This window comes from Uranotaenia lowii, chromosome 2, assembly GCF_029784155.1.
Source record: "Uranotaenia lowii strain MFRU-FL chromosome 2, ASM2978415v1, whole genome shotgun sequence".
Classification (NCBI taxonomy): Eukaryota; Metazoa; Arthropoda; class Insecta; order Diptera; family Culicidae; genus Uranotaenia; species Uranotaenia lowii.
The window spans coordinates 285,385,631-285,529,809 of NC_073692.1; the positions used below are offsets into that span (position 1 = coordinate 285,385,631).

The window sequence follows — 144,179 nt, forward strand, 5'->3', positions numbered from 1 at the left end:
CTAGCAAGACCGAGATGGGCACGACACCTGCCACAACATCAGCAGCTACCGAGGACACCGTTCGGTATGCGCTGATTATTCGCAAGTTCGTCAGCCGCTGCACACTGCAGAGCTTTTGCAGGTTACACTGCCTGCTCAAGGCTGCCTTCCAGACAGGGATATCCGAGGTGTCCGGGACTTGGATTGTGCCACCGAATTGCTGGCCCACAGTGGATTCACTATTCGCCTATTGCGCCTTAATGTTGTGAAACAAAGCACACGTGGTCTTCACTCGGCCTTCGGCCTCCTCGTTCCAACCTGTCATTCGATTTTGCAATTGCCACCCACTGAACCGTAATTCCCCCTTTCTGTTTTGTGATGTTATACGTGTCCTCTCCTGTTTGTGACGTTTGTTTTTCCTATCCATTATTTAAATCTAAATTTGAACTATTTTCTAATATTTATAAAATAAATATAATAAACCATTGACACGGAACAAAGAAACAAAAACCGACATGCAAAATATCAACTGTTACAAACGGTAAAAACTTTTTATCTGAACCTTTATTCTCGTGATGCCAGAGCTGGAAATGAATCCATCATAAAATTTTGCATTCAGGATACACAGTCATTCAAAAAAAAAAAAATATGTATATATCTAAGGTCGCCACACAAGTTTAAATACTTAAACTGTTTTGTCAAATTGACTTTTTTCCAAAAAAAAAAAAAAAATGGAAAGCGATAACACGTTTTTCTTCGATTTGTCAAGTGCTTTACAATTAATTATTTTGAATAATGCAGTTTTCAAATCAGTTACCAATAGTTTAGTTGTTAAGTGCTGAAGCTATTTTTCATCATAAAAAAACACACACACAGTAGATACACTATTAACGCATGGGCATAAGCAACGAATTTTATTTATTTATTTATTTGTTATTATGAAACAGTTTCATCGCATGGATCTACCTGACTTATATTCCGCTTATTGAATAATTTTATTAAACTTGAAATCAGAACAACAACAATGAAAAACACTAGAGGTCCCACTATGATGTACTGGATGCTGCTAAAGTCTCGAACGGTTAAATGTGTCTGAAGATCATGACCGTCATCATTCGCCATAGTGCATTCCTCCAGATAGGAACAGTTCGGTGAAGCCCAACAAGTATGTGCCGGGTTGAATGTGTTTAACATCCACCAAGATCGGCCAAGGCCCGGAGTTCGATCAAGCATCTCCAAGGATTGTCGAAATACTTTCTGCTTGAATTTGCTGGAACTTCCCATTTTAACTAAAATCCATGCACCTATATCAATGTTGGCATACAATAAATGTCTTTTGCAACTGTAGATCACTATAAACTCATTCTGCTTATAAATAAAAATGTCGAGATCAATCCATCGTTCTATAGTCTCACAAGAAGCGACTCTGGATTTGATACCGATCTTCGATTGCCATTTGTCTTCCAACATGCTTATCTCAAAGCCAGGGCACGTCAAATTTTGGTTCACCAGTGCAATCATGGTAAGTTTTCCAAAAACATCTTCATTCTGACAGGAGAATCTAAAAAAGAAACAACCAAAGGGCCCAAAAGGTGCCTGGAATAGTTTCAACGAACTATCAGCTCCGGGAATATGAGCTGCCGGTTCCAGTTCCCAAAAACCGCTATCGCAACTGACAGGTTTGGACTCTGGAAGTGTAAACTGGGGGCAATCCTCACGATTTATAACTATAGTCGACGAGGCCCCCAACCAGCTCAGGAGCATTATATTTACTGGAAAAATCACCGAAAGAGACCTCATTGCTGTGATTTCCGATAGCTAATAAGATAATACGACATAGTTGAGCTCTAAAACATAATCAAGATTTCATTTAGATAGCAATTGTGATTTCCTATGGTGAGAAATCCCATTAGCAATTGGGCAATCAAAGATATTACGGCCATAGGAAGGAGCACAATTACCTAGTGCATTAGAACCTCGCTTATCCGAGGTATTAGGGTAGAGGGAAGGGCCTATAGTTGAAATCTCGGATAACACGAAATACTTTGACAAACCATATCCTTTTTGCATATTGCATATCACCCAGGGTATAGCTCGGTATATACATGTATTTCGTAATGCTGTTCAATCGACGTTTTCGGCAAGTTTAGTCTTTAAACTTAACGGGGATAACAAAAAACATAAAATAAATTTGGAAGAAAAATGGTGGCTCAGATAACTCGGAAGCTTTGTTAACCGAATAAGTCGGATTCTACTCGATGAATTTTCAGAGGAAGAAAAAAGCAATAGAGTATGGTGGGAAACAGAAAGGTACTATGTTCACAGATAATTTAACGGCTTATGGATCATAATTTGTATTTGAATTGTATTTGTATTGTATTTGTATTGTATTTGTATTGTATTTGTATTGTATTTGTATTGTATTTGTATTGTATTTGTATTGTATTTGTATTGTATTTGTATTGTATTTGTATTGTATTTGTATTGTATTTGTATTGTATTTGTATTGTATTTGTATTGTATTTGTATTGTATTTGTATTGTATTTGTATTGTATTTGTATTGTATTTGTATTGTATTTGTATTGTATTTGTATTGTATTTGTATTGTATTTGTATTGTATTTGTATTGTATTTGTATTGTATTTGTATTGTATTTGTATTGTATTTGTATTGTATTTGTATTGTATTTGTATTGTATTTGTATTGTATTTGTATTGTATTTGTATTGTATTTGTATTGTATTTGTATTGTATTTGTATTGTATTTGTATTGTATTTGTATTGTATTTGTATTGTATTTGTATTGTATTTGTATTGTATTTGTATTGTATTTGTATTGTATTTGTATTGTATTTGTATTGTATTTGTATTGTATTTGTATTGTATTTGTATTGTATTTGTATTGTATTTGTATTGTATTTGTATTGTATTTGTATTGTATTTGTATTGTATTTGTATTGTATTTGTATTGTATTTGTATTGTATTTGTATTGTATTTGTATTGTATTTGTATTGTATTTGTATTGTAGTTGTTTGTATTAATTTTTTTCTACATTTTCAATTTTTTTTCAGCTTTCAGTTGTGTCATGCTTTTGCAATAAATATGAATCTCTATTCAGAGATTCATTCAGACACGTCGGTCACTCACTTAAAAAGATCAATGGCTGACTCTGTTTTGTAAGTATTGCCCAGTGTTGCCAAAATAACAAATGTTGCCATAAACATTTATTTTATTTTATTCATCTTCAGTGGTACCGAATTCAAAAAAATTAAAATTCTTTTTATATTGAATTTGATTTATTTTCTGCATATCGTTCATCTCATCTTTACATTCCTTCTCATCTCTGTTCTCAAAAACTTTTTACGCATCGACTCTTGTTATTTTTTTTTCTTCTCTAAAACAAAATTTCATCTACCAAATATCCTTAATATCTATTCCATATTCCACATCTTTATTCTCTATCCTAAAATTTTTATTAAATTTCTGCTTTTTCTTTATCTCATCTCTACATTCCTTCTCAACTCTATTCTCAATAGAATCTTTTATTTACTGACTATTATTATTCTCAAATAAAAATTTTGTTTTTCAAATAACCATCCGACCAATTCATCCAATCCGAAAACATTCTTCATAATAGCCTTCCCAATCGGTGCTTTTCCTGTCGCTCTGTATTTCTTAGCAACAGCTTTGCCAAAGTGTGCTTTTCTTGTCACTCTGTCTCTGTTTACGAGAGCCGGAATAATTCGTTAGTATTCTTAGAAACAGCCTTCCCAACCAGAAGCCAAATCAAAACAAACAATCAGCAGCAGTAGCCTTAAAAATCTGCGCTTCTGTCCAATTTTACTAGAAGACCAAATCAAAATAAACAATCAGTAGAAAAAACCTTAAAAATTTGCGCTTCCCAAACCAATTCTGTCTTTTTCCCCGGAGAAAAAAATCAGCAGAAGCAGCCTCGAAAATCTGCCTTTCCTAAGCTAATTCCGTCTTTTTCCACCGGAAGGAATATTTGTGCTGATGTACCTATATAGCCTCCAAAATGATACGTATATACTGGTTTTGCTGTAATATATGCGATTTGTTTACACGTATATTTGCACGTATATTGCAAATTCGAAATACTCACCAAATGGTTGTCTGGGAAACAAACAATCTGCAGCAATAGTTTTAAAAATCAACAGCAGCCTTAAAAATCTGTACCTCCTAAGCCAATTCCGCCTTTTTCCACCGGATGGCCGAATTGTCGTGATTTTACAATTCTTATGAATCTCAATTCAGAAATTTATTCAGACACGTCTGTCACTCACGAGAATAGATCAATGGCTTGCCTTGATTCGTTTGTTTTGCCTACACGGTAACCGAAGTTAATCTGTTCTGTATAAAAATCCATACAGTTTCGACAAAAGTGTCTCCACTTAGTTTTAACTTCGGGCGCTTTACGCAGAGCGTGAGCAAAAAGCTTTTATACATTTTGAGCTTTCAGCCAGTTAGTCGATTCTGTATAATTTGACATGGGGATGCCCATGCATTTTCAAAATGTTTATAAAAATGTAAAAATAAATGAAATTTCTCAAAATATCACAAAAAATAATTCTAGTGCGGAGAAATATAATCTTTATTGCCAATTTCAAATACGACAAGCCACCTCGGTGTCGGAATATCATTTCATATTTTTATTTCAGCAGCAAACCTCACATGGCTCAAATCGGATCTTTCAACGTCTGAAACTGATTAATGTTCATGTTGCCAACGTCAATGCCAAAAAGGAACGAAGGATCTGTAAAAAGAATTTAATTTAACTCGTTTAAATTGTAAAAATTGTATTTTTTTTACAATACAAACTGATTATTGTACTGTACAATAATCAATTTGTAATGTAAAAAAAATCTCAAAAAAATTAAATTTTTTAATTAATAAAATATTTCTAAACTAAAACGACTTAGCGCTATCTATTGGAATTAAAATTGACTTAAACTTTAGGATTGTTCTAGTGTCCCGAGCAGACTTTGATGCCCAAATCGATAGTAAATTGAAACCAAAATAAGGTGTCAACAGCCAAATGATAGCATCATTTGCTCTCATTATTTTACCGAAAGCAAAACTAGGCATCATTAAGGCATAACCAACTTCAATTTGACAGCAAGCTGAGACCAACATGAGGTACTAAGAGCAAAATGATAGCATGATTTGCTGTATTTCTCTGCGAGAGTAAAATTAAACATCACAAGGTTTCATTTTTTTTCGGAAATATAATAGATTGATAAAAACCAGGTTGAGAGTGAAACGAAAGTATAATTGAATCAAATTTTTGTTCAATTTTCTTTATAAAGCAGAGTTGCGCCAGAATGTAAGCATAACGATTTTCAACAAACGAGGTACAGGAAAACAAATATTTTCACCCGTAAATTCAATACATTTTTGGACCATATTTGGGGGTGTTATAAATCAAATTCTTAATTAAAAAAACAATTTTTCATACTTTTGACCATTTTTTAAATAATCCATGAAAGATGGTGACCCAAAATTCCCTATGTTGCCTAACCTAATTGACTTAAATAAAGTACATGCTCAAACTATTTCAAACTCAAAATTAAAATTGACGAAAACATAGATTAGGCCAATCTTCCAAAAATCAATCGTTTTTACTGAGCCATGCCAGCCAGCCAGCCAGCTTTACTAAATTCAGAGCCAAAAAATCACACCAGTAAATTTTTCCTTCTCCAACTAAATCATATAAACAATCATGCATGACAATGACGCTCCTGCATTTGAAACATTCCTGCAACACATGATGATGTGGTAAAGAAGGACGCAGACTATTAGATCGAACGTCTCGATTATGATTGCCTTCCTTGATGATTTTTAACCTTCTTGGATCACAACTGATAAGCATCAGCAAAATGAAATCAAAATGACCTAGCAATGCCAAAATGATAGCATATTTTAGTGTTATGTTTAGTCTGACGGCAAAATTAGGTTTCATTAAAGTATCAATTGGCTGGAATGGCGGTATTGCATCATCAAAATATCGTTATCTTATGTGAATAATTTTTAACGGCAAAATTTTAAATGACAAAATTGGCCATTTTGAAAATTTAAAGCTGTTAATAGCTCAAAACAAACTGATCTCGAGATTTGTATTGGTTATTTCAAAATGTCATGAACTATAAGTATTTTTTAATTGGTCTTAAAATTCTCTTATATTGGATAACAAGTATATTTTGGTAAAATTTTTTATCTCATAATCATCTTTTGGACATAATATAAACATTGAATATTTAAATTTTATTTTAAAACATTGAAATATATTACAATTTCATTTGTGTTATAAATTATTGATGTTTATTGATTTTTTGACGACCTTACCTGATTTTGAAAATTCAGTAAATCGATTTATCTTGATAAAATTGATAGAATGTCAAAATTTGCTGAGCTGGAAATAAGTACTTTTTTCCTAGCCACTTTCATTACGCTGAAAAAAAACTCAACAAAGCAACATGACTTACGTTTTGAATCATAAAAGAATTAACGGGAATTGATGGAAAATAAAATTCCTTCTTTCCTGACTTTCTGCCATTAATAATCTTTATACATTTAAAAAATATGATTTTTTTTAGGTTTATTCCATTTTTTGAGTCAATGCATTATACTAGAGATGTACCGAATAGTGGTATTCGGCGAACGGCCGAATACCGAATAGTGACCTTTCCAACTATTCGGCCAAACGAATATTCGGCCGAATATTCGGTCGAATATTCTATTGGATTTTCAATGAAAAAAAGTGATTACTTATTTCAATTACCTTCTTTTTCTTCCATTTTAATGCCCCTCGTGTTTTGAGTCAATTATTGTCAACCAGGAAGGATATCAGATGACTTATCGCTTCTAGGGCGTTTATCAACAAAAATATTGGGTTCCTGTGAAATCTGGGACAAAACATGTCGAAACAGGTGCCAAGCAATTAGAAATTACTTATTTGATAACGAATTTCAGTAAGATATTTTCAAAATATTTGTTAAAAACAACGCATCCACATAATCGGGAAGTTTAGGGCGAATTTTGAAAAAAAAGTTAAAAAAGGGCAAATCATACAAGGGAAAAAAAAGAAAGAAAACACTTAAAATTTAAAGTTTTCAATGAATCACAGCACCAGTGTAAAAATCGTTTCGAAGGAATAAACAAAAACTTATGTTGTTTTTGGAATTTACTAAAAGCGTTTTTGAGCACAAAATATTCAAATTTTTAAAGATAAATTTTAGTTTGATTCAGCAAATAATCTGAATAAACCAGGGCAAAATCCAAAAAGTTTTCATCAATATCTGTGCATCCCGATCAGATTTAACTTATCTCGAATTATTTATTGGATTTATGGGCAAGCCTTGATATATCAAGAAAATCTAGAATGAACGATAATCAAAGTATGTATAAAGCGATTTTCGACAGCTTTCTCCTGTACGATCTACAGAGAATGGTATACAGATACCCTTTAGATGTTTTGCTGAACCATAAGTTTTTGATGATTGTGTAGCTTTTTCAACAAAACTTCCAGATATTTCAAAAATTATCTCAAATCATTTGAAAAATTTCACAAATCTGTTATTGAATAAATTTAAATAATACATATTCGGCCTATTCGGCCTATTCGGCCGAATACTTAGCTCAACTATTCGGTGAGCCGAATATTCGGCTTAACGGTTTTTTTGCGATATTCGGCGCCGAATATTCGGCCGACCGAATATTCGGTACATCTCTACATTATACCATTAACATGTGTATTTATTATTAAACAACAAAATAAACGAATTGGACATACATACAATGTTACTGGTCCAACCATCATACCACATAAAGTAACAAAACTTGTGTTGTGTTTTCTGTGGAGTTCTTGTGTTGTGATTTTTGTGGTGCACCGGCAGTTGCTGGAGAATAAAACCCGAGAAGTGGTTCGACGAGGATTTCACCGCATGGAATGGCCTCCTTTGTGGAGCTCAATTTAGTTCGGACTGCTGATATGACTATTAATAACCAGGTGAGATTCTTCATTAAAATGCTTACTAATGAAACTACGTAATGCTCAATGTTTCCAACAGAACGCCTTCGGTGTTACAGCGTAACTGGAAGTGCTATAATCAAAGCACCAGTTTACGGATCGGCATCCGTCAACAATCAGCAATGTCATCCTTGTTTCGATTATCCGGTGGACGTACCCGCAAGTAGTATATGCCGGATGCAAGTTGGCAAAGGTTATAATCGCTTCTAAGGTTGCTACATGAAATACCCGTGATCAGGATCGGACTAGGTAACTACTTCCACTTGGAATCTGCTGCCGTTGGTTCAAAGACGACCGTTAGTTTATGGATATTGAATAGTACTGCGCCCTCGGCTTCCCAGAAACCAGTTGCATCGGGTGACGTTGGAGTGGAGTTAGCACCGTATCAAAAGAATCTATCAAATTCGAGTTTTGGTACTGTCCGAACTTTTTGTCCAAATACGATCAGTGATGCCACATTTTTATCGGTATTTTGGAACCCAAAAAAATCTTTTATCGGTATGGAAATCCCAAAAATCGGTATGAAAATCGGTATTTGAGTTGGATATTCAAAAACGCTTACATTTCAACTTCCTAACGTATTTTAATATAAATGGAAGCTTGCAATAAAAAGCAAGTCTAAAAACTCTTATGAATGTTAATTATTAGTATAAAACTAGCTGACTAAGTGTGTTTTGCATATATCATTCCATTTTTTTCCGTAACTTGGTTCTAGGTAACGCAAGTTTACATATAAAGACAGTTTTGAAATTTTAACAAAACTTTATGTTTGTATCGACTTATAATTTTTTTTTCATTTTTAAACTAACTGCTTTTGCAGACGAAAAGTAAAAATCACAAATGAAAACATTTTTTTCAGTATTCATAATTGAATGGAAATCTAATTCAAAAGTTACCGTTTGATAAGAAAAACAAGGGCATGGCGATCACCTTCAGGTTACACGTGGTTTATTAATGAATTAAAAACTTGATACTTTAATTGATGTTTAGCTGAAGTGGGATGTAAATTTGATAAATTAGATGAGACAATAGAACCATGTCAACCTAAAGTAAATTTTAATTTAGTAAGCACTTACAAATCCAATGGCTTTTTGATGTTCGAGGTAAATATGGACCCAAGTTGATGTTCTTCGTTTGGTTGATAGGATTTTTTTTTGCCAAACTGGCCATTTCAGCTTTGGCCTTAAGTATTAGATAAAAGTTCTAGCGATTAAAAAAATAAATGATTGCAGAAAGTTGAGAGAGTTGTTGCTTCAAATTTTTTAAGCCAATGGAAAATTAATTTTATTTTTTAAATAATAATTCGTTAGTCATATGAAAACCCAAGAATTTTATGCGAAAATAAATGAGAAACGTGTTCTAAAAGAAGGTGTTCGCATGAAAAATATTTTAAAACACTTAGTTTTTCTAAAATTGAAAATACCCATTTTGCCTGGCGTGGCCTGGCGATCTCTGCAGTTAGATACATGTGATATCATTTACTTGGCTAACAAGATGGAGAAGGATCGAAGATTATACCGATGATATGACAAACCGTGTATCTGATTGCACTTCAAATCTTGACATACCAGACCTGGCGACAAGTTGAACAAGGATTATATTCCATAACGGTACATATTTTCCCTTAAAAAGTTAGCATCTCAGGAGACAAGAGAATTGTCAATGGTTAATGTCTTTAGAAACTTCTACCTTTGCTGGCAGTCGCAGAAGGTCAAATATCAGCCTTGAGCTGAGTCCATTGGCTTTGAGGTTGAGCACTATAATAGTGCATCATTTGACAGAACATAGGAACAAATCAGCCCGAAAAACTGAACGAATTATGAGAGTGAGTCGTGGACATCTTTCCAGGGTACTTTAAAAGTTGTACAGATCAACTTATGCCACGCCAGCTACCGCACTTTGTCTCCTTTCTACGGGACCTTTACGAGGATAGCTTGAATTAAGTGGGAATGTGGAAGTGGAATGTAGATTGAATTATAATCTTAAAAATCGGTATGAAATCGGTATGTTTTGCCAAAAATCGGTTATCGGTATATACCGATTCTTGGTCAAAATTTTGCTCAAAAATCGGTATAAATACCGGAAAATCGGTATGTGTGGCATCGCTGAATACGATAGGAATCCTTTTTTTATTTACTTTCTTGAGATTCGTCGGTTGCAGCATTGAGTAACAGTTTGGTATCTACACTAATTTAAATACCTATTATACTCTTATAACATTTTGTTTTTAACCTTTCACAGATATAAATCAGTGGTCTACCAAAATCGTTTACCTGTTGTGTGTTCGTTTATCTATTTTGACGATTCTTAAATTTATAATAGAGCCAATGATGTGGAGCAGAGTTGTAGGTGAGTAGATACGGAATCTATTTTCATACAATTTAGGTCAGAACCAAAATCCAATTATAGGATAAATAATTTGTGATAAAAGCGTAGATGTTTTTGTGTCATATTTTCAGATAATAAGATCTGAATAGAGAAAGGAATTGTTCACATAAAGTATTTTTGTAACTGATTCTTTAGTCATGTGTGAGAAATTTGAGAATATATGCAAAAATACGAAAATCATCGCATTGTAATTGATCAGATACTTATATTATATTATCAGATACTAGATATCGTCTTAATATCAATTCAGTTGGGTTATTCGAATAAAATGAAATGCTTCTTACAGCATCATCAATTGCTATTCCCACGTAGAAAAAAAACAAGCTTTTAAGAGTTAACAAAATAAGTTTAGTATGAATACAGGCATTTCAAGAAACAGTCTTTTATCGGGTTAACATAAAATGAAATTGCCAATGAAATTCGCGCTTAATTAAAAAAAAAACAAATTTTCAAGTCTCCTTTTTTCTGAAAAAAGTATCATTTTTTAATGTGCAAAACAATCTCCAATGCAGTTAAATAATCAATTTTTAATTAGAATAACACACCTGAGTACGTTTGAACACGTTATTAGATATTTAGTCACTAAACAATTTTGAAACATAAATTTTGAAATTATTAACTACTTTCTATACGATTTTGCATATTTGCATGCTTGAGAAGGTGCTGGATTTTATATGTGAATGGTTAAGACTAAAAATCAATGTTTTTCCTAAAACAACATAAAAAAATCGATTTTGCATATTTTCTCAAATTTCCCAAAAATTCAGCAATGACACTAGTTTGTGTTAATAACTTTTCAAATTCAGCCCAATTTATGTTAATATATGGCTCAAGAATATCCGCGTTTTCGAGATATTTGATATTAGTTTGTGTTGTTTTTAATACAAGATTCTGAAACACTTTGCATCAAAGGTTCGTATTTTAATTCTATTTTCATGATAAAAAAGGTGTGTTGAAGAATGAAGGAATATAACCTCAATTGACTTATCATTGTTTTTCTATTTGAAATTTTTTTTTTTTTTTTTTTTTTTTTTTTTCTTTTTTTTTTTTTTTTTGTTTCGATTATAGTCGTTTTACCATCTTTATGGCATTCGCGACTTTATCAACGTTGCAGTTGGCGGATCGTTATTGAAAAACTATCCGGTACAACTGTGTTCGATATTTACTCTTGGGCTCGAACTCGTGGACATCGGCTCAGGAGACAACAGACTTGCCAACTGAGCTATATCACAAGCCATACTATTTGAACTGAAAATTTACATTTGTTTGCGAGAATCATGTTATTCAAAATCTATTGATCCTCTCACACAGAGAAATGCAACTTAACCATGTTTAATATATCAAATAAACTTTCTAAATGATATAATTAGATGTTTTGCATAATGACATCATTATGTAGAGGGCAGTATGATAATTTTTAGAACTTTTTGCAACCATAAGAACAGGTTATGATCCATTTTGCTATCCGCCTCGAAAACCCATATTTTCTCACAATTTTTGTTAAATCACGCTTTATAAAACGAAGATCTTTCATTTGCCAGCTCACTTTTTTAATTGGAATAAATAGAGAACAACTCACACAATAATTTCTTTTAAAATCGAGCTGCCACATTTGAATAATTGCATAACTAAAGGCGATTTAAGTTTAACATCAAAATGATGAGTTATATCCAAATAGATTGCATATATTTGGGCGTTAAAATTTGTATCTCTCGAGTAAATTTCTATGTTAAATCAATACCAAATAATGCTATCACGCCTTAAGAGCCAAATTTGCTATTATTATGATTGACTTAGGGTGGTACACAGCAAAAATGAAAGCAAAATTCTAACGCGTTGTTAGTCAAGTGATGTCATATTTTGGTTTTTCTGAGACCCCAACAATACCTCATTTTTCGGAAATTTTGAGAGCATATTGATGTCTTATTTTGCTATCGAAGAAAATTCGTTGATGCCTTAGATTGCCTTCATTGTGCTTTCCAAGCTCTCGGAAAACGAGGTGTAGTTATGGTCTCAGATTTAGCAAAATTTGGTATCACTTTGCTAACCATGTATGGAAATTTTTGCTCTCATTTTTGCTGTGTACCACCTTATGTCAAGCAAAATGAGAGCAAATTCAACTCTCAGGGCGTGATAGCAAAATTTGCTATAATTTTGCCATAAAAGTCTGCTCGGGGTAGCTTTACAAATTTTTAAAATTTTCATGTTGCACATTGACTGACCTGAAAAATGTTATCCTTTCTTGTTACCGCTGTAGAAGATCCACATGGAAGGACCAAATATGCGTAAGCCGAAAGTTATCCAGCAGTCAACCAGAATCGTTGGGATTATAGTGAAGGCCATCGTCAGAACCAGTTTCTTCTTCCAAACTGATCGGACGAGAAGGATTATCGCGATCTTGGAAGCTTGCTCCGGCGGAACCATAATGCAATCTTGATAGTTGGAAAAGTTGTCCTGGCAAAAAGCTTACATTTGCTTTCATCCCATTTCAGTTTTCTTAAATTTTCATGCGGGATCTTGGCACTGGTTGGTATTTTCAAACGTTTATGCTGCAATTCGAAAAAAGAAACTTGAATGAATGAAAGCAAAAAAAAAAATACAAGCGTCTTATCTTGGTTTGCTTCTACTAGCTGTTTACCTCGGTTTCGAACTGCTTTTTAGTTTCGTTTGGCAGCTCCAGCGGAAACCGCATCCATTTACGTAGAAAAGTAGCCAATCCCATCGGAAATCATTTCCAAATATTTTGGCGACTGTTGGCACATTTAGCTATAGCCCTTTGGCCAGAAATCAATATGCGGATGTCACTCGGAACGCCAGAAAGCTACGATATCTGATGGTTTTCTTAAACAGGAGAAATCGAACAATTAGGTTTATTAGTTGTAGTCAGAATATTGAAATTCTCGTAACTTACCAAACATTGAATATCCGGTACAACCAACACTGATCAGCTGCCTATCGACGTGAAGTTTTCCCGTCGGTCTTAGTAAATTGATTAAAGCGCCCTTTCCAAAGGGATTGATCACCGAGGCATGTTGAGCTGTTTTCTGTACTTCTAGCCACACCTTTGGGTCGCCCTATTAAGAATAGAAAATAGATGGTCGTGGTACCCATCGGATGATAATCGTTGGCATCCACCCTAAAATCGAACAATTAGATACAAGAATCGTTAAATGTTGAGAAATGTACCTTTTACGAGTAAACAATAAAGATTACACCAACAAAAAACGATTGAAAATAGAAACCATCACAACACACGTGGTTTGTTTTCTTGTCTTTTCCGCAAAAAAGCTCACAATTTGCTTTGAACATCCCTTCTCAACAGATTCCAACAACAGCAAACTTTTTATACAGAGCTGAATAATCGAATTTTAGTTCGCATATGTATATTGGCAACCCAAAACTACTCAAAATTGAATTGGGGATATTCAAATTTTGAGCAACAACCGACTAGTTATTTTGAAGGTGTAATCACAATACATTTTATGAATAACTCAATTTTTCCGTGTAGTGTTGCTAAATTTTTTTTTTGTTTATCTGCAATGTTGCCGAATACAACTATTATTTTATTTTATTTTTTATTAAATTTGATTTATTATCTGCATATCCTTCATCTCATCCCTACAAGTTGATTGATAAATATGGACAGTTTCGGGATTGTTTCTAAAATATTGCTGTCCAGATTATTTCCTCCTAAATCTTTTAATGATTTCAATGATTTAGTCTAGATGATGTGAATTATAATAAAAACACCACATGAAATAAATTTAAAAAAAATTAAAGAAATTTTTTCATCAATTTTATCTTTCTGAAAGTCAAACATTTTTTGCTGAAAATTTTTAGTTAGTTTAGAAGCTTAGTTTTATAGTTACAAACTTATGTTTTACGAAAAAATTATGCCAATTTTCACACATAATTGCATAACTACAGGGGGTATGAAACTTTATTTTCTGTAGGTACACTAAGCTGCTTATAATCTGCGTTTCTCGCTTGTTTAGGTCAAAAATTAACTGGAAGACGTAGGTTAATTTAACCAGAGTACTAAATTAAGGCTGCCAGATTGCCAGTTTAATCCGGGTTTGTTCGGATATAAATTGTAAAATTTAGGAAAAGTCCGGTCCGGCCCGGTTGCCCAATTTCTTTGGAAAAGCCCGGATTTTGCCCGCGTTTATTCTAATTATTATCATTCTCAAACAAACAAAAAAGAACAAATTGAGTTGTAAACTCACGCGTCCGAGACGAAACTTTTTGAAATCTTAAAATACGATTTAAGATCTTCAGATGAATTATGATGAAAAAAAAATTATTCATATTTTTCTTGATTTTGATGAGTAATTTCAAGGTTTTGATCAAATATGACCGGATATTGCCCGGATTTTGGTCGATGACTTTAAAGTAAAATGCTCGGATGATTTCAGGTTTTTAGATAAAATATCCTGGATATGTCCTGCCCGTTTATACTAAATCCACGTATCTTGTGCCTGGTTGGTATGCAACCAGAGAAAAAGAATATGGGCTCAAATGTTTTTTTTTCGTTTAATCCGAGGTTTCACATATCCGAGGTAGCTCTTCTCCGACTACTTCGGAAAAGCGGGGTTCTACTGAGTACGAAATGCAAATATAAAATATATTATCGAATTTTTGACGTTGTTTCTTAACACTGCCTTCAGACGGGGTTTATGTTTCATCTCTACACCTTTTTTAAGATTTTTCTTCTCAAAAAATCAATCTTGAACCCAACTGCCAATTTGTTTAAGGAAAATTTATAGACCAAGGATTTAATAGGCTACCAACTACCAAATTTATAGTTATTCGATAAAGAGCGTTCCAGTCTTCTTATGTTTTGATGCTTCTCTTAGCCGTAACTTTTGACAACTGCTTGTCAAACAGTGTGTATCAATGTGGATTGTAATTTTAACATATTTATAGTATCAGAACAAAAAAAAATACATTTGTTTCAATTTCTGTAAAATATATTTAATAACTTTATTTAAATCCAAACATTAAACTGCAATAATGACGAAATAATCCCTGAAACATCTCCGTTTCGGGAAAACGCGTTAAAAGTTTGACAGCATCGTTAGCCCCAAGCAGAAATATTATTCTGTTTTCTTAATTTCTCGGAACTTTTATATCCTTCAGGTAACTTTGAACAATTAAAATGTAGATCTCCGAACGACCTTTTTAAGACAACTGATAACTCCATTTGTTTACATTTGACGCATTCGCCCATTTAAAAATCCATTACCGAATTTACTATGTATGGCTTTAGAAAGATTAAGTGGACTTCAGTTTGCGCACAATAGTAGAATTTTTTTGTTCATTACCTCCCTTATAAATAAGCGACAAAGTTAAATCGCTCACAGACCGTTGGAGTACGAATTTGCGAAATATCGTCGACCGGGGCATCATGCCGCAGCAGGATTGGATGCAACATTTGTATATAATAGCACTGATATGATTTTCAATTTTATATAACGTAATAGAGTTGAATACAAAATGATAATGACATATTTTTCCACATCTTAAGGTAGATTTTTGAAGCTTTTAATTTTAATTCAAAATTTAAAAAATCCATCAATAAATGTACAAATTTTAACATTTTACGATGCCGTAAAAAATTTTACCCAGTATGACGGGTTGGCTTAATAATATCACCTGCAAACTTTTTACTAGTTCAATCATCCTATACCAACACTGTTGGTGTAAAAATATTTTTCGAACAATCACCAATGTTTTTTTAAATAAATGGTTTTACAATTCAGTTACCTGCCTGGGGTAAGATGCAACAAAATGCAAATCAAAGAGACACCTTGTAAATCTCGTTTCCATATGCTCGAATATGATTGTTTTGCATCACGCATATGTCAATATTGAAATTTTCCATACTCCTGAATGTATGCACTATCCTAATAATCGGAAAAGTATAAAACTAGATTCAACAAAATGGCACAAAGTTTCAACAAAATTAAACATTTACATACGTTTTCATTAAACTCATTAAAATCAAAGTTTGTTACAAGTTATCCTTTTTTCTAAATGTAGTCAAAATCGCATGTATGAAAAAATTAAAAATAACTGAAGAAACCAATTATTTTTATGTCTACATCAGTTTGATGTCCCATTAACCTTAAAACTTTTCATGCATAAAGGGTATGATTATCTGTAAACGTGAGTTTTCTAGAAGCCAGCAGTTGAAAAGTGTTGCATGTTGCCCCAGTTGACGGTAGCCATTTGAAGCAAAACACTGTTCAAGTGCTCGCCTCCTAAAGGCTCACGCCAAACATTTACAGAAGATCAACTAAGTTCAAGACTATCATCTAATTTATGGACTTTACATCGCCAACAGACAGGTGAAATACTATCTCAGGAAGATCATCCTTTATTGATGATTGTTGTGATTGATGTTATATCATTACAAGGCGTTAATTTGACATTGAAATTTTTTATTTTTTGCAGATGTTTAATGATCATTATATAATTACACAGTTTGCTGCTCCTATATAGAATTTGCTGAATGATGATCAATCTTTGGGATAGTAATTTAACGTGCTCGGTGATTGAATAAGCTAATGACCTTACATCTTACACGGAAAACAAATAACAATTTATATTTGTCCAGAACATTTAAATCGTTCCATCTATCAAAATTACAAATTAATATTTGACCTACATGATTGTTTTTTTTTTACAATTAAGGAGATGAGGACAGGTTCAAAATTTTGCTTCAAAATTATGCATTTATGAAAATTTTTCTGCTTTCATCGAGTAAATGTTAAAAAAAAATTATTATCACTGTGCTTCAGTGCCTTATGAACCCTTTTGCTGTAACACAATGGCGACGCACTCGAAATCATATCTTCCGATAGGTAGTCACATTATTGCATGAATGCAGCCCGATGTCATTGCCAAAATATCGATAAAGCGTTCATTTACACAATTTTACAAGCCCACTTCTAGCTGTCATCATAAGGAATAGTTCGGTCGGTCTAGAGCCATAAACCTGCTGCAGATCTGATTCCGTTTTGGCATGGTACGTGATTTGATTTCGGCGGTTTCAACTGTCCACACCCGTGCGACCGTCTCGTGTAAATGAATCGATGGTCTAGCACCTGTGAAATTTGCTCGCTTATAATTCCGATCAGGTACCATCATATTAAGACAATAAAAGGTGAATCGATTGACTGTCAATCGATTTACCTTTCGTAGATTTAGGTGAACGTTGTCGCCGTCCGATTTAGTGGGTGTACTTTACTCATTGCCTCATTGCAGACATTCCGTTGCGCATTGTTGACCGTGAAATTTTAATTACGAATATCCCACTCTGGATAGCAATCTGGAATGAACTTTGCCATGGAGTAGAGGTATTTGAAAAACTGATACAGATTTTCAACTTAAATTAATCAATAGAATCCCATTGGTAAAACCTTCGATTACACGAAAATCCTTTGAAAATATTTCCTGCTTCAGGCATGTTAAAACCCGTTCAATGTTAAGTAATAAGAGCCCATCTACTTTTTAAACTTTAAAAAATGAAAAGGTTCCACCAATTACGGTCACGATTCCTGACATTAAATCTTTTGGAAATGAAATCGTCACTTCCGTCAAGGATGTGAAGATTTCTTTTCAAAACGGTCGAAGACGAATTGCCCGAATATTTGTGGAATCTTTTGATGATTTTCAAAAAAAATTATTTGATTATTAAAAAGCATCAAATGTTTACCAACGACACTAAAAGTCATCGTCCATTCAAAGTTGTACTTCGTACACCGGATGAAATCACAACCAAATTAAATTCTTTGTTAAGGGTTTTCTCCGCTTCGAGTTATTCAAATGAGGAAAAGAACCAACACGAATTAAACCGGTAGTGTTGGTTTTACTCCTAAGCTTTATTTGATCTATTTTAAAAAGGATCAGGTTGCAAATTCTTGAGAAGGCTCGTCTTATGTTTCATTGTCGAGTCAAATTTGAACATTTTCGAAAATCTTCTACCAATTTTCTACAAAACATAACCCAATGTCGCCGTTGTCAAGCTTTTTGTCATGGCACTAAAAATTGTAGAATGAATGCCAGATGCATGCTTTGCGGCTCATTCGATCATGAAAAATCTAAATTCCTTTGACGAGGTGATGAACCACAAATAGAATGCTTCAAGTGTGCGAATTGCGCAGGTAATCATTCCTCCAATTTCATAGACTGTCCCTTTAGGGCACAAATTATTGCTTCAAGGAAAAATCCTAAAGTTGTCAGAAAAGTTTCTTCTCCTCCTTTCTCTTTTTCGTCTTCACACGTCAGGTCGGCAAACAACCTGCCTGTTCGCGGTCAGCCTCGGCCTACTTAAAATCACGTCTTGGTAATGCTCGAAGTGATTTTAATATTACCTGTGCTGATTCAGCGCCACAGACTCGTTGTTTAACGTTCTCAGAGCTGGTTGAAAATGGGTTGCCCGCTTCGGGTGTAACTTATGGGAAAAACCAAGTCTCAACGTACATGCGGAGGCTTGGGAAACTCTCAGAAATTCAAATACCTGTTTTTCTCCTTCATTCTCTGATCCTAACAATTTTGTTGATTTGGGTAAAATTACTGAGGAAAAATTAAAATTTTTGCATCAAAATTTAATAGAAATGATGCAATTTATGTTGAAAGCAAACTCAATGTTGGAAGCTTTCCAAACTTCTTTTAATTATGCAAACAAAATTATTATGACTTTACTATTCTCTCATGGATCCAAATAGATATTTAAATATTATGAACTGGAACGCTAGATCTTTGCTGGCTAACCAAGATGAGTTGTTTTTATTTTTGAAAACTCAAAACATACATATTGCTTCCATCACCGAAACTTTTTTAAAGCTGGGCAATAATTTGAAAAGCAATGCTTTTATTAAAATTTTACGAAATGATCGACTTGATCGACAAGGTGAGGGAGAAGCTATTGTCATCAATAGTCGAATTGAATTGAAATTATTGCCGCATATGCCTTTCCAATGTAGCGGTGAGCAGAAAAATTTTTTGAAGGGAGATTTACAAAAACTCACCAGAAATAAGTCTAATTTTTATTTTTGGTGACTTCAATGCAAAACACAGATCTTTGAATAATATTTCATCAAATTCTAATGGGAATATTTTATTTATTGACTGCACAGCAGGTTATTATACTGTTGAATATCCTAATGGGCATACTTGTTTCTTTTCAATTAGAAATCCCTCCACAATTGATTTGGTTCTAACGGATTTAGGGGAGCATTGTAGTTAATTAGTTACTCATGCGAACCTCAATTCAGACCACCTTACACTAACTTTTTCTTTATCTCAAAATCCCATTGAAAATCCTTTAAAATCAACATTGAACTTTCGAAAAGCTGACTGGGAGCGATATAGGAATTTTATTGAACGTAATTTGGATGTAAACGTTCCACTGATTTCAAAAGAATGTATTGATATGACATTAGAAAATTTCACAACTTCAACAATCAATGCTAAAGCCCCCTCTACACTCAAAGTTAAACTTAAATTTAATCAACCATTGATCGGTGATGATCTTCATTCTTTTTTATACGACTGAAAAACATTCGTCGACACCAATATCAACGAACTAGAGATTGCTACCTTCAAACAGAGATCGAACGTCGTTTAAATTTTATTCGTAACGAAAAGTTTGCAATAGTATAGTAAAAGATAAAAAAGGCTTTTCAAAGCTGTTTTGGAAATTAACTGAAATTCTGATGAATCCTCAGAAGCGAATTCCTACTTTTGAAGATGGTGATTCAAATTTTTTAACTTAAGCAGAAAAATGCTCAAAAATTATCCCAACAGTTTGAGTCTGCAAATGACTTTATTTAATCATTTCAAGTCCAATTGATGCTTAGCATAATCTATGTTCTTGAGAGACAAATATTGATGAACTTAGATCAAAATTTGAACTGATTTTCAAAAAATTTTAAAATATGAAAGCTCCAGGGGAATATGGGATTTTTTATATTATTGTTTAAAAGTTGCATGAAAGCACTAAAACTTTTCAGTTTAAATTCTCAATAAATGTCAGGGTGTCGACTACCTGGAAAAACCTGGAAAATAAAGGAAAATCAGGGAATTCAATTTGCATCAGGGAAAATCGAGGAACATCAGGGAATTTTTCCACCAATCAGGGAAAAAATAATGATCCTTATTTTATTTGAAGAAATTGAAACGTCATAGTTTATTATCTGCTGAAAATTTTTCTTCAGTGTATGTTGCTCTTATAATTATCGTTAGCCTTTTGATTTTTTGCGTTTTCGAGGCTTGTTTTGCATTGGTGTTAGCCCTTCGATTTACGCGCTTTTTCATGACAGCTCTGTGCTTTTTTCCAGCGATGATTGAACAACTCAAAAATTCTTCACTTATCAAACTGGAATCAACCAAACATCATGGTTTCACAATCTTCCGTTAGACAACACAGAAGTCAGAACACTGAACCGAATTATATCAGGGCACGATTTCTCCTTCTCAGTATAATGCGAATTGAAAACAACAAATTCTGTGAGGTATGCAATAAACTAAACACCACCGAACACATACTTCTTAATTGTACTAAATTGGCAACAACTCGCAACCAATTCTCGCTTGCCGAATACGAGTCAATTATCGAGATATTTGAGGAAAAAACATCGACACTCTGAAACAAATTTTAAAAATGCTTTCTAATATAAACATCTACGTTTAAACTGAATATAAGTTACACCGAATAACTGAATAATTATCGCATCTAAAAATTGACTGGCGTTATAGCGAAAGCTGTGCCATAAAACCCTGATGTTGACAGATGTCAACATCAAAACAGAAAGAAGAAGAAGAAGAAGAACAACTCAAACTTACACGTTTTTTTTCGTTTAATTTAGGTTACAGTGGATGAAGTGAATGAAATAAAAAATCATCTACCATTGAAAGACATTGTTCTCGGATATCACACTAAAAATGCTATGAAAAAATGTCCTAAGCTCAACGAAAAGCAACTTCTGCAATTTCGTATCGAATGCAAAAGTATGCTGAAGGCAATTGTACTTAAGTTAATGAAGCGATCGCCATTAACTTATCCTCTGTCTTGCCTTGATCTGGCAGTTATCAGAAGCGATACCGAATTGGCCAAAAACGATTTGAGAAGACTTTGACTATATTGACCGATAATGGACGCGATAGTGGATCCTCGGCAGATTTAGCAGTAGGGGAAAGTGTTCCTATATGCGCATATTGGGTAATATGCGCATACAGCCGATTGACGATATGGTTGGAGATTCATCATATCTAATTAGTGCAGTTTGAGGGTAATACGCTTTTAACACATGGCATAAAAAAATTAAATTATTATATAAAGTCGAAAAAATTTAAAAATTCAAACAAGATTTTTGCCAGTTTTGTTATAATATATTGAACTTTAATTATTGTGCATACAGATTCTGTGAACAAAAATTTTAGTGGTTTTTCTTTCTTATTCATCTGGAAATCGGAAATTCAACAAATCGAAGCTTTTGGCAAAGTTGTAAATGATAAGATATTGGAATAAGAGACAGGTTCTGAATGCCCATATCAAGGTAGGTTAAATGCCTATATCAAGAAAAATAGATTAGTCTTATAATTTTTTTACTTTCTATCATTTAAACATGAAATCTACGCTCAAATCACGATCTTACAGCGAAAAAAGAAGGACTTCCTACTGATCCGATAAAAATGCAATATGAACAAAATATTACCCTGAAATATGGCCATATGGCATACTTAACTATGTTTCATGCAAAGGAACTAGTGATGTAAAAAATTTCACCAAAATTTCGGCCTTGACGTATGCTTAACATCCGTTTCTACCATTTTCAATTAAATAATATCAAAATATTGCAAGTGGTAATGAAATATAGCTAAAAACATAAATATGCGCATTTAGCCCTCCAGTTTCGGAAATCGGCTATTTTGACTGCTTTTATTATAAAATTATTTTCACAAAAACTGTAAGAGATTTTAACAGAAAAATTGCTCTAACGTATATAAAACAGATGTCCGCTCATGTGCATATAGTTTTCAGACTCCTATCTTTTGGAGTATAGGAGAAAATGAGTGCTTTCCTTAATATGCGCATATAGCCTTCCTCTCCCCTATGGCAGTATTCCGGAGTGATTGCCATAGGCGAAAAATTTGATAATTATGACAGACGTAGCAAAGAAAGGCTGGATCAGTGTTCGGCATCGCAAACTGACAAATTAGCGCCGCTAGTTAAATCGCTAACCCATAAAAAGTTAGCGATCGCTAATTAAATACGCTAAATGTGCCGAAAAAGTTATCGCTTTAAGTTTAAAGCGCTAAGGCCGATGACATAGTGAGTGCGATGCGATTCAATGCGGCGAACCACATTTGATGAAAATGTATGTGAATCGCTTAAACCTGACATACTCAACGCGGCGGAGCAGATGTCAATTTGTTCCGCCGCTTGAGTTCGCATTGGCCGCGTTCGCCAATTCGCATCGCATCGCTCTCACTATGTTATCGGCCTAATCGCTAACTGTTGACCAACATTAAGGCCGGAACAAATATCAAATTCATCTTTCTTCAGTCACGCCCTTCCCCCTTCAATGTTTAAAACTCTTAAAGGAAGAATAAATGAATTTTCAAATATTTAATTCAAAATAAGATAACTTGATCCATTATAGTTCAAAATTTACTCGATTTAATGGTTTTGTGCAAAGTAGATAAAATGCAATTTTGATGCAAACGATCTTTTGTGCAATTCAATTCATTTGGATGTTTTGGCATTATTTTACATTATCCTCAATTAAAATCTTTAACCTGTTTTTCCCTTTTTCACACTTGCTGGAGCATTGTCAAACGTAAACATTTATGTAATTTCTATATTTTGAACATGAAACGAAGGCTACATTGGTGATTTTATCGAATTTTTATATGAACTAATCTGTAAAATCTCTAGAAAACTTAATTGTGAAAAGTAAATATCTCAACCACTTGAAAGCAAATGCGCTTGAAGAGATGATAAAATAGTTTTATATTGTTTAAAACCTTTTATTGTTATCTTCTTCTGCTAGAAGAGAGAAAAATAACACTAAATACAACTTTTCTGTAACTCGGGTACGCTTTCTTCCAATGAATCCAATTAAGCGATCAGAATGATGCCCGAAATCACCTTACCCAAGTAACAATTTAAGTTTTCTAAGGGACTCCAAACCAACTATAATTAAAGCTAAAAAATCGCGTCTGATTATTTTATGATCAATAAAACTGCAATACAACGCTTAATAGCACAAAAAGGCCCTTCTGCAGTAGGTTCTGTAAAGAATTATAAAACCATGACATGCCAAATCCAATTCAAAAATTCTTTATAAATTCCGCTTATAAAACCTTTTGATTATAAAAAGTTTCTCTACAAATAACTCTGCTCCCTAATGAGGATCCTGGCAATTAATTTTAAAACAAATGAATCTCGTTCGAAACAAATATAAAAATAATACAAAACACAAAACTAATACCAGTTTATCATCACTTTATTTAATAAATCAATTTTATTATCTCATCCTGATGTTTCGTTAAGAGTTGTTCATTCACTTGCCCTTTCAAATTTACTGCAAATATGTATGAGAAAATTTGAAAAAAATTGAGAGCCTGCTGATATTCATACTTTTGAAGAATAAAAATCCGATAAATAAGATTGAAAGAATATCGTTTTCAACTTTTTAATCTATTATGGTGGACATGGTGGACAATTTTTCTACATTATATCAGCCATAATGATGTCAAAGCTTATAAAACTATGAACAAGATAAGTTTTACTTCCTTAAATAGAAAGACATCTTTCATATATCCATCATTATTTGTTATGAAAATGGCGCTTATATAGAAATTAATAATAGTCGTTATGGAACACTTACAAAACGATTTTGTTATCGTAAAATTACTTATCGAACTAATACACTTTTACATAACTTTTTAGTCTTATTAAAGTGTGTAAAAGCTTGAATACCGATTCTATAAACCGACAAAGTTTTATAGCATTCTGTGAGTCTTTCCTACAAAACTGCTTTAGGCTTGATGTGTTTCTTTGAGGCATTTTGATGAATCTTATAAACCCAAAAAGTTTTGAGGCTTCTCAAAATATTCTAAAAAGTAAACAATACATATACCTAATAAAACCTTTCCGATTCAAATAATGTTGGCGGTAGAGGAATGGATAATCAAATGAAATTTTCTAAAGCATTTGCGTAAAATTTTTATTGAGTTGAGATCATATTCCTATTGATATCTTTAAAAAATTTAAATTTATTGAGGCCCGTAACAAACAAAATATTTTGCTCCTGAAATTCCACAACAACACTGCGCTATTTCAGCAGGTTATCAAATATGCAGCATGCCGTTCCTGATGATGGAAGTGATGAATTTTATCCTTTGTTGTTCTTATAAAATTAATTGAAAACAACTTTTCGAATCATTCAAAGAAATTTTTATTCACTTAGAAAATCAATATATTCTAATGTTCTTTAGAGACGTCATCGGCTTCATCGATTATTTTCACGAAAACTTCAATTATCGCGGAAAAAGTTAAATTCCAGTGCGTGTGCCGTACACTTCTAGTGGATAATTCATCTTGAGCAGCTTTTTTCTGACGAGCGACGGTGTCAATTTCATCCGTTGTTGTCTTGACAAATACGAAAACAACTGTTTCTTCTTTTGCTGTCGAAAAACATCCTGTTGTTGACATTTTGGTCGAAAACTGCATAACATTCTTTTATAAACCCTTTATTTGGCGAAATACCACTAGTAAGTTTATTTTGGCCTATAGAAGAATTTTCTTCCATATAAACGTTTTAAAGAGACCACAATCAGTCATTAAGGAACATTTTTAAAACCGAAGCTTCTTGTAAAGACCATATAAGAACACGCGTGCTACGAAAAAATTTAAAAAGGTTTTTATAGATCAAAACAGGTTTGTATGCAGGTGTTTCATGACTTTTTCAAATGGTTTATGTTTTTAGGTATAAAAATGTTTTATAGCTTGCACTAAGAGCCAGTAAAAAAGAAATCATACAAATTTATTGCTGGTTGTCAGATTGACTATATAAGACGCTTGTAGCTATAATGAAAAAAAGTTGTGAATAGGTGTTCAATAAATATATTTTAAAATAGTAAACGGTATTATATATCACTTATAAAACTCCTTGCAAAATTATAAAACCTATTCTACTTTTGTGTGTTACTTGGGTAATTTGGTTAATGAAAAAAATTTATTCTATTACTAATAATTCGAGAGATTGATACAAATATATGGGAGTTAGCTTTCAATTAGCGGAACCAAAAAATAGCGGAACTTTCTAATTCGCTAAATCAATCGAAACTTAGCGGCAAAATTGAACCGCTAACGAAGTTAGCGAACTAACTAGCGAATAGCGGATAAGCGCTTTGGTGCCGACCACTGGGCTGGATCATTTTTGGAGTGGAGTGCTAGCAAATGCCAAGTGTCCAGAATTCTTCAACATCGTCAAAATGATCTGCCGTCTTTCACATGGCAACACGAATGTTGAACGTGGTTTTTCAGTAAATTCCGAATGTCTCTTCGAAAATATGCGTGAAGAATCAGTGGTGGCTAAACGTCAAATCTATGATGCTGTTTTTCATGCTGGAGGGATAAAATCAGTCCAAATTTACAACAAAGTTATTCAGAGAGTTCAAAATTCACATGTTATGTATTTGGAAGACAAAGATCACCGCAAAAAGGAAGCTCTTGAATCAGATCAAACAAAGCTGATGAAGCGTCATCAAGAAGCGGAAGCAAAATCGCTTGAGGTGAAACGCAGGAAAATTTTGGAAGACGCGCAGAAGAAGGCTGATAGCTTGCAAGAGAAAATTGTTATACTGAAATCATAAGAATTTCTACAAGTGGATCCGAACTGGCTGACTTATCTTAAAATGTTTAATATAACAAAGAATACTTCCATTAAAATTATCGAAATAAATTAGTATTCTCGACTCAAAGCTTTCTGTGCATTTATTTTCGGGGGAAATATATTTTTAATAACTTTAAGTTGCTTCCTCAGGTTGTTTTTCAAACCTGGAATTTTCTGGAAAAACGACTGGAAAATCAGGGAAAATCAGGAAATTTTTTTACCAAATATGTACCCTGTATGTTTTCTCTTATGTTTTTCCCAATAAACAGAAAAATGCCGAAGTAACTCCCATTTTTAAGCCTAGATAGAAAAATGCATCTGAGCCTTCAAGTTATCGACCAATTAGTTTACTTTCCTCTTTAAGTAAACAATTTGAGAGAGTTATTTTGAACCCGCATAATCAATTACAATATATAGAGAATATTCTATATTGTCTCTAAACGTTATCGTTTATTGTAAAGTGAACAGTATATGTACAATAACACAGACCATATTAACAATCTGTATTATGATTATCTGTTAAAGTACCATATGGGGAAAGGGCTGTTAAGCATGTTTACCATTCAAAAAGAGCGATTTTTTCGAACAAATATTTCATGCTACATTATTGGATACGGTTAAAATATCATCCACTTTTGGCGAGCAAAACAATCTACCTGAATGTTCTAGCTACGTTGGAATACAAAATCATAGATTTCATCAACTTCAATGGATATAGTTTGCTTATAGTAGTTTGTAGTAAAAATAACGCTCAATCATACGTTCCGCATATTGTAAAATATTTTTAAAAAGAGCTTCCCTGTACCATAACCAATATAGTTCCAATTCTTTCCCACAAAAAATAAAATAAAATTAAAAAATTTAAATGTTGAGATTTTTATTTTTTATTTCTGATATTATACATGGATTATACACAGCAAAAATTATTTACTGTATAATTACAGCAAATATCCTGTAACAAAAAGGAGCAGGACATTTACCGCAATTTTACAGGTCGTAAAAAAAATTACACGACATTTATTTTTACGTGTGCATAGTTTTCTACAGGCTGTTGTAAAATTACAGGCTTGTAATTTGAAGCTGTGTACGCGGTACAGGGTTGTAGTTTCCACCTCATTTTCAAAGATACTATAATATTAATGAATGAAATGAAATGAGACATAATAAATATTAAAATATATTATACTATATTACAATTTTATTGATAGTAGAATACGTTCACTGTTACACTTTCTGAATTATGGAGCTTCACGGTTTCACTTTGTTAATAATAAAATGGTTTTACTATCTTATTTTTCACACAGATGGCCGATCTGTTGTTTCAGTTTTTCGGTTGTAGGTACTGGGCAACAAAAATGGCCTCCTGGCTCTTCCTGTCATTTTGCCCACTATACCGATACAATAGTTTCCAGATACCCGCAAGATGGTGTAAGAAAACAATTGCCGATGTTTGGCACATCAACAATGATTTGATCCTGCAGGATTTTTCTCTGTTGTACTGCGAACAGAAATTTCTAAAACGAAATGTTAACGGTCACTACCGTACAAATGACAAATAGAATTAAAACAATGTAGGTACCTGAACAACACCACAGCTCTGCCACTTGGTATGACACACTTCCAATTGGGCCGAGTTGATGAAGTGGTAGTGGGACATTCCGTATCGGAACATGACGCATCGTATCATATGGTGCGTACAGAAAGCTAAAAGTACATGTGATACGATTACTACTTATTATTAATAAAACTAGGAATAGGGAAAAACTAACCTGATGAATAACAGCAACACGAACACGACAGCGATTATGGTAGTGCATTGGTTAAAAGAATCAATATTCCAACATCCGATAGATTCACCCATAACCAGTTCTTGTCCGTGGATACAATTATCAGAAGAGCACAAATCTTTTACTGGAGTCGCCGCAAATGTTATACAAATTGAAGTCCAATATTCAGAATTCGGCCACCGAGCGCCAGGAACAGTTAATCAAACTGATTCGCTAGAATTCAAAAAACCAAAACAAACGAAAGTTGAAAGAGAAACTTTGGTTAAGAAAGTTTATTGGGAGAGGAATATTTTCCATGGACGCACTTGGATGGAAAAATTGGTTGATTCGATTTGGTTTAAGAGGTTTTTTGAAGAATGACAATTGTGTTTTTTATCGTTAATTGGACGGTAAATTGCTATTGCAAACTATATATAAAAATGTTTAACGCAAGTAAAACTTAATTTCCAAGGTGGAATTTTCAGAGAAGACAAATATCTCATTGTTCGTTTAAGCCATTCAGTGAGACGTGCGAACAATGGATATGCAATTTCTTACTTCTCACTAACATTTCGAATGTCTTATTCATTTTTGAAATAATAAGCGCAAGATAGCAACCAACATGGCATTTAGTAAAATACTTACTTTTAGAGACAATCCACTGCCACTTGCTGCACAAGAAAATTGTTGACAAAAGAACATTTACCACAGTGAGTTTGGTCGGATCATAAATCGAGGCAGCTCCCACAGGACGATGTACAATTTGGTGCGCTCGGCTTTGATGCTAGGTCGAGATCGATGCTGCGTTGCCAAAACTCCTTCCATGATTGGGAACTGGAACTCTTCAGGGTGTCCCGTTACAGATTTCCATCCTCGTCAGTTGGCTCGCTGGTGTCTTTGGTCGTCGAAGTCGTTTCTCGGTAAAACAATTCAAATCTCTCAGACAAAACAGGATTCTTTCATTGACCAGCCGTTGAGTGATTCGATTTGCCTGACGGGACTGGCAAGCCGCGTCTCCCTCGAAGCCATCGTTGTGTTCCGATTTGGCCAGCACCAGTTTCGTCATCTGCGGATCCAGAATTGATGGTGAAGCACTTGGCTCGCCAGTCAGTCGGAACCCGTCGCCAAACAATTCTTGGTTGCGCCGCTAATTTTGGTTCGGAACTCGAACAGAAAGATGTTTGTCTTTTTTTTTGTACAGCAAAACACCATCGATGAAACTTTCAACCCGAAAAATGTAAACAAAGCGATTGCGTGTCGTTTTCAGACGGGTTTGAGTCCACGCTTACAGTAAACACTAAATTCAGTAGCAAATGGGTAATTTTAACTCGAATTGAACAAATTACAAGACGAAATTATAGAAAGATGCAAACTTGATTTTAAAAATTTAATTTTGCTGACGAAAAGTAATGTTTATTTTTTGCTAAGTTGGACTCAAAAATTTTGTGCAGCCACAATCGCTCGAATTTTACAGTCCTGAAATTCAAAACCAGCCTGTAAATAAAACTCTCACTTAAAAATAAATGCTCTGATCTGTATAACCCCAGTGCATGTCCTGCTCCTTTTTGTTACAGGACATTTGCTGTAATATTAAATGACTTAACATTTATTTTTCAGCCAGTCAATGCAAAATTACGTGATTTTTAAATTACAGGTTGTATTATTTTAAAGGTAACCATTTTCAATGTCACGTAATAGTCCATATTTTTTTCTGTGTACAATCTTACCTATTTGTGCAGATCTGCATTGTTCAGCCTTTCAGTAGATTTTTTTTCCGCTCTCCGCTCAGCAGAGATCTTTGTTTCTGTAATTTCATTAGTTTTATTTAATCTCACTAGTTTTTATCGATAATATAATATAGTTTTACTTACTTTTCGCGTTCTGTGTGTTTTTCTCAGCGTGATTCTTTTTTTTCGGAGCCATTTTGAACACAGTTTTCAGTTCCGAACCTGGCGTGGGGTTGCCGACACAAATTTTAACGAAGTGAAGTGAAAATTAGCAGATGCTGAACCCAAGAGCGAAAAAATGCATAAGCTCACAACTACATCTTAAAATAACAATATTAGTTATTATCCGCAAGAGGTGAAATGATAACGACTTGTCTAACTCATACAATGTTGTCAATGTTGTTTTTTTTTTAATTTAATGTCTAATGCTAAGAAAATATAAGGAAACTTTGTCGTACACTGTTAGAGTCCTGGATAAGGTCCAGAGACAATATTCAAAGGTTGCAAATTTTTATTCTCTTATTATACTATACTTACTAAATCATATATCATATTGTCACTGTCACTGATACGATCCTGTCATAATTTATTGAGGTAATAAAATTTTGAACATGTATAATGAAATGATACTTGGAAGATATTTCATACTGGTACTGCTACCAATATATTAAGTTAATAGTTAGTACTATATCCCCAACTGTTTTTAATTATGCGGGAATAGAATGAGAATAGATGATTCACATTAAGGGGGGAGTAGGGTCTAACGGGTAAAAAAAACACCATTTTCACGAATTTTTTTAAAGCTGTCGTTCAAACAAATGTATTCAATTTTTTTGCATTATACAAAGCATTGTTAAAAGAACATCTAGTAATTTTTTTTGTAGAAAAATATTGAAAATCGAGCCGGTAACGGAGCACTTTCTAGGATGCCTTTTAGAAAACAAGATTTGCGGTGGACACTGTATCTCAGCACAGAATCATCTGAAGTCAAAAAATCAGAGCAAAATATTTTTAATAGATATTTTTTTGGATCCCAACGAATTTATTTAACTTAAAATTTTTTTTATGAAATATTTGTGGCTGTTTGCAGTTAAAAACTACGATTTTTCACGAAAAAATCCGCCATTTTTTATCTGTGAAATCTCCCCAAAGTAAAAAAACAAAAAAAGAAAATCGTTGGGGTTTGGTATTTTATATGTAGAAAATATGTTCCAAATTTGAAAAGAATCGGTGAAGTAGTTTTCAAATGACGAAGTCCACTGACTTTAAAAATGTGCTTTCGAGAAAAACGCGTTTGAAGTTTCTGCTCTAGAATTCTTGCAGTATTAGATAAAAGGAGATAAAGGCCTATAATTTCTACAGTTTTGCTTCGATTGACTTTAAAATTTGGCACAACATTCTTGAAATATTTTACAATAAGAAAATAAAAAAAAATAAAAATCGATTTTTTGAAAGTATTAGACCCCCTTTATCAGAACTCAGTTTTCCCTGATGAACAATTTGGTTTTTGTCATGGATATTCTACTACACATCAAGGTTATTTAACTGGTGTTGCTCTTTCAAAAATTAAAAATCCATTTGACAGTGTTTTGCACAAAGGTTTAGTAGCTAAATTAGCACGATTTGATACTCCTGTATATTTCTCTAAAATTATTCAAAATTATTTGACTAGTCGAACTTTACAAGTAAGCTATCAAAACTCATGCTCTGAAAGGATACCCATTAGAACAGGTGTCCCATATAGAGTGTCCATTTCCCGGCCATTTTTCCGTTCCCGGGAATCGGGAAATCTGGTGGCATGTTTCCCGGGAATTCCCGGGATCCCGGGAAATATTCAAAAACATGTAAAATATATGCACTTCTATTCAAACACAGCTTATCGAAACTTTTTAAATTATTTTTAATCAAATAAATCAAACTTTTTTTAACAATGATAAATTTAAAACAGTCAAACGAACTATAAAATAATCTGAATAAGTCAAATGAATGCAATTAGGGGTTAGTAAATAAAATCTTTTTTTTATTTATTTATCCAACCTTTTTTGTTCTTTTTTTTTTTACTTTATTCGACTTTATTACGACCAAAGAAGTTTGAAAAACTTTTGTTTTTCTGAACGCTTCACATATCTGCTCATCATATGAAAAAAAGAATTGTCTTCATCATTGTTAAGTTTTGAAATTCATATGGCTCTCAAAGTCAAAGGGAAGCAAGTTCATAAATGCTTCTTTCGAGAAAACACAATTTGCCTACCTTCTGCACAATTTTTCATATATTTTTCGGAGTGTTATGGATTTTCGTTCAATGAAAACGGTGTGAAAATACATTTGATCATTTCTATCAAATCTATCTAAAATCTATCGTATCTATTTAAGTAGAAAAATTGCACCAAATGGCTGCAAAATGTCTTCTGCCACAGGGATCAGCATATTCTCAATGAGTGTTGTATGGGTACATTTTCAAAAAGAACAATAAGAATGGTTCCGGAGGCTATCATGTATAATTTCATACATGTCAGAAATTCCCGGGAATGAAACTATGATTCGCGGGAATCGGGAAATCCCGGGACGGACACTCTAGTCCCATAGGGCAGTATACTTGGGCCAATTTTATATAATGTGTTTATTTCTGATCTTCCTGATGTTTCAGAAGAAAAAGCCAGAAGATTATTTGCTAACGACACTTTGCATTAAGCCAAAGGTGGGAATTTACGGTTGGTACGCAGTAGATTGTAACAAAATTTACATTCCTTTTTGAATTACTTGAAAATGTGGAAAATTTCTCCTACGTCTTCTAAAACTCAACCTATTTTATTCCTCCATAAGCCAAGAGTTAAATTTTTGAAACCTAATGAAAAAAAATACTTGCTTCAATTCAATCTGCAAAGCCTTTGCTCTGAACCTCATCGGAAAACGTCAACAAACCCTGCTCCCAAGTTCAGGAAGGACACTATTGCACTGCATAGTAATCAAACGTGTGTAATTCTGTGTCACAATTGCCGGTACTCTTAGAATCATAAGTGTATCTATCAAGCTAGGGTTCGTCATACCGGATTGCGGCTGCCAGTACTCCTTACAAACAATATGCACCAAATGTTTATTATCGGAACATTCGTTCCGTACCTGCAAGCAGGCTTCGGATTCATTTGAGAGCAAACACCCACGGAGCTAAAATTTGCTCTCACTCTTTAAGCGGCGTGAAGGAATGAGAAGGAGTGACCATCTGCCTCGAAGATGTCATGCTCCTAGGGAGTTCTTTTTACCTCTCTCTCCGCTCTTAAAAGATAAATGAGCGCTCTTCGGGAGCGCTCCCTGGGAGAACGCTTTAAGACTAACGTTATGAGCTGGGAATCTGGCTGGTTCGTGTTCGTTTGTTTTGGTTTGCGCCGGCGGTGTCATTTGGAAATGATTTAATATGAATAACGAAAGGTAGGACGTGTCCCCGCTGATTATTTTGTTGAGTAGAGTGGTTTAAATAAGCAGAATGTTATGTGAAGTTTACATGCAAAATTTAAGTCAAATAGCACAAGAAGGGCCTCTAGTTTGTAAAGAAATTTGAAATATTATCTTCGGGTAGCTATTATTTCATCAATAACCGTCAAACGGGGCATTGTGCAACAGCCGGGTTAGATGCTACATTTGTATACCACATCAAGAGGTGCTGTTTTTTATTTGAATATAATGTAGTGAAGTTATCATTTTATGATAACGAAATAATGATTACTAATTTCCTAACATCGTGAGATAGATTTTTAATATTTTGATTCTCATTAAAAAAATTCAAATTAAAAAAAATGTGCCAAAGATATACCTACATTTTATTTATATTTTTACAATGCCGTTATAACATACCTTGCCTATATCAACACTGTCGGTGTGATTTTTTTTTTGGAAAATCAGCATTTTTTTAATAAATATATGAATAATTCAGTTACCAATCTGGGCTAAAAATTCATCAAAATGCAAATCAAAGATTCACCTTTTAAATCTTGATTCCATATGCTGTTATGATTGGTTCACTTCACGCGTTTGTTAAATTCAAAATATCATCTATCATAACATGAACTTTTATGATTTAAGCTAGATGATTTTTCACCCCCAAATGTATGCAGCACCTTTATGGTTTTAAAATCATTTTTGACAGAAAAATATAACATGAACTTTTATGATTTAAACTAGATAATTTTTTACTCCTAAATGTATGCAGCACCTTTATGGTTTTAAAATCATTTTTGACAGAAAAACATAACATAAACTTCTATGATTTAAGCTAGATGATTTTTTACCCCTAAATGTATGCAGCACCTTTATAGTTTTAAAATCATTTTTACAGAAAATTATAAAATTTTATTCGAACAAAACAAAAACTTACAGCATTTGATGCTTTATGCGTTATGACATCGGAAATATATCTTAAACTATAAATTTTCAAACGTTTTCATTTGATTTTTTCATTCATTGTTGCCACTTATCTAGACCTTTTTAAGAAAGGTGAAAATCGTATGTTTTTGCAGATTTGAAATTAGCAATAATTTTTCTGACTACGTAATTTTTATGTCCCATCAACCTTAAGCCTTTTGATTGAAAAGCAAAATGATTATCTGTGGACGTTAAGTTTTTAAAAACCATTTAGGTTGATAAGTTTGCAGGATGTTCTTGTATACAATACTTCTTTCAACACCGGCCGATTTCTTTGTAAAACATATTATCTGAAAGCCTTAACTTCGACAATCGTTTGACATGAACATTGAATGTAAATTAGAGTAATAATGTTAACGTTATTAGGTACAAAAATAGTCTAAAATTCGTTTTGCTTACATCGTCGCACAGCCACCCCCAGCAGCCAGCCAGCAGCTGTGAGCTACTTGAAGCAATCAAATATGTACCTAACTCGAAGCAATTCTGAATCGTCACACGCAAAGTTATTTCTCCCAGGGAGGCCTCTTTGGGAGGAGCGCAGAGCCTCCGAGGGAGCAAAGAGTGACTGGCGCTCCTAGCGATTCTGGCGGTAAGAGAAGCGAGAAAGAGTGGTTATCGACTGCCAGGAGTTTGGGAGTTCCTCCTCAATGAGTGGTACTGCTCTGCCTCTTATGAGTCGCGCCTCAGGATGCGTCCGAAGCCTGCCTGCAAGTTCACTGGAATAGCTTCATTAGGTTCGATTGCGTGTAGCTCTTAACCAGCTGTTTGATGGATTAGTTTGTTCACACACATCAACAACCCCTTCCAGTGAAGTTTCCGTCCGAGGCGCTAACTCTAGAACTTAAGCTGAGTACTCCATCAGCAGGTGCACTTAGACCCTGGACAACCATCGTCGTGGGTGACAATTACCTTCCCCGGCAATTGCTCGATGCAACAGCAGCAGCAAGCAAGTGTTGTTACATTCATCGCGGCTCACATACTCAGCTCGAATCGCCCGTTCGTTGTTTCGAAGCGCTAACTACCCACTGCCATTGCTGCTAGCAAATCAGAGAATTGAATTTTAATATTTAATTGAACCGTACTCGAATCATAATCAGTTATTAGCCGCTGTCGATTACGGCCGGTCGCGTTCGCGGTATTAGTCTCGGGGTTTTCGAAGATTCTATCTCGCTCGCCAGCCTCTCCCGATTCGATTTATATCTATGACGATTGCGAATCTGTGAATCCGTGTGTGCCAGTGACAAAAGTTCTACGTTCTACGGTGCCAAACTTGTTCCGGGCAATGATAGTTCCGAAAAGCATGGTGAGTTTGTTTCAATGCCGAACGCAGATGCAGGTGAAAAGAGCGTGGGACGCACGTGTGAACTCGGTTTAGAGAGAAGAGTGAAGTTTGAAATTTATCGGAACATTGTTAGCCGGACACTGTTGCAACAAATCGGAGAAATATGCTGTTTGATTTGTGTATCATCGATGGTATTTGCGGAAACAAGTGCCATTCGAATACTAAAACTTGTAACATATTTACAGTTGTTTGATTTAAATAATTGCAATTGAAGTGAAGAAAACTTCAAATTTAGTCGATTCAAGTTGGTACCTATCTCATATATAAATTTTAAGCTACCAATTATTTGACGGAAGATTGTGTATTTGTTTATTTGTCTGGGATTTTAACGATTTGACGAAAGAAGGATAGCTTAAGATCAATACAATTTTTATACAACGTTTAACCTGTCACTAGTTAATTTAAATTTATATCACATTTATACCCAATGCGCTGTTATTAAAACTCCTTTCAAACGTTACTGGGCTTGAGGTTGACCCGCAGACTAATAGTTGACCCTTGAACTTGATCTTGTTAGTTACAACCTCCGCCACAGAAAATTGCGCCCTTGCTATTTGAGCTACAACAGCTTCTAGTTTGGACAATAGAATTGCCTTATTTCACTTTCATGGCTGATAAAAATCCACCCACCATTTGATTCTTAGAATGCCGATGATTTAAGATTTTCAAAATCTTTAAAAACTTCTATGAGTTCTTTGGAACGCTGGTAATTTCAGTAATAATAAATTGAAAACTTTACGGGTATAACATTAAAAATTTACTTTAATAAAAATTATACAATCAAAGAACCATTAGTTAAAATGACATAATTTAGAACAAACGCTTAAAACAGAAAGCATTAACTGGAGTTTCGAGTGTCAGTACAAAGATAATTTAATAAAGTTTTCTAAAAATTGATCTCTAAATTGGTTTTTCAAGATCTGAAACTCTTACTCTATGTTTATAAACTGACTTGACATTCATAATGATGTAAAAATGTATGTTTTAATTATATAAACTTCTAGCCCTTTCCCTCTTCCAATGCAAGAAGCTCTCACTTACTGCTATAAAATCATTTTTAGTATTTAGTTGGCTTAACATATCACTTTATTTGTCTTATAGGTTTTCAAATTGTGCCAAATATAATATGAACAAAGACACTTTCTTTCCGACTCCACCCAGAAATAAGGGAGGGTCTCAAATCATTCGACCGCAAACAACCTCTCTTCTTTTTGCTTGATAAGTTCTCGATTTATGCCAACAAATTATATGGAAGCCCTGATTGTTTAGAAAGTTTTCAAGCTGTTCAACGCAAATTTTATGGAACTCCTTTTGTCGCTCTCTTTTTCACATTGCAATGCAGAAAGGTTTGTAAATTGAAACATATCTCGTACCCAAATACCTTCCCCTGTTATAATCATGTTGATTAATTTTTTTTTCGCCATGTACTAAACTTGTAGACATGACATATTACAACTTGAAGTGGTGCCAAACAGCACTTGTCGTCGTATGAAATCAGGCCTCTTTTTATACTGAAAATTACTATTTTTTTTTGGTTTTAGCAAACAGTGTAAATTTTAAAGTATATGGATAAACTGTTTCTCAATGTATCAAGAAAAATAATGGTTAAAAAAGAAAAAAATTGTAAATTTAGTTATTTGACTGAATCTTAAAATTTTTCCCTGTTTTATGCTGAGGGTCCTTTCATACATATGCATGATTTATACATTTTTAGAAAATGTTGAAAGTTTGCACTTGCTTTAATGTACTTTCTTAACTGAAAATTCTTCCGGAAAATGCATATCCTTATTTTATGAGGATTGTTATTGGTAACTTTCACATATGCTTGCAGAAAATTAAAGTTCTCTGCATTCGACCTTTGAATACTTCAATCCTCAATTTTAAAGGGCTGGATCTTGATCAGTTCATGTGTCTGTTTATTTTTATCGGATTTTGTTGTTGTTCTAAAAATGTAAAGGCACTTGATACATATTCAGTTTGGTACATGTTCAAAAGAAATTTCGGTCTCTACCTGTCGAAAACATCTTATTTTTTCTGTTATCGATAATATGTAAATCAAAACTAACCTTCTACGCATATTGGATTATAAAATCGTACGTAAATCTTCCCATTTTCTTTGTTTTCAAACGTCCACAAAGACTCAAACCATTTTTTTTTCATATGTACCAGTTTTAAATTCATGTTTTCTAGACCACATTTGCTAATTCAATTAGCATGAAATCAGAATAAATTTAATATTTAACATCGTTTAAATAGATTTGTTCGATCAGCAAAATATCTGGTATCTGATACTGTCATGTTTAAACGAATTTAAAGCACTGTAGTGATAGTTTTTTTTTGTTTCGATGATAGTCGTTTTAACATCTTTATGTCATTCGCGACATATATCAACGATGCAGTTGGCGGACAGTCATTGAAAAATTGCGATGTTTACTCTTGGGCACGAACGGACATCGGCTCAGGAACTGTAGTGAAAGTGCATGGTTGATATGGCTATGAGTGTGTGTGTGTGTGTGTGTGTTCCATCCAACGACCCCCTGAGCTGGCAGGTATGTTATGCAAAAGAGTCAATCTTAATCTATAAGATCAAAATTATTCAATTGCGGGTGCTGGAGGTGTTAGCTCTATTGAAATTCCAGAAACCCATTTCAGAATGACAGAGACCTAGCTGCACATTCCGAGGTTACTTTCCTTGTCAATAAGCCCCGCCCAATCATAGCCGCATGACCAAATGGGTCATGTAATTATGATTAGACTTTCAATCATTTATTGTTGACATAGTAAAGTACTGAATAAATATAATTTACCAATTATATTCATTCAGCACACTAGTATATCCAATAAAATATTGACGTGTATTTAGTTTATGAGTTTTAGTTCTATTATAATTACTATTATAGTATGGTTGATGATAAATATTGTTGGTAAATGAATATAATTGAGAATAGTTTCGTATTATTTTAATAATATTTGAATACTGGTTGAAGGGGCTGCTAGACATTGCTCGTGATTATAATTGAGGCGCTTGGGATCAGAGTGGTGCAAGTGCCTAAGTGATAGTTTCGAGAAAACACGCTTCTAAGTTGTGAATGTGGTCGATTTTTCATATATTTTTCGCGTTCGAGCAGTTTTATTTCATTCACACGTGTTCAAATTTTATTTTAAAATCTGAGATTTTCGCCAGATGCACATTGAAACATGAAGAATCGTTAGGTATACTTATCTGAAAATTGATGATTTTGGCACTTGAACCCCTCTGATCCTGAGGGCCTCAATTGTAATGTTTTTACTGGAAAAAATCAAAAATAATTTATCAGATGCATAGTCATTTTCCGTTTCCCAAATGAATATTAAGTCGTCGAGCACGTACTAAAATAAACGATTTGTCGCCGACGTAATAGAAATTAATTTTTGTCCATATGTCCAATGTTAACGTTGATGGTGATGATACCAATGATGATAGCTGAATGACTCGTACAAATCTGAAATCAAAACATTATGAAAAATATAAAATATCCTGGAATAGATTACCTGCAAAAACTTTACTATTATTCTGAATGAAGATATTCCTGTTTTGCCTGCAAAGCTTTATTAAACCAATATTTAGCTGCAACATTTCACAGATAATAAAGTATATAGTAGAATCATACTCTGGTAGTAAACTTCAATAATATAAATAATAATAATAATAATAATAATAATAATAATAATAATAATAATGATACTAATAATAATAAATGTTACTAAAGACATTTGTCAGATTCAATGATTGTGATACATGATACAGTTCAAGATCGACATACAGTTGTGCATGGTCATAACTATAATTTCAACACTATTTTTTGAGAAAAAATCTAGGAGAATATATTTAAAAACAAAAGAATAGTTGATTTTCTATCTAGACTTTTTCACATCTTAAAAACGCCTACAATGCTGCAAACATTAAATAAAATTAGCTGAATTTGTACAGCAAGCTTGGGTGCACGGTTGTACCGCAGTTGTGACTAAGGCTTCATCAACAAGTCACCGTAAGTTACCATATATCAAGTTAATAACTGCTGGATGAGACGTTCGAGGGAATGGATTCGTAAGTAGAGTAACTTACGATATCCGGAGGGTTAGGATCGATTGGTCTCGAGAAGTTATTGCCGAATATACAACTAACTCACTATGCAAGTCTCTGTAGTCCCCGTCCCCAAGTTTTGTTTTAAGAAGAGCGCGTCAAACAGCAGGAGAACTTAATACGAGTAGTACTGCAACAGATACATACCCATGCGCTCAATCCCTTTGTGTGATGCCCTGATGCATCCCCCTAACCCCGTGAAAACGACAATGATATATAGTGCAAATGATAAATATAATAAATAATAATTATAATAAGTAATAATAATAATAAATTATATGGATAATAAATAATAAACAAAATAAGTAAAAATGTTGATAAATAATAAAAATATGAAAATTAATCGACTATAACCAGAAATACAGTAATACTAAAAATGCATAACCAAAACAGTACAATAGAATTGGATAGTGTCTTCAAGATGTCACCAGATAGCCTGTAAGAAATTATGATATTAATTAAATTGGAAAGTTTGATAATGTACCTACATTCCAAACAGTATGATAAACCGGGTCAGCTAGAAACATTAAAAAAAAATGTAACACAACCTAAATAATAAATTATTTTGTTGATCAAGGAAGCACTTCAAGAAGTGTATAGATTGATAGATTTATAAATGTATATGATTAAATATAATTTAGAAGATAATTTTATGATTAAAGCATGGTTGATATGGCTATGAGGTGTCAAAAAGGGCGGGGGTAAAAAATTTCATGTGAAAAAAATAAATTTTAGTTTTGAAATAATCTTAAAATTAACAGCTTTCTACGATTTCATTGAAATTTTAAAAGATTTTGAAAACTGGAAATATCGGCATTTTAAGATTACCACGATGGATGAATTTTTATTTGTTCCGGTAATGAATGGATGAATTTTTAATAATCATTTTTGGTTCTTTTTACGGGAAGATCATGTTTTCGAAATGCGATGGTGTACCTCATATTAATACTTATACTAATGTTAACATATGGATCTTTATCTATATCAAAATTTTTTTTCACTGAAAAATTCACAGAACTTAAGTTCTATGATAACTTACAACATTTGTTATTAAATAAAATTAATCGTGAAAGGAATTTTTTTAAATTTAAATAATTGCATAACTACAGGGGCAAAGAAACATGACAAATAGGTGGATATTTATATTAGGGGAGAGTGGGGATACTTGATCCCTGTTTTATCCAGGCTATGGCGGATAAGAAATAAAACTTCTGTTCTGTGGGACGTCCGAAACTTAAAGAGGTAGATTTATTGGCATACATTTAAAATTACAACTTTTCGCGCGTCAACTTTGAAACAGTAACAAAAGAATGAAATCTGTCTAAATGATATCACTGGTTCATCTGTTGAGCAAGCTAGTCTACATAAAGGCGCTATTATTATCAGGGTGACCAATGTTGTTGAGATTAAACATACTGGCCACCTAAAACGACTGTTTTATAATAGGCAGCCCTATATTTGTTTTGGTTTGCTAGCTATGGAGATGGCGCGGTATTTCATTTCAATCACAACTTCTGGTTTCAGTAGCAGGAAACAATGGGAGCACACTTACAGATCGTCTAGTTCAATCATCTTGCTTCGTTGTTCAATGCCTGGATCGGAGATAGAAACTGGTAGGTAAATCGCTAAGGAATCGTCGATACTTTTCTGGGACATCTTCGAAGTTTTCCGGAAACATTGGAGTTATCGTACCATGCAGTGCTGGAATGGTACCCATTTGCCAATAGGTCAGCAATTGGCGCGATTACTCCCAATGTATCAGTTGAGTATCACTGGGAGCTAGTACTGACTGGCAGCCAGTACGGCAAGTACCCAGATGGCTGGCATTGGACCAACCAGTACTTCCCATCTGGGTCGAATTGCTGATCGGGAACGGGTCACAGGGTTTGGGTCACAGGGCTTGGGTCACAAGAGGCACTTTAAAGGCACCAAATCAGCAATGCCAATCGGTCGGGTAAGGTACATCAAAATCGGGGTTTCACAGGACAGGATCGGATTTAGGCTCTCTGGATAACGGGACTAAACTATCATGGGACACTTACACATCTTGCGCTGATGTACTTCGGAACAAGCACTGGCTGGCAGCCAGTACGGCAGATCCCGGATGGCTGTTGCCAGACCATTGACAGCAGTACCATCCATCCGGGTTGCATGGATGGGTCAGGATCAAGCGCTTTATCGGTTGGTATGGAGGTGATTTCAATCGTTTTCCAGCAGGCTTTGAACTGAACGTTGTCGATGATAAGGTTTTGCACAGGAAACAAGGTTCGACGTAGGGCTATCCAGTGCAGGCTTGCTTAGCGCTGAGCAGGAGTGATGAACTCCTGGCGAAAGCCTCCTACATCCTGGTCACGGCACCAATGTTTTATCCAGGCTATGGCGGATAAGAAATAAAACTTCTGTTCAGTGGGACGTCCGAAACTTAAAGAGGTAGATTTATTGGCATACATTTAAAATTACAACTTTTCGCGCGTCAACTTTGAAACAGTAACAAAAGAATGAAATCTGTCTAAATGATATCACTGGTTCATCTGTTGAGCAAGCTAGTCTACATAAAGGCGCTATTATTATCAGGGTGACCAATGTTGTTGAGATCCAACAATCCCCTTTTCTTATTTTCACCATATCTTTTTGGAAAAATTTAGCAACTCGCCGTTTTTGACATTTTCTGACAGCTTGTAACTTCAAGTTTCTATGCTCCAAAAATTAGAACGATACTTGAACCCGTTGATGAACTAGAAGCATTTTAGTGGGAGTAAAAAAATTGCGATTTTTCTGAAATTAAGGGAGACTTGATCCCCTATTGAAGGAGACTTGATCTTTTCTTCAGGAAGCCTTAATCTTTGTATAAAAATCAAAAAAAAAACCCCAAGATAGAATGTTAATTGACTATTTTGGTCATGTTTGTTCTCATTTCACAATTTATAGCTGACAGAAAAAGAAAATTCTATAACTTTGTCTCAACGCTAATAACATTGCATACTGAAAGGCGCTATTTTTTATAATTAAGAAAAAATTAATTATTTTAGCACTTTTCTTCAGACAATTGTTTGATAAATATTAGTTTTTGGATAAATATTAGTAATTTTGTAATCCCCAAACAACCATTTGGTGAGTATTTCGAATTTGCAACGCATATATACGTGTAAACAAATCGTATATAATGTAGCAAAACCAGTATATACGTATCATTTTGGAGGCCATATAGGTACATTAGCAAACATATTCTTGATTTGGATTGTATTAAAAAACGATTGGCACGACTTGTCATGCGCATCATTTACGACTACCCTGATTCTTTTTGGAATATACTATGACGATTCACATCATCATATAGATGATTGAGGTTGTAATATACGACATTTTTCGTAACAATATGGAAAGTTTGACGACTTTTTTGGTCGTCTTTTGCGACTTGAGTGCAGGGCTCTCATTTTCCGTCAGTTGGAAAAAAATATTTTTTTTTGGGATTTTAAACCAATTGGTTTAATCATCCCCAAAAAATAATAAAAATAAGATTATTTCAAATAAAATGTGTTTTTTTGCTGCCAAATTCAAGTTTATATCGTACACATTTATTATTTGCCTGATTGCTGATTTTTTTCCACGTTCATGAATTTATTGTTAGCGCCTGGACTTGATCCCCTGACGATTCGATCAGCAGCTCATGATGGTTCCTCGACGCTATCTGGAATATATAAATTCAAGGGGATTTGCTTCAAAGGTATTAAACCAAAAGCAAATCGTATATTTCTTTAGCTTAAATCTTTTAAATCGTAGAACACGTCATCGATGATCTAAAACTAGACCAACATTTTGAAGCCTCCTTTAATACGATTCCAATCATCGATGTCCCATTATCATAAACGATTTTATTGAACTTTTTAGTATTCTTTTACGATTGCCAGCAAATACGTTTTACGAAAATCAGACATGCGAATTTATTTGCAAAGGTGTACGATTGCATGCACATTATTACGAATCAATGCAGTTATATACGTTTTTTATTTCGAATTATTTTATGCATAGCACGACAAAATCTCTCAATCACGGCTGATCACCGTATATCGGTCGTTTCACGGATTTTTTTGCGAATTGTCGTACACAAAGGTCGAGTTCATATGTACATGAATACTTCTTGTCGTAATAGAATCATGCAATGCTTTTAAATACGATAAAGAATATGCATGGACCGCACATTGTAGGTGCAGATATACGAAAATGAGTATAAATAACATTCTATACGATGTAATCTGTAAAAGAAAATACGACTTCTGGTTGTCTGGGCAGCAATCATAACGAACAATTCAGTAGAATAATATGCCGTTTGGAAGGGGGATCAATTGTACCCAACTCTAGGGGATCAATTGTACCCCTAATCAACATTTTAGAAAACTTTTTCTGAAAAAAGTTGAGAATTTTCCATTGCTTTGAAAATATGGCATTATGAAGTTCATTTTACGCTCGAACGATTGATACATTGGAACAAATATTTTTTTCATAATTTTCCCATGTAAGAAACATTTTAAAGCGATGAAAAAAGATCTTCAAGTTACTTTTTGTGAAATTTTTCAAACAAAGTTCAATTACTCAAACAATTATTTTGTTAAAAAATTTTAAACTACAAGCATTATTATTTTGCTCATTTTGTCACATTTTTCTAGAACATTTGATCTTTGTAAGACATTCCAGTTTCGAGATATAGCTAAGGAATCAAGTATCCCCAGGGATCAAGTATCCTCATTCTCCCCTATATATATTATGACCAGAAATCAGGAATTTGTGATCCACTTGTTAATGGTAGATTGGATAAAATAATAAAATCTGATAACATTTTGTGTTTAGGATTCAGGGGGTAGCTTTTTGTTCACTTTTTGTCCCTTTTATTGTTAAGAGCAGAGTTTTTTCAACGAGGTCAAAACATAAGAAAATTAAATTAAAAACATTTGCCGAGGTCACATCGAGTATAGATTCATTTTAATGAGTCACTTTTGTTGCTTTCATATATCCACAAATTTTGTTTCATTTGATAAATAGTAGAAATATTACGCAATACGAAATTAATTCTCCCTCCCAAATTATGCATGTACGTCAATCTTTTACAGGGGTTCAAAACCTCCTCAGTTAGTTCATTCCAGAATTGTTAAATCGCTTGACTACAAAGGACATTAAGTCAATTAATATAATCTCCAAATATAAAAAAACGACCGCCCATTTTCCAAAATTTTCAAGCTCAAAGTTCTTCTTAGAAAAATTTGATAGACAAATTTTAAAAATTCCGGAGAATGGAAATGTTGAAAAAAATATCGTTCACAAGCTTTTAACATTTAAAAGTATATTGTTTTTAACGAACTTTAGTTAGATATGTGAAATAATATTGATTTTTCAAAGTACGGACCTCAACCTCAATTTAATCTAACTCTTCCATACTTTCCAGTTTCTCGATTTGACAAGTGTATTGGGAAAGCCTTTTTTAAACAGGATGAATACTTATTTGGTTATTTTATAATCTTTATACCTTTTTGAAGTAATAATTTTGCTTAAAAAAGTAGTTCTTCTGAGAGATTTGTTAGTACCGTTATCCGAGGTAAGATAGATCACTTTTTTCAGTATTTTTCGATTATTTTTCTGTTAAGGGAAATGTGGCATGTTTCTTATTTTTAAAACCAGTACTGGACTCCTATGAACGTAAAACATGGTTGCAGAAATTTATTAGACTACTTTAAATTTGATTTAAAAATCGATTTCGTCTCTGTTTAGAATTTGATGATTTGGGATAACATTGATCAGTCCCTATTTTTAAGGTTTTAACGAGTTTTCTTGGTCATAAAGGATACAAAATACCTTCTGAATTTCAATTATCAAAATAGAAAGAGGGACAATAATGTTGCATAAATTAAGGGGCTAAATTTTTTAACATTACTTATTATTTTTTCCCTAGGCCCTCGCACTATTCCCTTTTTATTTTTTTTACTTTAGAACCGTTTGATAGGGTTGCTGGCCTTTTGACCTAGACTGGCTAACTCTTGGAAAATGTCCCTCTTTATTAAATATCAAAAATTTACCTCAAACTACAACAGAAACTACACCAAAACTGTACATTTACTTGGGAAAATAGTTGAACTCTCGCATACATCAACATATTTGCTTCTAAACACTTTGATTTCATCAGGAAGGGTATTTGTTTGCGTGCCTTCGAAAAAATAGATATTTCAAGATATTGAAATAACATTTTTACTTACATTTGAAATTTTCCAAAACAAACCAAATTTTTCCCAATTTGAAACTCAACTTATAGGTTTTAAACGTAGAAAAAAGTTTAAAGATATTTAAACTTAAAACTTAAAAAGTTATTGATGATTATGTGGAAAAATTTCATGCTGATCGAAGCTACCCCGGTGATCAATGTTACCCCGTTTTACGGTACCCGTTTCTCTGCTTAAACCACTCTTTAGCATGATGTGCTGATTAAACTCTTCTCCCCCCTACATCGAAAATAACAAGTCAACAAATTTATTCACATATCTGAACGAAAAACGAAGAAAAATTTTCAACGTTAGAATTTTCAACAGTGCCTCTTTACAACGTATGCTAAATGTGTCCATCCCCATGACCAAAAACCGTCGCGGATCATGGCACCTAAAATTGAAAGTAAACAAAGTATTATCCAACATCCCGACTGTTTTCCACACTCTATTCCTTTACAGGGAAATTCCAAAGTTATAAATTAGACTGTACGCGATGCATCCTAGATTCGCGGAAAGTTAGCTAGGAGCCGGGATTTACCATCCCGATTAATAGCAAACCTATCAATTATTTCGTTTTGGAATCGATTATCTCTGGCATTTAGAGCATTAATTAAATTAGATCCTCTCGCTGCGAGTATTTGCCTAATCGATTTACTTGACATTAAAAAGCTGTGCTATTAGTATTTTGGGTTGGTTGAAACCTTAGAGGAGCAGTTAAAATAATTGTTGTGATTGTCGTATGTTTTTGAATTAAAGCTAGCTTCAGATAGGATTGGAACAAACACAATTGCCTGTATTTAAGTTGTTTATTATTGAATTCAAGATCTTGCTTTTTATACAAATGTAGCGTCTTCTTTATACTTTTAAGAAAAATAACAGATAAAATTCTATTATAACGAAGAAATTCTCGAAATTAACCTGTACTTATTAACCTTTTACATCTCGTTTCCATATGCTGGAATATTATTGTTTAGCATCAAGCGTTTGTTAATTTCTAAAATTCATCATAATTTTGTATGATTTCAGCTATTAGAAATGCTTAAAGTATTTTGCTCTCTTGCATTCTTCCGGTAGGTACGAATGTCGGATAGCACCCAATTGGTGTAAATTTCGTCGCTTTAGAAAGACATGAAATTTATGTATGAACATTGCCTCTATTTTGGTAGGTATATGTTGTTTTTTCAACTTTCATACGATCATTCTATAATGTATAAGGAACGTATATCAAAACAGCATAAGAATATAGCTACGAAAATGTTTGCTGGGCAACTAATAATGTGAACTCTCTTCAAATTCTTAGAACAGAAACAAGCTGCAATGGAATTGGAAACTGGTACCTAGAAAAAAATCTGGACTGGTTATTATTTGTCGAAATAACTAGACAAATAATAATGAGAATATACTTTCATGGTTAGTTATGTTGATCGTAAACTATAAAAATAAAATTGCGATTACTTTGTTTATCAAGTTTCGTTCAGCAACGCGACAAGATCCATGTTAAGGCATTTCTTTATAAACTTCCAACCAACGCGCTCCAGAGATTTGCTGCCGCAAGAAATGGGAAACAGTTTATTAGTTTTATCGACCGGATAGCCTCATAGCCAGGCTGAAGCTATTCGATTCGGAAGAACTTCTGAAAAACAACAACATCAACTTTCCCAAACAGACCCGATACACTTGCACTCCTTGAAAGTTTCATTGAGATCAGGTGTAAACCATGAGGAAAACGATATACAGAAACTTTGCAGTCTCAATTGCATCCACGCTTAATGCATACGAAATGGAATAACCAATACCCGGTGTATCTATACCATATTTATTTATGGCGCCAAGTGCCCACTGATGAACCCTGGCAAGTAGGGAGCTTTCAGAAGCAAAAAATATAAATAAAATAAAGACAGTTTTGCTGCTCGGTCACGTACAGGTGCCGTTTTTACTAATATGGACTAACAGTTTCGTCGATGTTTGAACGACTTTGCTGCTGCTAGGATTAAAACTACATTCCAATGCTCACTTGCTCTTGATCTTGAAAATAGTGAACCACATACTATATGTGGTAGTTCGAGTTGTGCCAGGTGCCGCAAGGGTGATTAATTTGACACTCGACTATCTCGAGTTGGATGCTAGTGATTGATGCGGATCTGGGCGTTGCATCTTTGGATTGTGCTATGAACACTATTGAGGAATTGTAATTGTTCTTAACGAGTGTACCATCAGATCAGCCTTACGATACAAAACCTTAGTTAAGGTCAAGGATGCAAATGGAATTACACATGCATTGAGTGTTTAACCCTAATTCGCTCTTGATAATCAATATGACACTATTGGTAGTTTGGCGGCTAGTAATTTTTTTCGGGTGTATCCAAATAAAATAATTTCTTCGAGGAACCTCAATGGATTCTTGAAATCTTTAGTTTTGCATCGTTAGTTTTTTAAGGACGCTCAGGGAAAAAAAAACTCCCGAATAAGACCTTAAGTATCAATTTGACACTCCTCGCTTAAAGCAGATACATATATCTCTCTTGTTTCCCAACTGATTTTGACAAAATTTTTAGGCATCGTCGTGTACGACCTCCGGGATCGCGCTTTGGCCGTCGTATTTTGTTTATCATCGCGTTTTGGAGTCACTACCTTCTTGTAAGTCGATAGTCCGGCTCGTTTTTTGGCTCGATGCACGGTTGTAGACGATACACCCAGCTTATTTTTTATTATTATTATTGTATTTTTTATTTATGTAACGTAAGATTACAATATCTTTTAAATTGTTACAATGTGGTTAACTTCTTGATGTAGATTACTTAAAACTAATCGTTCCTTGTTCGCTTTTAACTCTATCTTTGTCGTTTTACTCTATGTATTCCTCTAGTAGACCCCTTTTGAACTCTGATTTCTTATTTAAAAGTTTTAAATGAGTTGGAAGATTGTTCCAATTAACAATACCCCGAACGAAAAATGATTTACCATAATATGATGAACTATGAGATGGAATAAGGATATTTCTAGTGCGTGAATTTCTAAGCGGAATGAGCAGGGATTTCAGATAGTGTGGCTTTCCAGAGTTGAGAATTCTATGAATTATCATGCATGATCGGTACTGAAAGAAATTATCGAAAGAACATCCAATAAGAAATTTATGTAAGTGGGAAACACGAGAAAAACGAGATAAGTTGAAGACATATCGCACACATGAATTCAGAGCAACTCGTAACTTGTGAACAGATCTCTCCGATGCGTTTGAGTAAATGAAATCACTATAAATGAACAAAGGAAAAACGTAGGCCTTGAATAATCTTAGTTTTGTAGAAACATCCAGATGGCTTGTTGTTAAGTTAAGTCTTTTAATAGAGCCATAAATTTTGCAGCATTGAGCATTAACCTGACGATTCCATGAGAGATCGCGGTCGAAAATAACGCCCAGGTTTTCAGCGTAGTCGACAAAATGTATAGCAGTACCATTCATAACGAGTTGTGGATAATTACAGGAGGATTGTTGTCTTCCAAAGAACAAAGCTTTTGTTTTTGAGGGGTTGATTGGTAAAAGGTTGGCGTTTGACCATCCGAGAAGCTGATTAAGATCATGATTTATTTTATGAAAAAAGTCACTTAAGTTTGAGGTTCGTTTGTCGCAGAAATATATTTGGACATCATCTGCGAAAAGATGCACCGAACAGTACTGTAGAACAGCAGGAAGATCGTTAATGAAAAGCGAAAAGAATAGAGGTCCCAAAATTGATTCCTGAGGAACTCCTGATTCGATTGGAGCAAGCTCAGAACAGCAACCATCAAATAAAACAGTTTGATGACGACCTTGTAGATACGAACGCACTAAATCAACTGCTGATCTTGAAAAATTATATTTAGATATTAACTTATTTATGAATTTAGCATGTGATACACGGTCGAAAGCTTTGGCAAAGTCTATCATAAGAAGTACAGCTATTCCTTTGTTATCTAAGGCATAGGCAATATCGTTATGAACCTTCATCAACGCAGTTTCAGTACTGTGAGAAGAACGAAAACCCGATTGAAATTCATATAAAATGTTATTTTGATTTAAAAATTCTGTTATTTGACATTTGATAATTTTTTCGAAAATTTTTGAAACTGTACTTAAAATGCTTATTGGTCTCAAGTTTGATAAGTCATGCGATTTGGCTTTTTTTGGAATTGGAATAACTTTTGATACTTTCCATTGAAAAGGAAATTTAGATGTTCTTATAATTGTATTAAAAATATGTTTGAGAGCAGGTAAGATGTGCGGTAAAACAACTTTAATAAGCTTGATTGGGATTTCATCCATTCCCAATGCATTGGATTGTACTGAAATAACAGCGTTTATGATTTCATAGTTTTCAAAGTCTTTAAATTTAAAAAAAAAACCGTGTGGATTATAAGGACTATTAAACTGTTCAACGTCTGAACTAGTAAAATTAGTTGTGAAATAATTGTTAATCTCATCAGCGCTAAAATTAGAAACCCCAGAGTTACTTGGAGATTTTTTTTAATCCAAACTTCTTCAAGTTGTTCCAGAAAGTTTTGGCTGGTAAATCAAGGTTAACACGTTTTTTATCTTAAGTTTTCGCTTTAGAAATCAGGGTGTTAACTCTGTTACGCAATATTTTAAACTTATTTCTATCTTCTTCAGACTTAGAATGTTTCCAGGTGTTATAGGCCAGATTTCTATTAATAATAGCATGATTTATTTCGCGATTGAACCATTCATTACGACGAGTTTTTTTGTATTTAAGAGGGAAAATCGACTCGTTGATTTCCAACAAAAATGCATTGAAATGGCTAACGAGAATATCTGGATCATCAATACTGAGAAATTCGGTCCAATTTGTTTCGGAAAGAATAGTTTGGAGTGCATTTGCATCAAATTGTTTATAATCTCGAAACCAAAAGCCGTCAGATTCTACAATTTTAGGGAAATTCAATGAAGAAAAGATTAAATCGTGGTGAGAAACACCTGGTAAAGAGATTTGACTGAATCGGTGAATAGCATTGGGAGAATCAATTAGAAACAAATCGAGAAGGGAATTTCCAGTATTATGGAAAAAAGTAGGTTCTTTGTTGACGCAGCTAATATTTGAGCAACACATGAAATCTTTGAAATTCTGAATTCTTCCGGTTTGTTTTAAAAGATCAGTATTGAAGTCACCGATAAAGAACGTATAATTATAAGTCAAAGAAAACTGTTCAGTATGAGCAAAAAGTAAATCGGAGCAGTCTTTTTCAGGAGGATTGTAATAAAGGCCGAACAAGAGTTTGCTTTCATTCACGAAAAATTCTGTGAGGATGAATTCAGTGGAATTTGCTTCATTATTGTCGGATTTCACGAGAACCCTACACTTGAGATTGTTCCTATAATAAATGCAAACACCACCTCCACGCCTGTTACGATCGTTTCGTATCAAATTGTAATTCTCAATGGTAATTACATCATTACTGACGGTTTCACTAAGCCATGTCTCGGTCATAAAAATGACGTCCAATTTGCTTTTGAAAAATAGATTTCTAAGTTCAATGAATTTTGAGAGCTGACGAGCGCAAAGGCTTTGCACATTTATATGACAAATATTTAACAGATCGTCGCCTAAAACACTATTGATTACAGCAGTAGGTATATCATTGTTCGACGAGGTATTACTATTTGAATCATTATCCATTAGCAGGCTTCGGACGCATCCTGAGGCGCGACTCATAAGAGGCAGAGCAGTACCACTCATTGAGGAGAAACTCCCAAACTCCTGGCAGACGGAAACCACTCTTTCTCGCTTCTCTTACCGCCAGAATCGCTGGGAGCGCCAGTCACTCTTTGCTCCCTCGGAGGCTCTGCGCTCCTCCCAAAGAGGCCTCCCTGGGAGAAATAACTTTGCGTGTGACGATTCAGAATTGCATCGAGTAAGGTAGGGCTAGGTGGGGTAATTATGAACAAAATTTCTTCATTTGGCACACTCACAGCCACCATATGTTTATTTCTTATCATTAATTCTTAAAACCTGCCAATATTGAATGTTTCCGTGCTCTTCATCATTCTGTAGAGCAACTTTTTTTTTTTGGTCGCAACCCACGTCCTTGAGACGTCTGTTCATAACTACCCCGTCTGTTCATATTTACCCCCCTGTCTAGGGGGTAATTATGAACACGGATTACGGACTTGGTATAACATTTTTGAAAAGTATCAGTATTTATGCGTTACATTTACCCATAGTAAGCAGTGTATGGTGATTTTTCACTTAAAAAAATATGTTCATAATTACCCCAAAACCTGTTCATAATTACCCCGAACGCTGTTCATATTTACCCCGAGACTTGTCCAATATGATTTACATGGTGTCAGAACATCTCAATTCAACACCAAATAATGAAAATAATTAGCAGTAATAAGAAAATTGGTTGTTTTATAAAAACTCAATTCAATTCATGTATAAAACTTATAAAATAAACAAATGTAATCAAAATTTAAAGGTAAAACAACGCAAAAAATAGCTATTTAGTGTTCTTTTGTATTGATTTTTTCTATATTTTGTTACGGTGGTTAAATTTTTTGTTGCATCTTTTCCGTTTTGGTTGGTCTCTCTTTCTTTCGTACCTTTATGTCGTTGCAGATCATTTTTATTTGATAGGACCTCTCCATACGTGTGAAATTTTAGGCGAGTTAGGCAACTCGATAGTTTTTACATCCGTTTTAAATGTCCTGCGCAGCAAACATCAAGCTTTCACCTAAATGTCGTAGGTTAGGCTTTTCACGTACGTGCGAGATATCATGAAATTAAAGCCTATACGTATACAGAAAATTCTTAATTTTTTTGAAAGATGGTTGTTTCACAAAAACACCCATTAAAATCTTCTTGGATCAGTGAACAGTCATATTTTGCAAGGCTTGTCAATTCTGTATGATCGACTGTTTTGAAAATATTTACACTAATTAATTTTTTTATCACCTGTACGAAATTTCACATTAGTAGCTCTATTTTCTCAAAACAAAATTATTACCGCAGAAGTTTTCATCACTAAACTGAAAGAGAAAATTTCAACCAAAAGATTTTTATTTTGTACTAAATTTAAAAAAATGTATTTGAACAAATAAAGATTGAAAAAAGTAACTAAGTATAAAAATAAGACTGCAAGAAAATAGATTTTGGATCTTTGTTATCCGAATGTAACTCATAAACAATTATTCTTTGCTGTAATTCTAATGCTCTCAATACAAGGTGTCCAAACATACAAGAAAATTTATCTTTTTGATCTTTGTTTTGTGGACTTATTCATCTATTAAATTTATCATGGTTTTTCATATATTTTACTGTTGACCATAGAGGTTTAAGGTTTATAATAATTTCACACGGTAGTGTGCTTAAATTTCACTCGAGCAGCAAACCTTTTGTTAAAAAATGGCGAATTTTATTTTTAGTAAAATTAAAATTTCTTCAAATCTAGTTTATAACCTTGTTATTTATTAATACAAAAAAAACTGGTTTTGGAAGGACGTAAAACCTTTATTCAGTGTTAGAGAAAACTATTCCTGGGATACAGGTTTTCGGTATCGGTATTACCGGTAAAACTATCCGTACCCACTCACTAAACCTGAGAAAATATTTGACTGCATTTTTTTCTTTCAACAAAAAGCAAGTTCTTATCCCTATTTTTTCAAACAAAATTAAGACTCGTTTAAATGCTGATTTGGCTTTTTTCAAAATTTCTGTTTTCTACACTTTTTTCACTCTTGAAGTTTTATTAAGTTTTGATGAAATTGTGTTCAAAACTTTTTTTCAAAGACTGGAAAGAACTGGCATAGCTTTTTATCTAAATCTTATTTTTGGAAAAAAAAAAATTATTTTCTCTAAAATTCAAAACTTAACACATTGCGGACTTAATTTAATTATGAAATTTATAAAATTTGGTCCAGTAAGTTCCTGGGATAAAGAATGCCGAGTGTGATGTTTCGTGGCTAAGATTTCTTCACGGTCCTGTGTTAAGATCATACAGAAGGGGGGGGGTATTTTTGTGAGAAATTTATTACAAGGGGAGGAGGGGGAAGGGGGTCTGGAAATGCTTGGGTAATAATTCGATGGCCCCCTAAGTTGATGAATAAAACATTTGACCATCAAAAAGCCAAAGAAATGTCTGGAAATGTCTGTTCATAATTACCCCATAGGACGAAAACTATGGGGTAAATATGAACAGTCATCTGAGCATCTGTGCGAACAAAATTTTTCAAAATTCCTTCAAAATTCAGACAAAACATCATTAACCGGATGTAAAACAGTTGATAACAACATTCTAGCTGTATTTCCTGTGATCAGATATTCAAAACATTGAACACTGTCCAAAACGATTTCCGTTCCACGGGGTAATGGTTTTTTAAAACATCTGAAATGATATCATTAGGATTTGAAAACAGATCGGAAACAGCTTAAAGCTATCAATCTGATGTTAAACTACCACTTTTGGAACTTTTAGTGTTAATTCATCCCCCACACCAGCGCGTATGGCACTTGTTCAGAATTACCCCGTGTTCATAATTACCCCACTTGACCCTACATATTTGATTGCTTCAAGTAGCTCACAGCTGCTGGCTGGCTGCTGGGGGTGGCTGTGGGACGATGTAAGCAAAACGAATTTTAGACTATTTTTGTACCTAAACAACGTTAACATCATTACTCTAATTTACATTCAATGTTCATGTAAAACGATTGTCAAAGTTAAGGCTTTCAGATAATATGTTTTACAAAGAAATCGGCCGGTGCACCGCGGTGTTGAAAGAAGTATTGTAAACAAGAACTTCCTGCACACTTATCAACCTAAATGGCTTTTAAAAACTTAACGTCCACAGATAATCATTCTGCTTTTAAATCAAAAGGCTTAAGGTTGATGGGACATCAAAATTACGTAGTCAGAAAAATCATTGCTTCCCCAGCTATTTTCAAATCTGCAAAAATATACGATTTTCACCTTTCTGAAAAAGTGGCAACAATAAATGAAAAAATCAAATGAAAACGTTTGAAAATTTATAGTTTAAGATATATTTCTGATGTCATAACGCATACAGCACCAAATGCAGTAAGTTTTTGTTTTGTTCTAATAAAATTTTACAATTTTCTGTCAAAAATGATTTTAAAACTATAAAGGTGCTGCATACATTTAGGGGTAAAAAATAATGTAGCTTAAATCATAAAAGTTTATGTTATGTTTTTCTGTCAAAAATGATTTTAAAACCATAAAGGTGGTGCATACATTTAGGGGTGAAAAATTATCTAGTTTAAATCATAAAAGTTCATGTTAAATTTTTCTGTCAAAAATGATTTTAAAACCATAAAGGTGCTGCATACATTTAGGGGTAAAAAATTATCTAGTTTAAATCATAAAAGTTCATGTTAATTTTTTCTGTCAAAAATGATTTTAAAACCATAAAGGTGCTGCATACATTTAGGGGTGAAAAATCAACTAGCTTAAATCATAAAAGTTCATGTTATGATAGATGATATTTTGGATTAAACAAACGCGTGAAGTGAACCAATCATAACAGCATATGGAATCAAGATTTAAAGGTGAATCTTTGATTTGCATTTTGATGAATTTTTAGCCCAAGTTAGTAACTGAATTATTCAAATATTTATTGAAGAAAAAATTTTGATTTTCCGAAAAATAAAATCACACCAACAGTGTTGATATAGGCAAGGTATGTAATAAAGGCATTGGAAAAATATAAAAAAAATGTAGGTACATCTTTGGCACAATTTTTTTAATTTTCTATGAGAATCAAAATATTTAAAAATCTATCTCACGATGTTAGGAAATTAGTCATCATTATTTTGTTATCATTAAATGATAACTTCACTTCATTATATTCAAATAAAAAATAACACCTCTTGATGTGGTATACAAATGTAGCATCTAACCCGGCTGTTGCATAATGCCCCGTTTGACGGTTATTGATAATATATAATAGCTACCCGAAGATAATATTTCAAATTTCTTTACAAACTAGAGGCCCTTCTTGTGCTATTTGACTTAAATTTTGCATGTAAACTTCACACAACAATCTGCTTATTTGAGCCACTCTACTAAACAAAATAATCAGCGGGGACACGTCCTACCTTTCGTTATTCATAATAAATCATTTCCAAATGACACCGCCGGCGCAAACCAAAACAAACGAACACGAACCAGCCAGATTCCCAGCTCATAACGTTTGTCTTAAAGCGTTCTCCTAGGGAGCGCTCCCGAAGAGCGCTCATTTATCTTTTAAGAGCGGAGCGAGAGGTAAAAAGAACTCCCTAGGAGCATGACATCTTCGAGGCAAATGGTCACTCCTTCTCATTCCTTCACGCCGCTTAAAGAGTGAGAGCAGATTTTAGCTCCGTGGGTGTTTGCTCTCAAATGAATCCGAAGCCTGTCCATTAGGAGGAAGCAATGTTAAGAAATCAAAGTCCAATAAGAGGTCACTAGAAAGAAACATATTTGGAACGACAATCAACTCAAAAGAATACATGATAATCATTTGTCTCGGCTACTGATTTCAGTTAAGATACTTACGGAACGAAAAATTGTGAATAGGAATACTATACGAACGATGAACAAATGATGCAATCTTTGTCATCGATTCGACCAACCATCAATTTCAAATACAGTACCTTGGCAAAGTTAGAAGGCGCTTTCGGGTACAGCAGCGACTAAGGCATCTCGGCATGTATTGATTGCATCCAAGGAGTGGGCGATACCGAATTCCGAAGCAAATATTAGATCAGCAACGCAGCAACAACAACAGCTAACAAGCATCTATCCGAATCCCCACAGGCATCCAACAGGCTTCAATGGTTGATCGCAAGTAAACGGGAACTACAAGCAGAATCCAGCCAGAGGCTGAGGTGGATCTCAGCATTATGAGCATCAAAATTGATCGTGGAACTCGAGAGCGGCAAGTGGTTCTCCGTTTCATCAGTAACAGCGGGTTTAAGCGACGACGTAACGTACCTATACAGTTGACAACACAGTTCCGTGATGAGAGATGAGATCCGTCATCCCGAGAAAAAATAATCGTTGCTCGAAGAGCATCGAGACGAATGACTCTCAGACTGGTGGCGTGGCAGCAAAAAACAAAGTAGGTACATTTGGCATACTGCTTTCGGGAATCGATGACGAGTGGCTCTCCGAGCCGTCTCCATGGCTTTGTTAGATCAGCTTTCTATCTCCTTCGACTTTCGTGGCAGGGCAGCAGCAGGTTCTAGGTACATAATGCATTCTGGCACACAAGCAGACGATGCAGGTATTCGGTTGCGGTGATGATGATCTCGAGTAGTGGTACGGTGATGTTATCGTTGTCTCTCGGAAAAAATGTCGATGCGGATCTCGATCTCTTAAGCGGCATATCTCGATGACGAAGACGATGATGATGTTGCGGTGCTCTTGGGTACCTCTCGATCTCAGCACAGTACGGCGAGTTCCGGGCGTATGATGATGACTACGTTGTGCGGCGATGATGCGTGGCGATGATGCGCGGCGGCGATGAGAAATGACTTTTAGGAGGGACTAGGAGTCACGGGATAGCGAGGGATCGGAATCATAGGAATGGTGGAAGGAAGAATGAGAATACTAGGAAAGGTTTTTTTTAAATTTTTTTTGACTTTCAGGAGGGGTGTGGAATCACAGGATCGTAAGGATGGGAATCAAAGGATGATGGGAAGGAAGAGAATATCTTAATTGGATAGGGTTTTGTTGCAGATTGAAAAAAGTTGGTCCTTATTTGTGATGGATATCATTTCGGCTTGATGACCAACTTTTACACGAACGATACCTTCTCTGGTGTTCAGCTTCTCGATGAGACCAATTTTTTTAAGTTTAATTGCCTCCGTACGAATTCCCCTAGCGTGTGGATTTGCCGCATCTCGGAGAGAGAGGTTAGGGTTTCTCTTGAAACTACCGGCAACTCTCTCTGTCGTCTCAGCGGCTTCCGGTTTTCGTTTTCCCCCCGATCCAGACTTCCTGGCTGTCGACAAATGTTCCCCAAACACTTTAATTACATTTGTAATGGTTGATTTGGCAACTTTTAGCGATTTTGCCAGCTTTGCGTGCAAGTAGCTTGGATTTTCGCGATGCGCGAGTAAAATTTTGATACGCTGCTCTTCTTCCTTGGACGGCGTTTTGACAACTGAAGAGTGAATTCCAAAATCAAAATAGGAGCAACATTCTACACGCACACATCTTCAAAATAAGGTGTGTTCAGGTTTTTTAAATGCAAAATTGAATGAAATACGTCAAGTTGATATTGACCAAATTTTGACAGTATCACTTTTTATGACACTAACGAGAACAAACAACAAAATCAAGAAATAATAGTTCACGAAACAACCCGACGGGCGATATTTTGATTTTAATTTCGTAAGTCCATTCACACATAAACAAAACACCGCTTACGCGTTAATCGATCGAGCCCTAAAATTGTCGGATGTCGAAACTAGAAACACTAGCATCGACTCAGTGAAAAATATCCTGCACAATAACAACTATCCACTAGAAATGGTAAATCAAATATTGAAAAAAAAAAAAGGACCCACTCTATGTACAACACGCTCGAATCCAGCCGCGTCGTCGAATCAGCACCACCAGTGTTCGGCATCGCTAACTGAAAAATTAGCGCCGCTAATTGAATCGCTAACTCATACAAAGTTAGCGATCGCTAATTAAATTCGCTAAATGTGCCAAAAAAGTTATCGCTTAGAGTTTAAAGCGCTAATCGCTAATCGCTAACTGTTTACCTACAATCTATTTTTTCTTTAGTCACGCACTTCCCCTTTTAATTTTTCCAACTCCCCAAGGGGGAGTTAATGAAGTTTCAAGTATTTAATTTAAAATTAGATAAATTGATCGTTTTTTCATAAAATTCTATGAGCAAAACCAAAACTCTCAAAGATAGGAGTTTCAACGAGTCTCTGTGTTCTATAAATTAAAACAAACGATTTTCGAACAATTAAAGAAAGAGCAAAAGAACAGAATGTGGAAAATGGGAGTTCTATCTCTCTTTTTTTTATTTAATTATTGGATAAAAATTTATTCGATTTATCGGTTTTGTGCAAAGTAGATAGTATGCAATTTAGTTGCAAATAATTTTTTGTGCAATTATTTTTTTTTTGTTTTGGCATTATTTTACTTAATCCTTATTTGAAATATTTAACCTGTTTTCCCCTTTTTCAAATTTTCAGGACCGTTGTCAAACGTGAACATTTATACAATTTTTATTTGAACTTAAAACGAAGGCTACAATAGTGATTTTATTTTATTTTTATATTAACTGATCTGTAAAATGTCTAAAAAACTCTATTGTAAAAAGTAAATAGCTCAACTACTTGAAAACAAATGCTGATGAAGAGATGTTGAAAACAGTTTTATATTGTTTAAATCCTTTTATTGTTATCTTCTTCTGTAAAAGTTCCTAAAAAAAGTGCTTAAGGAGAGAAAAATGGCACAAAATTTGTACATCTTTTCTCTAACTCTAGTACGCATTCCTCCAATGAATCCTATTAAGCAATCAGAATGATGCACAATGTCACTTTGACCTGATTAATGAAAAAAAGTTTATTCTTTCACTAAGAATTCGATAGATTGATACAAATATATGGGAGTTAGCGATCTTCAATTAGCGGAACCAAAAAATAGCGGAACTTTTCAATTCGCTAAATCAATCCAAATTTAGCGGCAAAATAAAACCGCTAACAAAAAGTTAGCTGACTAACTAGCGAATAGCGGATTAGCGCTTTTGTGCCTAACACTGAGCACCACCGAAGATGGCATCCATCCCATATGTTCCTGGCCTGAGAGAGAGAGTGGCAAAAATACAACGCAAGCATGATGTGATCGCCGCATTTAAGCCATGTGATAAAGTCACGTCGACAATATTCACAAAACTTACATCCCCAATATGCAACAAACGAATGTTGTGTACTCGATTCAATGTTCATGTGAGAAAGAATATGTTGGTCAAACTTCTAAAACAACATGAGAATAACATCCGTTTGAAGAATACGCAAACTGGCCTGGCACAACATGCGCTTCAAGACGACGCTGATCACAAATTTAATTTTGACAAAACGCGAATTCTGGAGAGAATTTGCCACAAATCCCACCGATTGATAGCAGAGAAACTGCACATAAAACTACGGGGAAACCAGGCAGTTAATCTCCAGATCGACACCAAAGCTGGAGTATCCAGTGCATACAACAGATAGACGCCCAGTTAGAGCAGAGAGACGGCCCTAGCAGGCAGAAAAATGCTTTTTGTGAGTGTTTCCCAATTTGTGTTTTGATAATTCATTTAATTAGGCTTTTAAAATTGTACTTTAATTTTGTTTTTCATTCACACGCCTTCGTTGTTGCCCTCGAAAATTGTTGTCAAATCATCTGTTATTTTTTCCGACTCTCTGAGTGTACTGAGCGGTGGCCTCAAACAACAGGAACCACCCTTGGATCGACAAAATCGTCAGACTCTGTTTGGAGAAGAACGTCACCCATTGTTAGGTCCCTGGGCACTCAGGAATCCCCGGCAACGAAACAGCCGATCAGCTCGCGTTACAGGGAAGTCTGATTCCTCCCCCGAACACTTCAGTTCCTCAAGACGATGCCAAGAAATGGATGAAGAAAGCTATCCGAGAGCAATGGGAGACCGTATGGGTAAGAAACACGACATCAAAACTAAGAGAAATAAAAAGAACCACCCTTCCTTGGACCGATCAGAAGATCCTACTGGGAAAGAAGAGCAATTACACGCCTCAGAATCGGACATACTCGCTTAACCTCCGGATATCTCATGGATAAGGATCAACCCCCAATATGCCCATCCTGCAAAGTCAGAATCACAGTTAAACATCTCCTCATCAACTGCCCCTGCTACCATCAAGCAAGAACGACCAGCGAGATCAATCAATTGCACTTTCCAACGACCCAGAAGAAGAAAAAAAGATGATTATTTTCTCTAAAGAATCGAATCTCTTCAAACAATTGTAACTTCCAGTTTTATTTTTGTTTTACTTACTCTAAAGGAGGGATGAATGACCTCATAGTTGTTAAAATCCCAGTGATTAAATAAATACAAAAAAAAAACGGAAAGATGGTTCTTAATTTGGGTTTTATAGTGCGCGAACATCAGCAGCAGAAAAGACAGCAAATAAAGGCGACGGGATATCCTGGGTTTACGACAACTAAGTGATTTATTTTTGAGCATTCCGTAGCTCATCTACAGCATTTTTTCGGATTATTTTTCCTTAGACATTGAAGTATTGTAGGTGAATACTGTCTGAGTTCTATTACGAGGTTTCTTTAACTTCAAATTTTGTAAAACTCGATTGATAGTCAGGATAGTCAAATTGACACTACAGGGACTGTAACGGAAAAGGTTTCAGGGATGGATGAGAGTTAAGCTGGAATTAATTTGGGAAAAATGCTGAGATACATGAGCGATCATTATACGCGGCATACTATTTTCGTGAGTTGCCCATGCGAATTGATAATACTGGTTTAAATATTCATGTGTATGTAGGTACATGAATTTATAAGCTCAAATTGGTATATTATCGTAGTATCGAAAAGGTGACCTGAAAATTTGGAAATTTGTTGTGCTAGTTTTAAAATCACTAACATTCTTGTTCAATACGAGGTAATTTTCATTTCAATTCCTTCATCAAATGCGGAAGAAATTTACTAAATTTGTATCAAGTTTCAAATTGGCATTGTGGATTTTAGATGGATTGAAAAATGTTGCCTAAATTCATGCGGTTTCATTGTGTTCTACATTAAAAATCTTTTTCTAATGAATCACAGAATTATTTTAACATTATTTTACAAGGATTTTGGTCTTGAGGATCATTTATCGATGCAATTCATCTCACATGGTAATCATTTATGAAACCAATAAATTCCATTCATTTTCTCCATCTCTAGCGACATCAACGTTCGAGCTTAAATGAGGTGCATAAATCCAGGGGTAGTGAAAATTCGAAATAAAATCACTGAACGGACAAGGGATAGTCAAAAGTCAAACACTGAATATTATAAGTAATAGCAGTGTCAATCTAAGCAATACCTTACACCCGCAATCTTCAAATATAACTTAAATAAACATTATGTTTCATGGAAAAAATCATAAAATTTTTAATTTAAGCACACGAAAATCGTCAAATTTCATACCATTGCAAGTGTTGCTTGGAAAAAAGCTTCGAATTATGAAGTGCCATGTCTGCCAGATTGGTTGACGAAAAAGGATTCTCTCAAAATGATTCAAGTGAAAAAAGAAAGAGAACTATTCAAAACTGCTTCAAATGGTGACTTTTACTGACTAAACATTCTTCGGCATACTAATGAGCGCCGATGTGGTCTGACGGATAGGCCTGCGCAAGTCTGGTTTTGGTATGCCAGGAGTAGTGGGTTCGGTTCCTGGTATCGACAAGAAAACTTTTGGGATCGAATCCCATAAGTGGCCGACAGGTAAGCTGTGAATCCTCTTATAACTTCACATACTTACTATATAGTAAGAATGTTCAATCAGTTGGCAGCTGGCCAGGAATGCCGGTATGAATGCCGACTTGTATCAACGATACAGTTGGCTAACAGTCATTGATAACTTATCCGGCACAACTGTAATCGATGTTTACTCTTGGGCTAAAATGCACGGACATCGGCTCAGGAAGCAACTGACTTGCCAACTGAGCTATATCATAAGCCCAAACAAAATTCTCGAAATCTGTGATTTGAGCCAAAAATTCTATGGCGGTTTTCTGTGACGCGAGTTCATTGGGAAATCATGTAAAACATCAACAAATTGGAAACTTTTTATAGTTTTAAAAGAAAAAAATCAATTTAAATTATCTTGTTTTCATATTTTCATGAATTAGAGTCAGAAATAAAAAGTTAAATAACATACAAATTTTAAATTTTTTGAAATCTGTACAAAATTTAGAAAATCTGTTAATTCTGTGGAAATTTTAAAAATTCTGTGATTGGTGACACAGATTCTGTGACGAAATTTTGTTCTAAATTCTGTGATAAAACAGATTTTCCTGTGATTTCGGAAACCTTAGCCGAAATACCTGTAAGTCAACTAGTCCACCTGATTGACTCGTTTTTCAAAAATACACCTACATTAACACATGCAATATGTTCACTCCAAAACAGTTCATACCAAACCATGGGGTCCGGGTATGGTGTACACGCTGCTTTGGTGATTTGTCGAACTTAATAATTTAAGAATGCATGTGAGCACATACAAATATTCTTTCAAGTTGATCCCAAAAAATTTGATTTTCTGACTATTTTCTTTTTAATTTTTGCATATATTTGCCCCTGGATCTAGGCACCATTAGTAACATTTCTTTGAATATGAGCGTGCTGTTGGAAAATTTATCTGCAAAACGAAAAACAACACAATAGCTCACGTTTAAAGTTATGGAAGAACAAAAAAATGCATTATTGCAATTGCAACTGTTTTTTTTTTCGAAAAATTATCATTTTTGAAGTGTCATACATTCTTGTTCCATGTATTTTTCTATAACTAAAAGTAACAACCATTTTTGGATAGATTTTTTTGGATAAAAAAACCAAGTTAGATAGAAGAGATTGATGATAAACCTCTTCTAAATGCGGTTTTGGGAAAAAAACGACAACTGATCGACAAATGTGTACATTTATGGAACAATTTTATCAAAAATTTAATAAAAATATTGCTATGAAGTAGCTTAGCTTAGCTTGGTTGACTACTCATATCCACCTTAAATCATTGAACTTGAAATGCTGTGTAGATACGATCTGATCATTCATTATAAATTTTAAAATAAAACTTCAGCATAACATATTAAATTTGGCTTTGTTCAACTTACGCATTTCAAATTCCATGATCGCTGGCGTGGCTAAGCAGAACAAGTTCTACCTCGCCAATGGTTGCTACTCCGTGATTGATCGAGGCCATCAATTTTGTGCAAGGGCCAACAGAATGGTGCTTGGGATTAGCAGCACATTCTCAGTGCACAAAACTCATGCTCTCTCATTGAACATGATCAATAACGGCGCCGGCCACGTCCTAGTAGTCAATGAGGAATAAAGATAGGATTGTTAGTAAGATACTTTTTAGGATCAATCAACAACCTCTCGTCCCTATATATTCCAAAGACTAGTTTTGAAAAATACAGAAAAGAATGAAAGTCAATATCACCAACTATAGAAACCGTCTGTACGTCTGCGAATCTATATTCAAATATCCAAGGAAAGGGTTGTGTTAGTAAGGAAAAGGTTATAGATCAGGATCCATTTTGGTAAATGGTGCGATCGTGTTTTTCTACACCTTCTATGCTCCTAGATTTTTCCTAAGGAAACTCCTAATTCTATCTATGAGGCAGTGATAAGAGGTTTTTGAAGCTGTCTTGAGGACAACAGTATTACGGTAATTGAATTATTTAGAGCATTTTTAATTAGAGCATTTTTATTCAAATCATAAAAAACTAACTTGACTAGCTTGTTTCCCTATCTTTTATTCCTGTTACACTGATGTATTTTCAAAAACGACTTTCCATAGTAAAGTAATCAATTCAAACTTTAAAGTTATTCATGTTGAAATATTAAAAAAATGAATGTTTTGTAAATGGGTGAACCGTTACATTTGTTTACATTTTTAAATGAGTTGTCAGTTGTGATGATTGAATAAGGTCGTTTTTGGAAATTCATCAATTCAATTCTACTCTTTGCCTCATAATCTTTTCGCGATTACGCAGAACATACACAAATGAACCAGCTAGTATAAAAAATAGTTATTCATAAAACACAAGTGAAATTTTCATGCTTGAATAGTGGATTGAAGCCGACGTTTAACATCAGTAACGATTTTTGTAAAAAAAAAAATCTAATTTCAACTTAGCTTCAAGAAAAAAAATTAATTCATCAAATCATTCTCTTAAAAATATCAAATATTCTGAAAATATCCAGTCCTTGTGAGTTTAAAATAGGACTGCTCAGCGCTCCAGTTGTTCTGAATCCTTTTCTTACTTTTTATCGACGCTGATTTTATTGAAAAATGATCGCTTTTGTAATATTTCTTCTGAATTTCATGCTCTTTTCTTTTTATTTTTTAACAATTATTTGGAAACGTAGAGTTGAAAACGCTTTGTTTAGAAAAAATTAGAAACAACTTTAAAAGTAACAGACGCCCCAATGTTTGTAAAATTATTATGCAAACGAAATAATTATTTCATTCTGAGAATGTAATAAAACGTCAATTATGAAATACCTTATTTCATTTTCTATGATACATTAATTATAAATTAACTCACACTATTACAGATAATACTAACACTAGGGTTAAATTTTGTATTTTACATAAAAATCCTGATATGATATGAAATAACTTCAATATTATGTAAACTTTTAATTAAATAAATTCTATGTAACAAAATTTTAGCGAGATATAATTTATTTCAGTTGTAAGATGTGTTTACCAATCTCTTAATAAATCATGTATTTCAAATTTCAATTTCGCATATCTCTAACTCAATAATTTAACGGAATAGTTTCTTCTCTGCGTTTCAAGCTGACTCTGGCCTCGACAAATTGAATGCTTTACTTTATCTTTTTCCAATTTAGGTAATTCTTGATTATTTTTAGAACAAATCAGTGTTGCTTTGGAAAGCGTAACTTCTTTTAACTAATACATTTTATGTTCGTTTGAATGTAGGTTGCTTTACTGTATAATAAAATGCCTTAATTTTTCCCTTTTTTCTAAAGCCCTCATAGTTCTAGAGCATCAATGGAATATTATAAACTTGCAGTCATTGATAGCCTAGAAATCTTTTTAAAAAAGTAGTTAGTTTTAAAATAATTTCGTTATTAGCAACCCCAATTACATCTTTCTCATTTGATTATTTCCTTTCTTCGAGTGCTTCGCCGTTAAGAATTTTGTTTTCAAATTGTGATTATAGAGTTTTTGTTCCAAATGACTTTCATACGTATTTTATTTTAGATTTACCATTCCACTATCCTGATATTTTGGTTCGAAAAAACAAGTCGTGATGAAACGATTAGTTTAAACGATCGATTTTTTGCGAAACTAGCTGATACCTGTCACAAGATGGCGTTAAACAATCAATTTACTCACTAGATGACACTATAAGCGATAAACATTTCTTGAACCCTGACTTGTACGCAAACTTGTATCGAATTGAGTTTATTCGTGAAATATTCTTTTGAAATATTTCATCCCTTTCTATCAGCTGTCAGATCAAATTTCAGTAAAATTTTCATTACAAAAAATAACAATTAATGAAATATGATAATAAAAATTCAAAGTAATAAAAATAACTCCACTTAGCTTGTGATCCGGATTATTCGGGGCGATTACACAGCTCGCTCCAACTATCGGGATGGTCTCGAGGGCGTAGTACTAGCTCTCATCCTTCGCCCCGATAATCACAGTATTCGTAAATTTTTTCGATGAAACTCCACTTATCAATCACAGAAGACTATCAAACACTTCACCTTAACCACAAACTTGTTAATTTAAACCGACTTTTCAGCCAAAATTTAAAATTTTCGTTTTCACAATGCTACGAATGAACTTCACATTTGGCAGTGCTGCCCTCATTCTCCTTAATAAAAATATTGCTATGAAGTAGTTTAAATACGTTTAAAAATAAAGAAATAACGGTCGAAGTTTGTTGCAAATACAACGAAAAAAAGCACTAAAATCCAAGCTTTAAAGCCCCTGAAATTATGCAACTTTTAAAAAATTGTTCAATTTTTTAAACTGCAAAGCAAACAAAAGTTGTTTGAAAGCATAAAACTAAAGTTTTGTTCATTTTTCAGAGAAATTAGTTTCAGAGAAAATATAGGCGATGACCCTGGAGTAAACATTTTTTATTTTTCTCACAGATACACAAAACGGCCCTTTCACTTTTTGTGTCGGCAATAATCCTGTTCGATCCGGGCAGTGCTCAACCACCCATCAATCGGCAGAGGGGTAACATTTTGAAAAATCTCACCAAAACACACTCCTACGAAGATCACATCGTTACGAGTTCACTGGACGCTTCGAGGCCAATTCGAATGTTCTACCGTGGATTCCGGGAGGTGTACAATCGGTTGCTAGGGCCAACCGGGGATAGGATTCGGGGAGCCTTCCTGCAACCTCACATAATGCCAAACGTTCCGTTTCCTTGCGATGTTCGCGGCTATCGGAGCGCCGAGGTTCCAACAAGTGTCCATCAGCTGCGCCCCGGAGACATCGACATCATTTCGGCTGTGGGAGATTCATTGACAAGTGCTACGGCAGCAAATTCCGTTGCTTTGTGGGAACTGTTGATTGAGAACCGGGGACTTGCTTGGTGCATTGGAGGTCAGGGAACCTGGCGAACGCATTTGACGCTACCGAACATATTGAAGGAATTCAATCCGGATCTTTTTGGGTATGAAGTTAAAAATTCCTTCTATTCAAACACGAAACACGCATGTTCTTCAGTGCAAATCATAACAACTAATTAAATTGTAGATTCAACTCCACTAGAAGCTAATGAACTTGATCTCATTTAAACGCGTTTGCCCGATTGTAGTGCTAACAAACCCAAGTTGCTAGAAATGCTAATCCATCTTCTTTATTATTCATGAACTCTTAGATACTCGCTGTTCGACTCCTACAACGTGCATCATTCGGCGCAGTTTAATGTGGCTGAGAACATCGCTACGACTACCGATATGCCTTATAATGCAGCCAAGCTGGTTGAACGGATGAAACTCGACCCCAGGTGAGAAATGAAGAGCACTTGCTTGCGTTGGGCAAATAATCTTGAAGTCAATTAATTGGGTAGTTATGTACCCAGAGAGCTTTCAAATATATGCTTCGAAAAAACAATGGTTTTTTGTCATAACACCTTGATAGAAATTGAATTCAATTGAACACATAAGGAAGCATCTTATTAATTTATTTAAATACCAATTTTTTAGAAGTCAGAACCGGTAAACAACATTGAGTGTTGATTTTGAATGTTAATTCTGAAATATCATTTCCTTGAATTCAAATTAAAAAGAATGTTAGCTTGATTTCTAAGAACTAAGACGAAACAGACATTGATTCTTAACTTAACCCTCGATATTTATTTTCTCAGGGTCCGGTGGGAAAAACAGTGGAAGCTGCTCACTTTCATGATTGGCGGAAACGATTTCTGTTCTGATGTGTGCTATCAGACCAATGCAACCGAGTGGATCAATCGTGAACAGGAGAAAGCTTTGATCAAAACGCTGCGATATCTGCGACACAACATGCCGAGGTAAGAATACATTTTTCAAGTTAGAAGGTGTGTTAATTTAGGGAAGAATAAGTAAAATTTTTCAGTTCGGGAATTGAATTTACCGTAGTAACGGGAAATCACTTCATCCCAAAAGGTGTTTATATATAAGTATTAACAAACATGTCGTCAAATTTTCTTGTTTCCGATGGTATTTAGTCCTATATCACTCTAGGCCTAGGACAGTTCATTCTGCGACAGTACATGACTTCTACAAATTGAAACTAGATTTCAATTGTCAATTTAATTTTGATTCAAAATTTAGAACAAAACCCTATCTCGACTTTGAAATTGGTTTTTAATTTATAATTGAATCTTAACAAGTTCATCCATTATGTCATTACTTATCACTTCGATTATAATAAAAAAAAATTATATCATGACAAATTTAATCCTGTATGAAATATTATTCAAGAAACCAACCAATTTCTGCATCAACTTCAATTTGTGTTTATTGTTCTTGTCAATACTCAACTCGACATTCAAAGGATTTTGAAAAATTACACAAGGCCAAAAAATTCACATTTTATTTAGGTTCCAAGAATTTGAGAGCTAATTTTGATTAATTTTGGTGCCTTGCAGTGTTAGGCATCGCTAACTGAAATGTTAGCGGCGCTAATTAGATCGCTATCTCGGTCAAAGATAATCGCTAATCGATAGTAGAAAGTTTTGAAAAAGATAAGCAAAACACAAATCTTGCAGCCATCTTTAATTATAATATTGACTAGAAAATTTGTAAAATGATATCAACAGGAGCAGTTTTCGAACTTATTTTGTAATATGTCTGTCCATATCAGTTGCGTCAATCCACTTTTAGTTTTAGTTAGAGTATTTGGTAGAAAGTAAAAGGAAATTTTTCAAAATATTCACCCGTTTTTTAATTTTTTACATCAGTTAATGCAAAGATTCTCTTTAGTTAGATGTTCTGTTTTGTCCGAAATAGTTTTTCATCTTTTTTGACATTAATGCTAAAAAGATTGATTGATTTATTGACTTATTTTGTTCTGGAAATCTCAATTTTTCACAACTTTTTCATCTCTTTTATATTCGAAGTAGGCTTATGCTTAAGACATAAATTCAAATGAAGACATTTCAAAAAGACTCTAATTCCTATGATTCCAATCGAAATTGTGATCGAATAGCTTCTGAAATCAATCTGTAACGAAAATTTAAATACCTGATCGGATTCAAAATTTTAAATCTGAATGATGCCGAATTTATGATCTATAAGTCTATGGCCAAATTAACACTTCAAAGAGGTAGCGTTCTTCAGTTAGCGGAACTTAAACTTAGCGAAACTTAAACTTAGCGGAACTTTCTTATCCGCTAGCTGAAGAAAAATATAGCGAGAAAATTTATTCGCAAACCGAAAGTTAGCGGACTTATTAGCGATTAGCGATTAGCGGAACTTAATAAGATGGATCAACTTGAGAGACTACAGGATCTGACCATTGCACTCTACACACTGCACCATTGAGGTGGCAAAAAGTCAAAAACTGAAGTTTATCGGATCGCTTTTTTATTTTTACTAGTTAATAACTTAATATTTGATATTCCCTGTTTTTCAACTCATTATCTTGAATGCTGAACGCATCACAGACATCAGACTTTGAAAAATTGAAAAATTTATATGATGAAGAAAAAAATTTAAATCACATATATTTCTATGGGAAAACATTTTTTTCTTAAATTTAAAGTACACCATATAAAAGCTTATATTAAAAGCTATCATTTGAACCATTCAAAATTTTCACACACTAAATTGAGCTAGGATTAAAATGAGTAACTAATTATTATTTTAGAAAGTCATACACTTTAAAGCCTTGCCAAAAAAAAATCCCCGCATTTCCCCATACTCTTTTTACTATCAAGATGTAGTTTAAAGTCCTAAAAATACAATGCAACTTAAAGCACCGTTTTTTGAGTTATAGTCAAATAAAGCGGAAAATATCATGCAAATGGGTAATTTTTACCCATTAATGAGTAAAAATTCAACAAAGTTTATGTTGGTTTGTCAAAAAAATGTTTCTCATGATTGATCAATCATTGCACACATTTTTCTCTTGAGTTTCATGAAATTTCTTGATGTTATTTATCATTTAATGGTCAATAAGTTCAAAACCTGATTTTTAAAAGAAATAAAAAGTAGGGTCAAAAATAAAACCAAGCATCGTACTTTAAAAGTTATTTATAAAAAAATTTCGTTAGAATTTATTTTAAGTTAGTTAAAATAATAATTTTCATACAAAATTTTCAAAAATAACAAAATAGTCCAAAACACCTAATCATACTTTTTGCCGCCTCATTGTATGGAGCTGCCCCATAGTGCATTGAAAACTCCAATAACCAGTTTTTTTTAAATTAAATTGCATTTGAGATATTTTTTTAAAGCAAAAATCGAATCGTTTTACAGATTTCTAAAAGTTCGTTTACTAGAAACATCAATTGAATTCTATTAATAAGTTTTGAAATTCTATGACATTATAATAGGTTTTAAAATTGTTACATGTTAAAATGTCTTCCAATAATGTACATTTTTCTATCTTTGGAATCCCATAATTCCAAATTTTCAATAAGAATTGCTTTGTTTCTAGCTTTTGTTTATAAAAAGTTCGAAAAAATGATTGGAAGTAGCAACTTCAAAGCATAATTTTAATGCACAATGTTGGCTCAATTAATAGGTATTTGATTTTCTTAGTTTTCATTATGACAGACGTTTCAACTTCAGATCGCATCCCGATAAGCGTTATCACAAAAAAGTGAAAATGGTTTCAGGCATTGAGTGATTATCTTAATCTTTATTTTGTTTTTTGTTTTTAAATTTCAGAATCAGAAAATTAAAAGAGAATGGATTCATAAATAGATTCATATAATTACAGATATTTTTTCATGATTTCAGATAATTAAACCCTCGAAAACTGCTGACATGAATTGCCAGCTGATTTTAAATTTGAAGTTAAGAAGATATTTTGATGGAAATCAACCGGAAAAAACTCTCTCAAGTTCACCCTTAACTAATTTTGCATGGGCTGAGACATGCAAAATTAGTTATGGGTGAACTCATAAATATTGCATGTGATTTGGCACTTTTGGATCTGGTGGCCTTTTACCTTTTTTTTTAAACAGTCACAACTCAATGAAATCAATTAATGAAATAATTGCCAACTGGTACGTTAGAAATGTAGAAAAACAAACCATTTATCTGTTTCATTTTATCTTATATAATAAAGAAGTTAAGGAGCAAAGAAGAAAAGTGGCCCACGATATCCTACTCTACCCTACATGGTGTGAATTTAGAACTAAGACGGCAAAAAAAAGTCGATGGACATTGTATCTTGGTAAATTTATTCAAAAAGATATAATGAAAATAAGAAAAGTGGATCATATATTCCCATTCTCTCCTATGGTTTTCTTTTTTCCAATTAATTTATCGTCATTGATTTTATCCCTTAATCTACGCGTGGAAGCTTAAATAGATTTTCAAGCTTAGTTCATTTAGAATCGAGACAGTTACGAATGCGTGTATCTCAAAAACCATTCGTTTAATAAAAAAAATCCATGAAGAAAGTTAAGATAATCTTATGTTAATTCAAGAAAAATAAAAAATAAAATACCTATCGTTTTTTGAAAGAAAAATTTCTACTCAATTTTTGGTATCTCCCATCGGCCAGCGCACACTTTTTTCAGTCATGATATTGATCTGTTTATCCAGCCTATATTTCGTCTTATGTGTATTCAAGGTCACTCCTTTAATTTCTGCTACTTTTTGGTCCAATACTTATAATTTAAAAAAAAAACTGAGGGAAATTCAGTGGATACAGCTGTTTCGAAATTCACAAAACTAGATTCTTTTTCGAGCCACTTAAAAGCGTTTTCAATGGAATTTCTGCTGGCAAAATCTGACAATTACGAAGTAATACCAACATGAAATTGCACTTAAAGTATAATCTGTTATTAAGATCGTAGGTTGCGAAGGGAACATTCAAGATTACTCTTTTTAGGCTTTTAAAAACAGCGAAAACAAAAATTTTCGTATTGAAAATTGTGTTTTTTTTCACAGGAGCAGAATCTTGGCAAATCATTATATTTTATACGTACGTACAAATATATACATAAATAATTTATAGGATTCAACCGCTGGAAATTGATTGAAATAGGGTTTTTCATAAGTTTTGTCGTTCATCAGAAATCATCGGTTTCATAGCCAATACAACTTACGAGCTCTGGAACTATCCAAAATTTGTTGTTTGAGATTAGGTTTGAATGACTCACAAATAGGCAACACTTTCAGCTTATCGGAGAATTTTTTTTTGACATTTCAGCGCCCTTAGTTCTTCGCTTATTCAAAATTCAAAATTCTGGTATGAGACTTGACTTTCATGTGCTGCACTACAATGCTTGATTTGAACTTTTTGGACATTTTTGACAGTGTTTGCTTATTTTTCCACACTCAAACACGGTAATTCTTTGAATAATCAACTGTTTTGTCAGCTATAAATTTGATAATGATTGTTTTTGAAGGAAACTGTGCAAAATTATTTTATTCTTTTTCTCTTACATCGTATATATCTCGAAAACGCCTAAATTTAAAATTTTGAAAAAAAAAATAAGTCGGTTAGTAGCTTATACAGGCAACAAAATGCAGTCAAAGTTTTGAATGTCCGATTACTAGTGAATGAGCTATCAGCAAAAGAAAGTATCCCATTTCTAAAAGAACGAAGCTTTGAGACTTTTTACACTTAAAAAGCCATTAACCCCCTTAAAATCAGCTCTGCGTTTAGCCGAGGTTTACTAAATCGGAATAAAATCAAAATCAATCATTATTTTAACATATTTATTGAGCAGAATGTTTCAAAACATGTTAATTTAAAAATCCATATTAATTGCAACTGTTTGATAAGCAGCTTAATTCATGGATATGAAAAGGGACCATATTTTTCGAATAATTATTATTTTTGTAGTCTCAGAAATTCTTGTTATATGTGTTTTCGATCTTAACAAAAATTTGGCAAAAAGTTTCAAGAGATACAACCACTCTGAATTAAGTTGTGAGAATAAAATGAACCTTTGTAAGGTAGAAGAGATGAAATATAAACCCCGGAAGGGTTTTTAAAAACGACATCTAATCGACAAATATGTACAATATGTCCTCTGTTTATTCCCGGATGGGCCAATACCTGTCAATCTACGGGATTCTTTCGTCTGGCGGTTTGGCTCGATCAACCTAGGATCAACCAACTGAAGAATAGGCACGCTCTGTCTCTCGCCCAAGAAACCGAACTTAGGATGATTTGGTCTTCCGTTTTTGGGGAATTAATACACGCGCGAATTACGTTGGTTTCAACAAAGGGCGGGTTTTTACTTAAACTTAGGGTTTGATCTTAATTTACAGTTTCTTAAAATAACGAACGAAGTTAAAACAAAGTCGGTTGTAGTAGCTCGGTTGTGCTGCTTGCATGCTCAGCCGTGTGGTTCGTGTGTGGATTTTCAACTGACGATCGATTGCTGGTGGAGACGATCGCAACTCTCTAGAGGTGGTTTGGTTGGTGTGCGATGTTTTTTAATTGTTTTTCATCAGAGCAACTCCTGCTCTTATCGGGCATACAGATCATCATTACAGATTATCGAGTAGGGGAGAGGCGGGCTATATGCGCATATTAAGGAAAGCACTCATTTTCTCCCATATTCCAATAGATAGGAGTCTGAAAACTATATACACATGAGCGGACATCTGTTTTATATACGTTAGAGCAATTTTTCTGTGAAAATCTCTTACAGTTTTTGTGAAAATAATTTTATAATAAAAGAAGTCAAAATAGCCGATTTCCGAAACTGGCGGGCTAAATGCGCGTATTCATGGTTTTAGCTATATTTCATTAACACTTGCAATATTTCGATATTATTTAATTGAAAATGGTAGAAACGGATGTTAAGCATACGTCAAGGCTGAAATTTTGGTGAAACTTTTTACATCACTAGTTCTTTTGCATGAAACATAGTTAGGTATGCCATAAGGCCATATTTCATGGTAATATTTTGTTCATATCATATTTTTCTCGGATCAGTATGAAGTTCTTCTTTTTTCGCTGTAAGATCATGATTTGAGTGTAGATTTAATGTTTCAATGATAAAAAGTAAAAAATTTATAAGACTAATCTATATTTCTTGATATAGGCATTTAACCTGCCTTGATATGGGCAATCAGAACCTGTCTATTATTCCAATATCTTATCATTTTTAACCTTTCCAAAAGCTTCAATTTGTTGAATTCCCGATTTCCAGATGAATAAGAAAGAAAAACCATTCAAATATTTGTTTACAGAATCTGTACGTACGATAATTAAAGTTCAATATATTATAACAAAACTGACAAAAATCTTGTTTGAATTTTTAAATTTTTTTGGCTTTATATAGCAATCAAATTTGTTCATGCCATGTTTCGATAGCGTATTACCCTCAAACTGCACTGATTAGATACGTTGAATCTCCAGCCATATCGCCAATCGGCTGTATGCGCATATTACCTAACATGCGCATTTAGGAACACTTCCCCCTACCTCCATCGATGACGACGCCTATTGTTGAGCACGGCAGAGTAAGGCATGCTGATAACTCAGAGGTAGGAAATGGGAGGTGAGTTTCCCAGCATCAGCAGAACCATTGGCTCTCCCAATTATTCCGCCTCTCGTTATTCGGGTTTATGCTACACTTTCAGTGGTTCCTAAACTGAACATCCTCACCCACCCAGAAATCAAACATGTATTTCTGAATAAATATTAAATAATGAATGGTAAGAATTAGTTGGTGAACTTTACTTGCTTAATTTCGGACTTCGATCTAAATGTTTGCGTATTCATCTGACTTAATCCTTTTCATAAATCCGACATTGACATCAGACACATAATTTCTTGTATTCCATCATTAGAATCTGACATAATCTGACATTATTATTACACAATCTGACACAACCATCTGAATAGGTTTATCGTGGTTATTTGATCCAAACATCTTTCAAGTGTTCTGACCGGTAGCTGACACACTTCATTCTGACTGTATTTCTGACGCATTCTGATCTGTAATCTCAATAGAATCTGACATTGGTAGCAAACACAACTTTTCAACTGGTCGTTTTTTCAACCCAGACTCCGTTTTCAGTGTTACCACACGGGTTATACCATCCTGTCCTGGGTGAAGCTCTACAACTCTGCCCATTTTCCATCTACACGGAGGAGTATTTTCATCTTTGATGATAACCAGGCTACCAATTTCAACAAACACTGAAGGTTTCCATCTTTTCGTTCTTGCTTGAAGTTGACATAAATATTCCCTATGCCACCGTTTCCAAATCAACTGAATATTTTTCTGCATCAGTTGCATTTGGTCAAGTCTGTTATCGGGTATTTGTTCGTAGGTTTTATCTGGCATGGACTGTAAAGACTCTCCGATAATAAAATGACCCGGTGTCAATGGTTCCAAATCATTAGGATCGTTTGAAAGTGGTGTAATGGGCCGTGAATTTAAACAAGCTTCGACCTGAACGAGAAGCGTCGTAAAATCTTCTGAACTAACAGGGTTTTCCCCGATAACCCTCAAAATATGTTTTTTAGCGGAACGCACCGCTGCCTCCCACAAACCACCAAAATGTGGGGCGCTTGGGGGATTGAAATGCCACTTGATTCCATCGTTACCACATTCCTTGTACAACTTTTCTCGATGATTCTGACTCTTCAACAGACTTAACAATTCTGACATTTGATTTCTAGCTCCGACAAAATTCGTACCGTTACCTGAAAAGAGCTCAACACATTTTCCTCTTCTTCCGACAAATCTACGCAAGGCCTGTATAAATCTTTCGGTAGATAGGTCCGACACCAGCTCAAGATGTACTGCTTTAGTGGACATGCATACAAAAATAGCCACGTATGCCTTAACTACTGGACGTCTGGGAGCTGGTCGAATGTATATTGGACCAAAATAATCTACACCTGCCTTACTGAATGCACGCGAAACCGTTACGCGTGAAACCGGCAGTTCTGCCATGAACTGTTGAATAGGCGTCGGGCGAGCCTTGAAGCATGTGTGGCATTTTTGAACAACTTGACGAGCTACACCTCTTCCACCTAAGGGCCAAAACTTCAACCTTACTGTAGCTAAAAGTAACTGAGGACCTGCGTGCAATAATCGGCGGTGAAAGTGTTCTAGGATTAGTCGAGTAAGATCGTGACGTGCAGGTAAGACAATAGGGTGTTTTGCTGCTTCTGACTCGGTCGAATTGCTCAATCTACCACCAATCCTTAACAAACCATCAGGGAATACTTTGGAATTGAACCACCTCAGTTTCGATTGCCTTGACACAAAATCACCCTTAGATAAAGCCTTTAACTCCTCAGCAAAGCACTCCTTCTGAACACACATCGCTAAAGCTCTTTCAGCTTCATCCATCTCAGCTGCCTGTAGAAAAGGTTGAAATTTGACCTGCCGCTTTGACCTTAACAGCTTCATAAACCTTAACAAGTAAGCTGTACATCTGACCATTTTAGTGTAATCCGAATACAAACTAAAAAACCAACGATTGAAATCTGACTCATGCTCTGTAATGTTTGTTGTCAATGCTGTTACTGTGGTTCGACGCTTCTCCTCCTCGCCCATCTCTGCTAAGTGATTATCTGGTCGTTCTGGCCAGTTTTCCCTTTCTAGCGCTAACCAGGCTGGACCTTCCCACCATAAACGAGTGTGACCAATTTCGGCAGGTGGAATGCCCCGAGAAATCAGATCTGCCGGGTTGTCGACGCCTGGGACATGTCTCCATTCGAAACCTTCCGTTAGTTGTTGTATTTTGGCAACTCGATTTGCCACATAGGTAGTCCAAGTAGATGGAACAGCCTGTAACCATCGCCACACGCATGTGGAATCTGTCCAGAAGATAACTGGGCATTCAAGCTTCATGGATTCCTGAACGAATTTGAACAGTTCGGCAGTAAGCAAAGCCCCACACAATTCTAAACGTGGAATTGACTGGCTTGCTAGCGGAGCTACCCTCGATTTAGCTGACAACAAACAAATCTTAACCTCTCCATTTGGGTTGACACTTTTCAAATAGACGCAACCACCATACGCCTTCTCCGAAGCGTCCGAAAAACAATGAATTTCCTTGTGAATGGCCTTTGGAATTATGTTGCACCGCTCGATCCGAACGTTGTTGAGTGAAACCAGTTGTTCGTAATATTTCAGCCAATCCTCACCCACCGTTGGAGGCAACGGCTGATCCCAATCCAACCTTTGATCGTCGCTGTTCCGTAACGTCCACAACTGCTGCATAAATATTTTAGCAGTTGTTATTGCAGCACCGAGAAGTCCTAAAGGGTCGAAAAGCGTTGCAATTACCGACAGCACCTTGCGTTTTGTTAAAACCGTGGAATTTGGAATATCAGGGATGTTGAAGTTGTACTTGAAGACATCAGATTTCGGTAACCATGTGAGCCCAAGTATCTTCATCGAAGGATCTATCTCCGATCCATCTGAAGACTCTTCAATAGCTACACTGTCTTGTGATAGCCCTTGTAGGACTTCTGCACAATTTGATGCGAATTTTCGTAACCGAAATCCTCCAGCTTTTGCAGCCTTATCTAACTGAATTCTCAGTTTGAGAGCTGCGGTTGCATCGTCTGCACCTGATACAACATCGTCCATGTACGTATCATCCAAAAATACTCGTGATGCCAGGGGAAATCTTTCTGCTTCGTCTAATGCCAACTGCTTTAGGGTGCGAGTAGCTAAAAACGGAGCTGGTTTGGTGCCGTACGTTACCGTGTTCAGCTCAAACGTTCTAACTGGTTCCGATGGTGAGTTCCTCCATAAGATTGACTGAAGTGGACGGTCCTCATGTGCTACATTGATTTGTCGAAACATTTTCTCGATGTCCGCCACGACCATAATCTGACACATGCGACAGCGGAGTATAATTGCCCGAAGATCATCCTGGATTACTGGACCTGATAATAATCCGTCGTTTAGTGAAATTCCTGTTGTAGTTTTGCATGAGGCGTCGAACACTACACGCAACTTAGTGGTCGTACTACTCTCCTTCTCGACCGGATGGTGTGGCAAAAAACAGCGTTTAGTATTTGACGTTTCAACCACTTCTCTCATGTGCCCTAGCTGTATATATTCGTCCATGAACTTGGTATACAGCTCCCGCAATTCCGAATTCCTTGCTAACCTGCGCTCAGTTGCGCCCAAGCGCCTTAACGCTATTTCCCTTGAGTCGCCTAAATTAGGGAAAACCTCCTCATTCTTAGGAAGAGAAACTGTGTACCTTCCATTGCTGTCTCTCTGTATCGTTTTCTGGAAAACTTCCTCGCAACGCCTTTCCTCTCGTGAGTATAAGTTTTCCGAACCTAACTCCTCACAAGCCCAAAACCGAGCAACAAGCGTTTCAAGAGACTCTGTTGTTGAAACATTACAAGCAATCCGTGCTGATGTCCCTTGCGATAAACCTCCAGAAACGACCCAACCGAAAACTGACTCTGTAAGCGTTGGTAATTGATCTCCGATGGAAATCCGTTTTCCCGATTCGAAGAAATCAAAGAACGACTCGATTCCCAACACCAAATCCACCATCCTTGACTCAAAAAATGATGGATCAGCCAACTCAATACCATTTGGGAAGGACCATTCGTTCGTTGAAACCGTTGCAGTTGGCAGATCGACAGTTACCTTGGGTAGAACCAGGAATTCCATTTCCTTAAAGTAATTGTTCACCCTCGATCGCACCACTGCTTGAACCTTGTGTTTAACCCTGGTAGATGTCCGACCAATACCAAGTATCGCTACATCTACCCTTTTCCGACTCATCTTCAAACGCTGACTCAATCTTTCTGACATGAAATTGCTTTCTGACCCTGAATCAAGCAGCGCTCGAGCTGGATATCTGTTTCCCATTTCATCTTCTAAGAGAACCACTGCAGTTGCAAGAAGAACCCGACAATGTGCTTTGCGCTCGACACCCGATGTCAAGCATGATGATGAAGCTGTATTAGAAACCTGACAAGATGTTTCTTTTCTCAACTGATTACTCTTAGAAGTGCCATTAGTTTCACCTGACCTTGAAGATTCCGAAATTTCTCCGTCCTTGCCCTTAAAACACACCAGAGTATGATGGCGACCTCCACAATTCCGACACGAAAACTTGGACTGGCATTCTCTAGCCATATGAGATGTTCTGAAACAGTTTCGACATAAAGAATGATTTTTTAGAAGCGAATCTCTTTCCGACACAGACAATTTCAAAAATTTCTGACACTGATGCAAAGGATGCTGACCATTACAGGCAAAACATTTAAACCCATTCATATTCACATTATTATGAAATGTTCTAACACTGACTCTCTGTTTAGCTGACATTTGTGGAGGTACACCCTTACTATCACTCAACTTTGGTGGAAGAGCTTCCAAGACTCGGACCCGTCTGTGCAGAAACTCAGTTAAATCGGCTAAGGTGTCTTCCTTCTTCGAGGCTGATTCCTCTTCCCAACTCCTACGAGTCACCGGGTCTAGAAGAGACACGAGATAGTTAACCAATAGTAGACCCTTATAGTCCTTTGCCTCTAATACCTGATCCAAAGTGTTGACTATTCTCTCAAACCCTTCCAATAGTTGTAGAAGGTCATTTACGGATTCCTTGTTCACCGAAGGTAATTTAAAAAGCGATTGAACCTGCCTCTTTTTAAGCTGTTTGCTGTTGTTGTACCGCTTTAAAAGGATATCCCATGCAACTACGTAATTAGCTCTTGTTATTTGTAGAGGATCAATCAACGATTTGGGTTCACCTTGGAGACAACCTTTCAAGTAGTGAAATTTTTCCACTTCTGGCAAATCTGGTTTACAATGGATAAGAGAGATATAAAGATCGCGAAATCCAAGCCATTCGTCAATATTTCCATTGAAAGACTGCAGCTTGATCTGTGGAAGTCTAACATGATCAAAACCACCATGATTATTAGATTCACCAGCACGAACGGAATGATCAAGCTCAGTAAACTCCAAACGAACCTTAGCCTTGTCCATGAGAAACGATTTTGCGAAATAGTACCGATCACTGAACTCCTTTCGTTCCTTATCATAAAGCTCTAAATCAGCCACGAAATCTTCATGTGATTTGATATCGACCAGCACTTCACCAAATCTTTCCCATAAATCGTCAATTGCAGAAAGCCGAACTGAAATCTGTGCATGAGTAGCATCCTCTTGAAATGTTTCCACAAACTCCCACACATCAGAAAAGGACGACTGGATTTCCTTTAATTTAACAATCAAGTACTTCAATGATGGATTCCTTGAATCCTTGGACGCTTTAACAGTAGGCATTTTTCAGGAGTCCCTTGATCACCAACCAATAAATAAACCAATGCAGTAAGATATCACCAAATATCAATAAGAGGAACAAGGTGAAGAAAATCAAAGTAAAAGCCGAGAAAATGAGACAATTGTTCTAACGAACAGTTTTGTTCTCAAGGAATTGCGCCAATATTAATTATTGCAAATAATTCTTTTTAACCATATATTGTTTACGAACATCCACTTAAGCTTCATTAAAATCATGAATAATTTTTCCGAAAATATTTTACCACCAACCTTTGAATTTTTTAAAAATGTTCACCAACTGTTGTTTAGGAACCACTGATTCATTATGTTGTAGCTTACCGAGCGTAGCATAAATGGCACCCAAACTGCGCGTCGCTGTAGATCGAACCCTAGGCACCACGTTGAACTTCACTTTGGACCGTGTGAGTATGTAGACCACCGTCGCAATGCTTTTTCCTTTACAGTATTAATCAGGTCAACCATGCACCTGATGTCGAGCGCACACCTGAGTTGCACCAATTGCAACTGGCCAACAGTCGATGAACGTGTAGGATGATGATTGTTGAACCGAAGGGAGGGGGCGATCGGAACCAAGATAGCCGCGCCTCACCTTTTGAAACCGTTTTCCTTGAGTTGAGCACCACAGAACCGTCTAGCATGCACCGATCCTGCTGCGATCCAATCTCCGAAACCCAATTTTCGTAATCTTGCCCCTGGCAAAAGGTGATTGAACCATGCGATAGCTAGCGTTGAAACCCAAGGGAGGGGGCGATCTACCACGACAGCCGCGCCTCACCTTTACGTATGCCGTTGAATTGCCAGTTGGTCACCGATAACCGTCCTGCATGCACCAAATCCAAATCTATTCGTAATGACAAAAAGGAAACTATAAGTAATTGTGAAACACAACAGGTATGCTTCTGGTCTCAAGAATTATGATGAACAAAGCTCCTTTGTGCCCAATCACTCAGCAATGGCGACGCTTCACAAAGCGTATTTGCGTTCCACGATGGAAAATGGAGAATTAGTTTGGCTTGGCGTCCCTTTCCGTGTCCCGATTGTAGCGGTGTAGAATCCTCCGGCCAAGGCCTTCATCCGGTTCGAAGGACCAATGTTTATTCCCGGATGGGCCAATACCTGTCAATCTACGGGATTCTTTCGTCTGGCGGTTTGGCTCGATCAACCTAGGATCAACCAACTGAAGAATAGGCACGCTCTGTCTCTCGCCCAAGAAACCGAACTTAGGATGATTTGGTCTTCCGTTTTTGGGGAATTAATACACGCGCGAATTACGTTGGTTTCAACAAAGGGCGGGTTTTTACTTAAACTTAGGGTTTGATCTTAATTTACAGTTTCTTAAAATAACGAACGAAGTTAAAACAAAGTCGGTTGTAGTAGCTCGGTTGTGCTGCTTGCATGCTCAGCCGTGTGGTTCGTGTGTGGATTTTCAACTGACGATCGATTGCTGGTGGAGACGATCGCAACTCTCTAGAGGTGGTTTGGTTGGTGTGCGATGTTTTTTAATTGTTTTTCATCAGAGCAACTCCTGCTCTTATCGGGCATACAGATCATCATTACAGATTATCGAGTACCTCCATCGATGACGACGCCTATTGTTGAGCACGGCAGAGTAAGGCATGCTGATAACTCAGAGGTAGGAAATGGGAGGTGAGTTTCCCAGCATCAGCAGAACCATTGGCTCTCCCAATTATTCCGCCTCTCGTTATTCGGGTTTATGCTACACTTTCAGTGGTTCCTAAACTGAACATCCTCAAAGCATAAAATTCTAAACAAAGGCGAAATCGATTTTTAAATCAAATTTAAAGTAGTCTAATAAATTTCTCCAACCATGTTTCACGTTCATGAAAGTCCAGTACTGGTTTTGAAAATATGGAACGTGCCACTTTCCCCTTACCAGAAAAAATAATCGAAAAATATTAAAAGTGAGCAATATTACCCCGGATTACGGTACTCAAAAGATGAACAATCTTGCTGCATACATTTAGGGGCAACAATGTTAACCATTTCCCAATATTTTTTTGCTTCAAGATCAAATTAAATTTAACCTTCATGTGATCCCCTAGGTCCTCCCACTGTTCCTTTGTTCTTTTTTGTTAAAACTTAGCCATTAAATAGGGTTTAAGCCATTTGTTCTATACAGGCTTTCTCGTAAAAAATGTCCGTTTTTTTATATTCAAAAATTATTATTGAATGACCATAAAAATAACTCTAAAACTATACCTATACAAAGGAAAAAAGTTAAACCTTCATATAAAACAAGCCAACTGCTTCTAAATGCTATCATTTTATCAGGAGAGGTATAAGTAACCAAATTTAGCCTAGGCTTTTAAACGTAGAAAACAGTGTTCCGATATTTTAATTAATGATGATTATCTGCAAAAATTTCATGCTAATCAAAATAACCTGGGTTATTAAAGGTTCCCCAGTTTACGGAAATCGATTATGGGATTTATGCATCGTTGGAGTTAAGCACTTTTTGGTCGTGTCATTCTTTATCCTGAGTGCTGTCCATATTGATAAATGTAATCTCAGTTTACGGTATCTCATAAGAATAGCGCATAGTGTTATAATTATAAGCCTTCTTACACTCAAACTCAAGAGCAGCTAATTCATTCTTTATTTTTAGCTCATTGATCTGGTCAGGAACTGAACAACCCAGTCACTCTAATAAGTACTCATATAGTAGTAGTAGTAGATATTTCAACATTCCTTTGTGATTTATCTCTAGTAGGTACATCGGCTAATAAGCTTTCAGATGAAGCTTCTCTGATTTGTAAGACTCGATAAAATATTCGATCCAATGAAATTGAATCTTGGATCCAGCAACAAAGCTGCTTCAAGATTCTAGCAGAAAAGTTCATCGATTTAAACGAAGTAGTTAATAAGCAAATATAAACCGTTAAAGCATGATCTGTAAAATTTCGGAGGCTTGGAAAACTGTTTAGCTTAAAAATTTTAAAAATTTTCAGGTTTAATGGCAATTGTGGGCGATGTGTACCAAGGTGATGCTATCTTCTAATTCTTCTAGGAAACTCTTTTCATCTTTGTAGATGTCCTTTGTGTCTTGTAGTACTTCGAATTGCATTGCTTTGACAGATGCTGACATGTTCGTACCATTGTCACATGTTACCCAAAATACTTGTGTGATTGAAACTCCATATTCCTCCAAAACGCTTGCGATTTCATTCTTGAAATATTTGGCCGTGTGTTTGTCTTCCAGTTCGAGTTGAGCTTAAGTAACAGCTTTGAATACTAAGAATATAGATGTTCAACAATTAAAACGACTTAGAGTTAGAATCCAGGTTTCATAATCGTGGAAAAAAGGACATCTGAATCCCCAATTCGTGCCGACCCAGTCTTCAAGACGGGATGGGCAGTCACTTTTGAGGTTGATCAATTTCCCAGTCATTTTTCTACGGATTCTATCGCGCACTTTGAACACATCGCCGGATAGTTCTTGTTGAATGTTTTTCCTATTTACACAGATGTTCAGGGTACCTTCATAAGAGTTTAAGATACATCTCACACCTTTCCGTTTCACAAAAGAGAACGGAAGATGACGACATGCTTTGCACTTCATTACCATTTCATAAGTTAATTAAAACGCATTAGGAATATGTTTCCTAAAGTTTCAATGCACAAAACTTTTCCAAAAATTGGTTTGGTTTGTTCGTACTTACGGCCTTTACGTCCTTACGTTTGACTTTCTTATAGTTATCGGTCGATATCGGAGATAATCAACTATGGGTCTTTGACATACTTTCATTGATAGCTATAGAATCAGCTTGACGATGTCTGTGTATTTGTGTATACTTCAGTGTGAATTTTGTACCCTTTGTTCTCGACGTTCTTGCGAAACTGGATTACACTTTTAAAATGATTTTTATCTTAAAAAATTGATTTTAAAATGGTTTTTACCAAGGGGTACGACAAGGGTTGCCAACATTTTTTTTTTAATTCAGAGAGATTATTTTAAAAAAAAATCAAGGAAAAGCAGGCAAACGGGAAAATTGTTTGAATCCAATTAATAAAAACATGCTACTCCACTTATTTTTAATATTGAAAATGCTTAAATGTGACTTAGAGATATGGATTAAGTTTAGGAGGTGATAGAAGATATTTTGAGTTCGGCTAATTACTAGTTCATGCATAAACGTCAAAATATTGTTTTCACAATTAATTTTATTGGACTCTCTTTACATGTACATTGTACATCGAGTGATTATACTTCGCCTTTATCCCTTTCGAAAATTTCACAGTTCCCTTCTTTTCTACATTCTGGTCTAAATATTTTTTTGTAACAAAAATACCTTTCATGATGTCGTTTCCAAACCGTTTCCTCACTTTGGTTTTATTTAGATTTAACTCTGAAATAAGGCGCTCGACTTGGAATCAATTTTCTAAGCAACGGAAACGTGTAATCTTTACTTCACCTCACCTCAGAAGCACAATCACTTCACCTCAGAAGCCTTCAGCTTTGTCAAAATCGACAGATGTGAAATCTATGTTTAGAACTTCTCTGAATTCATAATCAATAAGCTGTAATTAATTTGCGTTGATCAAATGAGGGAAACATAGCAACAACGGAAAAATGGATGAATGTTTCCTATTTTTCACAAAAATAGGATCGACGATACTAAAGTTGATAATCACTTGATCGTTGAAATTTATTCTGCTCTGAATTTGCTGTGTTAGAGTTATGTTAGTTATATAGTTATGTAATATTCCAGTATATTAGTTATATAGTCATATAATATACCAGTAAATATCCAGTCTTTTTAGGAAGTATTTGACTTTTCTTAGGCATTTTGGCAAATTCTTGATAATGCGGTAGCAGAGAAGTTCTTTAAACTGGGTGGCGAAAAAACTAAAAATCAATCTCCGATAGATGCAGTTTTCCAGAACAAAACAGAACAATTATAATAAACAAATACCGTCAAACGGGGCATCATGCAACAGCGGGGTTCGATGCAACATTTATATAACACTACATTGTATCAATTTTTAATTTAATGTATTGAAATAAAGTTATCTTTTAATGATAACAAAATGATGATGACATAATTTCTCGCATCTTAAGCTAGTTTTCTTAAGTTTTTTATTTTTATGTAAAATTTGAAAAATCGAACAATAAATGTACAAATTTTAACATTTTTTGATGCCGAAAAAACCTTTACCCAGTATGACGGATCGGCTTGATAAAATTACCTACAAACTTTTTACAGGTTTCCTCATGTTATATCAACATTGTTGGTGTAAAAATATTTTTCGAACAATCATCCAATTTTTTTAAATGAATATTTTTTAAATTCAGTTAGGTGTCTGGGGTTAAATGCAACAAAATGCAAATCAAAGAAATACCTTGTAAATCTCATTTCCATGTGCTGGAATATTAATGTTTTGCATCACGCGTTTGTAAACATTCAAATTTCATTCATCCAAACATTTATTTTTATGATTTCAGCTTGTAGATTTTCTCGTAGTATTATTTAAACCCTAAATGTATGCAGCATCCTTAGTTTCAGAAAAAATGTGAAAATTTGTTTTTACAGACCCAAAAACTACTGCAATTGGTGTTGTCATGCGTAATGGTCTTTAAAGCATCGCAAATACATTAAAAACTATGAATTTTCGTACGTGTTCATAAGATTTTTCATTAAAAACAAAGTTTGTTGCAAGTTACCCCATTTTCTAAGGAGTGTGAAAATCGCATGTTTTTAGAAAATTAAAAATAACTGAAGAAACCAATATTTTTTTCAATTTGATGCCCCAGCATCCTTAAAACTTTTGATGCATAAAGGATACGATTAACTGTGAACATAAGTTTTTTAGAAGCCATTGAAGTTGGAAATTGTTGCATGTTGCCCCAGTTGACGGTATGATCGAAATGGCCACGTGATTTATAAGGTTAGAGAAAGAGAGAGAGAGAGGAATAGCTTGCGTGTTCGAATCAAATGGCCTTAAATCGTTAAAACGAATTGGAACTGAATAAGCATATCGTTTTTTGACGTTTGTCACCATCACACGTCGATGAGAAGTGAGAGCAGTTGAGCGAGACAGGGCTGGTAGTGAGTCACTTTTTAGTGACTTGGTCACTTTTTGGAGTCAGTCACTTAAAAGTCACTTTTTCATCATTTGGTCACTAAAGTCTCTATTTTCCGAAAAATAGTCACTTTTATCACCAAAAGTCACTTTTTTCACCAAAAATTAACCAATGAAAGAGTAATTTGAATTGCGCGTGTTAATGTTGACATGGAGCGAAAATTGATTTGAAAACCCGCATTTAATTCCCCTATGTTTGGGTCGGTCCTAATATATGGATGTTTTCATATAGGTTTCTTCCAGAGAGAAGAACCACTCATTCACCTAATGTATTCAGAACTCGAGAGGTTAGTCCGTACTATAGTAACCAGAGTGTGCAAAGAGGATGTTTGGCCTGCGACGCGATACTACCACAGGATATTTTTGATAACGTTGAGAACCTTCTTTCACCTGAAAACATCGTTGTTGGAAACGAAATATCAGCGGAGCTGGACAAAGTAAAGGACGTCCAATGACTTATTTTCTTGAACATTGCATTGCTTCCTGCAAGAATGTCCTGACCAAATCTGGGATTCGAAATGCCTTTATAAAGCATTGTCGCTGTCTTGCCCCATCGAATCGAAAATCGAGTCGCAGCTCAAATGATATACAGCATATAGCAAAATCTCTTTCGCTAAATATTAAAACGCATCTATTGATGGACGAATGGAATCTACTGAGATGTGAAGCTGCTGCGAATGACAGTGGAAATATCAGAATAGAAAATTACTGGAACCAATGCTTCATCATGATTCAGGCGGAGAAATGAAATATTCTTTGGTAATGAAAATTGTCACAGCAGCATTGACCGTATCGCACGGCAATGCAGATGTCGAGCGAGGATTTTCTACCTCTGGAAGAATACTCACAGATGATAGGTCCTCAATGTGCGAAAGAACTTTAAATTCTCTGATGCACATCAAAAGCGCCCTGAGGGCATTTGGAAACAAACCCCCCATCTCGTTCCCATCCCTAAAGAGCTAATAAAAATGGCCCACACAACTCATGGCAGCTATAAAATCTACCTGGAAGAACAGAGACGCCAAAAGGAGGAGGAAAATGAGTTGAGGTTGAAGGAGATCGCACGCGCAGAGGAAGAAGAGGAGAGTAAGCTTCAAATGAATGATTTGAAGTCATCAATAGAAAAGAAGGAGGAAGATCTTAAAGTTCTTCGAAAGGATGAAAACAAGAAGAGACGGACTGCCGATAAGTATGTTCTGTTAAGTTTACAAATTGTAACAAATAGAATAACTTTGATATTTTTATATTCTTTACATTGATTTTGGAAGCAAACACACGACTAAAAAAGGCCATCGAAAGTCGAGCGAGCTCAAGCGATTCTAGAGGGAGTTTCGACTGTTAGGAAACAGCAGTCTTCAAAAAAACGAGCTGCTGACCAATTTCAAGATACCATAGAGAAGAAAAAAGCGCGTTTGATAACTGGCTTCTTCGCCAAAAAGCCGAAGAATTACCGAAGACGGTGGACTTAAATTCGTTTTTCTTGATACAAAAAGGAATAAATTTGTAATCCAATGAGCATTTAACACTTTGCAGATTAAAAATCATCTTTATTAAACTTGATAACTACAGAATTATCTTTGGCTGACTATTTTAATTGCTTCAAAATCTATTTGGCTACATTTTTTGTACTTCAAAGTTACTTTTTTCGTTCTACATAGTCACAATTTGGTCCCTTTTTTCGGTCCTCAAAGTCACTATTTGGTCACTTTTTTTTCAAATTTTGGTCACTAAAGTCACCACTATTTCATTGTCAAACCGCTATCAGCCCAGATATGAACTTAGTTCCTTTGACTACAGTTTATCTTATTTTTTTTGAATAGTTAAGAAAAACTTACAAAAACTGAAAAAAATCAGGGAGAATCAGGCTTTTCAGGTTATCGGGAAAGGCCTATGAAAATCAGACAAATCCTGAAAAATCAGGCACATTGGCATCTCTGGGTATGACCCCGAAATTAGAACAATCAAACATTGAGACTGCAATTCCACATCGTATGGTACGATAGCGATTGTAACTTCGATACTTTGCCTAACGCTATGATCGCAAGCAAAAGTTGCTCTGAGAAGGAGAACTCGCTCATGCCGCTCGTGTTTATGTTGTTCGTGGTCATGCCGTTCGAGAAGTTGAGTTGGTGTGCATTGTCCGAACCATACGTTCAAAGAAGCGAATTGAAACCAACCACATAATCACAAATAACAGAAATGAATTACCGTAAACTGTGGGAACTTTGATCAGCGGGGTAACTTTGATCAACATGAACATTTTGCAGATAATCATCATTAACTAAGTATAACGTTAAAATATCTGAAAACTGTTTACTACGTTTGAAAGCCCTATAAATTAAGTTACAAATAAGGTAAATTTGGTTTTTATCAGGAGATTTTTTATGTTACTTCAAATAGTATTTTAAAACCTTAAAATATCTGGTTTTTTGAAGGCTCACAGTTGTTTTGCTCCATTTGGCACATTTTTCTAGAACATTTGATCTTTGTAGAACATTCCAGTTTCGAGATATAGCTAAAGCATCAAGTATCCCCAGGGATCATGATCCTCACTCTCCTCTACTGTGAATGACTTTCTTGATTAAAAATATACATATGAATGTAGGAATGAAATTGTCATACATACTAAGATTTTCGTTCGATTTTCAGCAAAAAAAAAATGGCTGAAACGTTCAGCAATACAAATTTCCAGCTAATATTCGTTTTACTGGCTTTTCCAGCACTTTTTGTTAGAGATTAATTTTAAGCTCAATTTTAACTGAACTAGCGAATTAAAAAGCTCCGCTAACTGGAGACCTCTTACTCCCATATTTTCTTTCAAAATCACGGATTATTACTGATAGAAGTTGAAGGCTCACAAACAAACATCTCTCCTGATCAAATTCAAGCGTTAAGGAGCTAATGGGTTGTTAAATGTGAAAGTTCAACATTTATCTTGGTTCAGGTTTAGTTCAAGTGTTATTTTTATAGTCATTTGGTCTTGGATGTTGAAAAAAACGGTCATTTTTCATGAAAAAGCCCGTATAGAAAAAATAGTTAAAAACCCTATCAAATGGTTAAGTTTGAAGATAACAAGAACACGGGAACAGTGCGAGGACTTAGGAAATTGCATGAAGGTAAAAATTTCATTTGTTTTTGAGGCAAAAAAATATTAAATTTTTTTATAATTTTTGCCCCTAATTGTATGCAGAAATATTGTCAATCTTTTGAGTATGTTTGTTTTTAAAAGAAAACGTTAAAAAATTCAATTAAGTCCAAACAAAATATTACTGTTATCGATGTTTTGAACCTTCTTTGATAAATGGCATCAAATCAATAAATTTGAAGATGTTGAGATACGTAAAAACCATAGTGATCAAAGTTACCCCGAAACTCGAAGTCTGGTTTTGTAACAAACATTTAATTATAATCACCAATGTCGTTTGAATTAACTGCAATCAATGATCATGTTTAATACTCCTCACCTCAGTAAGTGGTTTAAGGCTTTTAGGATTTACGAAAAGCAACCCTTTCCAAAATATTCAAAAATGAATGAAAAAAGTGATCAAAGTTCCCCCAGTTTACGGTAATTGAAAAAAAAAACACACAAAACTGACAAAAATGATTATCTAAATCTTTAAATATATAAATTCAAAATAAAAATTTAACTTATATCTTTTCTCATACAATCAAGCAATACATTCCATATGGAATAAATAAATTTCGGCTTAGTTGCCCCGGTAAAATAATTCATAATCTGCGATTTCAATCCCACTGCATAATAGAAGTGGGGCACAAATTTCTACTACGCTACCTTCTCACAATGTTTCACAAAATATGTAAATTGTTATTGTTCTCCTCTCCGCAGGACCATCGTAAATCTCGTTCCGTCGCCGTTGATCAGCCTGTCTTTTTCGATGGGAAAAGTCCAGCTTCCAGTTTCCTGCCACCTTTTGCAGCCCATCGAGTGTTCCTGTCTTTTTGGGCCCACCTATTCGAATCGCCGCAACCTATTCCGGTCGTTGGAACGCAACTTTGTCAAAATTATGGAACGCATCAGCTACATGCCCGAATTTCACAGCGACGATTTCACCGTTGTGTATCAGCCATTCTTTAGGGATGCGAGTGTGTTCTATCGGCGAGACGGCAAGCCGGACATGTCCATCATGTCGATTGATTGTGTCCATCTGAGCCAGAAAGGACATGCGGTTTCGGCCAACGGGCTGTGGAACAACATGCTGGAACCGACCGGATCGAAAACTCTGGGATTGGGGGAACTATTTAAAGAGTTTCGATGCCCAACGCCGCAGAATCCATACATTCGTACCTATTATAATAGTTAGGATTTGATCTCAAAGTGGAAATAAAGCGACTGTTTTGGTTTATTTCTTTTATTTTTACTAGTATTTAACAAATGAGTTTTATTTATAGACACAACAATACTTGATGAAACAATCACATGACAAATGAAAGAGCGTGAATAAATTATTGCTATCTGTTTTCACAATGACTTAGATAACGTGTCCTCGAATGGCTAGGTTTCATGTTTTAACTTTAGTGATGGTGAGGCACTCCATAGACGGGTTTGGGGGCAGAATACACTGGGGCTGGTGCGTGATAGCTGCTGGATGGGGCATGGTAGGATGAGGAAGGAGGACGGAAAGAGGAGATCGAATGGACAGAAGGAGCTCCATAGCTGGAAGATGGTGGGCCGTAGCTTGAAGAAGGAGCCCGATGATAGCTGCTGCCGCCACCGATGCTGCCGAATGAAGGAGCTCCATAGGAGGAAGACGGGACAGAGAAGGATCCATGAGAGGAGCCGTGAGAAGAACCATGAGAGGATCCGAGAGAGAATCCGTGGGAAGATCCGTGAGAGGATCCATGGGAAGATCCATGGAACGTTCCATGAGATGAACCGTGAGACGATCCATGGGACGAGTGTCCTGCTGAGAAAGATGGAGCACCGTACGATTGAGAAACAAAAGCAGGTGCAGAGTAAGAGTGAGATGGGAAGGAAGGTACGAAAGAAGAGTGAGAAGAGATAGAAGGAGCAGAGTAGGAAGATGAATGTGAAGAGTAGGAAGGAGCAGAGTAGGAATGAGAAGGTCCGTGAGCTGCCTTGAAGAACTGAGCGACCTGGATTCCTTGTCGCACGTGGCCAAGCTCGATTCCGGTCGTGTGTGATGAATGTCCGCCAAACGATGGAACTCCGTAGGATTGCGATGGAGGTCCGTAGGAGTGCGATGGTGCTCCATAGGATGAAGATGGGACGCCATAGGATGTTGATGGGACCGAAATGCCGTGGGACGAGTGAGACGAATAGCCACCGAACGACGATCCGTGCGATCCAGAGTTTTCGTGCTGCAACAGAACTTCTTTCACTTTATGTAGCAGCTGAGGGTCCACGTGAAGGCCTTCGGAGGTTTGATGTCCGCTGTTAACGGCAATGTAGCCGCCGCCTCCATGATCGTCGTGATCATCGTGTCCATGACCAGAAGGACTGGAGTAGGAATATCCTCCACTAACCGGTGGTTCTGCGAGGACTGCGCTGGCCACCAACACGACGAAAGTCTGTGAAAAATTAAAATAACATAGTTAATGCCGTTGTTTCATCAACAAGAGCCGATGGAGATTTGTCATAATTTCGAAATATTTATGAGTAGGGCTAGGCTGAAGATAATTAGAGTCTGTGGGTCCATATGTACTAGATTTCATAATGCAACATTAATTTAAGTAAAATTCTATCCTTAATTGACTTTTTATATAGAAACCTAACTTTACGCTTTTTTGATGCTTAATGTATGCTGTAAATGTTTCTTGATTAAAAATATACATATGAATCATGTAGGCATGTTATTGACTTACATACTAAGATTTTCGTTCGATTATCAGCAAAAAAAAATGGCTGAAAGGTTCAGCAATACAAATTTCCAGCGATCATTTGTTTTACTGACTTTTCCAGCACTTAATCTCATAACTGAAAAACCAGCAATCGATCCAAATTAGTTCGCTGATTCTTTTTGTTAGAGCCTCTTAGAGGTTAATTTTTTCGCTCAATTTTGACTGAACTAGCGAATTAAAAAGCTTCGCTAACTGGAGACCTCTTATTCCCATATCTTCTTTCTAAATCACGGATTATTACTGATAGAAGTATATTTTTTGTAATTTATCAGGCCGAAGAGACATAGAAAATAATCCATTAAAAGCTAAACAGTATACAACTATTTTAAACATCTTTGAAGCGAATGGAACATTTACCTAATAGATACAGCTTTTATGAAGATTTGGCAGATTCATGTTAAAATAAGATAAAATTACCACAGAGTTGGTATTGTTAAGCTGGGCGTTAAACTTAGTCGATTTGGGATCACTTTCTTATTTCTCAAACCATGAGGTACTTATAAAAGCAGCGTTTTCAACCATTTTTCGCATCATTTTGAATTACCGTTTTCATGTTTAACTGTTATGTTGGTATTTTAAAATTAACATTTTGTTTTAACATGAATTTTCTTTGAACTCTTCATTTGTGTGTTAATTTTTGCGCCAATTTGTACATTTCTTAAAGAAAAATTTCTGCTGAACAACTTTTTCGGAGAACGTGTCAGTATCTCATTCCATCAGATGGAGTTGAAAGCAGATTAATCAAACCCAAAAAATCATGGATGAATTTTGAACCAAATGAAAACTTTTTGAACCTTATGGTTTGAGAAATTCTAAAATGACTCAGTTCACTTGTCATGAAACAGTATATTTTATTTGTATTTTCCGGTGTTATATGTGTAATGTAAAGTAAAGTAAAATTTGATATAAACAAAGAAAAATATGATTGATTTTCCGGTGTACGGTTTTTGGTCAACAGGTAGCGGTTAAGTTTAAGCGATAAATTTTCCAGCATGTTTAGCGGTTTCAATAAGCGATCGCTAACGTTGAGGAATGAAATTTAAGCCCCGAATAAAGGCGGAATTGGGAATAACGACAACAAATCGACGAATGGGTTTATTTTCGTATAGGTTTGAAAATCTCAGTTATGTATATGTGGATGGAACAATTTGTACAATAATTATCAAAAATTAAAGTTTTAAGTCAGTTATGTAACGAAAATTGAAAAAAAAAATTATAATGTGTAGAAACTACTAACGAAGAATGTACTGAAAATTGGTGTTCTTTGCCCCTGTGGTTATGCAATTTTTCAAAAGTAGATATTAAAATTTTCCTCAACGATAATGATTTTTTTAATTTAAAACAAAAGTTGTATGTTATCATTAAACTAAAGTTCTTTGGATATTTTAGCGAAAACAATTTGAGTTATTTATGGGTTAAGCTAATAATTTAAAAAGAAAAAGTTTCGGGTCAACTTATTTCCGTTGATGTGTACATATCGTAAAATGAGGTAAAGAGGGACATGGAGGTTAGTTTGAGTCTATCTATTCTCATATTCGAATTTAGCAAACCATAAGGTTTTGAAAGTTTCGTTTTGTTTTTAAAACTCATCCATGCTTTCGGGCTGAATTTCAAAGTAACATTCACATGAGTAAATTTGTTTATAGATATGAGAAAATTGAATATTTGGTTTTGAGAAACGAACAGGGTTTTTCTTTTAACTTGTTTTGTGACATTGTATAAAATGAAAATTTAAAAAATATCAGCAAAGCGAATACCAACGAGATTATTTATGTTCAATACGTTGGAAACACTACTGAACGCATTTTCTATGTTCAACGGCACTCAAATTACACGAGTATATCAATAAATAGGCCACTGTCCACTTTCATCCCAAAATGATGCGTGAACAAAACCAGCATTTCAAATATTCATTGGAAAACATTCCATGCAATTTTATTTAATTTCTCTGATAAAGTTTTGTTAAGGTTCACAAAGTTCACCATCCAAAGAAAATCGTATGCTGAAAAAAATTTAATTTTACGGGAAATAAGAAAAATGGTCTAAAAACTTTCGATATGGTCTATTCACCTCAATTTACGAATTCTTAAAACACAGTATACAATGAAGCAAATGATTAACGAAGTTTTTTTTTCGTTTTGAAGTAATCCTTAAGGGACATCTATTCTATCTTACCTGGCTTAAAAATAACAAAATTAAACCCGATTCTTGTGGAACCAGAATTTCGTAATCCGACGCCATCTTGATATTATAATTGATGGCTGCATCAGTTTAACTTTCACGTGCTGTTAATGTTTAAACTACCATTTTTGAGTCATAGTTTCGTAAAGAAGATTGAAAGTATATATGTATTTACAATTTGTGGATAGATGATATTTGAGGTGTGTTAAGAACACTTTGGGAAGGACCTGCTTGGAAAAACGGAATCGCTCCATCTGATGCTGGATTGATCAGATCTGCATTTAGTTTTACTTGTAATATGTTTTCCAACTTTGTTTGGCCAGCTAAGATTCTCTAGTTTTTATTGAAACCAGTATTCAACCATGTTGAAGTTTCGGTCATTACCATCGTGATGCGGCTAATCTGGGATGTTTCTGATGGCTTCTGTAATGGAAGTTTCATTTTTCGCGGTGGTACTGCATTCACCAAACATAGTCCTAATGAAATCATACATATTAAGGTCCTTTGGGTTTGTTGATGAATCAGTTGATACGTCCTGCGCTAGTAAATCGATTGATGGGATTTTTTTTTTTTTTGTAGCGGCCCACCACACTCCCCCATACCAAAAAGCTCCATTGAGCCCCCTGGTAATGGACGCTACTGTTCTCAGCACGTCTGGCAGCAGAAACAACAACAAACAATCTAATACGCGACGCGAGCAAAACATTACTCGTGCTGAGAACTCAAAGTTTATAGTTTAATGCGAGGATATGTGGCGATATAAGTTTAACTAATTTATACTTTGAATCTCAATGGAAAGAGATTTCCTTTAAAGAGATTCATTTTTAAGAAAATTTTAAATATTTAGATAAAAAGCAATACTAAAATTAAGAGATTAAAATTAAAAGATTCAGTTATAACTATAATTTTACAATAATTAACGCTACAAAATTACAAAAATAATAAAGGCTAGCTTTGTTCGGCTTGTTTTACGGACTTAATTTATCTTTAAATATTTGAAGTAATTTGACTTTGAAAATGGATCGTGAACTGATTTCTTTTAATTCATTAGGTAGGGAATTATATTTTGTTGGTCCAATAAACGATATCCTTTTTTGTCCTAGGGAGGTTGAGGATTGTTTCTCCATTTGTTTCTCCATATCGATTCTCGATAGGTTAGAAAAAAATAACTTTGATTATGAATAGTTTCAAATCGTGTTTACCAACTCACTATGACTGACACCTTTCAGTGCGTTTGAAAAATATGCGATCCATGGTATGAGAACCTTGAATCCATATAAAGCGCTGCTCTGTAAGCATTATTTTCGAAAATATTCTTTTTTCGTGTTTGCATCGAATCTAAGATTCCTCGTTTGAAACTGTTTTCCTTCTTCTCACACAATTTTCAAAGGAAAATCTCTCATCATTTGGGGGTATATTTTATCAGAATGATTTTTATTTGGTTCCATTTGAATTTAGTTGATTAACCCATTGCTACGAAGAAATTCACTTTTTAAATTGCCAGAAAAACAAACTTTAAAATTATTTCTACAATAAAATTCTTGAACATAACTAACTGAACTGATGTTCGTTCGAGTTTGTAACATCAACGAATCAAAGTGATTCGGAAAAATGTTCGACCGAATTCAATACCGAACAAATTCCGTCGATTCTAGTACCTCACACGAACGAACGTTTGGTTTCGCTCCCCCTCGGGTTTACAAATGAACGCATTGGTTATGCATAACCGTTTACTAAATAGAACGATATACACTCATATTTTACAGACATCACTTAGGGGGCGATCGTTGTTTTTCATTCATTTTTCAAACCCTGCAATTCAGAGATTCACTCGGACACGTCTGTCGCTCACAAGAATAGATCAATGACCGACTTTGTTTTGTATGTTTTGCCTATTGTTGCCAACATAACAAACGATTCTGTGGATTTTTTTTTATTTTATATATCTTAAGTGTTGCCAAATAAAACTTTTATTTTATTTTTATGGAATTTGATTTATTTTCTGCATATCCTTCATCTAATCTCTACAACTGTGAAAATGAATTAGAATATCAGAAATGAACCAAAGATCATGGAAGAAATTTGATTTTAAACATAGAACGAAAATTCATTTTGAAGTAGCGCTTATCTGGTCTAGCGGATAGGCTGGCGCGAGTCTAGTTTTGCTGTGTCAGGCTTACTGGGTTCGATTCTCGGTATCGGCGAGAAAACTTTGGGGTTCGAATCCTAGAAGTGGGCGACAGGTAAGATGGTGTTTCCTATAACAACTGACTCTATAATAAGAATGTTCAATCAGGCCAGGTATATAAACAGATTCCGGAATACCTGTAAGTAAACTATCCCACCTGATTGGTATCAGAATGAGGGTAGGCTTAATGGTGGCACGTTATCTAAACATACGGGAAAATTGTGCCTTTTCAGGCACATTTTAGGCAATAGCTGCTGTGAATCCGTGCACCTATGGTGGATAACCAACATATACAAACATAAACAAACAGGACGAAAATTCATTTTGAGGAAGTTCTACATTTCTATTATGCTAAAACTTAAAAGGAAGTTTTAGATAAAAAAAGTATTAATAATTAAGACAGATTTCTGAAGAAAAATTTACCTTAAATTTTTTCATTTTTTACTAGCACTTGGCGTGGCAATGATCTTTAGAACTTTGTTGATAAAATCAACTCTAATATTTTTATAAGCATTATATATTTAGTCGATGTTGTGTTGATTTTAAATTGTTAAGGTTACTTGAATATCCATTTCTTAACGATGAACCACTAGATAATCATAAACACGTAATGCATAATCATTTTGTTGCCAATGTGTTTCCATCTGACCATTTCATTGTTATGTTTAAAATTTCATTTCTCATTTTTTCTGTCAAAAATGTTTAAAAAAAAAGCTGATGGATGCTGCATACATTTAGGGGTAAAAAAATACTACTAAAAATTCTACTACCGTCAAACGGGGCATCATGCAACAGCGGGGTTCGATGCAACATTTATATAACACTACATTAAATCAATTTTTAATTTAATGTATTGTAATAAAGTTATCTTTTAATGATCCCAAAATGATGATGACATAATTTCTCACATCTTAAGCTAGTTTTCTTAAGATTTTTATTTTTATGTAAAATTTGAAAAATCGAGCAATAAATGTACAAATTTTAACATTTTTTTATGCCAAAAAAAACTTTATCCAGTATGACGGATCGGCTTGATAATATTACCTACAAACTTTTTACTGGTTTCCTCATGTTATACCAACATTGTTGGTGTAAAAATATTTTTCGAACAATCACCCAATTTTTATAAATAAATATTTTTAAAATTCCGTTAGGTGTCTGGGGTTAAATGCAACAAAATGCAAATCAAAGAAATACCTGGTAAATCTCGTTACCATGTGTTGGAATATGAATGTTTTGCATCACGCGTTTGTAAACATTGGAATTTTATTCATCGAAACATTTATTTTAATGATTTCAGCTTTTAGAATTTTTCGTAGTATTATTTAACCCCTAAATGTATGCAGCATCTTCATTTTCAGAAAAAAAATGTGAAAATTAGTTATTACAGACCCAAAAACTACTGGGGATTTTTTTTTATTATCTGACGGGTTTGCGCCGGGGGTCTTCAGATTTTCCCCAAAATTGAAAATTTGGTTCATTTTTGCGACTTAAAAACACATGTATTTTTTCAGATTTCTAACATTTTTATTTTTTGAGTTAGCTTCGGTTAGATTTTTTTGTAAATAAAAAATAACCATTTTTCAAAGCTACATAACTCTGTTGTTTCTCAACGGAAATAAGAAAATAGCACATCAAAATGCGTTGAAATTTTATCAGCTTTCCAAATAGAATAGTTGAAAAAAATTAAATAATGACCTTCAACATGAAAAGTTGTAAATAAACTTTAAATGGCGTCTAAAAGTACCGTCTGCACCACCGAATATTTTGCAAAAAATACCATTGTATAGCTCAATTCATGATGCAACTTTCATCTGAAGACACCAAAGTGGGCTATTAATACCTTGAAGAGTTATGAAAGAAATAATGACAATAAATCTCTTTTTTTGCATCGAAAACAAACAATGGTCGAACAACTGCACTCACATATGGAGATAGCAAGCACTTCTAACAACATGTAAACAAAAGAACTTATCAAAGTTGGTAAAAAACACTATTTTTTCGTCCTTTTCAGACTGCCCCTACTCGCATAACAGTCCCATATGAATTTTTGTCATTTTAGGTCAACATAACGCTTCAACATAAAAGACTAAAAAAAGAGGTTTTGTTCTAGAAATTTCGAAAAAAAATTTCAATTCGTGGCTGTCCTATATGAAATATACCTGAATAACAGTCCCATATGTGAAATACCACGGATTTGGTTACTTTTCAATGTTTCTTTCGGCGAAATAGTCTTTGTTTTATTGCTTTGAATCATTTAAACATTTTTTTAACTCACTTGATGTTGAATGATGCACACTAGTTTTCGAAGGCAGGTCTGACTTTCTTAGGAATGACTTCCTGAGCGAAAAACTATCGGATGCAATCAAAAATCGTAAAAAGGTTCAACTTACAATGTGGAATTCATGATATTTTTTCGCAAAAGTATGTTTCTTATTCTGATAATTGCATTTAGAAGTTCAAAAAAGATCAAATTTAAGTCTTAGAAAGTAGCTTGGTGAGAAAAATATATTTTGTATGGGACTGTTATGCTAGTAGATTCGAAAAAGGTTTCAAATATGGTCGATTAACAGTCCCATAATGAATAATTTCGAAAATTTCAGGCCTAACGATTTATTATGACAACCTAGAAACGATTTTCGTTTATGCTGAAAGTGGTGGTCACAATTTAAAAATATATTCCAAAACAGAAAAAGCTGATTGTCTCGCTTGCTTATTTTTGCATATGGGACTGTTATGAAAGAAGCCCCTTCTGTTGCAGATTGTTGCAGCTTAACTGACTTCATGTTATATTTGAAAATCTAATAACGTATTCGTTTATACCCAGTTTTGCACCAGGTCATAACAAGCTATGCACATTTTACTGTCATTTTTAGAAGTTTATGCGCTAAGCTTTGCATCCGTAATTCCCCAGATTTGATTTAAAATGGACGGTGGAACACTGAAGATTCGTGTGTGAGCGATCGAGGTAGCAAAACACTAACGATGAATTATGTTCGTTCTAGTATGGTAAACCTCGAAACTGGGCGAATGTAGAAAACGAATAATAAAAGTATCATATTTTCATCATTTTACAGTCTGGGCTGGCCATACTGAGCTCTTTGATTATTTCTGCAACATTTGTGCCACTTTCTCATACTTTTTTGATCAATGGGAAAGGATTTTGGTGTCCAGTGCTTAGCTCCCGATATAAAAACTATGTAAAGCACGTCTATATTTCATTTTTTTTATCACATTTTTGTGATCCCAAACACAGGGACTGAACCTTCTACTATTGGCACTGATTATGCTTCACAATGATCTTTGATCGAAAAATTAATAAGTTATATAGTATATGACCAGGTTGTAAAAGCAACATTCCCATTATTAGTTATATCACTTAAACAATACGATACTCAGAATTTTGGTTAAAATTTAAAGTCAGTTTTGCTGCAAACACTCTGCAAAGCACGAAAAAGTAGTGTTTTATACCTGCTTTGGTAAGTTCTTTTGTTTCCATGTTGTTAGAAGTGCTTGCTATCTCGATATGTGAGTGCAGTTGTTCCACCATTGTTTGTTTTCGATTCAAAAAAAAGAGATTTATTGTCATTATTTCTTTCATTACTCTTCAAGGTGTTAATGGCCCACTTTGGTGTCTTCAGGTAAAAGTTGCATCATGAATCGAGCTATACAATGGTATTTTTTGTAAAATATTCGGTGGTGCAGACGGTACTTTTAGACGCCATTTAAAGTTTATTTACAACTTTTCATGTTGAAGGTCATTATTTAATTTTTTTCAACTATTCTATTTGGAAAGCTGATAAAATTTCAATGCATTTTGATGTGCTATTTTATTATTTCCGTTGAGAAACAATAGAGTTATGTAGCTTTGAAAAATGATTATTTTTTATTTACAAAAAAATCTAACCGAAGCTAACTCAAAAAATAAAAATGTTAGAAATCTGAAAAAATACATGTGTTTTTAAGTCGCAAAAATGAACCAAATTTTCAATTTTGGGGAAAATCCTAAGACCCCCGGCGCAAATTGTCAGATAATAAAAAAAAATCCCCTACTGCAATTGGTGTTGTCATGCGTAATAGTCTTTAAAGCATCGCTAATATATTAAAAACTATAAATTTTCGTACGTGTTTATAAGATTTTTCATTAAAAACAAAGTTTGTTGCAAGTTATCCCATTTTCTAAGGAGGGTGAAAATCGCATGTTTTCAGAAAATTAAAAATAACTGAAGAAACCTATAATTTTTCTAACTACGCCAATTTGATACCCCAGCATCCTTAAAACTTTTGATGCATAAGGGGTAGGATTAATTGTGAAAATAAGTTTTTTAGAAGCCATTGAAGTTGAAAATTGTTGCATGTTGCCCCAGTTGACGGTACATTATTATAGAAATTATTGTTTGGATGGGTGAAATTTTGATATGATTAAAGGCGTGATGCAAAACAATCATATTCCAGCATATGGAAACGTGATTCAAAGGTGAATCTTTGATATGCATTTTGATGCATCTTAATCCAGACTGGTAACTGAATTATAAAAATATTTATTATAAAAAATTTAGTGATTGTCTGAAAAATATTATCACACCAATAGTGTTGGTAGATATCGTTAAGCTAATCCGTCAAACTGAATAAAAATTTTAATGTCACCGCAAAATGTAAAAATGTGTGCATCTATTGCTCTTTTTTTTTAAATTTTCTATGAGAATAAAAAACCTTTTCACTCGATGTGAGAATCTATGTCATCATCATTTTGTTATCATTAAAAGATAACTTTATTAAATTATATTAAAATAAAAATTGAAGTGTTGTGGTATACAAATATTGCATCGAACCCTGCTGTTGCATGATGCCCCTTTTGACGGTAGTTTATAATAAGATAACTAAAATGGTTCATGACAGCAGGGGTGCCAGGTGGTTTCATCAAAAATCAGGACAACTTGAAGCCAAAAATCAGGATTTTTCAGGACACTTCTTGATTCATGAAATAATATGGATTTCTGCTTAGATTGCATAAATAAAGGTGCAATTCAGGTGCTGTAAACGTCTTGATTTATACTTTAGTTTGAAGCCTGCGTAGTTTATATCGAAAAACACCATTTAAATATCATCTGAACCGAATACCATCTGTTGAATGGGTTAAGCTATTTTATTACCCATTTATTCGATGATTTTCTCATAGTTTAAATACTAATTTGATTGTATTTGAGAAGTTTTTATGAAAATCAGGACAAATCAGGACATTTTAGGGACCAATTTTCAAAAATCAGGACAACTCAAGAGTTTTTGAAAAATCAGGACGGTCTCTCGAAAATCAGGACAAATCCTGATAAATCAGGACACCTGGCTCCTCTGCATGACAGTAAGATTAAAAGTTAATAAAAATCATTCAAATTTATATCATCACGAATATTCAAGATTAGTTTGATATTAGCCGGAAATGGCGCATCTTACAATTGATCAGAGCTCAAAAGACCTTGCCGTAATAAAATCCGAGGGCTCCTCGGTGTTATGCAACCAGCTAGGATGCAACTCTCAAAGTCAGGTTAGTGACGTTAGTGCGCCAAAACGAGAATGAATTATTTGCAACCCCTGTTACTTTCCCGTAATCTTCTGCGCTACCCGGAGATGACTCCGGTAAATCGCGAACCGGCCGTCATCGGGCCTTTTATGAACCAAATTGCGTAACTGTTCCACATCGATTGCTATCTTCTTCTTGGCCTTTAAATGTCCAACGGACGAGACGTTTACCCCAGAAGGGCGTAGTGAGTGTTTTGGGTTCCTTTCACTTAAAACTACTAAGCAGCAGCATCCCGTGATCGGGTCCAATGAAGGGTTGTGAAAAAAGGCGATTTTGCTTCATCAGCTAACAGTTATTGCTACCTACCCATCAAGTACTTATGGATCAAGACCTACCGACAACACCACGAAATTAGAAAGGGGCCAAATTCGGCCAGCAGGTTAAGATGTGGGTATGAGATTCCTTTTTAAGCGAAAAGTTATTTATCATGCTTTTGAAGCAAAAAGTCGCCCACGAGTGATCAATTGATGGAAGTCAACGAATTGCAATCAATCATGACCTCCGAATATTTTCTTCGTTGAAATGGTTTGTCCCCTTGAAGTTTCGTGTTTTGCAAAGATTAAGTAACAGCAAGTAAGGGCTTATGGTGCTTTTACATAAGGAAACTTCATACAACAATCTATGGCCACCAGGTCGTAATGTCACTTGGTGTAAAATAAAATCTATTCAAATTGTGGGGACCCGTTGAAAACTAGGGCAACAGAAAGCGTTCAGGCTGGAAAAATTTGACTCGGTATCATATTTTACAGTTTGAAGTTGCAGCCATAAAAATATGCCCCCGGGGAGAGTATCCAAACTCTTTTATCGAAAATAAACTAACGTGTGAGACGACGGACGGCTCGACAAATTGAAATCCAGCGGCACCCATTGCCTGGCTTTAGTATCTAACCTAACGTTTCAGTGAACGACTTGCGAGTTGGAGCATTCTGTGCCTACAATATTGCAGTCAGTATCGTTGACAGGTTCATACATCAGATAGCTTTGCAGAGCAATTTCGTCTTACATTTTTGGGATGATGTAACGAAAAGTCGGTTGGTGGCTAAGAAAATCTGCCCTAGGTTAATAGAACAACAACATTTAGTTAAAAGTATTCGAATAAAATTAAACCTCTACTGCATGAATTATGAAAGCGCTTTGGACAAATAATCTTTCAATGGAAATAATTTTATATATGTCCCTCAAAACAAACCATTTGTTACAAAATCTTGTTGTTTCAATTGTTCAAGAAACAAAATTAATAGTTTTGACATTTTTTTTAGGACTTAATAATTAGGGGAGAGTGGGGTATCGTGGGCCATGGGGAAACGTGGGCCACTTTTAATATCTCAGATGTGTGTTGAGATAAAAATCTCAAACCAACTGTCATCGCCGTCGCTTTGTGTGACCATATATTCCTATATGTTGTTGACTTAAATACGCATCATATGCTTCTTTTATTTATCAAGCTTTTAAAAGTTAGAAAAATTTACTTACATAATTAAAAAAATACCCGCTAATTTCATCGATGGGGAACCTAAAGTGCATAACAAAAATATGCTTATACGCTTATGATCTTAGTTTTGTCATGGTCTTTCACGTAGAAAAGGAATTTTTGATGAAACATCAATAAGTCACACAAACGCAACCAATTTGCAAATCATAGCTTGTGGAGAATCGTGGGCCACACATCTTGAATCACCTATATTTTTATGTTTTTATACACATTCAGAACTTAAAATATGTTTAACCTATCTGTGAAGTTTTCTTATGCCAAATGAAGAGTTATGAAAAATATTTTGTCCATCCTATATAAGAAATTTTGCCAAAACGTTCGCGAGCCAGGTTGTGGAATTTATGCGATCATACACAGCTCTCTTTATTTCATCATCTGAATTTGCTTCAAAATAACAAAATGTATTAGAAAATCACAGTTTTGGGTCAACTCATAAACTTTGCATGTTATTTTGCCAATTTGGATTTGGTGGCCCACGATTCCCCACCATTTTTCAAAATCCAAAAAATATTGCTTTTTTTCAATCAGTCAGAATTTGGGGAAAATAACATTTTAAAAATTAAAAAAAATACCTTATGATACCTTGAAAATGTAGAAAACCATACCATTTTTTATTTTCATTTTATCTTTTATAATAAAGAAGTTATGGAACAACGAAAAAAAGTGGCCCATGATTCCCCACTCTCCCATAATAATTGCATTCTAGTTGCGTTAAAATAGTTGGAATTATTTAATGATAATGAACCTTTAGTTTACCATAAATAAAAAAAAATTCTATGCAGTGATTTACAAGATAATGCCTTTTTCCTTTATTGCCTCACATGACAACAGGCAACTTTTCAGCGTTTTCAAAATTCTTTACAGTGTCCAAAATTTCTGCACAGTTTGTTGACGGAAATTAACGAAGTTTTGTCAAAACGTTCATTATGAATTGTCGCTGAAAACCTAAACAACCCCCCCCCCCCCCCTCAAATTTCGTTGTGTCACATCTTTAAAATTGAATGAAAACTTAAATGTTTTTTGGTAGGAACCAAAAAATCTTTTGAGTAAAAACGAAAGAGACTATAATAAACAAAGAGACGCCATCTGATTCCTTTCAAAATAATACAATCAGATACCATGCTGCAATGCTGACAAGGTTGATCAAAATTCTATTACTGCATTACTGCTACTCATTTACTTTGTATGAAATTTATAAGAAATAATTTAGCAATGATCTGCTTATCTAATTTGTTAACATTAACCTTAAAATTCAAAAAAAATTAACAGTGGCAAATTTTTTCATTCAAATGATAACCATACTTTCGCTTTCGCAATTCCAAAATTTTCTGTTTGACAAGGCTCGATCGATTGGAATGACACTGAGAGTAAATCGATAATTCCTATCGTGACATTTCGTCTCTTTGTTTACTATAGGCTCGTGAGTAAAACCCAAGTAGTGAAAAAATTTTGAAAGGATTAATCAAAAAGTACATTTTTGTTCTAAACCAAAGCAATCGATAGGTTCCCTTTAATTCAACCACGGTTATTTTTGTTTTCAAACGTGAACTTTTTCATTCATCCACCCCATACGCATCTTTTGAAGAAGGAGGGACAGTTTATCCTTAGGATAATATGTATTGTTTACTTATGTTGTCAATTTCTATACGACTTGTTCGTCTTACTCCCGCGTATGTCCATCACCGTACAAATTTCGATCTGATGTTCCGTCAGATCTTCATCACTTTTAAATGATCCTTTTAAGGATTAGTCCTTGTTTCAAATTATATGTTTTTTTTTTGTAATTTATTTTCAACTTCTTGAAAATATTCAAGTTTGAACTATCTTTGATGCTCCGTGGTAGGCTGCAGGCTTGCAATTTCTCTAACGAGAATCACCGATGTGCTCGGTTTTCGATTCTCTGTAGAGATTCTCTAAAACGCACCGCAGAGATTTTCAGCCGAACCTCTGTAGAGAATCTGTAAATCAACACGACAGAGCTAACACACACTACAGTGAAAAAATGTTTTCACCAAGGAGAGCGACAGCGACGGCAGCTGGCTTGGCTTGTTGCGTTTACCAACACATACGAAGCTGAACCACTCGCCCGAAACATTCATCGTTTGTTGATGCTATTATTATGCACACCGTCGTGTTTGTTTTTGTCTTTGCTTTTTGGTGGCTTCAACTAGTCGGTTCTGTGTTTTCACCGGGGTGCTCTACAGTGACAAATCGTCGCACGCCCAGGCGGCTGCAACGTTACACGATTTGTCTATGTATCGTGTGACCAACATCTTTTAAATAAGTGGTCGTGAATCTCGTTTTTAAGCTTTTTTTCCTCAGATTTAAGCTTTTTTTGCCATGAGAGCATAGGAGACGAAAGCTTAAATCTGAGGAAAAAAGCTTAAATCTGTCAAAACGAGGGGAAAAAAGGGGAAATCTGAGAGATGTGCTCCATACGGTTTGAATAGCGTTGCCGTCGCCTGCGCACGCCGGAGCTATTGAACTTAGGTGTGTGTGGCTTTCGAAACCGGGGTGCGAATAATGTGTGGAGAGGATCGAAAAATCTCACCCGGGTGATTTGCAACTATCGCACGGGGGTGTTTTTTTCTCCGTTCTCCGTTTTTCTCGGTAGAAAATGGCATCTCTGGTAGGCTGTTATACATTTTCAGTCTATTGTAGAACACAGATCGTTTGGTCATCTCTTTTTTTGTATTCGGTAGTCTGAAATCTCGGGCTCTCCTTGTATTGTATCCGCGTTTGTCAATTCCGTACTGCTGACTGTCCAATAAATAGGATGGTAACATTCCTTTTTTCATTTTGTAGATACAAATTTGGATTTTGAATTGATTGTCCCCATTCAAACCAATAGGTGAATGAACGGCTGTTGATTTATTTTTTCAATGAAGTAGATTGTTTCCCTGGAAAACCCAAACACTTTAAAAGCTATAAAAATTCCACAGTATATTGCAAGCAACATTCAGAAAAAAATGGGGATATTTGATCATATGTTTTTGAAAAAATTGCAACTTTCCGTCTTTTATAGATTCTAAATGCATGCAAATGCACAAATTTCGTAGAGAGACAAAAATTATAATTTATGTGAAATTAAAGGAGATTGTGAAAAGTAATGAAATGAAATGAAATGAAATTAAATGTTATAAGGTACCATAAACATCAACTAAGTCTGAAGTTAAAATATCTGAAAACTGTTTTATACGTTTGAAGTCTATAAATTGAGTTTCAAATAGCCTTAATTTGGTATGTAGTTCGAGATTTTTTTTTATATTACATAAAATGTAGTTTAAAAGTTTTAAAATATCTGTTTTTTTTTTCGAAGACTCACAAACAAACACCTTTCCTGATCAAATGATAGCAAAGAGAAGCAAATGGGTAATTTTATATGAAAGTTTAACTTTTTTTTCTTTGTAAAGGTAAAGTTTCTGAGTTATTTTTATGGTCATTCTATGATAATTTTTGAATATTGAAAAAATCGGATATTTTCTATGAGAAAGCCTGTATAGAACAAATGGCTAGAAACCCTATCAAATGGTTAAGTTTGAATGAAAAAAGAACATAGTAAAAGTGGAAGGACCTAGGGATTTGCAAGAAGGGATAATTTCATTTGTTTTGAGGCCAAAAATATTGAGAATTGATTATAATTTTTGCCCCTAAATGTATGCAGCAACATTGTCCATCTTTTGAGTATATTTGTTTTTGAAAGAAAACGTTGAAAAACAAACAAAAAATTACTGTTTTTGATGTTTTATGCCTTCTGTGAAATTTGGTTTTGTAGCAAACATTCAGTTATAGCCACTAATGCCGTTTGAATACTCTTGTATCAATGATCGATCATGCTTTATACTCCTTACCTCAGTAGGTATTTTAAAACTTTGAAGTGTTTGAAATTTAATTGAAAAAGTGTTCAATGTTACCCCAGTTTACTGTACTTAAAAATCCTTTCAATTTCTAAAATTTATTTTCTTCGTAATTACTTAAATAAAAAAAGCATAAGAAACCACAAAGCAATTACCAAAACCCATAAAACCCATAAAAACGCATAAAAAAAATTTCAAATATTTCTTTGCACTATTTGATTAATGAAACTCATGAGAAACTAATTTAGTTGGCAGTGTTATTTATTTTAATTTGTTGCGTTCATACTCTTAATATGAAAACTGATGGTTTACATCGTAAAAACATTACTACATCGAGAGGTTTTCTGCCTCTCCACTCTAAATATTTTTAAATTGAATTTTGTTCGAATTAAAGATTTGAAATCCAATGGTTTAACATCATCTTTGGCTGAAAGAACTAAGCTACATTGATAAGTATTAGGAAATCAGTTTCAAAACTGACGCGAATCACTTTATCCTTTTGGTAATACCTGACGTTAAATTCTATTTCCAGTTTTCTAATGCAAGGCGAGTTCATGGAAGTGCTGCTATGTATGTCGTAATAAGATATTTTTAATGCGAGATCCAAAACTGGTTTAAGATCATGAATTTTATCTTTAAACGTTGAAGACATAGAATTTTTAACAGCAGTAGCTAAAAGTAAAATAATATGAAAAGTATCGTGAGGATCTCCTGAGAAGTTCAACATAACTAAGAAAATGGAACTTCATGAATTACAGGGTGGTATCGTGAAAGTGATACACTTTGTTTAATGCATAAAACTCAAACCATTTGTTATTTCTATTTTGAATCAATTTTAGTATCATCAATAAGTAGTGAAATAACAAACTAAGTACTTCAACTTGAATGGTTCACCTTGGAGTTTAATGTCGGCTCATATGTAGATCACATCTTATTTTTTTTGACGAAAAGTTAATTTTGAAGGGAACAGCATATTTTGGTGATAAACCAGCCCTTAAAAAGCAGTCGAGCGATATAAAAAAAAACATCACCTGTGAAGGTTTGAGGAGGAATATCGACAAAAGGGAAATTCCTGCTGCTAAAGCTTAGTTCTTTTAGAAATGGGACACTTTCTTTTGCTCATAGCTCGTTTACTAGTAATCGGACATTCAAAATTTTGACAGCATTTTGTTGCCTGTAAAATGTACTATCCGACCTATTTTTTTCAAAATTTAAAATTTACGCGTTTTTGAGAAATTTACGATGCAAGAGAAAAAGGAAAATATAATTTTGCACAGTTTCATTCAAAATCCATCATTATCAAATTGATAGCCTACAAAACCGTTGATTATTCAAAGAAATACTGAGTGTGAGTGGTGGAAAAGTATGGAAATACTGTCAAAAATGTCCACAAAGTTGAAATCAACCATTTGAGTGAAGCATATGATCGGCAACTTCGGCTAAGGGTCATCAGGGAAGTCAAGTCTCATACCAGCATTTTTAATTTTGAATAAGCGGAAAACTAAGTGCAGGTCGCTGAGATATCCAAAAAAAAATTTCTCCGATAAGCTGAATGTGTTGCCATGTTATGAGTCATTCAAACCTAACCTCAAACAAAAATTTTTTGCTAGATCCACAGCTCGTAAGCTGTATATCTGGTTCCCAGGATATGGGACAGATGATTTCTGATGAACGACAAAACTTATGAAAAACCCTTTTTAAACAAATTCCAGCGTTTGAATCCTATACCACGTCTGCTCGTTGCAAGTTCCCGAGTATATTGAAGTATGTTTTTGCTGGTTATTTTGTATAAAATATAATGATTTGCCAGAATTCTGCTGCTGTGGAAAAAAACAACAATTTTCAAAACGAAAACTATGATTTTCACTCTTTTCAAAAGCCTTAAAAGAGTAATCTTTTATGTACCCTTCGCAACCTACGATCTATACTAACCAATTATACATTAAGTTCAATCTGCTCATGGTTTTACTTCGTTATTGCCAGATTTTGCCAGCAGAAATTCCATTAAAAACGCTCAAAAAGTGGCTCAAAAATAATCAAATTTGTTAATTTCGAAACAGCTGTATCCACTAAAGTGGCCTCAGTTTCTTTTGAAAGAGAAGTATTGGTCCGAAAAGTATCAGAAATTGAAAGAGGGGGATGTAGCCACCTAAAATACAGATTTGACGAAGTATTAATTTGAAAATCTAATCATTATCATGACTGAAAAAAGTGTGCGCTGGCCGAAGGGAGGTACCAAGAATTAAATAGAATTTATTCTTACAAAAAAACGATAAATATTTTTTTTCAAATTTTTTCATGAATTATTATAAGATTACCTTCATTTCCTTCATAGAAAGTATTTAGATCAAACGAAAGGTTTTTGAGATAGACGCATTCGTAACTGTCCCATTTCTAAAAGAACTAAGCTTTATTAACAGATAGTGGTGTGAAAATATGAAATGAGTACCTATAACCTAACACATTTCCAAAGGTCATTTGCATCCTTTCGCCATATTTTGTTTCTCTCAAATACAGTTTTGCTTTTAACATACTTCAGCACCAGTGCATAAAGCATTGATCGTTCATAAATGGTGAAAACAGATTTTGCCTTGTTCCATCAGTTTACCTGATGGACCACCATTGAATTATAGAAAAACTTTTTATTACTGGCCAAAACTAGATACCCAGAAATGATTTTATAAATATACTTTATATATCTGTGAGACTAACGTTTGATTCTTTTTTCATTAGAAAATGGTGTTAAACGTTCACACATAATCCACAATATCACAACCTCTACGGCTCTACCTTTTTTAAAACCAACCAATTTCCGTCATAATGACTATTCATTCACATTTAAATTGGCACCATTCAATCCTTTTGTTCATTGAATGTCCAACAATGTCCAACGCCCTATTTGCACAAATGCCACAATTTACGATCAAAAATATTGGTCCATTCGGTGCCGATTCACTTTCACCAAATTTATCGATTGCACAACATCTCAGTCCATTATCCATTGGCTCTCCTGTTTTGAGCATGCTGCACTTTTTTGTGTCATTTCCGCAATCCTTCCAAATTATAGTCACGATCAAACATGCGGATTCATATTTGCAACACAAATCACATTAATCCAATTGCCACCAGCAATTTATTCAGCTAGTTTTTTGTTCCTCGATCACTTCATAGAGAAAGAGAGCTGATCAAGGCTCCCGATATAAGAATTATGTACGTTCAACACTCCCTAAGTCACTTGTACTTTCCTGCAGCCCAATAGGATCGTACCGAAGTCCGTAGTAAGTATTTGGTGAGCTTACCAAGCAAAACTTCTGCATTGTGAAAACGGTTAATCCCAAGGCACAATAAATCTTAAACGATTCACACCCGCTTCAGATGCAGTAGGTTGTAGAACAATTAAACACTTAAGCCAAACCGAGCCAAGAAACCCCGAAGAGGTGATTCTGCTCGAGATCTGCACGTAAACGCTGCGACGGGATTAGTAACGAATCTACCCCGGCGGATAAACTCTTTTATATGGCAGCCACCTGGGTCCTCTCTCTCTTTTGGGGGGCTTTCGAGGGCCTCGGACTAAAATCATATCGAGAAACCCACCCGAGCCAGAAAGGCGGGTAGATATCGCGAATTGGAAAGAAAATTTTAATCATATTTTGGTTGCTTTTTGGGCTGTTTCATCTCACGGATCTCTTGCTCTCTACGGGCTGGGGTCTCAATAGTCTCAAGGTATGGTATGGTACTGGTTGAAGAGTTTTGAGCTACAAATGCCGGTCGCTGGAGACATAAACGAATTTCAAAGTAAATGATCATCGCGGTAGCTATGTTGGGATTGTTTTTCACTGTTTGATCGATATTTAGATGAGGATAATTACAAACGTTGAGAGATTGATGTATAGACAACCTCTTACGTAGATATTAATGTGCCGTTTAGTTTTTAGCTGATCGAGTTGTGTGAAAATCCCGAAAAAATAATGATTTTCAGATCAAGTATTTTTCTTCAAACCGTACGTCTCGAAAATTGTCGATTAAAATTCGAGCAACGTTTTATAAACATATTTTTTTTAAGTTCCGAAATTAACTTAGCAAACCTCCAGTTTGTTACCTATGATCGATTTTTTTTAAATTTTTGTAATAAAATTATCATTTTTTCTAAGTTTTCAATACTTAATTATTTCAAAATTTAAAAGGTGGCACAAAGCTTCTCCAGAAAACCAGGTCAAGCCTGTACAGAATTTATAAGAACATTTTGCAATACAGTACATTTTTATTCCACTTGTGGATACATATTTTCAAAAATGCCTAAGGGAAAATGGGTATGAAATGCGCAGAGCAGGCAAGGTGCGCCACCATCAGTAGGGGGAAGTGTTTCTAAATGCGCATATTGGGTAATATGCGCATAGAGCCGATTGACAATAAGGCTGGAGATTCATCATATCTAATCAGTGCAATTTGAGAGTAAAACGCATTTAAAACATGGCATAAACAAATTTATTTGCTATATAAAGTCAAAAAATTTTAAAAAATCAAACAAGCTTTTTGTCACTTTTGTTAAAATATATTGAACTTTAATTATCGTGCGTACAGAAGCTGTAAACAAAAATGTTGATGATTTTTCTTTCTAATTCAACTAGAAATCGGAAATTAAACAAATTGAAGCTTTTGGCAAAGTTGTAAATGATTAGGTATTGGAATAAGAGAAAGGTTTTGAATGCTCATATCAGGTAGGTTAAATGGCTATATTAAAATGATTAGTCTTAAAAATTTTTTACTTTAAATCATTGGAACATTAAATTTCGCTCTAATTACAATCCTACAGTGAAAACAGAAGAGCTTAATACTGATCCGATAAATATAGGATATGAACAAAAAATTAACATCAAATATGGCCATATGGCACACCTAACAATGTTTCATGCAAAAGAACTACTGATAACTAAAATTTTACCAAAATTTTAGCCTTGGCGTATGCTTAACATCCATTTCTACCATTTTCAATTAAATAGTATCAAAATATTGCAAGCGTACATGAAATATAATATAAATATAAATAAATATTTTCACAAAAACCGTACGAAATATTATCCAAAAAAATGTTTTAACGTATGTAAAACAGATATCCGCTCATGTGCATATGGTTTTCAGACTCCTACCTATTGGAATATGGGAGAAAATGAGTACTCTCCTTAATATGCGCATTTAGCCCGCCTACCCCCTAGCAATATATTTCTCCATCTGTGAGGTATCATATCTAATTTTTACCTAGCAAACACTTTCGGATGCACTTGGATGGATAAAACACGTCTGAAACGTTAACTGGTGCGTTTGGGTTCACACATATGCTCACTTTGCCCCAAACGAAATGGAATTTATACTTTAGAAAGCATTACAAAATTTAGCCATTAAGACGTATATTATTGATTTAAGTATTCCTCTTTATATACAGTAGAACCCCGAGCTCCGGTAATCCAAGTTTCCACGTACTCCGAGGCAACATTTATAAACAAAATCGATGCAAAGTTGTAATTAATCACCACGATATGTTGTTATGGTATTTAATCGACGAGTGCGAGCTTAAAGTCTAAAATTTCTAGAAAACGTTGATTAAATAGCACAACAAAATCTTTGAATTGACCGAGCCATAACAAATTCCTCCAATTGTGAGCGTATCACCCTCAGTTCCCCTGCCTCATCTACGAACATTGAGTTGGAACATCGCGAGGAGGGAGGGGAGATAATAAAAATTGATGAAAAAAAAACAATAAATGGGAATAAATTGCACGAAAGCTTGTATGCAACAAAATTCTATATTAAGTCATCGAACAAAACCTATAAAAGATCAAATGAAATCAAGGATACAAAAGGTAATAAAACTCCCATCTTCCCGAATTTGCTTTTTGCTCTTGTTATCTTTCGGGTATTTGAAACATTTGCGTATCTTTAAAACGCTTATTAAAGATAGTGAGCATTTAATAAATTTCAATTTAAAATAGTGATTTCTTTTATTAAAACAAAAGGCATTGGGAATGTTTCGTAATCGAAAGGAATACAAAGAATAATATAATTAAACCAAACCAGAATTTGTAAATTACAAAATTATTATCGCTGACGTAGATGTTAGGACGTAGATGTTAGGACGTAGATGAGCACAATGAGACGATTGTGTTTGATTTCGCAAACGTTCTGTCTTTTGCTGATGGTGGAAAAAGGATCGTAGAAGAAGTGGAAAGGGAGCATAAAGCTGGTCATTTGGTCATGGTTTGAATCGAGGAAGTAAATCCGGACGGGTTTTGCAATTTCCGCAATTTTTGCAGATTTGCAATTTTCCCTTCAGAAACATCATTTGGCAGCTTATCAATCTTGTCAATCGACTAACAGTTACACTCATTTTTATTGCTTAAAAAATGAATACCGAAACAAAACTCTGCCCATGACCGAAACAATAACGCCAAAAGAAGTCGTTAAGACCTGGGCAAATCTGCTGAATGGTTTTTTCTAATGCTAGTTTAGATAGGGGGAAAGTTCATAAAACGCGCCGCTCGTGTTTTGAAAATTCTGTAACATTTTAAGCCTGCAAAATATTACAAATATTTGTTTTGAATGCCGTGATTGGCCATGGCAAGTATGATTTTTTCCTCAAAATACCCCTGTTTCGTGAAAACTTTAGGATTTAGATTTTTCTGCTTTCCGATCTTAATTTAAAAACACTTTCAATAAGGTGTCACCAAGCAGAGAAAATGAATAAGACAATATTTTCTGACACATCGATAGAGGAGAATCTTAACTATGATTTTATGCTAAAAAGTCATACTGAACTCGCTAAGATACGCTTTTCATGGGTAAGTAAATGCTGAAAAAAGCATTAGTTTTTTAAAGCGGTCAATTTTCATTGAAAGTGAACTATAAATTAATTTAGCCTATAAAAAATCACCTTCAATAAAAAAATTATGCGTAAATTATGCGAAATAACTTCCATCTTCTTAAATTGGATTTTTGGTTTTTAAATCTTTGAGTTATTGGAATTTTTTATCGAAATTTACATAAATTACCTCAAACTTTTTTTATTTCCCCCTTCGGTTTTTTTTTTGGAAATTTTGAGGGTGACAAAAAAAGGAAATTGATATTTGTTCCAGCTTTATTCCTTTTTTTTCAGTCAAAGTGTCTGTAAGTATAAGTGTGTTTTCGGTCTTTAGCTGCTTTCGGGTATGTTCGCCTGCTAGGCGCGTGTTGAATACACAGCGGCGCGTATGTGCAACACAGTTATGTTCTGTGGCTTTGAATATGGTTTAAAAAAAATCAAATTTTTAATGAAATTAATGAAATTTGAGTAATAAAAAATCATTAGCATTTGTAGAAAACAGTTTTCTTGAATGAATACACTCGTTTTTAACACAAAATGTACGTGAAATACATAGCAAATCAGCCAATCGCTTAGGTGGGACATAATAGAGCATGTTCCCCTACACACACAGCGCGCGGTACGTCGTTCGACAGTATCCTCACAGAGAATATCCTTGCTTCCATCCTGCTTCGTGTTGTGATAGGATATGGGATATGTTTTATTTGGTTTCTTTGAGACATATGCAATGCAGTTGCGCTGGGAGAACTATGCCACTTATTAGAAAGCTTGTTAATACCGGTCCGGCGTAGAATCTAAAACCGATAATTCCACCTCCAAGGATGTTCATTATTAAAGTAGAGTCTGATTTGTGGGTGTAAGAGATCCCTAGACGAGCTTCTATTATGTTTGTATTTGCTCTAGTGATACTGCCAAACGTATCTTTTTGACTCTTACTTTTATGCACATGCATCGATTGCTCTACAAATTTGTTTTTTTTTTAATTTAACCATAATTCACTCATTTCAAGCCCAGACAGTGATATGATACGAGTTGAGACTAAAAAAAATTATTAAGGGTAGAAGTGAGATATCCAATGAGCGATGGAAGGCGACACGTATCAACGTGAAATCGTCTTCAGCGAATTTTACTATTTGGCTCGAAGAAACTCTCTTGTCAACTGGCAGCGCAAATGGGACGAGGATGAGCAGGGTCGGTGGTTCCACTCGATTATCCCAAAGGTAAGCCTTAAACCATGGTTTAATAGATTGAACTTGAGTCGGGATTTTATTCGTATATTTTCCCGTCTCATGTCCAATCATTGTTCCTTAGACGCGGTACTCTATCGTTTTGACATTGCTGGCAGCAATCTATGTGGTTGTGGCCAAGGTTACCATGACATCGAGCATATTGTTTGGTCGTGCGAGGTCCATCTTGTCGCCAGAACGAATTTTATAGACTCCCTTAGGGCCCGAGGAAAACCACCCTATGTTCCAGTGAGAGATGTGCTGGCTGTGATAGACTTGGACTACATGTTCGAAATATATCTTTTCCTAAAAGCTATTGATCTTCGTCTATAATTCTTTTTATTTTCACATTTCCCTATCTATCTTCTATCTTTTCTTCAAAAAGTGAACTAGATATAAGCACACAATTGTAATCAAACAAAACGAGTTTGGCTCCTTAAAGCCTAAAGGTATGAGCCGTTTCAAATAAAGAAATTACAAAAAAAAAGTGAGATATCCGTCTCGTCTTGATCAACATCAACCCAGTGCGTGATGCGTTGTCTAGAATGTAGTTTTTTTGTGTGTGCAAGCTCAGAATACGTGTAAGAAACTGTAACCTCTTTTGGGTCCCCCGGTCCTAAGTAACGTGAATACAACCCTGATTTTATACGTGTACAATTTATACCTTTGTATTCTTTGATTCATTCCCGATTCGTTCTTTGTGAAGTAAAATTCTGTACAAGCTATCCCGCGTGTTTTTTTTTATTTCCGTCTGCAATCGTTCCATTTGTCGTTCCGGATTCGAATAGATCTGCCCCTCCCACAGGTTGTGGGTCCAGGGGATCGAAAAAAAGATAGTTGTTCGATCGGAATTGTCGTGAGTAAAGGAAAAGTCAGATTTTAATCGTTGAAATTCGCGTCGGTATAATCCAATTTCAAAATGGCGGACCAAACACGATTTCTATTTCCTCGACTTTCGAATCAAAATTACCAGTCTTGGCAGTTCAAAATGGAGATGATGCTTGTGCGGGAGGAGTTATGGCACGTCATTTCGGACGCAGCGCCCACTCCGGTTACAGTGGAATGGAATAAGGCGGATCACAAGGCCAGGCCTACAATTGGACTTTGTGTCGACGACAGCCAGGCAACGTTGATCCTAAATAAATGCAGTTTCAGCTAGAGCTGCATGGGTGGCCTTGAAAAACTACCACGGCAAAGTGTCGGAAGTTTATCTTATGGAAAAGCTCACCCATTTTAGAGCTTGGAGATTATGGTGTTTGTAGCAGAGCAACATATCCAGTCGTTCAGTGAGTTGCTGCAGCGGATTGCGATTCCGATGAAATTGCAGGTGCCGATGTTGTTGTGTTCGCCACCGGATTCCTACGATCCGTTGACTACTGCTTTGGTGCAGCGACCTCGAGAAGAATTGACGCTTAGTGTAGTGAAATCTAAGTTGCATGTGGAAGCAGAAAAGCGTCGAGAGCGGTCGAGTGATGCCGCTGGTGGTAACAAAGCGTTCACGATTTATACCAAAAAGCGCAGTGTTGGACGGGGAGCTGGAAATAGTAGTCCTCGAGAGTGTTACCAATGTAGAAAACCAGAACACTTGCGATATAATTGCCCCGAGTTGATAAACATAAAGCCGAAAAGTTAAGAACTCGATATGCAGCAGGAAAATTGGCTTATATCGAAAAAGGCACAAAGTCCGTTTCATGGTCCTCTTGCCTAGACAGTGCGAAAAAGTTTGTCGACTGAATGGATCATCGAGGATTTTTTGTTCATATGACCAGTCGCAAAAGTTTTTTCGAGGAGCTGAGAAGGCTGCTGTTGGAGGAATTGGACGAGGTCGTTTAGTTGTTGTTAACGCTAGTGGTGACGAAGTTCAAGTAGAACCTTCGAATGTTTTGTTTGTTCCCGGAGATAGCCTTATCTCTGTGGATGCACTGACTAGGATAACGGACTTATTTTGAACCAGCGAACCTATTTTGGACTACCTCGTCTAGCTCTCTTATAAAGCAACTATTCATGAAATTTTTCAACAAATATTGTTGAAGCCCGGGCACTTTCATAATTAGTTGCTTTATAAGAGCGCTAGACAAGGTGATCAAAAATAGATCCGCTGGTCCAAAATAAGTTCGTTACCCTAATTATTACGGATAAAGGGTGTGAAATCGCTAGTGAAACCCGAGCAGACTTTGATGCCCAAATTGAAAGCAAACTGAAACCATAATAAGGTGTCTACAGCAAATTGATAGCATATTTTGCTATTAAATTTTGTACGAGAGCAAAATTAGGCATAATTTAGGTTTCATATATTTTCATTTGACAGTAAGTTGAGACCATATTTAGGCGTCAACAGCAAACGGGAAGCAAAATTTGATGTAGAATTTATATAAAAGCAAAATTAGGCATCAATGAGGTGTGATTTTTATCTAAAACCTACGACCAAGTTTAGCATTATTTACTGTACAACTAACCGAATAGCAAAATTTGGCATCATTAGGGCATCCTTAATTTAAAAAAAAAACTTAAATCAAATTTAAAGCGTAATTATACAGCGAAACTTGACATAATTAAAGCTTCACTAATGTACATATAACAGAATGAAAGATCAGAATTACAGCGCATTTTGGTTTTCAACATTCTTACCCGTGCATGCTTTGATGCTATTTTGATGCAATTTCTGTTTAAACCTTACAAACATTTTTTTTTTTATCTATTATAAAAACTGCTTTCTCGCCTTACTACTATCAAAAGCCTTTGAAATGCTATGAATGAACGGTTTGTAAAAATTATTTTACATATATTACAAATAAATGTGAAAATAATGCATATAATGTTAGAAAAATCCGCTTTCACCTTTTATTTATGGTTGGAAAATCAGTAGGAATATTGCTATTTCGGGAATTTCGTTTAATAAATAATCATTCATCATGTTATTTCAAATGATACGAGTTTCGAGTCTTGACATAATTCTCGTTCATCAAATATTAAAAATAATTTATTTTAATTGTTTATTCATTAAAATACTATAGCATATTTTGTCTGATACATCTCACATCTTAAATCTTAAACTAATAATTAAATATCATAGGCTAATTTGATATTGATTTTAGTAAAGGGCGAAGGCGCCATTATCACTGTTTCAAGAAAATCGCGTTCAAAGATTGACAGGTCCATAAGCTCCCAGCAAAAATATTATTTTGTTTTCTCAATAATTTGAACCCAAATCATCCATCAGACAAGTGAGTACGTTCGAAATGTAGGTCTTCCAACGTACTTTTCAACCAGTTGATAACTCGATTTGTTTACATTTGGCGCATACGCCCTTTTGAAAAATCGATAGATAATTGCTTTTTATTTTTAATTAATACATTTAACATTATTAACGTGTTTCCAATATATGTAGTTTGATTTTAGTTACTGGGTTGTTTTAAAACAACACAAAACTAGCAATATTTTTAGCCATAATGCGTAAATAAAAATGATCGTGTATGATTCAATAGCAAAACAAATGCACTCATGTCACTTTTGTGTTTGCGTTCATTTGTTCGAGTTTCCGGTTCGGAAATTATAAATACCGTATATTCGCAATTAAACGACCGCTCATTCAAGGAAATGGAAACTCTCGAGGTAACTATCACATATATTTGATAAACTTTCAGTTCTTAATAAACCGTCTCCCGTCTGTGATAACTATCACAAGAAGTTGACCGTGTACCGGTCAATAGCATCTCAGCCTGGGCTCCCGTCTACCACAGCACACGTCCGGTACCATACAGAACTACTCGGATGGTTCCCGGCGAAGACGTCATCGACTCGAGTGGGTCATCCGCCGACGACTGGAGTCACTCTACCTGAGAATTTTGGAACGTGAATACTCTTCCCCTACGAGTTCGGCTGTGGAGAAAGTAACACCAAAATTGAGGTATCCTTCAGAGCGGACGCGACGTATTTAATACGGAGAATGTAGAATCCAAGGCAGTAACCAATTTTTACCACCCTCAATTAATGCCCAATTCCATCATTGATTTGGTCAAAACATCGAGCTGGTTCGTATCAAAAACCGGATTGAAGATAGGAAGGAAAGCGTTGTCCATGCGTAAGTTGTTTTCATATTGTTTAAATAGTAGTCTCTTGACAAAACTAACAATCCGTTAGACATTGCTGCTGATTTTTTTCGTTCAACCACCTGTTGTCTAGTTAACCAAGAGAATCGATAAATATCAATTGCCGAAATTTTGAGCTCGGCATCGGCGGAATTTTTAATTTCCAAAAGGTTTCAGGAGTACGGGTTTTATTCGAATGACAATTTACTTTCCCCAATACTGCAGTAAATTAGAATGCAAACAGTTATACTTTAAATTATAGTTAAATAGGGAAAGATTGAGTATAAGTTCAAATCAATCGCTTACGAGAATGTTACATTCTGATTTTTTTTAAATTTTGCATACTGAGATGAACATATTCAAAATGAGGAATTTGTTATCCTCTTATTAGTTCTTTTAAAATAAACAACTTAAAATTTTCAAAACATTATCTATTCTAATTTTTAAAAACAAAACCTTTACAAGTCCATTTTTGGCCAATATCCAAAAATTATTTGTTAGTTCTTTTTTAAATAAGCGATTTAAAACTTCTAACAAAAAAAAATCAACTGTACGGTGAATTGAACATATTTAAGCGCCTATGAATATGCAAAGCCTAGAATTACAAAAAGGAAATAAATAGTGTTTTTGTCATGCTTCATCATTGCGTAGTCTGTATGAAGGCGTTAGTGTTAAGGTACAACGGGATTAGTGGAGACAGTTGATATTTAAAAAAAGAACTTTTTTCAAACTTATTGTTTTGAATGTTAATGTCAAATGGTATCCAACACTGAAACTTTGTATGGACTTTTTCCCCTTTTTGATTTTTCACTACGATGTCCAGCTGCAATCCAATGTGCATTATTTTCAATTGGGTTCAATCAGAAGGGACAATACCTCATTGAGACTATCCTTACATTCACATTAAAAAGTAAGGAAAAAAAAAACGACGTTTAATATGATGAAAAAAGTTAATTTTATCTAAACACTTAAACTTTGGTTCTGGATATATTTTTAAATTAGGGCTGTAAACTAATGTAAACCATCCACAGAATATTTAAAAAAAATCCTAAGAAATTTATTTGTCAAGCTTTTTTCAGCAGCAAATTGAGCTTTGTTTTATCAAAATTGGTCTACTACTGATTTCTTTATGGTTCTTCAATGTTCAACTATGTATACGAAAAAAAGTCTACATTTTCCCCGGTGTTCCTTATAAAACTATCATATGCAAAATTTTAGCCTCATTTTTTTACATAAATTCAGGCGTTTGACTTGATGGAGTTGTGAGAAAGGGTTTTTATGAACCGAAATCCGAGTGTGAAATTTACTGATGAACTTATTTTTCAGCTCAATTTCGATCAACTCAATCAGTTTCATTCACATGTTCGATTAAAAATAATAAACCTCGTTAAATACACATCGTAGAAAACAGAAAAGACTTTTGCGAAAAATATACCAAATTATGTTATCATGTTTTGTTAGCGAAATTTGTTATCAGTTTGCCGAAATTAATGTGGTTCAATACCAATCGTTTCAATCGTCGTTCTCAATTTGCATACACGAATTACAAAATTTTTATAAAAGTCTGCTCGGGTCTATTTAGAATTTCTAACAATCCAGATTTTTTTGTGTTTGGATTTTGTCGATAATTGTCGATTGATATTCAAAATACAATATATCAGAACGATACAGGAGCATCAATCATCGCTTTCGTGATAATTAAGACATAAAAATTTATGAATTTTGTGAACCCATTCCAGGCGATAACAGCCCATTTCTCCAATTTTTTATTTTTTATTATTTCCAAAAAAAAAATACATTTAAAAAGTTATTTTTTAGTCATTATTTTGAGGGTAATAACTTATTTTTGTTTTATTTTTATTTTTTTTACAGAAAACGTAATGGAAAAGTAATGAACCGTAGTCAATACGCCTTAAGGTCTGCAATTATAATAATAACATAATTTGACAGATTATCTATTTCTCACGCATTGTAGAACGTATAAAGAAACATTATTGTTAGCAAATTCTGTTCTTTATGCGAAACTTCAGATTTGGACTGTAGATGTATACTTTCAGGCGGTTAGTTGACAAGAGAAAATTTCCCAGCGAATTAACGATACTAACTACAACTTGAAATTCTTGTCTGTAAAACTATAGCATATATTGCTATCACGCATTGAAAGTCAAATTTGCTCTCATTTTGCTTGACATAAGATGATACACAGCAAAAAATGAGAGCAAAGATTATCATACAAGGTTAGCAAAGTGAAGCCAATTTAAGCATTTTTCGAAACCCAAACGATAGCTCTTTTTTATATTTGAGGGTAAATTGAGGCCAAATTTTGCTTTCAGTTAATATTATGTGATGCCTTAAATTGGCGTCATTGTGCTCTCTAAGCTCTCGAAAAATGAGGTGTAGTTAGGGTCTCAGTTTTAGCAAAATTTGGTATCACTTTGCTAACCAAGTATGAAAATCTTTGCTCTCATTTTTGCTGTGTACCCCCTTATGTCAAGTAAAATGAGAGCAAGTTTGGCTTTCAAGGCGTGATAGCAAAATTTGCTTTAATTTTGCTATAAAAGTCTGCTCGGGAAGGGTGTGAAAAGCTAGTGGTTTAACATTTTTCTTATAAATTCTTGTATTCAATTTTACAATTAGAGAAAATATTATACTCATACTAAAAATAAAAACAAATAGTCAAATTTGTTGTCATCAAATATAATAAGTGTCAGCGATTAGTAAAAACAAAGGTTATCCAACTTATCTTGGATATACATACATATATACTGCAAAATATAGTCGGGGATTTTTTTTATTAAACGGTGCACTGTTCGCGAATGACGTCCATTTAAGGCTGAACTTTTTGAACCCGTTGTAGGCAATTTCAAAAATTTCGAAACACATTTGACGTACATAAAATTATGGACAAAACATAGATTCTCTTGCCTCTAAGTGTGCCTCATTGTGTTTCACCATTTTTGTGAATTTTTATTCTTGAAATTCACATCCCAAAACTGATCAACGTTTAACAGATCCAGAGCACATATCGAAATGCCGTCATTTTATGTGTTTTCGAAATAACTCTAATGAACTAAAGTTTAGTCAACAATCACTAAAAAAAATAAAGAAATTAGCTAAAATGATTTATTATTATAATTTATTATAATGATTATTATGCTGCTATTCAAATAAATTTTTAAAACAACATTAACATATTTATAAGCAAAATAAACTGTTAGCACAAACATTCCACTTTCCTTTCTTACCCAGACAAAAAAAACCTATTTACTAACTACCGGTGAAAATTCTCGAAATGCCACCACGTAGATCAAGGTGAACTTGTCTATAGGAGGAGAGCCCTCCCTTGGAAGGGTCGCCAGCTTCGTTTCGCGATCACTTGGCATGCTGGTAAGTAAGTTTGCTCAAGTTTGAGTGTGCGATCAAAACAAACCGGCAAAAACGAAAAAAAAGCCGGTTCGCTTGGCGGTTGAGAAAATAAAAACAGAGAGTTGAGCACGTGGAACCCCACCATGTGCATACCCACTGTGAGAGTGAACTTCGGAGATTATGCGGTGCGAACTAGTTTTTGAGCTCGATAGTTGTCTGGATTACCTTTAGATTAATCTGGTTGACAATGCTTGGGTTCCTGGGTACAATCGTTGTAAAACGAAAAATATGATGGCATCATAACTACATATTTATTTCGATCTGTAAATCCTGAATGAAGTTGTTAGTGACCCACATTCGATTCATCACCGAAGGTTGCGCTTCGCTTTTGGCGATAATGATTCCGATTTAAGCTGGCAACAGAAATTTGGAGAGGGACATGTGGAATCTCACTATACCTACACTCCAGTCGAAATTACGCAAACCATTGAAAAAAGAGGCTGATAAAAAATTGTCATGTTTTGTCATGAAAGTGGGTTGAGCCTTTCAAGTGCGCGGGTAATTGCACTTACTTGTTGTTAGAAAAGGTGATGCAGTAGCTTTTTTGTTTAATATTTTTAACCTACGTTCGTCAATTCACCCATTTGATGAATGATTTACAACTTTTAACCATTGTTTGAATTGTCATTTATAAGGTGTTGTCCACCAAAAGGCTTAAAAAGCTGCACTATAGCTTAGTTATTTAAGAAATGGGACAGTTTCTTTTGCTGATAGCTCATTGACTAGTGTGATCAGGCATTAAAAATTTTGATAGCATTACTGCCTGTGAAAAATACTATCAGACCTATTTTTTCCAAAATTCAGAATTAACGCATTTTTTAAATATTTACGATGTAAGAGAAAAAGAAAAAAAAACTAAGTGTAGATCGTTGAAACGTAATTTTTTTCCTGCAATAAGCTGAAAGTGTTGCCTAATCGTGAGTCATTAAAACCAGTTCTAGATCTCGTAAGTTGTGTAGCCGGTACCAAGCCAATAAGACAGATAATTTCTGATGGGCGACAAAACTTATGAAAAACCCTATTTTAAACAAATTCCAGCGTTTAAATCCTATAACATGTCTTCTCTTGGCAAGGTCCCTAGCATATTTATTATAATCTATTTTACAGTTTTAAGATGAAAAAATTCCACAATATCATGAACTAATAAAGTTTGGCCTGATTGAGAACCCAAAATTTGATGATAAAAAAATTTCGATTTACTCTATTTATTTTTCGGAAGCTAAAATATAGCTTGCGCTGCCGATCGCCGGGGTAAATTATATACCGTGGGATAGGTGAAAGCCTCATCAAAAGCATATCCTAAAATCAGCTGTTAGTTTTTGCGATATTTTGAATACATTATCTTTGAGTGGAACGCTGTTTAGTTAAATAATGATCATTTGAAAGTATTTATACAGAGTATACCAAGCAATGTTTACTTCGATATAGGTATATGCAAATTAACCATAAAATATCAATTTTAATATTTATACAACAAATCTTGAGAAATTTCGGAGCCCATACTTAATTTCAACAAAAATGTTCATAAAAAATTGAAAAATATTGAATTATTCAGTATAATCCTCAAACCCGTTTTGGCAATAATAGAAAAAATAACAAACATTGACAAAAAATTCAATTTCTTATATTTAACTTTCCGCATACCGTAATCTGAAGTAATATTGTTCACTTTTTTTCAATATTTTTCGATTATTTTTTCTGTAAAGCGGAATGTGACATGTTTCATATTTTTAAAACCAGTACTGGACTCTTAAGAATGTAAAACATGGTTGCAGACATTTATTAAACTACATTAAATATGATTTAAAAATCATTTTTTTCTCTGTTTTGAATTTGATGCTTTGGGGTAACATTGATCAGTTTCTATTTTGCTGGTTTTAACGAGTTTTCTTGATCATAAAGTATACAAAACACCTTTGTAATATCTACAAAAGCTAGTTTATCAATTTTACCTTGCTATTCAACGTTTTCTTTAAAAAAAAACATTTATTATCGAAAAAAGAACTATTATGGTGCATACATTCAGGGGCAAAAAAATTATTGCTAAATAGTTCGATCTTAACGATACAAATGAAATTTTACCTTCATACATTCCTGTAGGCCAGTGGTTTTCAAACTTTTTTCACTTACTGCCTCCTTTTACAAAAGTTTTGAGCTCAACGCCCCCCAGAGCAAATTGCAAAAAATCTTTTAATTAAAAAAATAATATTATTTCTTAATGTCTGAATTTGAGTCCTGTTCAAAGTTATGCAGCATTCACGGGTCTTTAAGTTTAACACTAAACATACCGACACTTTGTATATACCTATTCATACCGCGAGCGGTCAAATGACGGCAAACACCGTTTTCGCTAAAACTCACTGGTTTCTCAACCGATTTCTACCAAATTTAAAGTTTTGAATAGCTTATAATTCGACTCAAATATGTTTCTCAGACAATTTTCAACTACAATCAATAACTTTAAAGTTATTTACAGTACAAGAAAAATTTTATGAAAAAACATGCTTCAGAACAAAGGTTGTAAATCAGTTATTAAGTGCTCGAAAAAAATTTCACTTAGTGCCTGAGAAAGCTGAAGTTAGAAGCTATATGTTGCACATATGGAAAAAATTTTTAAAAATTTTCTAAGATCATGGCCACAAAAAATGTAAAAAAGTTGTGTAAAACCCGTACTTTTCAATCAATCAACCGCCAAAGCTGTTCCTGTTACAGTAGAAAATTTTGAAAAAGTGAATTGAAAAGTAGACGTAATTTGTCACATTTTGGCATCTTTAGATTTTTAAAATACTAAATACATAATTTTTTTTATGAATCTGTATTTTCTGAGACAATCCCTACACTTAAATTCAGCTTTGCACTGGATTTTGAGTACGTTAACGTATAGTTTAGGCAATAAAACTATATGCAAAAGAAAGCAAATTTCATACCGGTTCTAGTGATGTAACTGCATTGGCGGTGCAATGCTTGACAAAAATATAATAAATATATTTCTGAAAGTAAAACCAGAAAATTTGAGCGATTGCTCGTTTGTTTATTCGTTTCCTTTCACCCGTCTTCGTGTGCAAAATAGCTTTGAGATATTACCACCCATTGCGCCCGTCTGCCAAGCAAGAATTTGTGCTGACTTCTCAAAATTCAGAAACTACTTCACTGTTTTATTTATCATATGTTTGCTAAGCATTGCACCGCCAATGCAGTTACACCACTAGAACCGGTATGAAATAAGCTTTCTTTTGCATATAGTTTTATTTCCTAAACCTTACGTTAACGTACTCAAAATCCAGTGCAAAGCTGAGCTTTGGTGTAGGAATTGTCTTAGAAAATCCAAAATGATAAAAAGTTCGAAAAACAGCTACCTTTGAAAAGTCGTCATAAATTATGTACTTCGTATTTAAAAAAATCTAAAGATGCCAAAATGTGACAAATTACGTCTTCTTTTCAATTCACTTTTTCAAAATTTTCTACTGTAACAGGAACAGCTTTGGCGGTCGATTGATTGAAAAGTACGGGTTTTACACAACTTTTTTACATTTTTTGTGGCCATGATCTTAGAAAATTTTCAAAAAAAAATTTCCATATGTGCAACATATAGCTTCTAACTTCAGCTTTCTCAGGCACTAAGTGAAATTTTTTTCGAGCATTTAATAACTGATTTACAACCTTTTTCCTGAAGCATGTTTTTTCATAAATTTTTTCTTGTACTGTAAATAACTTTAAAGTTATTGATTGTAGATGAAAATTGTCTGAAAAACATATTTGAGTCGAATTATAAGCTATTCAAAACTTTAAATTTGGTAGAAATCGGTTGAGAAACAAGGGAGTTTTAGCAAAAACGGTGTTTGCCGTCATTTGACCGCTCGCGGTATGAATAGGTATACCACATACGTTATTCGAAAACCGTAACACTTAAAAAAAATTTAAAAACGCAAAAATACTTGCATTTCAAAAACAAAAATAGTCCTGTCGTTAAATTTGCGAAAAAACAATTATATAAGGCGTAATCATCGTTTAAAGTTCAAAAACCGTCATTTGACCGCCTCCGGTACGTTTAGTGTTAAATAAGATTCTAATAACTGAATATATGTTATTGATAACCGAATAGATTGAAAGTTTTCAAGGCAAAAAGTACAATTCATTTTTTAATAGATTGAATTAAAGATGAACAAATAAAAACTCGAACTGAAAATGATCTTGTGTTAAAAAGTTTTTTCATATCTTCTTTTCAAAATTTCTATCACTAAATCACAGAAATCGCCTTCTTAAACAGATTTTCTCTGTTGAAATAGCAGTTTTTTGGAGACAATTCATTTTAAGATTATCAAGCATTCTAAAATCAAGCATGAACTCGAAAAGAAGTTCAACTCTCGCGGACTTTTCCCTGCTCAAAAAAAAAATCAAGCCATCTATAATTGATCCTTCTAAGTATAACCTGTGATGTTCTATAAGAGCAATGAAAGACAACTTTACAGCACAGCTATATGATAAGAACTGATCATCTCTTAATTTCATCTTTCGGCTTCAGCCTCTTGATTTGTGAGTTCCTTACTCGATCACTCACCACAGTTCTCTTCCCTTAAGTTTAATAATTACAATAATTTTTCATTTGTTTTTTGAATGCTACTTTCATGCTTAATTTATTCCAAATGTTACTTGTGTATTAACTTGAGATTGTAGCTTCTAAATTTATTAATTCACTTTTTAATTCTTCGATTGCAATGCTTTGCTTCGGATTAATTTTAGAATGTACTTCAATTTTCTATTCGCACTTTTTTGATTCGATTGCTCCTCCTTAGAGCTGGTACCGATGGCTCTTGGAATCCTGGAAAGCCACATTCGTCTTCGGGAAATCCTCGACAAACCATGTTTTCCTCATTCTCTTTTTGTTCAACACTAACCACCCTTTTCCTCTTCAAAGCACGTCCAGAACGGGCCATTACGTTAGAATTAACTTCAGTTTTTGGTGTTACGATTCGTAGCTGGTTTCGGTGTGCCATGGCTTGTACGTTTCCAATTGTAATCTGAAAAACATTTTTAGAAATGCGCTTCATAAATTTAGCCTCCAGCCAACGTTCTACTTTATCATTTTTTGAATTTTTGTACATTAATTTACACCCTGCTTCCAAGCTATCAAAAGGATCTACTTGAATAGATGTTTTTGTAGCTGGTTCTGTTTGTTCTTTCGTTTTTGAACCATGTTTTGCATAATCTAATTGTTGTTTATAATGGTTAAGAGGATTGAGTAGATCGATTAATGTTTTAGGTTTGTAACAAAACACCTTTTCAGAAGGATAGAGACCATCCTTAGATAAGCATGAATTTCTATAGTTGAATAAAAAATAATTTATTTGATCATCTGTATCAAGTTGTTTCATTTGTGGCTCTAAAAGGAATTTTTTTAAGACCTCTTTGATCAAACGTACCATACGTTCCGCCTGTCCATTGCTTTCAGGATTATATGCAGGACTTTTATAAACTTCAATTCCTTGATTATTTAAAAATTTTGCAAATTGCGCGGAATTAAACGGAGGTCCTCCATCCGTCACAATTACGTCAGGTAATCCAAATCTTGAAAACAAACTAATAAATTTTTTTAAAACCTTTTCGGTATCCGTACCTTGCCTCATAATTTCTATCTCCAACCATTTAGAATGACTATTTACAATCAGTAGGAAAACACGTTGTTGGAAATAGAAAAAATCCGCATGTAAACGGCTGAAAGGTCTTTTAGTCGGAACCCAAGAAGAATTTTGTTTTGGTTTTTTTACCACAGCCATTTTAGTACATATTTCACAGTTTTTAACGTAATTTTCCAGATCTCTATTTAGTCCCATCCAATAAACAGTTCGTCTAGCCATCTGCTTTATTCGAACTATGCCAGCATGGTTGGCGTGTAATAATTTAAGTATTCCATTCTTCATTGATTCAGGTATAACTACTCTACCCTGGTATAACAGACAATTTTCAATCAAATCCAAATCCAGATGATTAGCGTACAAATCATGATACCGCTTATCCAACCTTTCTGGCCATCCAGTTAGCATGTATTTAATAATTTGTTGTAAAAATGTGTCTTTTTCAGTTTCCTTCGCCAAAAGAGCAAAATCAAGGGGTAAATCTTGATTGAAATTTATACTGTTAATGTATTGCCTGTCACATTCCTCTGGCACCAACTGGTTGAGGGGAAATCGCGAACAGAAATCCGCATTACCCATATTTTGGGATGGTCTATAAAATATGTCAAATTCATAAATTGACAATTCATTTATATAACGCTGCAACCTTGTTACAAAAATTGTATGCTTTCCAGATTTCCCAAAAATACCTAGTAGAGGTTTGTGATCAGTGAATACTGTAAATTTGTGCCCATAAAGATATTTGTGAAAACGCTTTATAGTGCACACCAGAGCAAGTGCCTCCAAATGAAGGATTGGGCATCGTTGAGCGAGAAAGATGTAAAGCTTATAGGTTTTTCTATGCCATCTACTGAATGTGCCAAAACACCACCCAAGCCATATGAACATGCATCAGCTACGACAACCAATGGCTTTCTGGAATCATAAAACTCCAAAAAGTCCACCTTAGTTAATTGATTTTTACAATTATTAAATGCAATGTTACATTCTTCACTCCAGACGTATTTTACGTCTTTACGTAAAAGTTTGTATAAACTTTTTAAATTTGCTGATAAATGTGGAAGGAATCTACCATAAAAATTTATGAGCCCCAAAAATGCTTTAAGCTCCGTTACTGTTTCAGGTACTTTAGCATTTTTTATAGTTTCTACTTTTTCTTTGCAAGGTAAAAGCCCATTCTCGGTTATCATATGACCTAAATACCTAAGAGTATTCACAAAAAATTGGCACTTTTCCCAGTTCACCTTTATATTAGCTTTTTGCAATTTTTCCAAAACTTCATGGAGTTTCTTTTCACATTCTTCTTTTGACTTTCCTGCTATTAGCACATCGTCTAAGTAGACGAAAACATTATCTATTCCACAAAGAATTTGTTCCATAACTTGTTGGAAAATGGCTGCTGAAGAAGCACAACCCTGTGGTAGCCTATTGTACGTAAAGAGTCCCTTAATCGTATTAATCACCATGAATTTCTTTGATCTTTCTGAAATCGACAGCTGGGTATAAGCACCCTCTAGATCAAGAGAACAAAACACACGGCAGCCGGCTAATGATGCAAAAAGATCCTCCGCTATAGGGAGTGGGTAAGAATTAGGCACTATAAACTTATTGATTGAGACTTTACAGTCTATAACCAATCTAATTTCCTTATTTTTCTTTACAATTATTATTACCGGCGATGCCCATTCACTAGTCTTGATTGGGGTGATGACCTTCTCTCTCTCAAGTTTGTCCAGATGATTTAAAACTTTATCTTTCAATTGATAAGGGACATTGTAAGCCTTTTTGAAAATAGGACTACTATTCTTTAGGACTAAATCACCTTCAAACCCTATTATAGGTTCAGTAAAATCTTTACTAAAAACGCTACTAAATTTGTGTCTTATTTTCTGAATTGTATTCTCGGCTATAGAGTTCACCTTATCAATTTCAGAGAATTCATTAAAGCTTTTTCTCCAGTTGCAGTAAAATAAATCTAGCCAATCTCTCCCAAGCAAAAGATTGAAATTATTTTCACAATCCAGAACTATTAAATTTGCTGAATGTTTTCTCCCAGCCAAACAAACATCCACTTCAATTCTTCCCAGAATTTTTAACTTTGATCCATTTATTACCGCTAGTTGTCTTTCACACGTTTTAATTTTGATATCAGAAAATAATGAATAGTACAACTTTTTACCAATAACTGTCACAGCTGACCCACTGTCAATTTCCATTTTAATTAATTTGTTATAAATATTTACCTGCACCAAACAAGGCTTGTCTAAATAACTTATAGATTTTATCATTAAACAATTTAGTTCACCTGTTTCCTCCTCTGTAGATGAATCCAAATCCATTGACAACTTGTTGAAATATTCTTCAATGTGTTTAGTCGGTTTCTGCTCTTCAATGAAATTGACAGAATTTCTTCTTTTCGCATGTAATTCAAAGCAGTTTCTTTTTATATGACCACTCTTTCCGCAAAAATTACATACAACTGGCGTATATCTCTTATTGTATCTGTAATCTGTTGGCCTACGTCCGTTGCTTCGGCTACGACTACGGTCTTGTCCGCGAATGCCACTGAATTTTCTGTCACCAAAACGTCCTTCATCACTTCTTCTTAAATATGCATCACGCCTTCCCAATCTTTCCTTCACCGATCCAACATAGCCAGGTATATTTTTGTTGATAATTCTCAAACGCGTATCAGTCACCTCTCTAGCAATTAAAATTTTCTCCACTTTTGCCAATGTTAATTCTTCTTCTTCCATCATGCTTTTCTGAACACTTTTGTCATACACTCCATAAAATAGTTTATCTCTAATCATTCGTTCTTTAGCCGTACCAAAATTACACAACTCCGCCTGGAGTTTGACGTCTAAAATAAAATTCTCGGCGCTTTGATCAGGACCTTGTTCAATTTCCAAAAATTTAAAAGTTTGCATCATCTCGTTTTCCGTTTTGTCGAATCTAGATTTCAGTTTGTTCACCATTTCAACGTAAGTCAACTTCGTCAGGTCATTTCCGGGATAAATCCTTTTCAACTCTTCATAAACATGCTGTCCCGAAAGTGTAATAAATAAGGCCTTCTGCGATTCTGCTGGTATTTTGTTATACTCAAAAAAATATTCCATTCTTTCGATATAATTCGTAAACGATGATCCTCGTTCATAAGGCTCAATTCTTCCCATTATGTTACTCATATTGTATTTACGAAGGAAAGATGTACACCGATGGTAAAAGTAACTCAAGTATGGGATAACACCACTAAGGTTTGATATACTCACCGAAAGTGCCGCTGAAACCTGTAAGAGCAATAGACTCACACTCCAATCGTCTACCCTCTCAAACCCAGCGACTAGTGGTTTTACCAACAACCAGTAAGCAACCAACAACAGCAAGCAATTAACAGCAACCAACAACAACTAGCAAGCCAGCCCGCAAATCAACTAGCAAGCTAGCAACCAGCACAAACCAGCTACCAGCACGTGATAGCACTACCAGCAAGCTGTTCTTCTCTGAGGATACTCTGCCACTTGATCTTTGGCGCGATCTTATACTTGCGTCCTCACTTATTTTTTTTTAACACCTCACCTTCTCACCGGAAAAAAAAACGCAGAAAAAACTTATCCTCACAGAATCAGAAGTACAAAAGCCAACCACGCCTTTGTCCTAAAACAAAAGACGAATTCCTTTTTAATTCGCTGAACATAAATTCCTCAAATCTATGAAGTTTTTGGAATCTTTATTCCTCTTACCACAGCAGAAAATCACACTGGTTATAAATTATTAACCAGGATTACACTTCTCCACTGAATTATTTTAGCCGTTCAAGACTCTAAAAATTTCTCCACGTCGCCAAAACTGTGATGTTCTATAAGAGCAATGAAAGACAACTTTACAGCACAGCTATATGATAAGAACTGATCATCTCTTTATTTCATCTTTCGGCTTCAGCCTCTTGATTTGTGAGTTCCTTACTCGATCACTCACCACATAACCCAATATAATTTAACAAAACAAGATCAACATTTAGAGCGTATACAAAATATTTGACAATTTATAAAAAATTTTAGAAACATTTTAAGAAAAAAAAATTGATATACTGGAACAAAAACTTGCTTGCAGCGCTGTAAAATTATAGATATTTTAGTCTTGAACCAGATATTTAGTTTTGTAACGTAATTTTACTGTTTTTCATCGAACTTATTCGTTGTTATTTCAAATCTACGTTTTTTCATGAATTTTGAAAACGCCCCCCAAATTTGGGTCACCGCCCCCCTGGAAGTGCTCAACGCCCATAAGGGGGCGGTAGGGACCACTTTGAAAACCACTGCTCCTATCCATTTGTCTTTTGGGCTTAGTCTTGTAAAATGTCCTTATTTTTTAAGTATCAAAAATGTATCACTAAATGGCTATAAATAGCACTATAATTATACGTATACAAAGAAAAAAAATAGTTCTTTCACATTCAACAACCCTATTGCTTCTAAATGCGCTTTGGTATCATCAGGAGAGCTGTTTGTTTGCGAGTCTTGGAATAATAGATATTTTATGATTTTGAAATTACATTTTAACTTACAGAAAAAAATTTGAAATATAAACCAAATTTTGCCTATTTGATACTCAAATAGATAATACACAGTAAACGAAAATTACCGAGTTCGGTAATTTTTTAACCGAAATCCTAACATGTGTAAATCGTTAAACTGTTCGGTAATTTTTTCGGTAAAAAATAAATGAACATCGTTAAATGAAGAATCAATTTACCGATGTTCGTTTATTTTTTACCGAAAAAGTTACCGAGCAGTTCAACGATTTACACATGTTAGGATTTCGGTGAAAAAATTACCGAACTCGGTAATTTTCGTTTACTGTGTAGGATTTCAAACGTAGAAAACAGTTTTCAAAATTCAAACTATAGACTGGGTGATTGATGATAATGTGCAAAAATTTATTGTTGGTCAAAATTCCCCCGGTGATCAAAGTTACCCCGTTTTACGGAATGATCTTTTAAAAAGCTTTTTAACATTTTTGCTGACTTTTCGCAGTTTTTGAAGTAATCTTCGACACTACAAAGAAAAACAAAACATCGTAACTACAGGTTAAAATATTTTCCTGTTCTATAAGCTGGAACCCGCATCGACTAAAGCAATGGATGAGAAATAGAAGTTTGACGAGGAAAAACACAATGCAATGGATTGAAGAAAGACTAAAAAAAATAGAAACGAAAATCATTGAGTTACAGGGAATTTCTCAATTTGTATCCATAACTTTTCAATCTCTATTTGTATCCATTACTTAGAACTTTCTATTTATTCAAATATAAGATATGTTTAATGATAAAAAATCGATGAGATAAAATAAAACAAGTTTCAACAGTATCCATTGAAAAAAAAGGTATGATTTTTAATGAGCTCAACATCAACTACTTTCTTCAAAACTGGTATAAACGAATTTCGTGTGAAATTTTAATAGATGTTTCTTTGTTCATATCTAAGAAATATTACAAAAGTTATGATGCAATGGTGATTTTTAAGAACGTTCTCATTAAACTTATAAGAAACATTTCCATAATTAGGAAAAGATTTGTTAATAATTAGGAACAATTAGTGCTACATTAGGACCATCGTCACACTTTAATAAACATAGACATTTTTGAAAATTAATGCTTAAAAAGATTATTTCAAACTTTCACCGAGTGCATTTAAAAGTTTGGAACTTAGTTTCCAAAAATATAGGTATATATTTATTTATTTATTTATTTTTTCTTATTAATTCATCGAACAATTGTGTTTAAATGATAACTAAACGATCACAAAGAATGAAACAATCTTGATTGGTGTAACCGACGAGCACAACGACTTGATGGCTCTCCGAACTGATGTAAGTGCTCAACACCCTGGAATATGCGCATCATTGCGCTGATTGGTTCATTGTAATCGTAGGATGTCCTATGAGTTCGACTGTGACATCGTGACATTCTCGACGGAGCCCTAAAGCTGATCATCCTAAGCAGGTTTGGTGATTGTACTTCTCCGTTCAAAATTTTAGCGACAAATGTGACCTGTTGGGTTTTTTGACGACATTCGAGAGAATCTAGTCCTAAAAGCTGGCACCGATGAGGATAAGGGGGTAGATCTTCGGGATGGTTCCACGGCAGGTGACGTAAGGCGGATCTGATAAACCGCTTTTGCACTCGTTCGATTCGTAATATCCAGCCTAGCTGGTATGGGGCCCAGACGATTGAAACGTGCTCAAGAATAGATCGGGAAAGTGCACTGTACAGTGACTTCAAGCAATACGGATCTGTAAATTCCCGCGCTATTTTCAAGATAAAGCCGAGTTGTTTATTGGCTTTATTGATGACCGCAGAACGTTGATTGTTGAAGGTAAGCTGATCATCTAGGATAACACCAAGATCATTAACTTCGAATACTCTATTTATGTGCTCATTGCCGATGTAGTAGTTATGTAGAACAGGCGATTTTTTCCGGTGAAAAGTTATGACCAAGAGTTGAGACACTAACAGATAATTTGTTACGTCTACACCATTCATCAAAGTTGTCTAACAACGATTGAAGGTAATTCACAATCCGCGGCGAATTCTATTGGATCGAATATTTTACGATCGTCTGCATATGCAATTTTTGTTCCATTATCTAAGCTAGCAATCAAGTCGTTGAAAAACAAAGCAAACATCAAAGGTCCCAAATTGCTGCCTTGAGGGACGCCGGATCGGTACTTATGCACCTGGCAGTTAAAAATTACTTATGCCTATGAATCATATTGTTGTAGACACCAAGTTTAGCAAGCTTTGCAAGTAGAATTCGATGATCAATCGCCACAAATACGGCTTTAATGTCGGTATAAACAGCATCAACTTGCTTCTTATTCTCTAGCTGATTCAAACAGAAAGACATGTATTCTAAAAGGTTCGCACATACCGATCTTCCAGGCATAAACCCTTGTTGTTCCGATGAAATGTACTGCGAAGAAGCTACTAGTAAGGCTTGGCTAACTACAATTTCGAACAGTTTTGATCCAGCAGACAAGCTTGTTATTATACGGTATTGTTTCACGTTACGACGTTCGCCAGTTTTAAAAATCGGAAACATAAACGAAATTTTCCACAACTCTGGAAATTTCCGTTGTTGGAAAGATCGATTGAAAATTCGAGGAGAGAGATAGGGATAGGGATTCCGTCAGGTCCTGGGGCAAAGGAGGGGGCACATTCAACCAGTTTCTGATTTAGCTACAAAACGTTTCAGTCATGTTTTCAATCGATGAGGCATTTAAAGCTACATCTCAATCAATGCCTCTCAGATAGTGTGAAAGAAGCGCAAAATTTGTCTTCCGAAAATTTAGAGGTCTTATTCTACCTATCGACTGATTCGGTTAAACTTCTATGGCAGTTGAAGCAACAGGTAAATCGATGGGAGGGTGATGCAAATCAATCGGTACTAATACTTCAGGAGCGCTACTAACAACGATCTTCTCCTCACTCGGGCCGAAAACTAGATCCAATGTTCTCCCAGTGTGATTCCTGACTGCATTAAACTGAGGAAGATTTAATGAGTTTGTGACATCGATCAAGCAAGCAGCAGCAGCACTATGAGGTGTCACGTTCAACAGTTCAGCTCCGATGTAGCATTTTTTCCACATTAAACGAGGCTGGTTATAGTCGCCACAAACCAGTACGGATTCCTCACGAGAAGCCCTTGCGCACAATTCACGAATAGAGGCCACGTGGGACTCAACAATTTGGGTACAGCAGCTCTTATCAGGTGGGATATAAACAGCACAGAATAAGTATCTTTTTCCATTTATTGTGGCAGCAACGCAAACTTGTTCCAGCTCATTACCATTTTCCGTGTCGACAAAACTGCTGGCGTGGCACTGCTTTACTGCGATCAGGACACATCCAAAGAATTTTTTTGGTGAAGCCAATGCAGCCACCTAAAATTCACATAAGAAGAAATCGAATTTTGAAAAACTGATCAAAATCCTCTGTGAGAAAAGTGTGCGCCAATTCCTTCCAAAAAACGATAGTATTTTTTTAATTTTTTTCATGGATTATTATAAGATTACTAGCAGACCCGGTAAACTTCGTCTTACCGTCTTGGCGTCCATTTTCCATTGATTCTTTGCTGTTTAACTTTTTAAAAACATCAAATTTTAAGTTGTATATCATCTTGCTTTCGTGACATTTCCTAGTTTTAGTTACATTTACTACAGTTTACTAATTGTCCCGTTTAATACTATCGGAATCAAACCTAAGAATTTTAACTTAATTCTACGGGTCTTAACTTAAATTATCAAAGAATAACCTTCAATAAATCTTACATGTATCTTACATGAATAATTTTTTATTTACTTTTCTTTAATTCGGAAGTTTTGAATATTGCCGAATGGTATCAGGTATCCGCTTCCCGTTGAAAATTCTTTTTTTTCAGCACTCAACGTAACCATCAAACTGGGCTAGCCTCGTGCAAAAAAAATCCACTTTTTGTACCTTGTTGATAATATCTTTGTTTTATTTATTGAATACCATTTAGTTGATTTATTTACTCTAGTTTGCTCAAGTTCACTTTAAGGTAGGGTTGCCATCCGTCCCGCAAAAGTGGGACATGTCCCGCTTTTTTGTTGAGTGTCCCGCCGTCCCGCATTTTCCTCGAAATGTCCCGCTTTTTTTCAAGGAAAACTTTTAAAAAACTCACAGACTAACTCTGTAAAAAATCAAACTTTATCCTCTTTATGATTAGGTCTTTATTCTCAAAATAAGCAACACAGAACAAACAAATCGAAAAGGTCATTTTCCTCTAAATAAGCGTAAATTTTTCAGACTTTACATAAGACAATACTAAAAAGTCCTGACATTACAATAAAATTCGGATCAATGAATTGTTCTTGGAGCACGTTCAACCAATAAAATAACTTTAGTATATATGATGAAAGTATTGTTTAAGTTGCTTCTAGATGATTATAAATCTTAATTTTTCGACAGAATCTAAGTTCAATTGCCTTTTGCACGCCAACTTAATTAGTCAAGTATACAATGATGGAAATTTTCTTGAGTTTCAAATTTTTGAAACAAATTTAAAATATATTTGTTAATGCACAAAGGTTTTTTTACACGATATTATTCGCCGTTCACATGTAGGACTTGAAATATTTCTCTCAAATAACGTGTTTATAAAGGTTGCCGAAACCACAGAAAAATCTATAGTTACAAAGAATTTTGAGTAAATTTTCATCACAGAATCTTTGTCACAGAATACAGAATTTTAGAAATAGTCACAGATTCCACAAAATTTTGAAATTGCATAGGTTTTTTGAAAATTATTTTTTTTACGTCGTTAGACATTTTGAATTCATTAGTATGAATTGGAAAACATGATAAGATTAGTAATGTTCTTTGATTTTTCTCAAGTAAAATGTAAAAAAGATGCAAATTGACATGACTTTTTAAAGAAATGATTGAAAAAAAGCGACACAGAAAACCATCACAGAAAAACATCACAGATTTTTTTGGATAAAATCTTAGAACGTCAGATTTTATCATCGTCAAAACACAGATTTCTTTTGACAACCTTGGTGTTAATTTGCGAAACCGTGAAAAATAACCGTGATTATGGCAAAAAACCGTGTACATAGAAGTCATCTAAGGAAACCTGAGCAAAATTAATCCGTGTTAAAAAAATCTTAGTGTACTTTCTATAAATAATCTTGGCTGATGGTATACGTATAAGTATGGCAAAACAATTAAGCTTTTTTTAAGAATTTCTTAAATGTCCCGCTTTTTTCTGCTGTGTCCCGCTTTTTTGTCGTGAAATGTCCCGCTTTTTTCTGAAAGTATCTGGCAAGCCTACTTTAAGGTTCTTTAAGGTTTAAATCGGAATCAAAAGTTTCTCATCAATTGTAAATTTATTGCATATGAAACTTTATGGAAATAGAACTTTGAGTATCGGGACAATTTTTGAAATATTTACCCAATATTCTACCTAATATAGCACTTTCAGCTCCTGATTAGCTTTGGGTGGTATATTTGTTAGAACTGAAGAAATAAAAAAAACATAAGAGAAGATTTTTCAAATAATGATTTTCAAGATGCTTTTTTTTCACCATCCTCGCCCTTCGAAGAAGTTAGAATTAATATCCATATTTGCACCAAAATCATGTCCACTAAAAGGTTTGATGTTTTTAAATATTTATTCAAGGAAAAATTTATATTAATTTCCTTTGAACTTTAACCCAATTAATCAAGCAAGGAAAAACATATGTTTAGATTTTTTATCATTCAACCAAATATATTTTTTTTATCATTAAGGACATATGTACCAATTTAAGCCATTGTTTATTGAGATTCTATCTGAAGCATTGGGGTGTTCTGAGTTCAAAATTACCTGAGTAGTGTTGGAGGTTATCTGCGATTAAATTTAAGATTATGTGATATTTTCAAGATTCAATAACATTATAAGCAGATTAAAAAAAAAGATCGAAAAGAATAAATTTGTTACGGCTACGATGATTTCATGAGTTCATTCTATTTTCTGGAAATTTTCATGTAAACAAACCTCAAAACCTTAAAAAAAATTAACGTGTCTTTTATTATTGTAATTGTACTTTTTAATAAAGAAACACCGGGGCAAGTGCAAACGGATACCATCGTGTGAAATGACGGGAGTGAATATTATTTTCACAACATTCAGGTCATAATAAAAACTTATCTAAAAAATTTTGTTCTACTATAAAAAACGCTTCTGGAATATCAATCACAAAAATACACTTGCGCCTTAAAGTAAAGTGTCCATCTGAGCACCGCTATAATTTATCTGTTGATATCTCAAGAATGATTTAGCGGGAAAAGCTGTAATTATAAATGTAGAAAAAATAAAAACTCCCTTTCGTTTTAATTGTTTGCCAAATAAGACGTGCTATTTTCCTCCGAAAATGGTTGACCTAACTTTTCATCAAAAAAGCGGACCGAAATTCTCTTCTATGTAGCCAACATATTCAAAACAAAAACATGTAAGCGAGCAGTGAACCTGTAAACAGTTATTCGGTGAATGATTCAAAAAAAAAAAAATAGTTTATTTAGTCAGCTAGTTTAAAGGGACAGTTCATGTGTCTGTCCACTTTCATTGGATTTTGTTGTTGTATTAACAATTTAAAGGCGTTTGATTCATCTCCAGTTAAGGGGGGGTAGGGTCTAACGGGTATGAAAAAACACCATTTTCACGATTTTTTTCTAGAGCTATCGATCAAACAAATGTATTCAATTTTTTTGCATTATACAAAGCATTGTTAAAAGAACATTTAGTAATTTTTTCGTAGAAAAATATTGAAAAATGAGCCGGTGACGGAGCACTTTCGAGGATGCCTTTTAGAAAACAGAATTTGCGGTGGACACTGTATCTCAGCACAGAATCATCTGAAGTCAAAAAATCAGAGCAAAATATTTTTAATAGATGTTTTTCTGGACCCCAACGTTTTTATTTAACTTAAAAATATTTTTATGAAATTTTTGTGGCTGTTTGAAGTGAAAACTACGATTTTTCACTTAAAAATCCGCCATTTTTCACCTGTAAAATCTCCCCAAAGTAAAAAAAAATCAAAAAAGAAAAACGTTGGGGTCTGGTATTTTATATGTAGAACATATGTTCCAAATTTGAAAAGAATCGGATAAGTAGTTTTCAAATGACGATGTCCACGGACTTTAAAAATGTGCTTTCGAGAAAAACGCGTTTGAAGTTTCTGCTCTTGCTTTCTTGCAGTATTAGATAGCAGGAGATAAATGCCTATAACTTCTACAGTTTTGCTTCAATTGACTTGAAAATTTGACACAACATTCTTGAAATGTTTTAAAATAAGAAAATAAAAAAATAAAAAAATCGATTTTTTGAAAGTGTTAGACCCTACCCCCCCCTTTAAGTTCCTTTGAAACATGTTAAAAAAATGTTTTCGATCTGTTTCTGTCGAAAGCATCTTATTCATTTTTCTGTTATCGATATAAATCAAAACTTGCCTTCTAGGCGTATTGGATTATACAATTGTATGTAAAGCTTCCCACTTTCTTTTTTCAAACAACCGTTAAAAGGTCATACCATTATTTCATATGCATCAGTTCTAAATTCCAAATTTTTCAGACAATAATTGCTGCTTTAATAAACACAAAATCAAAATAGTTTTAATTTTTAAAATCGTTTATATGGTTTTGATTCGATTGGCAATATATGAATTTTGGTCATATCTAGGCGCCATTCATTACCATGTGCTGTACAAATGAGCTAGGAATCAAGAAAAAAAACATCTAGGCTTCATATCGCCAACACGTGAATTGAAAGTATTGGTTGGAATAGGCGCCCAAATATTCCCACTAATCAGTATGCTATGCCCTGGTTACTATCCTCTAGCGACGTTTGTTCGCGACGCTTCGACCTTGGAAACGAAAAACAAACCGCCCGGCGCCCAAAAGAAAGAAAATCTCGATAAAATTGAAGGCCATGACTTTAATTTGATTCAAAAAACTACACATTTAACTATTACGGATAATTGATGCGACTTTGTCTTGTTTTTATTCGATATAAACCGATTCGCATGGCTACAGAATATTCTAAAAATAATTTCATTTGAATCCTTTGGGCCATTTCGGAGGAGTAGTACTACAAACACCGTTACAAGAGAATTTTATATAATAGAGAAGATATTCATTTCCTTCATAGAAAGTATTTCGATCAGACGAATGGTTTTTGATATACACGCATTCGTAACTGTCCCATTCTTTCACATACTTTATCTTTCTGTAAAGAATTCGACTATTTTTGATCGTTATGATCAAAAAAAGTTGTTCAAAATCATTCGTAAACACAATTCAAATAATGGCATGTCTTTAAAAAAAAAGGAAAAAAATATTTTAAGATTTGATTAATTTCCAACCTTTTTTTTCTAAAACGCTGATCATTCCCAATTTGTAAAAACATATTTGTAAAGTAAGGTGAATACTTATCGCCCATTAGGTTGCAGTGTTGTGAAATGGAGCGATAACGTAATTATCAGCAATAAGATATTTGTCCAATTTCCAGAGCTTTGAAATAAACTTTAAAAAATATGCAAAATCCATACGCCATTGTTAGAAGGGTTTGCGATCATAAAAATGTCATTATGATTGATGCTCCGCTTTGAAGAGAGAGAAATAAATTGACCACTTCCAAGGGCGTAAACTGGTATCATTAAGGTCAACATGCCGTACTATGTTGATTTATGGCACGACACCATAAAATAGAAGGGCATAGACAACTGACATGTTTGATAGCACGGTAGCATAGTTTACTCCATATTTTAAACGATAAACCCCCCTTTGTCTTTCAAATAAAGGTTCGCATCCTAGAGCACGAAAGCTTCTATGAAACACCAACTTAATTAACAATCGATCTGAATTGGTGAGCGAACCTGTTGGTTGAGAATGACGCATTGCGGAACACCTTTAAAATTGCAATCAGCCGAGGCAACTCCTCGGAAAGGTCTACACCGAAATGCGACCATGAGATAACTTAGCAACAGCTGCTTCTGATTAGCTGAAATAATTGAATCAAGTTGTTGATCTTCGTGTGTTCGAAGGCACATGCTTCATTGTGCAATCGACTTAAAAAGGCTTCCAGAAGTCTTCGGGGCACGAGATGGCTCATAGTAAACCGAACCTTTCACATGTGCTGGAAAAAATTAACTGGACCAATAGTTCCAAACAAGCATCAAATGAACAACCATGAACTCATTACACGGCAGATAAATCAGCCCGGGCAGGAGAAAAATCTTCGCAAGAAGCGATAAAATTAAACATGGTTGATTGATCGAGCATTAACCTTTTGCTCCCTTTTGAACGATTTTCTTTGTAACGTGAGTTGAAAAGTTCATTTCGGTGACCGTAGAATAGAGCGAGCATTCTCTTGTGGTAGTATTTTTTTTTATTTATCTACTTTCCATGAGTATACTGTGCTCGGTTTTACCCAAAACCATATAAATCAACATTCAGAGCTTCGCGTGCCATAATGATCATCCCCTATACAATCGGTTACGAATCTCATCACCTTTGAAACCCATCATTTTTGGCCCCTAATTGGTGTCCAAAAGTTCCAAACAAACCGACTCGGTCGCAAAACGGACAAATTAAAGTTACTCTAAAGCGGCAAATAATGAAAACAAAATCACAACCTCAATCATATGTTTGTTAACGTATCTCTTATTACATCTTCTCACAGACCAATTTTTTTTTCACGGACCCACTTCTGCTTATTCGGCCAGTTGAACCTCGATCACGTTTAATTTTTTTTTCGGGGGACGCGATTATTACGTAAAGTCTGTAGTAAAGCAACAACCTTGCCAATCTTGTGGTCTGCCTTCCCAAGGTCCAGCACGATCTCGTCCTACTACGTTTGTACGTTCGCTCGCAGCAGGGAGGTCGATAAAGGGAATCACGTTCGTTCCGTCGACGCCGATGATGGCGAGAGTGAAATTAACGTTTTTTTCTTCCTTAGGCATCCTTCACCACCTTTTATCGATTAGTCGCGGTTAGTAAAGCGTTCAGTTATGCTGTTCTACATTCACCTTACCGAGATAAAGCATCGAATTGATTATAACTGTAAGTCTGTGGCTAAAGTGCATTACCTTTTTATCGATTTATTTAGTTGTTACTTTAATATTAAGAGGAATTGCGTCAATCTATTTTCTGTGTGGAAGAGAACACTTACTACATAAATTCAAAAACTGAGCCCCCAATGTTATTTTCATTTTCCTTTCTTTTGCTGAGAATGAAAGCATTGGTCATTACGAAGCTAATTTTGACAGATCATGTACGCGCAAGAAAATTTAAACAAACGGACGAAAATATGAGGCTTAGCCTAGCTTAGCTTGGTTGACTACTTATACCCACCTTAAATCATTGAACGGGAAATGCTGTGAAGATACGTTTATACAAAGACTACAGAAAAAACTTCAGATAATATATTTTATTATGACTGGTCAACTTACGCATTTGCACTTCCATGA

General features: G+C 34.6%; 2 protein-coding genes and 1 long non-coding RNA gene across 3 annotated transcripts; 1 reads left to right on the forward strand and 2 right to left on the reverse strand.

Moving 5' to 3' along the window:
• Positions 1 to 4,623: 4,623 nt before the first annotated feature.
• LOC129749470 (uncharacterized) lies at positions 4,624 to 13,689 on the reverse strand. The gene is made up of 5 exons (XR_008738055.1): positions 13,602 to 13,689; positions 13,327 to 13,489; positions 13,054 to 13,256; positions 12,638 to 12,964; positions 4,624 to 4,754 (listed from the first exon to the last, which is right to left on the reverse strand). It is a non-coding gene; the product is annotated as an uncharacterized LOC129749470 (long non-coding RNA).
• Positions 13,690 to 35,102: 21,413 nt separating this feature from the next.
• On the forward strand, positions 35,103 to 91,111 carry LOC129746848 (phospholipase B1, membrane-associated-like). Its single transcript, XM_055740749.1, has 5 exons — positions 35,103 to 35,538; positions 66,853 to 67,385; positions 67,593 to 67,721; positions 68,082 to 68,243; positions 90,595 to 91,111. The coding sequence occupies exons 1-5, from the start codon at positions 35,518 to 35,520 to the stop codon at positions 91,067 to 91,069; spliced, it is 1,320 nt and encodes a 439-aa protein (XP_055596724.1). The 5' UTR covers positions 35,103 to 35,517; the 3' UTR covers positions 91,070 to 91,111.
• LOC129746849 (pro-resilin-like) lies at positions 91,102 to 111,407 on the reverse strand. The gene is made up of 2 exons (XM_055740751.1): positions 111,223 to 111,407; positions 91,102 to 92,297 (listed from the first exon to the last, which is right to left on the reverse strand). The coding sequence occupies exons 1-2, from the start codon at positions 111,238 to 111,240 to the stop codon at positions 91,281 to 91,283; spliced, it is 1,035 nt and encodes a 344-aa protein (XP_055596726.1). The 5' UTR covers positions 111,241 to 111,407; the 3' UTR covers positions 91,102 to 91,280.
• Between the last annotated feature and the right edge of the window lie 32,772 nt (positions 111,408 to 144,179).

Excerpts from the sequence above, each read along its gene's own strand:
- LOC129746848 (XM_055740749.1), top strand. The coding sequence starts at position 35,518 with ATGATAGTTCCGAAAAGCATG. Across the intron at positions 35,539-66,852 it reads TGATAGTTCCGAAAAGCATG|ATACACAAAACGGCCCTTTC; the intron begins GTGAGTTTGTTT and ends TTTTTCTCACAG. Across the intron at positions 67,386-67,592 it reads TTCAATCCGGATCTTTTTGG|ATACTCGCTGTTCGACTCCT; the intron begins GTATGAAGTTAA and ends ATGAACTCTTAG.